Raw genomic sequence first — 144179 nt, forward strand, 5'->3', positions numbered from 1 at the left:
ACAATGGGCAAGCAAGAGTGAATAGGGTTGTGCGGACACAGTTTGGATGACCATCCCTGGTGAATCACTCTCCAAAGGAAGAAGAGAGGTTTCTTTGACTAAAAGGTTGTATGTTTGCTTTTTAAAATGTTAAACACATTCTGATTTGGATCTCTGCACCTCATGTCAAACTAACGCAGGGCTACAGGAACAAAAAAACCCCCTGCTGTTAATTTCAGAATTTAATTTCATCAGATGTAGTCTTTATTTCATAACAAGACTAGTCCTCCTACAGGCTTAGGATCTGATCCTAGAACTAGAGGCTGAGTCCGGCCAGTGCATTTTGAGAGAACTCTGCAGAATCACAGAACTGTTCTGTTCTTACACCGCTCAACAAAGCTGGCATACATGCAAGTGATGGGGATTTAACCATCTGCCTACTTAGCAGCTGTATTTCTGTATGTCCAGACTTGGTCCTGACATATGATGAATGTCCTTATTTCAGAGAAGTTGAAGGTGCTCCACTGCCTAGCAAAGGATGCTCACAATTCGTATATTTAGGCGTGGCATAGATTAAAAGCATTTTTAGTTCTGGAAGATGCAGACACACAAGCTAGATATGATCAGAATTACATAGGTGCTTTTCGTCTACATCTTTTAGGAAATCGCATTAGTAGGTGCAAATTATATTGCTGGCATTTAGGCTTTCAAAGTTACAGGTGCCCTAGCAGCAGCAATGCTGGCATGTGATATGCAAGCCTGAGGAGGGAACATGTTTGTGCGAGCCCGCTCTCCAGCATCCAGCACTGAAGCCACTGGGGTGAGAGCCTAACTGCTGGTAGGACTGGATATATCTGTTGCTTTACATGGGTAATTTCCACATACCTTTATTACACCTTCAAATATCTGGCCTTTGGGATTGAGCAGTCCTTCTCTCTTTTGCTGCTGATAGAAAAATGTTCTGTTGTATGTCAATGCATGTTTAGAACATACTGTTTAAAGGTCAAAACTTTAAGCCTTACTCTTGTGAGTAGCTGAGAATAACATCCTTTCAGTGGAACCACTTCCAAGAGTGAAGATTTAGTCCCGTAAGTAAAGCTAGTAGGAGCAAGCCTTAAATTACAGTGCACTCAGTAACTATAAACATTATACATCTCAACCTGCCAAAGCTGTATTGTGGGACACCACGTAACTGGGCACGGAAGAAAAATAATAGCGCAGGAAGCTTTAAATGCTGTGGGACTGCTTTCTCCGACATCAGTAAGTATTTGTTTTACAGCCTCAGTTTCAGCGGCTTTGCATTTCAGATGTAAATAATTTAAAATAATACAGGACACGAGGCCTAAATCGAGGCCCGTCCCTGGTGATGCGGACAGCAGCGAGGCACGCCAACTGACGCACCAACGCGAGGCTGAAGCGGAAGGCGCCTGCCGCTCCGCAGCGTCGTGTGGGGGAAGCTCCTCGGGCGAAGCGCGGCGCGGGGGGCGGCTCAACGGCGGCGGGCCGCGGAGGCCGCAGGGCGCGCAGGCCGCGGGCGGAGCGGCGGCCGGCAGCGGCGGGCCGCGGGGCCCGGGCCCCGGCCCGGCTGGGCCCCGCCGGCCCCCCCCCCGGGCGGCGCCCGCTGCGGGGGGCGCGCTGGGGCTGGGGGGCCCTCCGGCCCGCTCCGCGCGGGGCTCGGCCCCGCTCACGCGGAAATTATGCCGGCTCCAGCGGCGCGCGAAATTGATGCGAGCCGAAGGGAGCGGGAGCGGCGCGGTCCTCCCCCCTCGCGTCTCAGCGGGGGTGTCGGCGCGCTACGCGCCGCCGCGCCTGTCTCTTTAAGGAGACGTTGCCCCCCCAATTAGCGCGCGCCCCTCCCGGCGAGGGCGATACGGCGGCACGGCCGCGGCGGGCTGCGGGGGGCGGGGCGCGGCGCGGCGCTCCCCCCGCCCCCGCCCGCCGCGCCCTGCTCCCGCCGCGCCCTGCTCCCGCCGCGCCGCCACCCAGCGCACGGGCTGCCGCGGGAGCGGCGGCAGCCGACACCACCCCCACGTTACTTTGATTGACAGCTGAACAAATGTTTCCCCTGTTCGAACGCCGGCGCTGTGGAACGCCAGTGATCGCAAAGCTCCACCCCCGGCAGCGGCGAAACGCGAGCGGAGAGGCAGAGCGGGCCTGCCCGCGCCGCACAAGCTGCCCGATTGGCTGCCTCTCCGTGACACGTTGGGTCCCCACGTGGGAGCCGCCCCCCTCCCTCCCTCTTCGGGCCTGTGTGCCCATTTGTCAGCGGAGAAATGATGGGCATTAATACAGAACAGCGATTAATGTGCAGCCGCCGCTGATTGGTCGTCGGCTACGCCCTTCATGGGCGGGGCGGCGGCGCGTCCGAGGGGGGCCGCGGGCGGCGCCGCGGCGCCTTGTGGGAGGAGTAGTCCTTGGCGCGGCAGCCGGGCCGCAGGCGGGGAGGCCGCGGCCGGGAGGAACTACAACTCCCGGGCGGCGCCGCGGCCGGCGGCCTTCCGGCTGCTGTGAATATGTAGCAGCATGTTAATGAGGTACCGCTGCTAAATTTGGGCAAAGAAGTCACCTCGCCAGAGCGTGCTGTGGGAGCGGCGCGGAGCGGCGGCGGCGGGCCCATCCGAGCCAAGCCCCGCTAAGCCGAGCCAAGCCGGGCCGCGCCGCGCCGATCCCACCCCACCCCATCCCACCCCATCCCATCCCATCCGTTCAGATCCGCGCGGGCTGCTGGTGCTGCTCCTTCCAGTTCCAGGAGTTTCTGAAAGGCGAGGAGGAGGGGGGGGGGAAAGAAAAAAAATACAAATAAAGCAACTGGGGACCGTATTTTTTCATCGTTCTCCTAAAAAAAATTAAAAAAATAAAGGGGGAAATGAAATCTGGCTGATAGAGAAGAGGAAAAAATCCATCACAACAAAAGGTTACTGCACTTAAACCTCTGAAGAAGCAAATATCGGGCGGGGGGAAGAGAGAGGCGCAAAACCGACAGCAAAACCCTGTCAGCCCAGGAGGAGCTCGCTTCCTAGTAAAGAAGGGAGATTTTTTTTTTTTCGCTCTCTTCTTTTTTTCCCCCGCCCTGAACGCGTGTAGGAAAGAGAACAGCCGAGACCAATAAAAGTTTGCAGAAGGGAAAAAACTGCGAGAGGGGATCCTCTGGCTGAGCCGCGCGCCGGTGCCGGCGCGGCGCAGCGCAGCTCCCTCCTTCCCTCCGCCGCCGCCTCGTCGTCCCGCTCCGCCGCCGCCCGGGGCTCGCAGCGACCTGCCGCCGCGGCCCGGCGCGGCCCTGCCCGGCCCGCTGAGCGCCCCCGGGGGATGTGGCAGCGGCCCCCGCGAGCCGGGGACGCCGCCGCGCCTCGCCGCCGCCGCCGCCGCCAGGGGTGCCCCGCCAGCCCCGGGGCGGCGGGGGTCGGGGCGCCCCTGCCCGCCGCCGCGCCGCTGCGGCCGCAGCCCATGAGCCCCGCTGCTCCGGCCGCCCGCGCCCGCTGACCGGCTTGGATGATTCGCGACCTGAGCAAGATGTACCCCCAGACCCGGCACCCGGTGAGTGCGGCGGGCGGACGGGGACGGCGGCACCGCCGGCTTGGAGCCATTTTCTCATTGTTGTCCCCGGCTCCGCGGCGGCCTTTGCCTCCTCCGGGTCGCCCTCGCCCCGCTCCGGCGCGGCGCGGCGCGGGCTCGGCCCCCGAGCGAACTGCACGGCGGCGGGGGGCCGGGGCGACGCCGCCTCCCCGGGCTCCGCGAGCTCCCGGCCGCGCCGCGCCGGCCCGGGCCGGGCCGGGGGAGGCGGCGTCGCCCCGGCGGGCAGGAGCGGCGGGTGGGGGGCGATTAACGGACCCGCTGTCGATCGCTTCTAGGCGCCTCACCAGCCAGCGCAGCCCTTTAAATTCACCATTTCCGAGTCCTGCGACCGGATTAAGGAGGAGTTCCAGTTCCTGCAGGCGCAGTACCACAGGTAACGGCCGTGTTTACTTTCTCCCGGCCGCGTGGCGCCCCGCCGCCCGCCTCCCCCTCCGCTCCGGGCCGCGCGCCGCGGCCGCGACGGTCGCCGCGGGCCGGGGGCTGCCCGGCTGCCCGGCTGCCGCGGCCCGGCCCGGCCCGCGAGGAGCCCTGCGGCGCGGGCGCTCGCCGGCCGCGGCGGTGGGGGCGCGTTCGGGGTGCTTTCGGCTCCCGCCGCGGCCCCCCGGCACTTCTGGGGCGGCCGGCCGCGGGTCAGGCCCCGCTTATCTGGCCGCGCCCGGCCGCGGGGCCCCGCGGCTCTCGCAGGGCGGCTGGCCGCGGCGGCGGTGGTGGTTGCCGCGGCATCCCGTAATCCGCCTTGCGATTATGTCAGCAGTAACAGGAACAAAAAAATAAAAAATGAAAAAAAAATATCCAACAACTTCTTCCTCTTTTAAGTGACGATACGCGTTTGATTCCTCTGTGGTTTGAAAGCTAGAGGTGTTTCTAAAACTCACTTAAGTAAAAGCTCAGAGAACTAAATTGCAGATTTGTAAGTGATTTCTGAAGCTTTAGTATTACAGGTGTGAACCAGTGTGATTTCATTTTCCGTGAACCGGTGGATTTTTTTGTCAGAAATACTCCTCTGTGTACTATGTACCGTGCACTTGGGAGAAAGGAGGTTGCACAGTATCTCTTGAGAGAGGAAAACCCCACCCTTACCTCCAAAGCGGGAGCTGGAATGTAGATTTTTATTTGTATGATAGAGAAATGTTTGTAAAGGAGATGAAAAGTGTACTCAGAAGAATGTCAGTTTTGCGTTATGAAGTACTCATTCTTCCTTCTCTCTCTCTCTCTCTCTCTCTCTCTTTTTTTTTTTTTTGTTCTTCAACAGTTTAAAGCTAGAATGTGAAAAACTGGCCAGTGAGAAGACAGAGATGCAGCGACATTATGTCATGGTAAGCAGGCTGCATAACAAATCCAAAATGTCTATTAACTTAGTATACTGAAACTGAAATAGGTTTGAATTGCTGACGAAATGCGAACAAAACATTATAGTGGGGCTGCTGCTGTTGAGGTTGTATCAGTGTTTCAGGAGTTTGTATCTTGCGCATAGCAATTAGTTTCTAATTGTCTACAAATTATCAAAAGTGAAATCTACAAAAAGTAGTTTCACTTTAATGTTTTAAGCAATTGAGGATTTTTCTTCAAAAAATTAACAAATTACTTGGTCAGACCTTTAAAAGCATGAGTAACTTGTTAAATATATTTAGGGATGATGTTCTCACTTTTGATGACTTCTCGCAACTATCAAATCTCCATAAGTGGTTCAGGATAATCATTTTTCAATGAAGAACTTGAATCAAGATCTTGTATATATGTATAAAAGGCTGAAGCCTATTTCCCAGAAGAACTGTTTCTTCTGTGCTGCTGGGTCATTGTTTCACTATTTCAGAATGTCCGGGATTTGAGCTGTGAAAGGGATTTCCTCTATGGTTGTGGCCTGTCTGGTTAAATAACTTGCGTAGGAAGAAATCTCTAAATACATAATTGCATGATGGATCATGATGACTCCAAAGAAGCTCTTGCAATCTACTATCTTGTGTGTCTATGAAAGATTAGCTGTTTTCCATATGTACGTGACAGTTATCATTCTTATATTTGCAAAAACAGTAAAAAGCTTTGATAAAACTGTTTACCAAGAGCAAAAGCAGATGTTGAAGCTCACATTTGTCTTTTTCTGGTGTGCTTAAGTCTTGGGGGTTGTTCGGTGCTAATATTACACACTGCACTGACTTCACTCCGATACTGAGGCATACATAGCAGGAGATATTTAGAACAGGATAGCTGCTTTGGCTCTGCATTTCAATGCTCTTTCATTTTTTGCATCCCTGCAACTTAATTGTATCTTTTTTGTGTTTTAAATTAAAAATACCAAATAACTGGTCTGTTAGACATTGCTGATTTATTTGTGTATCTGGTTTCAAGCACTTCAGATTCTTTTGGCATCTTCAATGTGTGCTAGGGAATAAAATCTTGAGCCTTTTCTATAAATTTTCTCTGTTCTAATCCTTAACTATGGTTGTGATTTTTTTCACGATTTTTTGTTGTTTTATGACTGTTCTGCGAATTTGATAAGAAGCAATGTTGATAAAGCAAAAAAAAAAAAAAAAGTTGCTTTAGAATTCCAGGAGCTTTTTAAAGTGAGTAAATATTTTGTAGGTCATTATGTCTTTATACAGATGATGTTTGATTCAAAGTGAATTTTGGAATGACTTTTCTGGTTTCAAGTTCTGATAGAGCCATTTTTTCTTTCTTAGTATTATGAGATGTCCTATGGGCTGAATATAGAGATGCATAAGCAGGTAGGCAAATATTTTGTTTTGTGTAAGAATGTTCTGTGTAATGTCTCCCATCAGTTTTAAAACAGATGTGTATTCTGTGAGAGTTGATTTAATTGCATGCTTAAGTGCACTGGGTATTTTCTGTGTTCCACAGTGCCCTGAAACTTCCATCTTGTGTACGATATACGGCTCTGTGTAGGTTACTGTGTTGGCTCCCAGTTGTGTGTTACTGTGTTGGCTTTCCACATGTAATCTCTGCACATGCAAGTGATCTTATGACAAAGAGAGTACCTATGTGAGTAGAGGGAAACGGTTGTAGCTTCAGATCTATCTAATGCCTAGCGTTTGAGGTTTACCTTTTGAAACAGTGGCTACATCTTAAACATATACGAAGTGTAAAGGATTGTATGTTTGTGTATAGAAAAAGACTGTTACCTGTGGTTAACTTGGACAGATTTAAATTGGAACTGTAAAAGAAGTTGATGCACAGATATGTTCCTGTTTTTCACAAGCTACTTACTTGGACCGTTGTCCGAAAGTACTGTCTTGGTTAGTCAAGCTCTAAGGTGTAAATGAGCTTTCTACAAGGATATTAGCATGCTCAGTTTTGTGCCTTGAAGTCTAGCACTTAGGCTACGATTAATAGGAGATTAGTGGGATGGAGCATGGTAGTGTAAATCAGAAATTTGTATTCAGTAATATGTGTTTTTAACCTTCTCTAGAGGAGAATGAATTAAACATCTGACCTCTTTTCTAGTGAGGGAACTTTGTATATGAGGGAATTTAATACTGACAACTCATGTTAGCAAATGGCAAAGCAATTCAACAATGTTGCCGGGTAGCGTAAGCTGCAGAAATAAAGTAGTTGGATGAGAGAAGAAGGACCATCTTAAAATTGGTTTATACGCGTTTCTATTCAAAGTAAGGGATTTGGAACTCCTCTGGGTTGTGGAAGTAGGATTTCTTCATCCTGTTGAGAGCAAACGTGTAAGTCAAATGTTTTTTCATATTATTCATTGTATTTTGTATTCTATTAGCATTCCAATGCCACAGTACTGATTAGGACAATTTGTGTTAGACGGCGACAAATATGAAGATAGTGGAGTTTCCTGCCTTAAAGCATTTTGATCTGCAGCTCCAAACCTGTGGAACTTTGTACATACACATTATTTTACAGATATACATAGCCCTGTTGAGCTCATACATACTATTCATGAATGTGATACCTACCTATAAAGACTCAACAAGTGTGTTTAACAAATAGTGGAGAGTAAAAGGCTGTTCCTCTAGCTGATCAGATTCTAATTACATGGTTACTCTCTGGACCTGATTCAGGTCACTGCTGGTAGTGGAAAGACTGTTCATTAACTGTCAGATGTTTTGGAGCTGTTTTCAAATGAATAGCCAGATTATTTCTGGTACTATTAAAAGAACCTAAAGTAGTAGATAAAAAAACAATTCATAAAATCCGGAGTCCCTACTGGCCACCTGCACAGCAAATTATCACAGGCGTTTGAAGACGACCATTGAAGTCAGACTTGTTTATATATCTATATACTCTGTTTTTACAGCAACTGATTGTATGTAGACTTAAATTGACTCCATAAAATTCTGTATGTACGACTAAGTCTATATATGTGAGATGCGCAGTTGTATTTTTTTGAAAGGAAAACAAAACTAAAACCCTTTGAATTTTTAAATTCTAAATAAATCAGAAACAGTACAATTATGGTAAGTGGAGACTTTCACAATATTCTGGAGGAATTGAAATGAAATTAATTGAATTAATTGCGAATAAATGTGGGGATTACAAAGAACTGAATTTTAATTAAACACCGTTTTCCATTAGTGTTTACTTGTAATGTAAGTATTTTACTCTTATACAAAACACTTAAATATTTTTGTCAGATGTTGATGCAAATTAATTGCAAGTAAGAAACTTGTTTACTTTCATTCTTGAATCTGAATGTTAGTTTTATCTTTCATGTTTTCCCTTCTATTGCCACAGCATTTTTTTCCTTTCTCTTTTTGTTCAGCAACTGTAAAATATTCCCCATTTTAGTTTTGAATCACAGTATTACGGCCCAATTTTTGTATATGTAGTGTTGATGGTTTCATTTGATGTGTGTGAAGCTTTTTTAGCTTCCCACCTTAAATTCCCTTTTCTTTCTCCTCCTCCATCTTTGAATTGTGCCCAGTTGAAATTGAGCGATTCACCTTTTTTTTTAAGCTTTCTAAATTCAATCACATCAAAAATCCTGGGGGCAGTTTATCACATTATGAAATACAGACAGCTCTGCAAACCACCTACTTATTTATATATATATATATATATATATATATTTTCACTTAACACAGAGACATATCTGTCTTTATTTGCTTTTCTGGCAGACAGCCTTGGTTCCTCTTAGGGTCTTTTCCAGATGTACTCATTGGATGCCCTTGTAATGGAAAGCAGGCAATAATACAGTGAAGTTGCCCTTCGGCATAATTGGGCCTAGTTCTCAAGATCAGGTTAGGCTTATTCACTTATTAGATTTGTGTCTCAAAGGGTTCAAGAGCAGGACTCCCTGGAGTCCTTGAAAGTACCCTAGTAATTGGTGGCCCTGATAGTTGAAACCTTTGTGTATTTTTCTGTTAAAGCTTCTGTTCTTCTTGGCTGCTCCCAGCCACAGAGTATTTATTTTTAGAGAAATTTTTCACTGGAACAGAAAATGATGGCTGTGATGGAGTCATGACTCTGTGACTTAGCAAATTGATAAAAAGATAAATGCACAGAGCAGTGATAGTGTGTGTGCATGATTGTATTGGGGGGAGGAGAAGGAGGGAAGAAGAGTATTTCTTTTTCACCCGTCATGTGATGCTCATCATCAGTCATCCTGTGATTTTGATAGAAGACTATTAAAGTGAAACCTATGGGGAATTTGTCATTCTGAAAGGAAAGCTAATGTAATTAGTACCAATTAAAGTACATTTAGTAAATTGGATTTAATCTTAATTAAGCCTGCATAATGTTGCCAATTTTTAACAATTATGTTTGAGAACATAATTAATTTAAATTTTGGTAACTGAGTAAATAACATTAGACTGGTAGAATTAGTCATTTGTAATTTTTTAAAGACGTGTGGGGTATGTTGTGACATGTGGCATTATAGTCTAAAATATTAACCTAATTTTTGATATTCTGTAGTAGGATCAATAAAGCTTCAAAATAGACACATTCCAAAGAAAAGCCAAAAAGTTAGGGGTTGTGGGTTGCAGTATGAACAGATAGTTTCCCACAGTTTTAAATTTCAGTGTTAGAATAAATATGAGCATTTAAATGAACCTAGAAATGCTCATTTCTTACTGTGCTGTTTTTTTAACATTTGTTTGTAAGAGGCTTAGTGGATAGTTTATGAATGAATAGTTGATGTGCTGCTTTCTAATACAGTGTTGCTACTTGCTGTTGTTGGTCATTCTGCTAAATTTCTGAAATCAGGCAGTTTTAATGTTATGGTAAACAGTTTATTTAAATTGCTGTAATCAAACATGCTTTCTGAAGGTTTTAATTCAGTATTGTAATTATCACTTAAAACAAGTGTCTGTATTTGGCTACAGACATTTGTGAATGGGATTGATGGAGAGCATAAATAGGATACAGCATTCACTTTTAATTTTGCTTATGTTTTTGGAGGTGATAGACTATAAATTCAGATTCTTCTGGATTACAACTCTGTCTTTGAACTAATTGTCAGAGAAAAAATACAAGATTTTAGCATTTTGAGAGAAAGTTCAAACCTCAAGAAGCTGGGTATTAAAAAATAAATGAAAAGACCTTTTTTAATCACAGTAAGAAAACCCCCTGTTTCAGTCCAATCCATGTAAATTTTATTATGAGACTTGGGCAAGAACCATTTGAGTGCTGCTAAAATATTAATTGGATAGAAATGAAAGGGCTCTACTAGCTGATAGGATATCATAATCATAGCTGCAGTAGTCGATGGTAAATGATGATAAATGGCATTAGGAACCTTTTAGCAAACTGTAATAACTATGAGGAGGGAAGCGGTATGGATTTGCATTATATCTGATACCCTCTAGTACCAAGTGGATTGCCAATACTGCTTGTTTAGCATTTTCTAAGGGCAATAAGATATTGATTTCTGACTTACAAGGAATGGCTCTATTTTCACCATTGAAAAGTATTGCAGGTTGTTAAGAAGAAATTGACTTGAAGAGGCCTGACTGCTGCCCATCATGGAGCAAATAAAGCAAAACTGCCGAAGCATGGTGGAGCAGCGAGATGGGGCCCTCAGCAATTTGTTGCTATTAATTTACCATGCTCGACAGCAAATCAATCGGCATCTACTTCATCTGCTGGAGAAAATGCTGTCCAGGGCAGATAAAAGGCCCTGCGTGGTGCAGGGAATAGACTGGATTGGCCAAACGGAGGCTGCAGTTAATGTGTAAATAAGTGAAATCAAGGCCACTGTTGCCAAGAAAGCTGTTTTTAATTAGGTTAGAGCTTTATAGTGAGCTATTTAAGAAAGTAGTATAGAGTTTGAAGAGTAAGGGGAGATTTATTGCTGACTGAGTTAATATATGGGTTGTATGACATCCCAGCCTTGAGTCTGCTTGCTTCTTATGCTTTACTAAATTATTTTGATAAAGAGTAAAGATGGGAATCAATTTGTTTAATTTAGGGATGTGTTTTGACCATTTTTCATCTTCCTGGCCATAAAATCCATATATCACAGAGAATTGGTCTGTGTGTGTGCTAAATATGTAATAGAAAAGTACTCTTTTATGGCAAGGAAGTGGACTCTGAATAAATGTGTGAATGTATATATGTGGATATGCTTTTTTTTTTTTTTTTTTTTTTAAGGCAGTCTGTAGTTTTATGCTGTCTTCCAGTTGAAGCAATAGCTGGAGAAAACTATTATATGGAATGATTTAATATTGATACAGGCAGTGAGTAGTCAGAACTGAACTGGGAAACTATAAAACGAGAGAGATTAGAAGTGAAATTTTGAAGACTGCAGCTACAGGACTATTAAGGAGGAAGAGAAAAGCAAGCAGCTTTTCTCTTGAAGTCACAAAATATAAAAAAGGTTGTCAAATCAGCTTGACAACTGAGGCTTGTTTGTCACAGTTTTAGGTTATTTAGCCTCTGAAGCCAGCTGAATAGTTTAGAAGCTTATGAGAAGTTGGAAAATGTATTCCACAGTTAAACCAGAAGTCTTTTGCTTTGTAATAACTACCCGGTTCTGAAGCGAGATTCTATGCTCTTTTTTTTTTCATAGTGAGATGTTAGAAAACCTTTCTGTGGAGAGAACTTAGTAATTACTGAGAAGTTTGCTGTTTCTACTTGTCTGCAAGATACTGTTGAAATAACCTTTATCCCCACAATTGCAGAAGAACGTATATTAGGACAAGGACTTCCATTTCATTCTGGTTTTGCCACACATAAGCAAAGGAAAAGGTAATTTTTCCCCAAACTTGTTTTGGCAATTCAGACAGATGCTTAAAACACATGAAATAGCACGAAACATGCTGAGCAAACTTTTAAATTAAGACATATGCTGTTTTTTACTGGAAAAGGGCTGTACTCTACAGTACTTAAACATAAAAGCATTTTTCTGTCTTTGAAAGATGCTAATTGCCATGATGCTGCTATACTGACTATGTTAGTTTATAGTAATTACAGAGGGAGCCGATGGCGACCCTATGGCTAGGGTTGCTGAACACTTTCTATTATAGAGAAAGTTACTGCAGCAGATCTGACAGAGGAAAAGAGGGAAGCTATGTCATCATAACTATAACAACATTTGCACCATTTTATATAATAACTCTTTCTCTTCAAGGGCAAAAAAAGAAGTGCCTAGGATATTCATTGCAGGAAAAACACTTAGCAGATAGGTTTCATTGTGAGGTATTCAGATGCTAGGATGTCTGAGGTTTGTGGTGATTTCTGTAAGCTTCATCCTGCTCCATTGTGTATGTGTGTTATGGTACAGTTTTTAGTTACACACTCACTGATCTCATTACCAATTTTCCTAGAGGACTTCTCTTTGCGCACAGAATAGACGTTAGGGAAGCAGAATTAAGGCTGCAGAGATAACTAAATCTGGCTTTAAAATGTTTGCTTGGTTCTGCAACTGAAATAACTTTTAACATAAGGATTTAGTCATGAAATAATTGAGATTTTAAGTTCCTCAAAACAGGTATTCTGCTTTACTTTTTATACTGTAAAAGGTGCTCTTTCTGGTCAACTCTATACCATAGCATTAGTTCAATTAAACAAGGTATTAGATTGTGTGACTCAGATACTAAGGCTATAAAATGCTGAGAATTCAGTGTTGTTGGCTTGGTCTTATTTTTATTTGCCATTTTAAATGAGAAGCTGTGAAGTGCTATTTGTGGAGCTACTAGAGAATTAGTTATGTCACAAACGTTGGCCAGTTTGTGAACTGAGTGATTATAATTGTTACAGAAGTTGCTTCTTTTGCTTTCTACAGATTGAGCACGTTTGTTGCCACTGACTTTCACAAAACCAGCTTAGCCACTACGTACAGAGGAAGCAGAACAAAGATGATAATACAAAACACAGGAAGTATAAATGAATATTTGTATTAACTAACTGATCACAGTGTTCTTCAGCATGGATAGGTTGGGCTTCAAGTAATCCTAATCTAGAAAAGCAGTTGAATATTGGAATGGAAAAGTAGTCTTTATTTAAAATGTCAAAATAGGAAGATTTTTAAGAATATCTATTTGCCTCTCCCTCCATATATTTTTACAAATTTTATTTTATTTCAAGGTGATTTTTACAATTTCACTGTTAGCTTCAAGTACTTCTTAGGTACAGTATTTCCCTTGTTTGTCTTAGTGGTGACACAAACTCTATTGTTAAGTGCAGTGAGAAGTATTTTGGCACATTATCAAGAGCAGGTGCCTGTAACTTTTATTTGTATGTATATATATATGTGTGTGTGTGTACGTATATATATATATAATATATTTTTGAAATATAGTTGAAATATGTCACAAATAGTAAGCAGATCTCTAAATAGTATTTTCTGGGTTGTGCATGTAGAATTTAAACATATGAAATCGTCTTGCTTAGCCCAGGACAGATATGTAATGTTCTGGTATTGAAAACTATGGTGTTATGGCTGAGATGTTTAAATGCACAGATGTCAGGCAAGTCAAAGTTATAGTCCCCACAGTAAACTTGAATTGGTCTCTTTATGGTTATGTATTTGTATGGTATGCTGTATTGCCAATTCTACGTGTTAAATCATGCCAGTCCCAGAAAATCATGAGACTGGCTTAAAATTAATCATGAGATAAAAATAATAAATGTGAGATTTTTTATTTTCCTTTTACTTTTAGCTGTCAAACTGCACTTGGCTCACACTTCTTAGTTTTTCCTCTAGCATTCTCCTATAATCAGTTGTTGCTAGTAAAGAAATTCACAATAAAGTCAAGGGAGCAGGATATGTGTTGTTAAAAATACTTGTATGGTTGGCATCTTTTGTTGTAATTTCTTGTTCTCTGAAAATGTATGAAGCATACTCTACTGAGGAAAAATAATGCCAAATTAAAAAAAAAATATATATATATATACACATACATTATTTCTGTAATTGCTTGTTAAGTTTTTGTGGATTTATCTATCATATGATGATATAGCCATAATGGTGGTGATTCATTCTTCTTTATGTGAGAGAAAGAGAGGAACACAGGATACAATTTTGAGTGGAGGTCTTCTAACTTTGCCTCTGTTTTTGTTGGCTTAAATGGTTTCTCTGCAGGATCTTGTGCTGCCAGAGGTTTCTGACATTTACTGGGTGAGATTCAACTTATTCAAAGGAGAAAAACCTTTCACTGTTACATTTGGGATGTGGAACATTGGCAATGAGAATGTGTGATATTTTTTTTTTCCTTTTTTTTTTTGTAAGCACTCAAAAGCCTCAGCAGAGCATCTCACAGTTGAGCAGAAGTCAAAAACTGTCCAACTCATGCTGTAAAGAGTCTACTGGGTCCTGCCACTATATTTTGTTTGGTTTGCATTGTGTTGTACTGTGTGCACATCGTGTATGTTCACTGAAACCATGTCATTTATAAAAATATTCCTTTCGTCCATCTTAAATACAATAAATCTCATTTATTTACTGTCTACTTATGAGACTGAATTCTGTTAGAGTCTCTTTGGCTGTTTGGGGAGTTTGAAAATACAAAAAGTTTCTACAAACCCTGTCCTCATTTACTCAGTAAGAGGAATATATGCTCTAGGACTGAGTAGCCAGTAATATACTTGACCTCTCCAATTAGAATATGAGGGGTATTGGACTTCGTAGTTAATTCATCAGTTAGGTTTCAATTACATGCATAGCCAGTGAGACAGATATATTGTTTCAGAAAAAGACCTTTGGTGGCAAAGCGACTCCTTTCTTTTTGGAGTTTGAACCCAAAATTAATGAATCAAAAGGTAACAGGGCCAGAATATGCTCTCTGGAAATACTTATAAAACATTTTGGCACAAGTAGGCAGTGATAGCAAAAGTTACTGAAATTTAATAAATTCAATAAAATTTAATAATGGCAAGTCATGGAGAGGTAGAGTCTAAAAATAAACAACAACAATAAAGCTCTGGCCTAGGTCCATTATATCTTCTAGACTGAGAGCTTTGTAGTGACTGATTATGGGATGGCTTTGGCTTAGGATAGGTAATCTGGAGTCCACTAGCCTGGCACAACAATGTGTTTTTTGGGTCTTTTTTTACAGAAGCTGGAAGGGAACTTGCATGATAGCGTACTGATTTCAGTATTTGGAAAATCTGATTTGCAGGTTGTTTTTCTGGTCAGCCATTTGATAGCTGAAAGCATAATTCATCATGTTAACATGACAGCATTGTTTAAAATTAATTATAAGGCATACTAAAGTGAGTTTGTAGCCTTAAGAGAGGTCTTTTTTCTTTTTTTTTCTTGTCTGTTTGCTTTATGGCAGCAGAGGTAAAACTTTTTTTTTTTTTTTTTTTTTTTTTTCCCTCATTCTCCATGAAACGGATGGTAAGTGCGGACTTCTAGGTTTATCAATATTGGCATCCAGTTAATTTGTCTGTCTCTGTTACTTTTGTCTGGTGATCAAAGAATTGCTCACATTTAGCACTTGATTCAAATTATAACTTCTAAAAATAGAAGCAATCCGAACATGCTGTCACTGAGGGAAGTTTAGTCTTTTGCAATTACTTTTTTTCCATTTGTAACCTCTCCTAGGGATGATTAAGAAATTTTCAGCAATCCTTCATAGCCAAAACATTTCTGGATTTCATTTTGAAAACACAGTAGAATTCTCTCTTCTATTAATACATGCAAGAGAGCCAGAATAACTGCAGTGCAGTTCAACTGAAGGTTGTGGAAGGAGGCAAAGCTTGGACTCTGCCATGTTTGTCCACATGTTTTCATGAAAGCCACTTCAGCAGGGGTTGCACCAGATCAGGTTTCTGTAAATAGCCTGAGAAGGTTTATCTGACTGGCTTCCTGCCTGACTTTGGAGATTCTGGGTGGGATTTGAGGTGGATAAACCAGTGTCCAGCTGCTTGACAGTCAAGAAGTCAGTGGCAAAGTGAACTCCAAAGAGTCTTTTAATTCCAGTAGTTAGGCCAAATGGGACAGATAAGTAATGATTTCAGTGTCTGTGTTTCACTGAATTTTTATGACAACTGCAGAATAAGGAGATGTGAATTCAGTACTCATCCTTTGTGAAGTATTGAGGATCTGAAGAGAAAAATCAGTGTTGATATTTGTGCTGTTTTGTGCTCTGGATAGTTACAAATGTCTGTGCTTTCTTGAATCTAGGGAATGATTATTTAATTTAAACTATACGACTGGAAAAATTATCAGCTGTGATTAGTCTGACTCTGAGTCTGATCTGCCACACTTTTTGAAAGTCTTTTTTAACATTTCTTGATGTTGATATTTACTTGAAGAAGTGATGCAAGATTTCACTTGTTCACATCCATTATTAGATGAGACCCTAGAGAGTCACAAAATATTGAATGAATATATTTGATGTGGAAAGAAGAGCATATATTTCAAATCCATGTTAGCTTTTCTAGCAGAGTCCAGGAGTACATTAACTGTTAGAAAATTTTATCTGTTCTTGTGTGTCAGAAGTAGGTAATGCTAAAGGTACCCAAATGCCTGTTAGCTGTAGTATGTTAGTTGTATTTGGAGATGCATATCTGAACTGAGGGGCTGATTCTATCATAATATTTGGAGAGAGAAGGCAAAGAGAATAAGGTTTGCACTGACCAAAAAGCATGTGCTAGACTTTTGGTTTAACGGCGGAGGCAAACAACAAGGAGCAATTGGAGGAAATCACTCAATTAGTTTTCTTCTCACGTCTTGTATTTCCCTGCAGTACCATTCACTCTGTGTGACAACAACCATCCAGCTTCACAGTAGCTCCTTTGAAAGATGGCAATGTGCTGATGTGTGAGAGAGTCAACTACAACACCACTACTGTCTGCTTGTTATAGTTTTATAAAGCATATGACTTAATACAAAGCAGATACCTCTTCTTAAAATATCGGTCCATAGTGCTTGAATAGCACAAAAAGTTTGGAAAGACTTTGTGCATAAAATACACCCCATATGCTAGTATGTGCATTAACAAAGAAGAAAATGTATATTCTTATATGTGGTTTAACCAGTAGACTTTCTATCCTAACTGTAGAAACCTACTGTGGCTTGAAAAGGTTGCTTATTTACAATTTCTGTTAGTACTTCTTCATTTCTGGGAAGAAGCTGTCTGTTTCTTTTCTCAATCTTCCACAAAATGGATGAAAAATCCAGGCAGCAATAAGAGATTGTTGCTTATTTGTTGCTCTGAAATAGCACTTGTAGAAGAGATGATGACCTCTCCAAACATCTCTCTTTTTTCTTTTCTTTAATGCGGGAAGTGCTTGCTATCTTTTTGTCCATACAGAGATAGGAAGGTGTTACTCCTAGGCATGTAAACTCTTGGTTTAATACAATCAAAAATAACTTCATTTTCCCTTTGCATCTCTCCAGGTTCTTCTAGAGATGGCTGTTAGGGGGAACACAGCTAATGTCTTTAAAGTGGACAATGTGAGGGAGGAGACAGGCATCCGAAGAAAACATTGAACTCTCTAGCTCACAACTTTTTATAGTTAATCTTTACTGACTGGTGACACAAAAACATGTTTCCTTCTTCAGTTGACACCATAAGGGAGATGTTACAATTCTATGTTTGTGGCAGCATGGAGTGGTTTGTTTCTGAAGCTTTTTCTAAAACCCTATTTGACTGAAGATAACAATTCGTATCCTGAGCTTTGGTCACATAGATAGAGATGTAAAGAACTGAAGCACTACAATATTGTTCGAGAAAAGAGTCCTCATGAGGATACATGTATGGTGTGTCTTTTTTGAGGTTGTGGGTTTCTGTTTCAAGACATGTTTTCAATGCACCTACAAGATGCTTTTCAAACTAACAGTAGCAGCCTCATTATCTCCCACTTTCAAACTCTACCTCTGTTATATAAGAATTTCCATAGAAGATACAAATGCCCAGTTTATATGCATATGCAAACTTTTTTTCTTTTTTCCAAATATACCTTCAGTAAAATGAACATATTTTCATTATGGACATACGAAAAAGGTAACATTTGGCTCTTCATCTAGATGCAATTTGTGTAGCTCTGTTTTCTGCTCAGAACTCAGGTGTGTTTCTTCTACAGCATTGATATTAATAGGTCTTTTTGTGTGGATGAGAATAATCTTAGCTTACACATTTTTAAGGAAAAATACTGCTGTAAGTATGCACTGTATTAAGGGTCATGAGGTTTGTTTAAGCCCGTGACAAACCTGGAGAACTTGAAAATCTGTAGGCACAAGAAATACCTCTCAATATGAAAAAAAGCAGAAAGTTTCCAGGTAGGTGAGATTCAGTCATCAGGGTCTGGTACTTGGGGAGATCCAGATGCAAGTTTCTGTTATACCAAAAACTTCTGTGAAACCTTGGGCAACCTACTTTGGTGGCTGTCCACAAAGAGATTGAAGCAACTTTTGCACTGCTTGCCTCAGGTCTGACAGAATGAAGCTTATAATGCACATGAAGAGTCAAGTGATTCAGGATGGAGCCAAGGGAGTATAGCTAGTGCATACTGAGGGTAGCAGCCAGGGAAATGTTGAGATCAAGGGTGTGTCATAAATCTAATATGGCTTGAGGGCTGAGCCACTTAACTTGATGCTGCTGGGATATGCTGCCTTTAAATGAGAGTTTCAGGCCAGAATCACTTTTTGAAGATTGGCAGATAAACTTTCTTTCACAACCTGAGCACAGGGCTGTTTTTACAAAACTGGAGTGTACAACTTACCTGCTATCAAGACCCACGTTTCACTTCTCCCAGAAGAGTGAGTGATGTAATGACTGGGAATATCCAGTAGAGAGCTGTTCAGTTTGCAAAGGATATTTTGCTGCTTTTTTAGAACCAAGGGATTCTAACCATGGTCTGATGTGACTTTGGGAAGACTGCTGCTGGCTGAAAGGAGTTGTGCTAAGTTCCAGTCCCTGTCCAAAACCTGTCTGTGCGTTTTTGCTTAAGGTTGTTTTTTTTCATGTACAGTTGATCAGAATGGGGACTTTTTGCTGCAGGGGAAGAATTGGGACTATTTGCCTCCCAGAGTTCACAGTAGTCTAGTAGATAGGGCATTTTCCTGAGAGATGGAAGGGAGAAGTAAAGACAAAATTAAAGTCATATATGTATATATGTAAACGCTCTGATTAAACTCTTTAACCACTGTTAGAGAAAAGCCTCTGTTTTCCACTTTTTTTTTTTTTTTTTTTTTTATGTCATTGCTATTGTGTTTTATGTAGGAATAATTCTGGCAGAGATCCTCAGCCTCCTAAAGGAGATGGATGGAAGCATTGTGTTGGAGGTATTTGCACAGGCTTAGTTGGATGCCAAAGTGCTTGACTTTGTCAAGCCAAGGACACTTCTGAACCCATCTAGAAAGGGAACTCAGGACTTAGTGGGGAGCTTCAGTGCTGGAGACAGACTCTTACGTGATTTTGGTGACTTCAGCATTATGTCATTCCTCAAGTGGAGAGAAGAGGGGGAGAGGATTTCAATGTCGGATTTTAATGACTGAATTTTTGTGGTAGTCCAGCATTTGTTTGTCATGCCGTGTTTTTTGAGGTGCAAAAGTACATGTAAGTATCTACAGTGATGTGGATAGGTGCCTCCTGTGCTTAGGTATTCTTGAAAATCTTCTTTAGTATTTGTTTGTTACTGACTTTCTGCATGAGTAAGGTGTGTAGTCTGCCTGCGCGTCTTTAAAAATCTCATTATGTGCCTCTTGAGACTTCAGCTCTGGCCTTCATTGCCTCAGTTCTCTGTCAGAGACTCTGTTGCATGAGAGCCACTTAAAAGTGGCTCTGTCTATCTCTGTAGATGGTAAGATGGTTGGGGCTGGATGGTATTTCCCAAGACAGTTTTGTCCTGGTTTTGCCTCCCATGTTCATTCTGCTGTCTTCTCTATCCCTGCTGGCAGTTAGCATGCTTCAGGGATGTCTGTCGTAGTGGTAAAGCAGTCAATGCTTTAATTTGTATTACGATTTGTCCCTAGTAATCTATCTTCTCAGCCTCTGCTTTTCAACTGGAAAATGGGATAATACTACTTTCTTACCTTAACAGGATTTTTGGAAAAAAGAACTTTTCTTTACCTTGTGATAGCTTATCTCCAGCTTCTTTCTGCATGCTCCCAGTCTGGCGTGGGAGGGAGTCATGCCCAAACTTTATGGACTTGTTGCTATAAATGGACAGTGAGATCTTGATTCTCTAGCAAAAGTGATTGTATTATAAAGTTAAGGAAAATACAGGTTTCGTTTAACCCTTCTATACTTCCTGGTTTAAGCACAATTAGTCCGGGACAAGCTGTTGGTGTTGATTTCAAGTACCTAGTTTCCCAGTCTCTTTTTAAAGCTTATCTTAATTTCTATCTACTCATTGAATAAGAAGCTGTAACAGGCTCTTGATTCTTTTTGTTACAGAGGAAGGGGATATTGACAATATGACTTGTGAAAAGATCAGGCAAACCTGCTTAGTATTAAGCAGTAAGGATAACAGCTTTGGTTGAGTTTTCGTTCCTGAGCATGTGAACACCCACATGTGTAAGGAACTGCAAATGTACTTTTGAGGAAACAGAACTTTGGAAAAAAAATTTGGAAAAGAAATACTAGTCTGAGAGCTGTCTTCAGCATAACATTGGAGAAAGGAGCCTGGTTTTCTTATTAGTTGTTTGGCGTGTAAATATTGTAACTGATCTTTTCAGAAATACTTGATGACATGTGTATGCACACACACACATTTTTAATTAGATTGATAGGTTGCGAAATGTGTTGGTTTGAAAAGTCAGGCATTCTGTATTGAAGCACTGCTGTGCTTTTCCACTTGAGTGAAGCAATAGGATTTGGGAGGTAAAGCAGGTCAGTTCTTTGACCTGATCATCACTTTGCCTTTCTCAGTTTCCCTTCCTGAGAAGGGTGCTAATTTTGGAGGCAGAACAGCTGTGAATTTAGTAAGATTCTAATATCTCTTGATTTATAGTCCAGGCTAGTCTGTAAAGAAAACCTATTTTACAGCCAGATCAAATGAAGTCTACTAAGGCTTTGCAATGCATATCAAGAGTAATTTTGTATAGATTTAGACTGACCTGGCATCTGCTTTTAAAACATTGTTTATAGGTAGAGAGTTAAGGCATGTGCTTGTGGGATTCAGGAATAAGTCTGAGGTACTTGCAGGCATTTCTAACCACCTTCAAACGGAGCTGCTCTGGCCCTGCTAATGGAGCAGTCCAAGAGCATGGAGTGTTTCATTGTGCTATGTATTTCTGCAGCTTCTTGGGCTATTTTGCAGCTGATTTAAGGCAACTTCAGTTATCTGTGCGTGAGCCAGAGTTACAACTGTGATGGTGTGAAGTTGATGTGCCCTTTTTGGGTGTCTGTTAAAAAATGAACTTTTTCTCACATCTCTTTCCTTTACCTTCACCTACACAATGTGATGCATTACGGCAGTGAAAACTAGGTTTATTAATAAAGAATCAAGTCATTTCAAACTGACTTACCTTTATATTAAAGATTAATCTTTTTCTAACTTACTCTTTTACTCTTCATTGGAGCTCACACAATGGAGATGCAGTCTGAGCTATTCTCTAGTCATCAAAACTCCTCCTCCTGATCTTCAGCTTTTTCTGTTGTCGTTTTGAATAACAGATAGTGATTATTCATAAACAGGTTTGCAAACAATCTGTAGGTAGTTCAGTGATTTTTAGGTTTCCATTTATATATTCTGGCATATTTGTAATGCAAACAACAGCACAACTAAGTCTCTAATTGTCATGGGAAACTACAGTTTATGAAAGGAATAATTGTAATACTTTGCACAAAACAGACACTCATAAACAAAAATAGATGCAGCCTTTGTGTATCTTTGTTGGTAAAAATAACAGAATTTGAATGAGCATTTTTCATGTGAGTACTTGCCTAAAACCTGTCTAAAGAGTGGCAGGATAAAGCCCAGAGACTGCATTTGGTAAGCCATAGAATTATGCCATGTCAAAAAGCCGTAGATCCATTACCAAAAAAAAGAAAAAAAGAAAAGAAAAGACATGTAAATGTGGTTTTGCTGTCTGTCACACTCTCTGCAATAACTGAAAAAGCATATGTTTTATGATTTTTTTTATTTGCCATTTTGACCACTGTATTTAGTTTCTTCATCAGACTACTAACAAGCCTGTGTGCTTTCCACTAATTTACACCACTTTTTATTAATTTATTATTTTAAATTCACTGTGCAGTTGTGTATTAGTGATTTGATTTACCAGATGATCTAATGCCTGGCTGCAAAGTCAAGTCAAAAGCTTGCAGCTAAACAGATCTTGGTGCTAGCCTGAAAGGTGAAAATGTTATCATGGGGTTGATCACAGTATGGCTTGGTTGCAGGGTAGTGGAAGATGTGAAACAGTGCCCTCGCATTCCATGAGAAGTACCGATACATGTCACTAGGTGGGTAGCTTGCCAAGGGTGCTGCTGTGTGGTTTGTTCTTTTAACCCTGTCAGCGATTCCTACAGGAGGAGGGTACTGAGTGTTCACAAAAAGTCTTGCTATAGTAGTTTTGGGTGTCTTAAACTGTAGCTTTCTGTACCCTTTAAGCTGATAAAAGGTTGCCTCAGTGCTGAGGGGGTGATCCTACCTTTGCCCTTTTATGTCCTCTGTATGTTGATCTCATAGTGAATTAGGTCTGAGAATGATGTTCATATTAAAGGTAACTTGGAGAGGGTTAATTTGGCTAAGTTGCTTGCGTGATTCACCACCCAGCCACAAAAATGCTGGTGGCATAAGGATGGGATGAAGAAGAGTAGCTGGAGAAGGGGACAGCCTCCCTAGTGGCAGTGCCAGCTTTCAAGCTAGTTCAAAGTGCATGTAAAACTACACCAAGAGCCTTTTCTCTTTCTCTAGAACACAGGCAGTGTAGTTGCTGGGAGCACAATCCCTGTGTCTAATCCAGCTGATGTTACAGCAGAATCATGGACACTGAATTGGACAAACCTTACTAAGGCATCCCCTTTGAGTGATACCTTTTGTGATAACAACATAGGCCTATGGAGGGATGTGCTGATTTTATTCTCACAAGATGAGAGATAGTTAATCAGTTTATACTGGTATATAATATATAATTCATATAATAACTCCTTTCCATTTGCTTACATTTGACCTATTTATATGTTCTAGATCTGTATGTGGAAGTCAATATATGCAGTACAATGAAGAGTACACTTAGCATATAGGTGTATCTTGAGCATTTATCTGAAATTAATGCAGTTCATAGTATCTTTCCTCAGAAAATGTGATCTCACAGGGAGTTATAGCATGGAAAAAAGTTTTGTGAAATGTATATGGCATGTATTTCATAAACAAAATTCTCCTTTGCTCCATACCTCCTGTTCTGCTTTTTATGATGTTTCTTTAAACTTTATGTTGTTTCTTTAAAAAGTTTATTTTAAGTTGAAATCCCTCATGGATGAAAAGTATTTGAAAATTTCAGTAATGCTGATGTAGTTTAAAGAAAAACATCATTTAGTGTTACTTGACTTGGAATCTGTTTTGGCAGGAGTTTTACTGGGGGAATGCCATTCAAAGGAATTGAACATCAAGATGTACTTATTCTATCCAGCTGTCTTGGACAAGTGCATTTTCTGAATGTATTTCAGCATTCATGTCTTACAAATCTTAACATTTGCTTTGCAAATGTATCTTCTTAAGAAGGTTAAACAGGGAATCATAAACTGTCTGATTATTTTAGATGTACTTTGCTAGTGAAACTGCCACTTGTTAAACATTCACATTTTGAAAGATAAAATTACCTGGTTCTTTCCTTGTCCTCCTCCTCCGCTTAAAGGCAAAAATGGTGAGTGCTGCAGGAAACCAAGTTGCAGAAGTGCTGAAATCCAAATAGAGTTATTTCAGTGGGGGTAGTTACGATTCAAAATGATTGAGATTATGAGCCATGACAATTTATATCAATATTTTCTACTCAATAGGATTCAGAGCTATAGACTATTACTTTGCTGTTGCTCGCTAAAAAGCAACATTCTACTGCATGAAGAATCCTTTCCTGTTGAACTAACAGTCATAGAGCACGTTTTACTTGAAAATTATGAATATGAATCAGTATCATCTGAGTGGTGATAGGGATATGTGCAGTGATGGGACTTTGTGTTTTATTTTTGGACAAATACGCTGAGTTTATCACCTTCAGGATATTTTCCCACTTATTTTGAGCTTACTTTGTGTTAGAGAAAAAGAATTGGGATCCTGTCACCAGAATCCATACTATGTAAGGCCAGTCTAGCTCACCTATCCTTAGGGTGCTACAGGAAACTCGCAGCTCATACTTCAGTAGAAATCTTGAACTGTCATCTCAAAACATGAAGAAGTCATAGTCAACATCTCAAGTTTAAACTTGCATTTTAATTTAGAGTAAAAGAAAATGTCCCTTGTATGTGTTTAAAAAAATAGATGGGAAAGAGAAATGTGTTTTAAATGAAATCTGATTCTATCTTCAGGTAGTCACTTAGGTTTTTTTTTTTTTTATTTTTTTTTTTATTAAAATCCTAGTTTCTAGAACCATCAAGCATTTATTTATTTTCAATAAAGAATTAACAGATACCATTCTTCTGCTTGATTAAAGTCTTCAGATTTTAATCATACATTCCTTAACATACCTTTTTTTGAATTTGTGTCACTGCAAGGATCTGAAGTTGACGCTGTGGTTACAGCATAGCTCTAGGATCCATTGCACTATTCTTTCATCTTTTTCTAGATTTTTTTTAAAATATACGGTTGTATGATGGGTTAAAAGAGAAGAGGTTTTACTCTACCAAGTTATATCAAATGCAGAAATATGTTACCATAATTCCTGGGAATCACATCTGCATATTGTTAATTTTCATAGTGCAAGAGGAAGATGTAACAGAAAAGGAATTGTTTTGTTTCCCTTGCATATTTCAAGAAGAGTGGTCTAAATATATATGTTTTACTAAACTACTTAATAAATCAATAGCTAGCCACTATGTGGTACGAAATCACTAGTTGGGAGGCAGAGAAGAGAGATTGATGATTTAAAAGTGAAACATAACATAGCATTTAAATAGTGCAGGAATTCTCGACACTAGATGTAACAAACTGAATAGATCAGTGTGCTGATTCATATTATTTATCTTTCTTAGAAGAAAACGTAATCAAATGTAATTTTCAATGAATCTAACTACCTATGGGCTCCAGCTCTCATCACTTGCAGGGTTTTGAGGCTCATGAGCTAACTAAACCAGAAGTAGAGGAGAAATAATAGCATTATCTCTGATGAAGAAAGGAGGATTCCTGGCCTCCAGATCAACCTGGAAAAATTAAATTGAGTTCATTAGTCACATTGCTTTTCCTGTTTTTATGGGGGACTTTTCATTGCCCTTTTTATAAATGTATTGATTACCTTTACCTAGCTCTCTAAAAGCTGGAATGACACTTGCTGAAAAAAGTATGATTTCTTCTTTTTTTGTCTGGAGGAGAGCAGAACACTATGTGATAATATTGGTTGCAGTGTTTTTTGCAAGCTTCAGGATTGAAACAATTCGACCGTGTACATGTAATTGGAAGTCTGGCACAATATTCATAGTTCTCAACCTTGATAATGTACACCTTTTCCGTGATTAACATTTGGAGCAGTATGTAAGCACTGCAACCGTAATACAGAGAGTGGATGTAGGATAATGGACCTGTAGCCACCTTCGGATCTTACATTTTTTGTATTTGTAAATGAAAGCTTAAGTGCCAGTGGAAATCAGAAGTGACAGTTTGGCACTATTACCCATATTTTATAGGGAAAATGATTTTAGTATTTTTTTTCCTGGTAACATTTAAGAACATCATCAGCACACCTTTTCCAAAATGCTTTGTATGTAAATTTTCTAAGTATGTTTTTTTTGAGGTTTCACTTGCTAGAGTTTTTCAGCTTTTGGTGAAATGTAGGCTCCCTAACTTTTTTCTAAGCGTTTCAACACTTCAAGGTAAATGCAAGTCTACTGAGAATAGTTTCTGACTCTGCCACCTTTTTTTGGTTCTTTATAATGCACAGATTGAAACTACTCACCTGCAGTATTTCTCTTTGACTGCTGTTACTTCTGTCACCAAAAACCAGAGTATGACCTTCTCATGTGAATAAATAGGGGACTTACTACATCCAATTAAATTTAAACTGTATATTTTATGTCATGTTTACTGTTCAGTAGAAACGCTACATGCATATAGTTATAAGGATGGGTTCAGACAGACTCATTTCCAGTAGGCGTAGAAGAACTGTAGGCAGAGGCTTCAGAGCGATATATGAGGGGAAGAATCAAGTAGTAAGAGAGCAGTGATTGTGCATGTGCAGCTGCATTTCTGTTTTTATCGGCAAAGACAGGAAATTCTGACCTAAGTACAGTTATGAGACAGAAGCAAAAACAAAAAAAAACAACCAACCAACCGACCAAAAGCCCATGAGCTCAAAGCAGAAGCTGCCTCATGTTGATACTACAATTCTATATGCCCCCCCCCCCTTTTTTTTTGTACTATGGAGCCAGATTTCTCCGGTTGATAGGGAGAGATGGAAACTATTCATCCCAATGAGGCTATATTTCACAAAATATGTATTTCTGTGAAATACACTGAGGATTGCTGGTAAGCAACAGGTAGTACTTAGAGGAACTACGGAGCTGGTCTTTTGGCTCTCCTGAAACAGCTTCCCTTTCTAGTGTTTTTTCTTGTTTTTGTCTACTTTTTGAGCAAGTATTTCCTGCTACGTTAGTGAAAAGTAAATTGAAGCCAGTTTCTGCCATTTTAAATTCCATTGATAGCCTTGCTTCTGGATGATCTGTTGGAGCATATGACAGTAGTGTAAGGCAGAATATAACTCATTACCTGGTGGCAGCTGAAAGGAGGATGTATGTGAAGATCCAGGTTATCCATTTCTATGTCCCCGGTTACTGGTGAGAATGGATACTAAAAAAGTACTAACTTTCTTATGTGACAGGCTTGAAGTGTGTTTATGTGTCACCTTACTTGAATTGCTTTTTACTGTATTAATCATGAAATGTATGAATGATTCAGTATATATCTTTTCTTACTCAGTTCATCTTTACATGGTTTTTGAGAACTTAAATAAAAGCTTTATCTTATTGGTTGACTTCAGCAGCTCACAGATCGGGATGTACATTAGCAAATTTATGCTGAAAATTCTGCCTCTGGAGCTCACTGCTTGTGTTACTGTCTGCAGCATTTTGTGCAAAATAAGAATCTAAATTTATAGTAGGTTATCAGGTTTACAGTACTTCTCGAGTTTAACCAGGTTGTTTATAGAGAAGATTGATAGGAAAGTGAGGTAGGGAATACACCTATGAGTCTGATGATCACACTTCATTCAACTCTTCTGCGCATTGTTCATTATATAGCATTAAAAATTCAATCTCCTCAGCTTGAGCAGATGGTTTACTGAAGACTGTAAGACTAGAATCTTTGTGGCTTGCTCTCCAAGCAGTATTCCACTATGGCTGAAGAGAAATTTTATGTTCAAGATTTGCAGTATTCTCTGCAGTTCTGTAGAACTGGAGTAAGTTCTTCGTAACAACAGTCTGTGATTAAAACAAAACACATTCTTTTTGAAAGAAGAGTTAATTTTCTGTGACTACTAATATTAGTTCTTTTGCTTGTTTTATTCAGAATTGTAGTATGTCTCATACAGTGTAGTAATCTTTTTTGTTCTCACTAATTTGTGAAATACTTATTTAGATAGTATGGGTGTGTGCATGTGTTCTTGGTTAGCACTTAAACTAGATTGATCTTTTTGGTAAAGTCTGTGTGGTGTAAAACAAATTAAACCTGAAATAACAGTTGTTTCAGATTATTTTTTTCTGAAAGTGTAATTGCATATATTTTTTCCTACTGGCTGCTGAAATGGGTTTCCCAATAGTGTTTTATTATTCTGTTTTATTTCAACAATACATATATAGTAGTTTTGTTTTCATTCTACTGGCAGACCTATAGCCTCCAGTGGTAATTCTTTACTAGCAATTTTTTATAATTGTAATAACTATGTAACTTTATGAAATATCTTGGAAATATTTTTCTAAAGTTAACATACTATAAATAAACCCCATTTTTTTCTCTGCTAAAAAGGAGTGCAAATGGAAATTTAAAGCAAGAAATTGATTCTTAACTCCCTATGTGTTAAAGCATTTCTGAATATTTTAATACCTGAAATTTATGACTTCTGTTTTTGACCACAGTTGTGCTAAGAATTCAGACTACGGTAGAATACTTATCAAAGCACTTAAACACAAATAAAATATGAGAATATGTTTAAGTCCAATTTTGGCTGCGTGCAGCAAGGGTGAATTAAATTTAACTCCTAAGTACCATCTTCAAAGGCTTTGGGAGTCTGATAGTCTGTCCGCACGTGCTCTTATATATGCAGTGTTGTAGTTGCTCAGCACTAGTTGCCTCGTAGGTACTCTTACATCAAGGACCAGCCTGCACTGAGAAGCGTGTGTTCAGGGGCTGGGTTATTTCATGGGAACTTTAATGTAGCCTTCCCCTCAGGCTTGTCTTCTGAAAATGCTTTAAAAATACCTAAATTTTTATAGGCACTTACATATTTAAAGTTCAAATTTTTAGAGATACTTATCAGCATATTTAGGTAATTAAATACCATTTAAACATTGCTGCCTAATTGCTTTAATCAGTAAGATTTTGTTAGCTGAATCATAAACTGAAACAGTCACTATTATTTTCCTTCAATAGTGGTGAGGGACTACTGCTTCATGCAAATCTTCATTCCTTTATCAAGATCAGATTCTGGCACTGTGATTTTATTATTGTCTCCTTATATGCTTAACAGAACATTACAGAAAAGTTAATAATATTTTAATTAATAAATAATATTTTTTAAAAAAAATAATTCATGCAAATGGTTATGGAAAGATCTTAATATTAAAATAGCATCTTTTGTAGGTGTTTCTCAAAGGGTGCAGACAGTTCAAGTTGGGTTAGGTTTAGCTCAGTTGGTTAGAGCATGGTGCTGCTAATGCTAAGGTCACGGGTTCAGTCCCTGTACAGGGCTATGCTGAGGGTTGGACTAGATGATCTTCAGAGGTTCCTTCCAACCTTACCATTCTGTGATTCTGTGATTATGTTAGATAAATAATAACACAATTGCAGCTCAATCGTTTGCTGTCTGCCCCTCCCTCATTTTTCTTGTTGAATGCCAGTGAGTTTTTATGCAAAACCAAACATCTTTTGTGTCTAGGAAAAGAGAGCAATAGAAGTGTCGATGTTTGTTAACATATTTGACAAAGTGTGGCAGAAAAAGCTATCCTTTTTTTATTTTGGCATGAACAATTGCCCTTTTATTGGGCCATTAATGTTATTTCAGAGCATCATGCTGCATCCACAGGCAATAATTTAGCAGCTGTTTATCAGGAGCTTTCATAAAGCTTTGAATAGTATTACAACATTCAGTAACCCTAACAACAGCATTTCAAAAGCTGTGCCAGTTTAAATGGGATATCCGTGAATGTAGTTGTTCAGGGGTGCATGACCCATATAACCTACAAATTTGATTGGAAGTTACAGTGCTGGCGTAGGCTGATGGATAGCAGATTAGAGCCCTGATTAACTATATGATTCGCAGGCTGGGAATATATTGTCCTAAGAAAGATTCATCAGATGCAATCAGAATTTCAAGTGGTCAGATGAAATTCAAATGTGCTGGGTGCTTTTTTTTTTCCTTCTGCTTTTCTTCTTAGGTTGCCCCCTGTTACTTATTTATTTTATTTCCAAAGCTGAAAAATACTTCTTTGATGAATCTGCTCCTCACCCTAAAGCTGTCTGTTACTCATCAGAAAGCAGGTCGCAGTTCAGTGAGCAGAAGAAAAGATTTTAATAGAAGCTGTGCCAAGGGCTGTAATGCATCATTTTAGGGCCCTAATTACATTACAATGACAAATATCAATGGTGACAACAGCAATAATGTACATCCTTTAATGGCTATGCTGGAAAAGGAGTTCGGGCACTATGCCATTAGATTAGACTCGATTTCAAAACATAGGCCATTAGAAGTGTGTGTCCACAGTATTATTGGCCGATAACTGAAGCCCAGTGGAAAGACCTGTAAATAAATGATGCCTCTCAAAAGCTTGCTCCCATGGGACAAAAGAGGCAAAATTAGATGATTGTGGAAGCAGCAGTGTTTCCGAGGCAACTTGAGCTTTCAATGTGAGGAATTGGCTGCCTGATTTTATGAAATCATACTTTTTCCTTCTCCTGCCAATTAGGTTGATTGTGAAAACCCCACTGCCATGACATTTGAAAGAAAAGATATTAAACTAGTTTTTGAATGTAGGTTTTAAAACACAAAATAATACATATCTTCTACTTTGATGCAGATTTTCATCTTGCGTGTTATGGAAAGATGAATGCAGTATGAATTTTCAGGCTTGATCTAATGGCAGAAGAAGAGGCCTCCTGAGATAGTAACCTACATTATCAGAGTCTGCACCTTCATGCTTTAGTATGACCTAGCAAGACATCCATACTAAGCTAGTGTCAGATGATTTAATGATATTTGTTAATAAACAATTAAGCATGTTGCTGTTGTATTATTCCTTAAAGTTCATTGCAGAAAATGTTGCAATGTTAAGACAAAGAATATTTTGTTTTATTCCATTAAAGTACCTGGTTTAAGACTTTTGCATTTGATTATTTTATTCAGCAAAAAATACACAAAAGGTGTATTTTGGTTCTTGAGCTGTAATGTTTTGGGATCGTTAATTTAATACCTAATGCTGAGCAAGATTGTGAGGGAAACATTCTAGTACCACAGAATTTTGTTAACAGCTAAATTCTATGCCATTAGTAATGTTTACTGCATACAGAATTCCTGGTGCAAGATTGGCAGTATCCTCAGTCCTACCACTGAACAATTTATCACATAAGAAGATACTTAACATCATAAGCATTCACTTAAAGCTGCCTTTTACCTTTTGTATTTAGGTATTTAATTATATAGGGAGCATCAGAAGACTTCTATGTTTTAGTTGCGTGGCTTTATTTTCCAGGTGTTCTCTACTGTGTAGAAAGGCATTCTGAATTCTCAAGTCAAGTTAGTCTTTTTTCCTTCTTCCTCTAATAATCTGTTTGGTCTTAAAGGTTGACATATGTATGGTGCGAACATACAGCTTTGCTGTGCTGCTTACTCTAAATTTCTGTTGATGATTAAAGAAGCAAACTCCTTGGCATGAAATTATTATTCAGAGAAGTTATTTCTGTGAAATCTTGCAGGAAAGAAGTAAATCTCCCTTAACATTTTGTAAGCTGCTTTGCATATCTTGTTTCAGACCCCAAAACTGGGCTTCCTTTTGCTACTTGAGTTCTTTGTGGGTGCAGCCTCTCTCTGAGGTATCAGAATGGTTAATGCCTGTAAGAGGAATTGACTTTGCAAGGTTTTTGGTGCATTTGACAACCACTCATAATAGCACAAGGTAGCCATAAGATAAACTTCAAACCTGTATAAACTTTGGTTTGGAAACTGTACCTTACCTTGATTTTTCTTTCCTGATGGAAGTAAAATTAAAGTCTTACCACAGTAACTTCAGGCATTACGGGGTTACGAATAAGGAGCTAATTCTTATTGGAATGTTTGCAAGATCAGAGTTACTAAAGCTTTTATGCTAGATCATTGAAGTGTCTTGCTTTTAGTTTTCAAAATCTGTTCTGGCAATACAAAGAATCCTCTCGGATAACATTCTGAGGATATTGAACTGCAATTGCCAGGCCAAGGCATAGTGGCCTAATATATTAGTAAAGTAGTGGGTGGTGTATCCTTTCTGAAGTGTCTTTTAAGTCCAGGAGACAAATGGAGACAAGATATTTTGAGATTTCAGAATACAGAACTGTTAATGTCCTTCCTGGCATTGGTGCACGTACACGGTGTTTTGCTTCTTGCCTTCCTATTGACTGTCATTTCCAGCAGTAGGTATTACATATCTCAGTCCTGTTGAACATCTACAATCTGTTAGCTAAGTACAGCCACTAAGTCAAACTATCTTCTTCCTGACTGCTTGTTAGCAGTCTGGCTGCAGCCTAGCAATGATGCAGAAGAGAGATCTGCTTTGTGGAAGGTGAAATGTCCTGCTCAGTGCCAATATTTTGGTTTGTTGCTCATCAGATGAGTGTCTCATGATTGGGCAGCTGCACCTTGGAATAGTGTATAATGCTTCTTGACATTTTCCTCTTTCCTTATGCTTTTCTTGCCCAGGCCTTTCTAGTCATCTTTTTGCTCTGCAAAGTGACTGTAGTCCCTGAAATTATTGTAAGTTTTATCAAAGTGTAGTGTCGTTGAGACTGACAAAATAGAACTGTGTGCACAGCCACCAACTGAGAATGGATGTTTGTTTTTGCGGAGACAAAGACAATTTTTAAAAAGAAACAGTGTTAACACATAGTTCTGAATAGGAAGGACTTCTTAGTCTTCTTTCGACTGGCCTAATGTGGTCTCTTTCAACTCACTAAGAAATACTGCTGAGGGGTGCCTCAGCATCTCTTGGAGGCCATTAGCAAGCTCTTTTTCTTCCCTGTACAATGCATAAGAGCTGGGTGCTATTTCCATCGGTTCATTTTTCTGTGTGCAACATGAAAAGACTTTCACTGTATTGTATTCCTGTGGGATTGATATTGAAAGGTTTATTAAAGTTGTATAAGTGTTCATATTCGATCATCTGTTTTCAATTGCTTGTAAGTTTTTGGAACTCACGATTTAGCTTGACATTTCTCAGGCTCAGAATCTGCCTGAGGTAAATCCTGTATAAATATGGAGTAAAAACATTTCAACAACTTTTTTTGCCATAAGAAGAATAGGGGGGAAATGTACTTCTTTGGAAGGGAATGGGGATGATTAAATATATATATGTATTTATTTATTTATAAAATAGCTGAAATGTGGGGTGAATGTTAAAATTCAATACAAACATAAACTGTAATTGAGGAGAAATGCCTTAACGTATTTTGTATACAATTGTTCTGTTGACTAAGCTATATTTTAACAGAACTGGAAATTATGGACTTGATGTAAGAGTTGGTGAAATTTTACAGCTTGTGTTACTCAGGATGTCTGATAAGACAGTTGTAATATTCAATTTTGGCCTTAAAATGTGTGAACCTACAAGCTTTTTAAAACTGCATGCTAAGCATTTGCATTGCACTTTATGCATATTTTATTCTTAGTTCCTCAAGAGTTCAGTAAAGGTATCCAAGCTAACGTAGTTGTGAAAAGTGGTCGTCTTCTGAGTATGGAATGAGGCAAAGGCACACCAGAAACCCTTGATTACAACATAAGCTGATTCAAGCAGCTATGCAGGAGTTGGGTAAGGTTGCTACATACATTTTAAAGATGTGTAGGGGAAGTTGTTTTGTAGCAGAGGAAAGCAAGATATGCCTTTTATTACTGGCAATGTACTGTGGAACGTGCATCTTCAAATGATTTATGCAGGACAAAAGATGAGTAAATGATGTATTAAAGGGTGGGCCAGAGAGAACTCTGCTCAAATCAGGAGGGTGCTTTGGAGCTTTCTCATCATATGGAAAAACCTTGAAGAGTAGGACAAGCAGTTTTCTCTTTGGTTTTAAGGCCCTTGAGAGATTCCTTTTTAAAAATAGTAGCATGGCTGAGACCTAAAATTTGGAAATGCTAAAATAAAGTTGCTTGAACAACTGAGGTACAAGTTCTTTAGAACTTTGTATTGTATTATGGTCTACAATTCCATAATTGAATATTGTTTCTCAAATAATGCAATACTAGATCATGCAGCCTCTTTTGCTGAAGCTTAGACACACGCAGCTCTCTGTACTGCTTTATATAACAAACAATTCATAAATCTCAATATAAAATAATATACTATGTGCTGTTTATTTAAAAGGATATTTAACTTTTACACTGTAGGCTATCTGATAAGGGCATATGTAGACTTTTGAAATTAGCAGGTAATTTAACGTTGTGATAAACTGAATCTATTCCCACACTGCTGAATAAACAGAAAGTGTATGGTAGATGAGTGATGAAAATGTAAATGCATAACTTTAATGAGACAGGGACTTGAATAAATAGTCTAGACCAGTGAGGACATACTGGGACAGTGTAACTTTGAAATTGCTATATAAATAACCTACAGGAGCTTAAATGGATTTCAAAGAAAACATGAAATTGTATTGTTTGAGAAAGTATGCATGTGTTAGCTCAAGTGTATCACAGTACGCACAAGGGGGCAGAGTTACTTTCACATACACTCCTAGCCGTAGTGTACCATGTCTTCTGATTATGTCAGTATGTAACTGTAATATTCTTTTGAATGCTAATTTATTTTATATGTAGTTCTCGCCTTGTTTCTGCCTTTCTGAGCATTTCTGTTATATAGGTATGTTTCTAGGGGGTTTGTAATTTAAAAGACTGCCTGGTAAAAATACTGGAAAAGTGACTGATAAAAGAAGAAAGCCTAAATTGCACAAATGCGTACATCTTTGTCATACAGTTGGTGACTTCATAAGAAGAGCGTACTGTCTTAGGATATAATGAGGAACTAACTCAGGTTATAATTTATTATAATAAAGTATGTATCTGTAAATATTTTGTCTCTAGAGCTGCAATTCTTGTGTTAGCTTTCCAAATCTTATAACTCTATTGAGATTTGTAGATAAATAGAATAAGAATTGATCTGCAGTATGAAAATAAAAAGTTTTTTATGGGCCATTCTTATCACACATGCAATGTGAAAGTAACTAGTATTAAGACTGGGTTTGATAATAGCAAAAATATTATACAAGAGTACAATATGTTTTGTAAAATATTTGGTAAAATGATTATCAGTGGTGTTGAAAATTGTGTTGCTAATGGTCTCATGATGAACTATTTACATCCATACTAACATTGATTATCTGTTCCATTCACTTACACTTCTGTTATTGTAATTTGAAATGATCTTTTTTGCACCATAGGAGAAAGTTTAGTGTAGTACACAGTATCATTTTTTTTGTTCTTATTACATCTCCTGAAGACTTAAAGAAGAAAAGTATGTTTGGTTTCTTAAAGAAAATGAACTTTTATTTATGTCACATAGAGCTTCTAAACAGTATTTTTATAAGAAAAACTTTATTGACCAGAAGTGATTATCAGTAGCTGTTATATTTTGTTGAATTGGTCTCCAAATGCTGCTGTTATTTTCATAATCTGTCCCAGCTAGATGATGACCAGAGATGAAAACAAACAAATGTGTGTGTTCTATGTTCATGGGTGACAATCACATTTGAGAATTTTTGTAATTAAACTTTTTCTTCTTGTCACTTGTAGGCAGAAATCGTCAAGAGGCTGAATGCTATATGTGCACAAGTCATTCCCTTCTTATCTCAAGAGGTAAGGTAGTAGTTTGTACAGGTAGTAATTTAAACAATTGTCTTACCATATCTGTCACAAAAGTGGGACTGTGTGTTGAGACTGTTCCCTTACGAATCTCTCAGTGCTTATAGATGACTTGCCTCTGTGCTGTTCCCATTGTATTTTCATTATCTTCTCCAGGTCTATTATAATGTCATTTAAGTATATTTATGTAATGGAGCATATTGTAATGTGCTAAGCAAAGATCTAGTTGTTTAAATATTTTACTCTCATGTACAAATGCAGTATTGCTCAGAGTTATGACTCTGTGAATCTGAAATCAGAGGATGGCTTGCAGAAATGCTAGAAAGGCATGATTTGTGCTACATTCTTGGCAGCGAGCTTTAAAGTTCAGCAGAAGCTTCCATGTTGGTCTGTTGAGTAGTGATGCTCAACACAATAGATGTACTAATGCAGCTTTTTTTCTGCCTTCCCCCCTGCTTCATCCCAGATTACTTACTATCTTAAATCCTTTTAAATTTCTTCTATATTTGGGGAATATATGCAGAAGATTAACGCTCCCTGTGAGCTATTTTCTCTAAGCACTAATTTTCTCAAAATTACAATTTTTTGGTATTATCTTTAGAGTACTATTGATACTTTGAGGGGAATTGGGATTTAAGGGAGTTAGTTGGGGCTAGTGAGAGAGCCTTCTCACAGGCATGTGGAAAGTAGAATGAAATGTGGTTCATGAAAGGAGACTTCAGGTGCATAGCGGCTTCCCCACTACCCTGAAAGGAAGGGGTTGAAAAGTGGGGCTATTGGTACATGTTGGCATGTGTGTACGTAATGTGTGATTTCATTTCAGTAGAACCAGTGGCTGAAAAGTCATAGCTGTAAGCTGGATGTGTTTGTAGTCCATCCATATAACATTGTATCCGTGCCTGAGAATATGCTAGGATTCCTTCTCCCGCCTTTTTAATTGTTCTATGGAGTGTCCTTACTTTTCAAGAGAGCTGCTTATCGTGCCATGTACAAGAGGCCACATGTTTGATGTTAGCATTCAGCTAATGCTGTGGATGTGCTGTGTGTTTGTGTGTCTGTTTCTCTGAAACAATGAGAATAATGCTACCAAACCTAGAACCTGACATAGTGCACATACGTTGTGGTACTCTTTGCTTATAAATATAGGTTTGTGGAAACTAAATGGTATTTAATGATTTATCCATGCTTCTTCAGCTACATTGCTGGAGGACTGGAATTCAAGTCCTGCCCAAACCTAAAATGAAACTCTGTTGATTTTGTACTTTTGACTGCTACAGAAACATTATATATCTAGTTATTGGGGCTGTTGTTCAGCAATAGCATGACATATAAAAACGAGGTGTAAAACTGATTCATACTCATGAGCGCTAAGTGACAATCTTGAAACAAAGGCAGGGATGAGTACTTGGCAGGCAAAGATATGATCTCGGCAAAGGCATAGGATTGACATTTCCATGACAGTGACATCTTTTCTACAGTGTGTGGTGCAGTATTTAGAAACTTTGCACTGATTTATTACTACTGATAGTGATACTGCTCTTTTCAGCTGAAATCCTACAGAAATCTTCATTTCACTGCACAAATCTGACTGTTTTCTTTTTTGTACTTCCACAAACCTAGTCCATGTTTTCTCTTAGAGTAGGTTATGTGTCTTGCCAATTAGACAAGCAAAGGAGGGGGTACATGAGCTTAGAATTAGAATATATTTGAAGGGAAAAATGTTGCATTTACAAAGTCTGGCAGATTTGGCCTTTGATTTTGAAAATTTTAGCCTCTACTCTCTCTGGGTTCTTATATGGAATTAAAAAAGAAAAGGTAATAAGTCAGGAGTTTTACTTTTAGTGGTGTCTAGCTCAGATGAGCACCAGTTCTCCTTTTTCTCTGCTCCATATGCATTGTGCTCTCCTGTCCCTGCAGCTGAATGACCCTGGAGTCATTCTCCTGAAAGCTAATATTGCTACATTTTAAGCGCCTGCATTGAAGGCAGGAGGCATTGTGAAGGCTGCACATCGTATTTCTTAATTTTTCTTTACTCAGGGAGAATCTCTCTTGTTGAGTTCCTATACAAAACCCAGCAAACTATGAGCCAAGGACCCTGATTGCTATTTAACAGCCTCCTAGCCATAAAGCTAGGCATGGGGAGCAATTTCAAAATAGTTATGAACTTAACCTTTGCAGTAGATTCTCATTAATATGCTTATTTTAAGAACTATGTAGGTAGACAACTGAGATAATCCAGATGGTAAATTCGCAAAGTGATGATGCCCTGCTTCTGTTACTGGTACAGTACCACGCAAGGAGGGCTCAATGTGCTTAATGACTGCTGTTTACTTTGCTAGGTTTTTAGATTAGACTGATTAATTAAGCAATTTTAGATCTGAAAACAAGCTTTTGTATGATTTCTGTGCTAGTAGGCTTTTTTTTTCTTTTTTTTTTTTTTTTCCCCAATCTTGGCCTTCACCTGTTCATACACATCTCATTCTGTTGCATTTACCAAGCATTATTGCGTCTCCTGTGTGCATGATGTCATAGTGTCAAAGCTCTTCAGGCTGCAAAGGAAATGGAGAGTTCAGAAAAAGTTCACAATTTCAACATTTTTATGTGCATTTACAAAGAGAAAAGGGAATGTTTCCAAAAAGTCAGTCTACACTTTTGTCTTGCTTTTCTCTTGTGTGTTTTTTAGCTCATCTAGCAAGAAGGGAGAGGGGATAGACAGGAAAGAGATTTTGAAAGGGGAAGCATTAAAAAAAACCTTTTAAAATGTCTTAGTAGTGCCACTGATTATAGTAGTTTTCATACTGGGGTTAAGAAAATTGTGGTAATTGTATGGCCTCTCTTATTAGGAACACTTCTTTAAATGAGGTTGTATTGGCATGTGCTGGTGAGGCAGAAGAGAACTGATCTCTAGTTTTGAGTATTCTGCTAGTTTTGGTTTCTATCTAATTTTTGTCTTTAAAAATAATAGAAGCCTCTTTATTTCATCATCTAGATTAATAGAGAACTGAATTGCAATGTGCTTTTGCTGTTTATGCATTTTGCATACAGTCTGTGGAGTAGTGGCTGAAAAATGTGATCAGACTCCTTTGTATTGTGCCTGAGGGAAAAATGAACAAAATACAGCGGTTACATGCACTGATGGCAACATTATTACCTCATAATAGCACCAAGTTAACTTGTCTTATTGCTTGTTAACTTTGTAAGGAATCAATGGCTTGTGATAACTCACTCAGAAGTAAGAAATTATGGCTAAAATCACTTGAGATCTCATGAAAAGATTGCAATTATAATATGTCACCGTATACTTTGTGCTTTGTTTCAGAGGCAATTCAATAAAGTATTTAGGAAGTTCTCTTACATACATGGCATCAGTCAGTTTTACTGTGCTGTCCTTTAGCAAACTTTATGTTGAAAATACAGTTTCTATCTGCCTAAATACACAGTTAAGTAGTACCTTGTTTTTGTGTTGACTTGGGTGGGGGGGGGGAGAGAGAAAAAGAGAAATAGTACCAAGAAATACAAGCTTCCCATTTTGATAGGAAAGAATGACTTTGTGGTCAAGGCATGAGATGGACCTTGGAGCTGAACTCTACTTGATTTCTGCTACTTTTCAGACTTCCTGTGTTGCAACAGTTGTTTTCCACCTCTGTGCAATGTTGTGAGATACCAGCATGCTTGAAGTACTTCCTATTATGTAAAGGAGGTGGGGGATGTCTGCAAGTATCTAGGTTGTTAGCACTTAACTTGGTTTTGAGTCTACCAAAATTAACATAACATAGATATCATAGACAATAGATAGCACGTAACAATAGATAACACAATAACATATATATCTTGTATAGATACAGAGAGTTCATACCATCTAATGGAATACCAAGTGAAACACAATTCAGTTTGGGTTTAATGCTGTGGATTATGCCTCTGCTGATTTTTCTAATTTCTCAGCTGAGTTTATCAGTTGCAGCAGAAGTGACACTTATCTAACCCTGCAGTGTTTGAGTCAAGGCTGATTCCTTCCTGGCCAGCATGGTATGTGTGGATGGATGCAAAATGGCCATCTTAGTTTGACCGTGCTGGTATGCCTTGAGTGCCCAAAGACCTTAGATAACTAAGGTGCTAGGTGGTCATGTTTGGTGTGATCAGAGATGTTCATATAGCACCTTCTTTTCAGTAAATATTGACTGTGTTTATACTCATGCAGACACACACAAGCTGGCTGATTTAAAGCTAACAGTGTAGTTGTGGCAACCTGGAGCTCAACACAAGCTGCTCAACTGCCAATGAACCAACTAAAAACAAGCTAGAAAGCTTGTTCTTTAATAGGAAACTTTAGCTCCTCATGCAAACTGAGGTGGTGAAGTGTACTCAGAAGCCCCATAAGATATCTAACACATACAGGCCCGTGCACTCCTCCTTCCTTCCCCCCTAAAGGGAATGCTTGTATTAGCATACACAGTTTGGGCTTTTCCTGGGAAACACTTAATGTTAGTTGATGATTTCCTTTCTACGAGATAAATATGGGCTATAATACATTTCCTTTTCTGTGTAGCTGTATTACCTAAAAGATGCTTGTACCTTCAAGTTCAGTACCTTTGGATGAAGAGCATGAGATCCATTAGACAGAAGCAAAGCATGAGTCACTCCACATTGTTCAGAAGGAAACATATGTTGGTCTATTATGTGAGAAGCTGAAAAGGCCTCCTTCCTTCCCTCCCCTTTTCCTCCATCTTCAATTTTTTTCCCAAGAGTAGGTCTGAAGCAGTATGTACACAGAAGCTGTCAGAGATCCATAATATTCCTTCTACCATAGAAGGCATGTTGTTAGCAATTTATGCATATATTTTGAGCAGTTTTCTTACTGTTATTTATGAAGTGGTTATTATATGTTGCCTGAGCTACAGTGCCTGGGTTCAGTGCCTTTGCTGGTCCCTTTTAGTTTTCTAAGTGTGTGCTGTACTACTTTGTTTTGTTATGCTGTCTCTAGATCAGGCTTTTCAGAATGAGACTACAGCAGTTCCTAAGTAAGACCTGACCTGTACTCCCTCTAACAAGTAATGAAACAAGTAAATGTAACATAGCAGTAGCTCCTTGCTTCTGTAGTGTGAATTGTTTAGTGAGTTTGGCTTTGGAGCTCTTTAGTGGTGCTGGAGAATGGCTGAAATTACGTGTTTTTAACACCAACTTCAGTGCATGTGTGTGTTGGGGAATTTCCACTGCTCAGTTGCTGTCAGCCCAGCTCCCCTGTCACTGGAAACAGAAGGGAGCTCTGAAGTGGTATAAAAATCACAGGTATTTTCCACCATGCTGCAGTATTTTTGCTGGAGTCGGGCTAGATGAAAGACAATGTGGTGAAACAATATGATGGTGAGAATGCCTACATCCCTCTTGTAGTCTCTGCTGTGGCTACCCATACCATGAGACTGAAAGGAGAATATTTCCAATACCAGGCTAGGACAGACACCATTCATTAGAGAAAGCGAAAAAGGATGAAAAGGAGACAAAAGGAAGACATTAAAAAGGAGAAATGATACTAGTCTGCGTGACAGGCAGGGCAGGGTATTGAGTTCATTGCCTCAGCCTGTTTGATGCAATGCAAAATACTGTTTTCATGTATATGAGGAAAATTGGTTTATCTTCCCTTTGTGTGTAAAGAGGAGCCACAACTGTATATCTCTACAGTTTTTTTGAAATGGGGGGGGGGATACTTTTTTTTCCCCTTTCACTTGACTATAAATCCTTACTTGATCACCTGATGGGCAGGCTGTTGGATGCCGTTTGGTTTTAACATTTGCTGTTTGTTATTAGAGTGTCTGCTGGAGAAGGCATTTAAGCACAAACTAAGAAGAAATCAATTCTTTAATATACATCTGGTTTAGGGTAGCCAGCTGGCAGCCCATTCAGCGTCTGTGTTTCCTTCCGTTTGTTTTTCTTCCTTTCTCTCTGTCTCTCCCTCTCTCCCCCCTTTCTCTTTTTCTGCTGGGTGTTTGGAGCTCTGTCATGTTCCTTCTCATATGCCTTGCATATAGGGCTCTTCACACATTATTGCAGTTGTGATTAACAAAATGGAGCCGCCTTGCACTTCAGGATGTTCAAATGAGTACTATGGCCCTTACTGTCAAAGAGGTGCAGTGGTAGCTGGGACGTTCCTTTGGAAACTTGTGTTTTCTTCAAATTCTGCTACCCTCTATCCTTCACAACTGGGAAGGGAGAAGGAGGCAGTAGCTTGCTGTGCAATGCAATTATTTTGTTTTTATTTATTTTAATGCATTGGAGTGTGATGTTTGCATGTGTGACTGGAAGTAGCTTCTTGGTCACTCAGGGCAGACTCTCAAGTGGCATTTCAGGAGAGCTCAGACAGAGCCTGCCCAGATTTTGTTACAGTGCTGAGGTGGAAATGGCAGAGAGGCTAATTACAGACCAGGCTATTTTGGGTGTTTTGCATAATATGCTCCTGAAGATTAAATTGGTGTTAAAGCAGCTGGCAATAGGAGAGTTTTTATTGTTTCTACCATACCTAATGAAGGTTCACTGTCATAAGACCCATGAGTTTTTCCCTCTATGAAGACTTGATGCCAAACTTAACTAGAATCTGTTAAAGATGCCTTATGCAATTGCTTAGGGAATTTGTGTCTTATTATGACTGTTCAGAGTTTATTTATTTATATTCAAGTAAAATTTTTGAGTACTCTGCTGTTCTGCTTTTCCTTCCCTTTTCTTGGGAAAGAAATATTCCTTTATATGTTTGTTGAAAAGGAAAGAAAACCATTTAAGCTGTTGTGGAGTTGTCTTATTTTTCCATAGCCTGGATGACAATTGGAGTTATTTCTAGAATAACTTTGTTTTCAGATCAGCATTCTGTATGTTTCTAAAGTTTTCTTTTTTCTTCCTTTTTTTTTCTTCTCCTGCCTATGGCCCTGGGAACAGTATTTAGATAAATGAGTACTGGAATTGGAAAACTGAATGCTTACAAAGAAAATATTAAGAGATTGTTAAACAAGCATTGTGTAGGAAATGCTGGGGAATGCAGAGATGACTAATTTTCTGGATCAGTCCTTTTTTTTTTTTTTTTGATTATCAAAAATGTTACGACTCTCTTTTTGGTTTAATTTACAGCTGCCGGAAGATAATGGTGTAACTTTTTGATTAGCTTCTTGCTGTTTAAAGAAATGTGTCACAGATAAGGCTTTCAGCTACATAATTGATGTAAGCTGCACCTGTCCCTATCACGTGATGACTTGGAGATGATAACGCATGATCAGGAGCTTGAGACTTGAGAATTGTAGTTTTGGTTTTGTTGGTTTTCCGTGATGGTGACAAAGCACTGTGTTTTTTTCCAAATGCCAAGAACACATTCGCTCATATTCAGCCTTCTTTTTGTTCTTTACATTGGCTGCTTAAAAGTGACAGATTTGGTTTACATTAGCACTGTTGCTTTAGAAAACTCTAAATGGGACTGCTGTGATTCTGTTTGCTACAGTATGTTATTTGCTCTCCTGGCATCTCCATTTAATTTTTATTTGCTTAAAAACAAACAAACCTTAAAACTGTTTTCTTCCTTCCAGAAGTGTTTCTAAATTACCTCCTTCATTGTTCTTATTTATCCTTTTCCTTGTTGTTGAGGTCAGCATTTCTGTTAGTTAAAGATGGATTTGTAGGCTTACTTCTTCTCACCCTGAGAGCTTTTGTGGGAGAGAATTTATAAGTGAAAATTTTTGTTTGTGTGTTCTAGATTCCAAGCCCTTTTAGTACAGAGCAGGTAAAGGCACTAAGAACTGAAATACCTGAGAATGCCAGACCCCAGAGCTCTCAGGGAGATTGAGGGGGAATTTCTTCCCTGTGAGAGTGACGGAGCACTGGCACAGGTTGCCCAGAGAGGTTGTGGAGTCTCCTTCTCTGGAGATCTTCAAGGCCTGCCTGGATACAACCCTGTCTAACATGCTGTAGGTGACCCTGCTGAGCAGGGAGGCTGGACTAGATGATCTCCAGAGGTCCCTTCCAGCCTTACTGATTGTGTGATTCTATGATTCTCAGAGCCCTTCCTTCTGACCCTCCTCTCGCAGCTCACTGTTGCTTACAAAGCGTCTCTGCTATTCTTCAGGTACTCTGCCTTGGAGGAAATCCTAAGGATTTGGGTTCCATCCTTATTTTATGTTGTCCCTGAGATTGTAGTATGATATGCCCATAGATTGCTATAGCAAGGCACTACTGACCTCTCTCACAGCAGATAGGAAGCTTTCTATTTCCTACATGTTCTACATGCCGATTACCCCTCCCCCTCCAAAAAAAAAAAAAAAAAAAAAAAATCAGTGATAATAATCAACATGTATGGGACTAATGTGTAACTCTGGGCATGTTTGCTTTTGAGAAGCTGAAAAGATAACTGAGCTGCACAGTTAGCATAGGTTATACCCTTAGTTATCATATGATAACTGGTCAAGGCTTAGTCATCAGCTGGCTATGATTAGGAGAAAGAGGAAATTTTATTTTTTCTGTGGAGATGCCTGTGTAAAAAAAAACAGTATTTTGTTTATTTGCTGTTTAAATATAAATATTTCAACTTGTGGCATTGAGCGGTGGAGGTAGAGGCTGTGCACACAGCGCCTGTGGGCCTCTGGGAGGGGTGAAGAGGAGGAGGGAGGGCTGCTTTGTCCCGTGAGCTGAGGGCTGCCTGGGTTTGTCTGCCTCATTTGAACCAGAAGCTGTGGGCCCAAAAAATTGTGCTTTGTATTTAGGAGGCCTTACCAAGACACTCTCAGCTCTTGTTTAAACTCTGCACTGAATAAAATGTAGACAGGAGTTTCCAAATGAGGTACAGAGCATTTCACCATTTCCTTTTCCACTGGAGCATGAAGGCCCTGTTACACTTCCAGCACCTCTTACTATAGGCAAAAGCTCATGCTTTACTTTGTTCAATTTATGGTGGTAGATCAGAGGTGATTCACTCCCAATACAGTTGTCCCTGGTGTCTCCCTTGACCCCTTGCACCAGTTTGTCGTCTGCAGTCTGGATTTGGCAAGGCTACCTGTACAGACAAATTTGCCACCAGGGAAGCTTCACAGGCAAAGATCCTGAAGCACAGATGTGATTACAGGATTAGAAACTTGATTTGTAGTTGGTGCTTTCAACTAAATATCAATCAGTTTTCAGCATGCAGCAATTTTGATTTGACTACAGGAATGCAGTATCACTCAAACTGGGATAATGTAACCACTGAAGCTTGTAAACTGTGTTGTTAATTAGACCATGTGTTTTTCATGAACTTTTTTAAGCTCTTAAAATTTACATGTTGGGAACTGAAATAATTAGTTCCCTTTCATGTGTTTGACAGAATTGTGAATGGCATTTTAATTTTTTTTTTTCCTGTGGTTGAACTGCTTTGAAATGTATCAAGAAGGAGAATCTACATATGCTTCAGTGATGTGGGCACCGTGTGGCTGTTGACAATACATATCTTTCTTTTTCAGTATTTTTTTTTTTGACTCAAAAAGTTTCTGTGGTTATAAGAAAAGTGGTTTGCATTTTAAGGTGGTGTATAAATTCTAAATTCAAGCACACACTGTACTGATGAACAAAAGGAGGGCAGTTCTCCCTTGCAGCCAGGTTGTAAGACAGCTCTTTCAGCGAATGAGATATAATTCCTGGCAAATAATGGCATAAATAAAATCTGACCCTCACCTGCTGCCCTTGCACATCAACACGGAATTTGACTGTTAGAGAACAATTATTTCAAGCCACGTATGTAATTGAAAAGCAAAAAAAAAAATAAAATAAAATAAGAGGAATCTATGCTTAATAATGTAGAAAACAAATAATTTTGTTCTGTTTCTGATCTTCATTTATAGCACCAGCAACAAGTGGTGCAGGCTGTGGAACGTGCCAAGCAAGTGACCATGGCAGAACTGAACGCAATCATTGGGGTATGTGGTCTTTCTGTTTTAACTATAATAGTATTTGTAATCAGCTTTCTTTTCTTTTCTTTATGAACTCGTTTCCATCCAGAGGGCAAAATTGGTGGGCAGTGGTGAAGTTCAGTAGGCTGATCTTCATGGATGCTGGTTACTGCCTAAAAAACTTTTACCCTGTGCATCGTGCTGCAAAGACCAATGGAGTAATGTCTGTGTTGTATCCATTCCCTCAGGCTGAGTAGATACCTGTTTTTTATTTTGTTGTGCTTTTTAAAGGACATAGCAACTGTGTGTCAGTCAGCTTCTGCAGCCTCTTTAACCAGTAGCCATCAAATGATGCTGTGGTTTACCAAGGGTTTTTACCTCCTGCCGCTGCCCATGTGGTTTTCTGTGTGGTGTCAAGGACCATGAACAGCCACAACATTTTTTCTTGTGATGTTTAAAAAAAAAAAAAAAAAAAAAGAAAAAAAAATTTTAATTGTTTTAAAAAAGAAAAAAGGTGGTACGACCCTCCACTAGCGTGGTTGTAGGTACTCTGCTTCCAGTTGTCTAAAAACACAGGTGTGTGGATCCCCTCTTGTGGGTTTTTTTTTTTTTTTTAAAAAAAGGAAAAAAAAAAACACCTTTGCTAGTAGTCGTGTTGGCTCAGCGTGGAAGTCCTGCACAGTTTATGGGTGTGGGCAGCCCTAGTGTTTACATTTTATGACTGAAGAGGAAAGGAATAACAACTAAGCATTGGCTGTTCACGCTACAAAAAGTAAAGGTGAGAAGTCATATCTTAATAGCACATTATTCACATGAATAATTATGCAGCTAGTGCAAGCAGTTGTTTAAGTTACTCTAATGAAGACACTACAACTGTACTTCCTTGATTCTGCCACCTCCCAAATGCTTTTTCTTTTGTGTATAGATTATACATTAAAGTCTTTTCCTTTTTTTATCCAGTGTATCAAACACACTTTGAAATGCTAATTATTCCATTTACTTTGATTAAAATTCAAATTGCTGAGTGAAGATGTGGATAAGGGTCGCCGAATAATCAATCTGAAGTGAAGATATTGCTTCAATTATGCCTCTGTCTTTTAGCAAAGAAATCAGGACACTCTGATCATTGCTGACGGTAATGTAGAGCCATGGTCTGATTGTAGCTTGTTTTTCGTAGGTTGTTTCCAACTCTGTTTTGTATCCCTCTGACCACAGAAAACGTCAGTAGTCAATCAGAAGATATAAATGGAAAAGAGTAACCTTTATTTCCTCTGAAGTGCCCGTTAGAAAGACGGGGGTGAATCAGAGCGAGTCATGTAAAATCATGAATAACGTTTGTTGTATGTCTTTTACGCTCCAGTGGGGAGTGTGGGAGATGAGTAATTTCCAATTAGTTTTCATTACCTAGCCAAAAATATTGCCTGCTATTAACATTCTTTGCATAAAGTAAGTTGCTAAAGGTTGGCTTCTTTGGTAAAGAAGTTCTATGTACGTGCTGCATATGTGTATGTAGAGTTTGTGTGTATACGCACGTACTGTATTTTGTGTTTGTGCATGTGCAGAGGCATGCATAAGAATACTGCACAATGTGTCTGTGTACATTTTTGTTATTTACTGTTGCATATCTTAAAGGGATTGCAAAAGTCATTTGCTTTCTATAAAAAAACAAAGCTTATGGATGTAGAACATGTGATGTTGGAGATGCTGCATATTGCACTGGTTGTTTAAAATTTACCCTGCTTTCACGAACCGCTAAAATACACAGAATAAATATAAACAACCTAGACATTTGTTTGGGAGCCACGCATATCCTTCAGTTGGTCCTCTTCCACTAGGCAGAAGTAAATTCTCTGTTTTGTCTGTTGCTTCCTGAATGATCTTTTCGAGCTGATTGAGATTCTGTTGCTTCAAATTTTCATAATACCTGATTTTTCTGTGTGCATGCATTAGAAAAGAATAACTCTTTCCTCCCTCAGAAGAGTGATTTTTAACTTGCTGTACTTCCTGTTTTTGCTCTGCTATTCTATACTGACGTGAGAAATGCTGTGCAGGTCTCTCTTTAGTTTTAGAAAAACAGCAGCAATACTGATGGAAAAATTCATGTTCATCAAGTTGAATTTATTATGGAAGAGAAGTAACCTAATTAATCTTTAAAAGATGTATTGAAAAAAATGAATGATTAGGATAGCAAGGTATCAAAAGAGCTTAAGTTCTAGTTGCATGAATACAATAATTTTATGTCTACCCTCGAAGAATTCAGGGGCAGAAAATGTGGCATGGATCTAGAAAAATCTTGTCACACATGTCAAAAAGCAATAAAGAAAACAGCATAATTAGAAATTACTACTTTTTATGTCTCTATGTTTTGTCTTAAGTTATTTTGCAGTTTGTTAAGTCTTGACAGTTTGTCTTTATAACACTGATGTTTTAAAAGCTTCTAATATTAGTGTGTTTTTTATAGATTTTTTTTAAGTATATCTTTTAATCATTAAGCTCTATATCAGAAAATAACAGAAGCAGTACTGTAGTTTGAGGTTTCTAAAATAACTGTAGCTTAAATTTCTCTGTGGTTTTGGGGAGGCCTGTTCAGTTTGCCTCGCTCGTTCTAAACTGCTTTAGTTCAAATGCAGGAGTCCTCCATTAGAATTTAAAATGAGTTTTATCAAAGTGGAATATGGCACAAGAAAAAATAGAATATGCACAACTCATGTCTCTTTGCATCTCACATATATACTTTTTTTTTATGAATGTACTCTGATTTAATGGAATCTGATGAAGCACCTTTTTAACTTTGCAATATTATTCTATCGTCATTGGTAAATGAACCAAATCACTGATCCATGCTGTTTAAATGCAAAATACTGAAGTGAGCCTGGAACCTGGAGAGACTGCTTGTTCTCTTGACAATAAACTAGTTGTGTTTAATGGAATGAAACACAGTTATAATGACTTCTTTCACAGGTCATGTTCAGTTTAAAACTGTTGACAGACTGAAACAAGTTAAATATAATCTATCTATCTTCTTGAGAGATATGAGGAGATAAACTAAAGCAAAACTATACATCATAAGCATATACTGCAAGATTGTAAATCTGAAGGCAATGAGACTTTACGTTGGATATTTGCCCTTTAGTACTGTTTTGTACAGGATCTTGCTCTACGTAGTTTGTAGCGCCGGTTCCGGGTGCTCCTTTCCAGGTTGACTGTAGGGGGTGAGCAACGTTATGTATCTGTTTGATATTGTCATGTGTCAGAGCCTCAGTGTTTTTAAATTAGAACCTGCAAGATCACACTGTTAGAGCAACACACAAATTGTAGCCTTAAATCAGTAATAAGATCTAATTAGGAATGATGTTTTCATTTCCTGTATTATTATATTGAGTCATCTAACTCTCTTAATTTTTTTCTTTTTTTTCCCAGCCATTATAGTGTATAATCGGAATGTACTGTTGAATGTAGTTATGTTTTAATAAAGGAACCGGGAAATTAACTTGCAACTTTACAAGAATTTTACCGGTCTGTTCTTTTTTTTTCCTTGTTTAAAATAGTCAGTTTTCAACTGCATTTAGGCAGTAAGACAGAAATGAAGGCTACTGCTTGTGTGCCTGTTTATCACATACAGAGAGATAAATGTACCAAAAACTTAAGAACAGGTATGTGATGGTGTTCAAAGGAAATGCAGTTTAGCACAAGAAATGCTGAACCTCAATTTTTAGCAGTGACGTTTTAATGATAGGAAGCTTGCAAAATTATTTGCCATCAATTGTGAAGGCAATAACAAGCCTTGGTGGTTTTTCACACTCTCTGTGTTAAGTGCTTTCAGAATGACAGCGTAAACTGTGTTAGAGAACTCCAAGGAAGTAAAACTGATTAAAATGTTCATGCTTGAATGGTGCTGATGGAATAGTTCATTTGGACTTTCTCTACCTCCTGCAGCTCAAGCTGAAATATTAAAATTCAGTGGATTTAAATCTCTCTCCCCTCAGCCCAGGAAAAAAACATTACATTTTAATAGGTTTTAAACTCATAATTCATTGGTTTGGAGCAGCACTATTAAATCTATTTAAATATTACTTGTATTACTAAGGAAATGATTTAAATGATTTTGCCTTTGCCATTCTATACATTTGAGTGGAAAAAAATGAGCTTTGGTTTAATTTTTAAGCATTTTGTTTTATTATGTCAGTTTTATTATCTTCCTTAAAAATAAGCAAATGGCAGTTAATGGAAGAAAGGACTTCTGTACTGTGACATATAATTATCAAGCTATAAAGTTCCTTCTTTAATACACTGCTGTCAAAATTTCTATTCTATATTTGAGGCTGAAGCACTTGTTTGCCCTATCTTGGAAGATGTCTATTTTTTGTGTGTGTGTTTTTTCTACAGATGTGGAGAACAATGCCTCTGAAAAAAGAGTATCTTATCCTTTATACGTTTGCAGATATGCAAACCTTAGAAAGTAGTGTGATGCAGATAAGTGCACACAGCTTATAATAAAAGCTTAACATCAATGCATCCTATTATTCTATAGTGCCAGTGGTCCAGAGCTCCTGCTGCTAAATGCTAAGACCTTTTTTTGCATTGGTGCTTAACACATGGAAGAATTTCTGCCTCCGCATGCAGAGTGGATGCTTTGTACCTTAAATGTCTGCTTACTTTCTTTGAGGAAGAGAAGACTTTTTGATCAAATCAGAGTGGTTGAGGGGAGCAGATTTGTAGCTGATATTGTTAGTTATAACTTGAGAGAGGAAAGCTGAGGATCTGACCTTGAAAAGAGGAAGAGGAAATGTACTTTCCATCTAATACAAAATACTTAGTTAATAGAGGGAGGTGTAGGAAAAACTTTTCCTGTGTTAATTGTGAATATTTCAATACCACTCCATATAGTAAAGTCATGGCTGCCAAATGTGTGCATTTGAAAATGAGAACTTCAGAAGGGTGACGAGTTGAGGTAAAATTGTAAAAGTGTTGTAGCATGGGTGCAACAGTTACTTGTCTCTCAGCTCTTTTGTATTGTTTGATCAAAGGCTGTGCTTGTATGAAGTAGTGATTGGCACTTAAAGGCTGTAAAACAAATTGGCCACCTGCTGTATATTGTACACAGATTGTAATAGTGGGAAGGTGGCAGAGGAGGTTGACTTAATGGGTCTGTGCTTTGAGTTGTGTTTATTTGCACTATATGCCTGAGGAAATATTGAAATTCCTTCCTTCCTGTTTAATTACTTTTATTTATTGTTTGTATATTGCAAGTGGGTGATAACTTGTTCATGTAAAGTTTGTTTGTTTGATGGTTTGTTTTTTGACAGTATCTAATCCCTGAAATTGAATTGTAGAAAGAATTGTAGATGTAAAAGGATGTTGGATGAACACTTTGTTTTCAGTTATTCATCTGAAGTCTGTCTAAGTTAGACTATGCTTTTTTGGGGAGAAAGAGATGTTCTGTGGTTTTTTTTTCCCCTCACATTCCCAGGTGTCAGCTTTGGAGAGAGCCTTACAGCTGAGGCTTGATTTAAATAAGTCCCTTCCATATACAGCATTATCCTGAGCTCAAAAAATCTGAAATGAGGCACACAAGGTCTTTTTAAGGATTTCCAAGCAAAGTAATTAGAATGTAAATAATTTGAGATTCCATATTTACTAGAAAACTGCTCTGAGTATGGTTTTTAGCGCTCTTGCTACGTTTGGAATGAGTTGTCACTATTTTCCTCTTTGCACAAGCTGTTGTAGCTGCTGAATTTATATTAATCTATCACTGTAGGAACAGTCAGTAGAATGTTGCAGTGTGAAGCACAGAGCACTTAATACATCCCACTGCCAGTATGCTTATGCCAAAGGCCTTCCTCGTTAATGCTTAAGTCAGTTCATGACATGAGTGTTAAGTTTTAAAACTTAAATTCAGGAGACCTGGCTTCTGCCTCCATGTTTCTAAGGTCCTCCAAGCCTTGACACACAGCTCTGTGACCACCATCTTTTTTTTTCCAGAATTAGTAGTAGTCACTGCAGATATGAGGAGTCCTGTGGAGAATTTCCTTTGTTCTCTAGCATCAACACACACTGCAGTATTTTCAAACTTTTTGCACATGCTCACTTTGTGTGCAGGAGAGAAAGAAAACACTGTTGCCATGGTGGTCTGTACTACGGTGTATGGAAGCTGTCTCCAACCAAATACAGATTTGCCGTACCCTGTCTGCTAGGTGTTATATATTTCCTTCAGCAGTGACCTTATACTGGTGTTTCAGAAGAAGAGAAAAAGTCTATGAAGACCCTTCAACTGTGAGAGTATTGTGAAGTCCAGGAGTTACCTGCAAACGCTTCATTGAAAAATTAGCAGTATTTATCTATATATTCAATGAAAATGCAGTCTGTTTTATTTAAATATTCTTACCATATGGTACTGGCTAAAGGAAGTTATTATCATGTCATGGTTTCATACCACAGAGTTCTGAAATTACCCCTAAACAGGGTTTTATGTTTGTCATTTAGACAACAGCATTTTGTAGACTGTTTTTTACAGCCGTGAATGTGGACCAAATCTTCCTCCAGTGGATCAGTTAAACTTTTGCTTAACTTCTGGTTCATGGGTAGTTCTTTTGGTGTCTTCAGTCTTGTGCATATGGTAAAGTGAGGGCATTCACTCTTTACTGGGATGAAGTCTAAAATTCTGTATAAGGAAGATATTTATGATGTTAAGCCAGTCTGCGAGGAAGGAATTTAAAAAAAACTTTAGAGTTGTCTGAAATTTTTAAATGTTTGACTTGTGTTAGTGAGAAGTTCCTTGAATATTGTTTGAAAGACTTGTCATAGACATTGCCCTAGTATATAAATACATCACAATCATTGAATTTATTCTAGTAATCTGTTTCTGAAACAAGGAAGTACTGCTTTCCCTGTTTTACAGTAGGAAGGGATGAGGTACACAGAAAAGTGCTCCATCCACAGTCACAGACCTGTGACTTAAATTGGGATTATTCAATTCTAGTCAAGACCTTGCTTTGTCCAAGTTGTTGTAATTGGGAAACTGCACTAAGACAAAAAGGTGTTTTAAGTAATGGATACTATATTAAAGTGATTAAACATGAGTGATGTTCCTAGTGATAAGGAAGCAGAGGTCTCAATCAAATCTGATTGGCGAGAGGTATTTGGATCCAACATATCCTCGCACCAAATTTTGTTATGTGGAATGAATCTGCTCACCACCAAAAAGAGTGGGATTACAGTGGTGTGCATGGGCACAGAGTTGTATCAGAAATACCCTGTTAGACTTCTCAACACAGTGCAAGCAAATGTCTTTGAAGATACAGAATGGATTGGAAAGAAGAGATCAATGCCAGTTAACCAGGTTTTCATTCCCAAAGAAAGACTGTTTGTTGAAATTCAACACAATGAGTATTTGTGTATTGTAAGTATTGCAAAATATAACATTGGCACTGTGAGAATTATGGAGACTGTGCTTATTCATAAGCCATCCAGAATGTGACTTACTAAGAATTGACTTTAAAAGATGCATTAAACAAATCCATGTTTGAAATGCATGTTACACATTTATGCAAAGACAACATGGCTCTTGTTGACAACACTTCGTGATTAACTTTTGGTTAAATTACTGTCATAATAAAAACTCAGGTGATGGAATTGCCTACAGTTTTACAACACAGGACTGTGTAACCAGTAGCATTATTGAACTCTTTTAGCTTTTGATAATTTTACTATTTGACTGAGATAGTAGCTTTGTCAGTTTTTAGTCATGTTTATATAGCCCAGGGGATCAGAAACTTTCAATGAGGACCTAGAAGAAGGTTTAGGACAGCACTTTCCAAAGTGTAGAGATTAATTTCTTCATCTAGTCATGAAGAATAGAATCAAAATTCAAAAAGTCACAAGGGACAGTGTTACCCTGCTCCCAGTGCAGATGAGAGATGGCCTCTTCCCAGTGTCCAAGGGTAGGATGTGAGTGGAGGAATTGGGTAAATTAGGCATTTCAACCAATGTGCATATGTATAGAGGCATTTTTTGCCATGAGTCTGCACATAACTGTAGTGACCTGTTGCTTCTGTCTTCTTTTCTTTGTATTGATTGATCCATGTAAAAATGTCTTGAAGTGCAGATTTGATACGTGTGGTGGTTGTGAGACCAGCAGTGCTGCACATTGTAGGACCTTCAGTGCAGCTACATTTGGAGCTTTCTGCCTTCTCTTGCAGAAGAGATCTGGTGGGGTTTTGAGTGTTTTTTTGTTTTTTTTTTTTTTTTTTTTTGGTTAGCAGGGTTGGTTGGCGGGGGGGGGAGGGAGGGAAGAGAGCTGAAGTGGCATGATTTATGCAAGAATTTCTGCCCTTTATTAAGTGATAATAGAAAGTAGTTCTAAAGAGCCTAATTCTTCTTCCTTTTTCCTCCCTGGGTGAAAGTGTTTGAAATGAGGAGGAGTCTTGCAAAGGGAACAATGAACTACTGAACTTCCAGATTCTGGAAAAACAGTGCACTTGGCCTTTTGCAAGACCAAGTTTTCTTTAGTAAAATGCTGACCTCTTTTACCAGGTCTTTGATATCACAAGGCTTTTCTTTTTTTTTCTTTCCCTTCCCCCCCTTCCTCTTTTTGACCTCTGTATGGCTGTTTCACTGAGTGAAAAATAGTTGTAAGGAGGGAAGGGAGGGCAAATGTTGAAACAGCTATCCTGACAGATATTCCTATATGTATGATTAAGGACAGAAATGTTCTGTACATATATTGCCTGTCAACCCACAACATGATTCTGGCGTTGATTTTTGTGTCTGGATCACTTAAAAGATCTTTGAGGCAATTTGTATAGACATGATTCTGATAGTTTGTTATTTATGTAGGAGTTCTAAATATGCTCCCCTAAGTGCTCCCCTTCTAGTTAATGACAGCCATTGATATTCCCTTCCCCCCATAGCTTTCTCAATGTGGCTTGCTTTCCTCTATTTTTTTTCTTTTTTTCTCCCTCCCCCCCCCCCCAAAAAAAGACAGAAATTCCTGGTTCACAGAGAATAAGAACCTTGACATTTGCTTTTTTTTTAATTTGGTCTTTATTCTTTCTCTCCCTTTTTATTGTTTTTAACTCTTTTCCCAGATTTGCTCTTACCTGTGCAGTCATTCCCCTTTGTGAATAAAAATGCAGTCTGTGCTTTCCAGTAGATCAGCTGCATATGAGTGTTTAGCATGCCCACCAGTTTCTAATATCTCACTTTCACACCAAGCACACTTAATTGCAAATGATCACTCTTGAAGAGTGACCTTAAGGGTAGTAAGCAGCTCCACCTTTTGTAGGTACTGCTGTATCTTTATGGAAAACTGATCATAAGATATACAGGCATGTAGCTCCAAGACCATTTAACTGGAGGAGCTACTTCGTGAGTCTCTTTGTAGACTCCTGCTGTGCCTTAATATTAGAAAAATATGGTTTATGACATTATGACAGTAGAGAACTGTGTGAAGAAGAAAAAAGTAGTGCTTATTGTGTCAGATGGTGCAAACACGCATGTTGTGCAAAAACACATACGGTCCAAAACACACACTTATCTGTGTGTGCCAAAGTACTTTCATTTCTGTTATTTCTCCTGCTGATCTTTTAACCAAGTGTTGACATTGTGACTCTTGAGCCATTGTTTTCCTTTCTCTTTCCTCTTCATCTTGGTTGCTGTTTTGTGTGTTATATCTTACTAATGATTCACTCTGAGCAATCAGTCACTTCCCCTAAAAAATTTCATGAAGCAATTTTATCCAGTTATTTTAGGGGTTCCCTCTGCAGCAGTATTGCAAATCCATGTAATACACACATTTTTCTAGATCTACAATGTGTTCTTGAAAGATTAGTTTGTTAACATTAGAAATGTCCTCAGGTTAGAGGAGTACGTTCAGGTTGTGTGGATAATGGCTGTGAGCTTTCAGGGTCTCTAAGGGGAAAAGTAGTAGATTACTGTGACACATACCTACTTGGAAAGTATCTAGAAAAAACTTGAATCTTTTCCAGGAAAATAGACTTTGAAAGTGCTGACTCAAAAAAAATACATACATATTAGGAAAGAGACCTGCTCAAAGAAAGAAGGTAATTTCTTAGTGCATTCATCATCACATTTTACATTAAATATGATCTTTTAAGATACATGGAGAAAGAATTAACCTAAGTATCAATATTTAGAATTGGAGTTATGAAAACTAGTGATATTCAGATATGAACCTATTGTAAAGCATTTTTACCCATTTGTTTAGATGTGGCATTGGAGTTAGTTGTTTCATCCTGTGTTACCCTGGAGTATATAGAAGAGTACTGAGAAAACTAAAAGAACAGATTACTAGCAAACAGATGTTATCTCTTATTTGATATATGTGTTGATAAGGTTTTGAAATCTTACTTCAGTTTTGATACTGTGCTGATGTTAAAAAATATATATATAAACTTACTACAAAAATAAATATTTAATTTTTTTGGCTTCTTTCTGATTCCTGAGATTATGCTTGCTTTTATATTTTTGCATCTTAAGACATTTCTCAAAAACACTGCAATCCAATATCATTGTGTAGAATATGTAGAATATATTTTTAGGTAGCTAACTGTTGCTGTTTTTAAATAGTTTTTTTTAGCATAGTAAAGCCTGGTGTACTGCCTTCACAAGTCATGCACTGATCCTGCAATCAAATGCATGCTTGACTTTAAGCTAGAATTGTCTAAATATATGCATATGCTAGGGTTGTCTAAAGTTAACCACATGCTATAAGTTCAGAAATGACACAAGTAAGGATAATGCATTAAAAATGGAGTGGGGGAGAAAAAGGAAAAAGCACTACAGTAAAATCAGAAAATTTCATAGTTGCTCAATTAGCTCTCTTTAGGCTCTCCTTGCAAGTTTTTAAATTATACCGGATTTTATGATCTCCTAAGTTCATTGTGTAGGGAGAAATGAATGCAAACTTTCTTCCGTAGTAGAGTATTTCTGTTTGGGGAGAGAAATTGACAGTGTAAAACCAGCTGTCTTACTGCTCTGTATCTCTGGCATTTTGAGAACTATAGAGGGTACTGCGTTTTCTAGCACTTTGTAGCACTAACCGGATGCCCAGTGGATAAGATAGTACCCCATATTTTTCTAACTTTCTCTGTGATCAAGCATCTGTGTACAAGTCACCCTGCAAGCTGATACTCGCCAATGACATGTCTAGGCAGTGAAAAAGCAAAATCAAGCTGTGAATATTGTGGGAATTTGAATGATGGATTTCAGAGGTCTAGAAATGGCAGTTAGAGATGGGCTGTTGCTTTCTGTCTCTGCCTTCTTGAATACATGTTTTAGCAAACAATGCTTAATTATGTGACTATGCTGCTTTTTTCTTTCTTTTTTTTTTCCCTCTCTCTTTTCTGATGATTACTGCCAGCTTTCTCCCCACCATGGGTTGTACTCTGAGGGCAAGTCTGCCCAGTATTTCATTTGGATTGCTTTCATTTCTGATTTTGGACCAGTATCTCACTTCTGCCATATGACATTGTGCATCATGTTAGAGAAGGTTATGGTCCTTTCTTGCACCAGTGCAGTCGTCATTCACAATCCTTCTCTTTAAACTTCTAGTCTCATTCCACTCTAACAAAACAAACGACTTTCAGGAGTCCCATCAGTTTGTCCCCATCTCTTTGTGGTTTTATGTACAGGCATCTTCAGCAGTAATGGAATTTTGTATGCTATTTAGATTTGTAGCAATTTAGTTTTCATACCAGACTGTGTCTGTGTGACTATATCAAGCCAAATTTCTGCCATTCTAGTGAATGACAATTTCATGGCAGTGGGGACCATGTTCTTTCCAGATTTCAAGTTCCCAACACCTTGCATAGAAGAGCCTGATCTAGTCATAAAAGTTTGTGCATATGTTTTTCCATAGCAAAAGTGCTGTGTGTTTATGTTCTGTTCTATTTTTTTATTTATTTTATTTTATTGCTTTGTTTTTTTTCCTCTACTTATTTTCAGTGTTTGGCATTTCAGCTTGCAGGGAAAGTGCATCAGTTCTTGGCCAGGGTTTGGATCAAACATGATATGGATGATCTCAAGCTATGAGGCACGGTCAGCCCTAGGTGTCATCACATGCAGTGCTCTTAGCATCCATATTGTTTCTGGAAAATGTTAACTTTGGTACATCAAAGTTAGTAAAAGAGCTGCAGAGGCTCTGCAGAAACTCCCAACACACCACAGTCAAACAGGGATTGCGTTAGTGATGCAGCTTTTTTTTTTTTCTTTTTTTTTAAGAGCTCTTTGCAAAACATCCTGTATCCATAGAAGAGGTCAAATAAGGCGAATTGTGTAGATCAGTGGGCAGATTTGTGTAGCTTGTGCAGTACAGTGCCATGAGTGTCCCTTATCTTGCATCCTTGGATCACTGGTGATATAATTAACAAGGGGAGCAATTTGTCACTGCTGATATTCTCAGGCCCTTGCAACTGGCAGATTCAGGCAGGCGTCTTCTTGCTTTGGTTTATAGTACATTCGCAGATGGGAGCTGGAAATTCCTTATTTAAAATGAAAATTGAGACTCCAAAACACAGAATGTTTTGTCTGTTTCTTTTCTTCTCTTATTCCATCTTCTGTATTTTTCTCCTCCATGTCACCTAACTTGCTCTCTCTGCAAATCCCCCATGCCAGCTTATTCTGTGGCCATAAGGCAGCCCCATTAAGCTCCTGAAGCTAAACAATACACAGTTGACTCTTGTTCCATTTTGTTCTAGTTAATTTTAAATTCTGAGCAGTGAAGCATCCTTCCATAAGAGTATCAAACAAACAAAATATATTTGATACATTCTGCCAAAAAAGAGGAAACTACTAGGATAACATAGGCTTACAAGCAGCGAAAGGATTGATTCTTTTCCACCCAGAGGAGTCTTGTTTCTGTTCTGCTGTATTTTTCTTCTTTTCCTTTATCCCCCCACCCCCCGCCCCCGCCTTGTGTTCCCCTCCTTTCCTCAACTGTGGGCTAAGTTGGATGACATCTACTTGACACTGGCATTTGAATTCAATAGCGTGGACTGTATTTTGAAGAGTAAAAGAAGGATCTATATTTTCAAGGGAAGATACTGAGAGATTGCATGTAATGTTTTGCATGAACTGCATATGACTTGCGTTCTTTTACTTTCAACTCACCTTTGAATAGAAATTAGTCCTAGAGGGAGGAGGAGAAAACCAAGTGAATGGCATATTATTTCTTGGTTAAGGAGCTAGGATGTGATGTGAGAAATAAATTTGGATTCAGTTGAAAAACAAATAAAAATAAGAGTTAAGTTTTCACAATTAGAAGTTTAAAATAAAATGTTTTTATGTAAAACAAGTTTTTATTTCTTCCTTCTCCAAAGCCCTTTATGAAGACATGCAGGGAAGAGTAAAATCCTAGAAGACTTTTGGTTTGGTTTACCATGATTCCTGAGAAATGACAACTTTAAAAGCAACTTTCAAATCTAGTAACTATATGTACAGCAGTTAGTTGGATGATTAGTGGACAAGCCTTAGACCTGAAGAGATCTTCCTTGGGATACATATAACTTTATCTGCTCCTTTTTTTTTTTTTTTTCTTTTTTTTCCTGCCTTCCCATTTAATGGCAACAAACAATCTACCCCACAATGGTTAGTATAGCACAGAGCTTGATGCAGGCTTGGTTGAGGTCAAGCACTCCAATTCGAACCTCTCAAGGGCTTTCTCTATGTGTTGCCAGTGTACTGGTAAAAATGACTTTAAACTCTTGTCAGCGCAGTTACTGGTGCATGCATCACGGTCCCACTCAAATAAACCTGTCACAACACAGAGTCAGCCGCTAGAGAAGAGTACAAGGGCAGGCCTCTAGCTTTTCATTCGAGCATCACTAAACGTGCACAGAGTGCCCAATTATTTCAGCATTATTGAGCAAGCCTACTGGAGGACCCAAGCTTTGCTACATTAGATTTTCTTTAGTAATTTGCTCAAGTACCACTGAGGACACTTAAAGGGCTTAAAACGGTGGCTGCAACCGGTTTCCTTTTCTGGATTGTTAATTCAGGTTTTCTCTTTCAAATTAACTCTCACTACATGCTGTGCAGTAGCGCTGGGAGAAGTGTTTAACACTAATTTTCTCAAATCTCAGCCTTTTTTTTGCATTATATAACTGCTCTTATAGTTACATATGTTTTGATTAGACAGGTATGTGGTGTGTTTCTGCCAGGAAGAATAAAATCTAATAGTTCTGTCAGAAGAATTTCACCAGAACAGGAAAATGACTTCAGTCTCTTATATTTTTTTGCTGTTTGATTCGGTGTGAGATTCACAGATTATATTGTGGACATTTTAAAAATGCCAGGATATTAGTGTGACCTTGCATCTGCTTGGATCAGTCAGGTGTCTGGATTGATCTGATCAATTACATCTGATGTACATGATCAATTGGACAAACTAGTTCCCTGAGCAAATTCAATATCTGCGTTTCATTTTTCACAGCAGCAGCAACTCCAAGCTCAGCATTTGTCGCATGGACATGGTCTTCCCGTGCCTCTCACCCCACATCCATCGGGCTTGCAGCCTCCAACCATCCCACCCATTGGCAGCAGCGCTGGCCTTCTGGCGCTATCTAGTGCACTGGGCGGGCAATCCCACCTGCCAATTAAAGATGAAAAGAAGCACCATGAAAATGATCACCAAAGAGGTAGGCAGTGCCAGATACATGCATGGCTTTGTTCATTTTTCTTTGCTTCTCTTTTTCTTGTCTTAAAAACACCTCTTAGGAAAAAAAGTGTTCACAGGAACTCCTAGCTAATTGCTTCAGTATTTATTACCCAATTGTAGTTGGAAAGTGCATTCAAATGGTAGAGATCAGGTTTTATAAATTTGGCTGTACAGTATTAATTATTAACTGCACAGAAAAGTTAACATCTGTGCAATTTATTATTTAACAGACATCAAGATTCTTTCTTCCAAGTAAGATAAGTGTATAATTTTATGTAAACTAACTAGTACTTTTCCCTTTCTCTCTGTCACCATCTCCCATCCCTTGCTGCTGCCGCCACTGCTTCCTTCTCCCTTTCTCGCCTGTTGTGGCTGTTGTACTTGCAGACAGAGACTCCATCAAGGTAGGACTCCATTTTATAGGTGGAAGGAGGAACTTAAGAGGCACACACTACATTTTATTTAAGTATGAAGTAGAATTGTGGAGAATATCACAAACTGAAACTGGATTGTGACTTGTGTTGTTTAGCATAAATGAAGACTATGTAATGCATTTAGAATGTGTCTGTTTGTAGCATAACCAGGATTGCTCAACTTGCTATCCAGTGATAACAGCTTTGCTCCTAGACTGACTCTTGCTTGTTCCTATGCATGGGGAGGGAAGGTGTGCTTATGTCAGGTTATGAAATAGAAATAATAGTTTTACAACTTCAAAGACCATAAAACTGTAGTTCTAATACATACTAATAATATACTCTTAATGCAGATATTACAAGATCAGTCACTTGCAAGAAGGGCGTCCTATCCACTTTTTTTTTTTTTTTTTTTTTTTTAGAAGTAGTTAGCTCAGTGGGAGAGGAAAGGGCTGTTACTCTCTAGTCCACAGAAGACAGCAATCACGTTAAGGCTCTTGTATTCCACTCCCAAAAGTTAATTTCCAAATACTAAATGACTGTGTAGTGTCCATATGTGCCCCATCCTGTAAATGATAATGTTTATAAAGAGATAAAATATATAACTGTGGCTTGTATAATTTTGAGCATTCTGTGATACATACTGCTGTGGTTCAGCATGGGTGCCTGGGAGCTGGTCCATACTTGAGAGCTATCGAAGTCTCATAGAGGCTCCAGTGTTTTTAATACTGCAAGTGGAAGCGCATCTTCTCACTACCCTCTACTAGTTCACTCTGCCTTTCTAGCTGCTGCTGCTGGCAGTTTGCCAAGTTACAGCAGACCCAGTTGTTGCCAGTTACACAGTTACCTACATATTTCTGATTTAAGGATCAGAGCTTGGATGGATCACACAATGGTGAGTAAGAAATGAGAGATGCTTATTTCACAAAGAGTAGGACATATGTGCCCAAATGACTGAACACTTGGAACCAATTTTTCAACTTTTCAATGGTATTTTCTAGAAATAAGTAATTCATACTTGGGGTTGGCCAAATGGCAGAAAAGGTGTAAATTAAACAAAATCTTACGTGTCTTTGACAAGATTACTAGTTGGCAGGAAGATGTCATGTGTATGTCCAAGTTAAATTGGGCAGGAGCATGCTGCACAGGGTTTGACTTTACCTCAACCAGGATTCTACCACTGTGTAGACTTTGATGTGATGGGGTGTTCCTTTGCTTCCCTGGCAGCTCCAGGTGGGGATGTGTCCTGTACCCTTGCACAGCATGTCTGTTCTGCCATCGGCAACTTTGCTGGGTCCCAGCAGAATGAAATTGAGCTGATTGTTGTCAGTTTTACTGTTCCCCACATGGCTCTGCATAACAACCAGGAGCTGACAGGAACTGTCAGTTTTTACTGTGAGCTGCAAAGGCACTGAAGCTGTCTATCGGCAGATATAAGACAACAGTACATCAGTTTTCACTTCAATGTCTTTGTCACAAGAGCTTGGCACCAGGATTCTTTTTTTATGCAAATTGTGCACAACTTAATGATGATGTTCTTAGACTATCTGCTGTTTACCATGGACAAATAGATCAGTAGATTTTTCTCACCCCCACACCCAAAAAAATAAATAAAGATAGGGCAGATTTCTAAATTTGAGAATATAAGAGTACTTGGTTTCCTTAGTGAGTCTGCATACCTGTACAGCTGAAACCACAAACATTTCACTCAATAAAGTGAATGAAGAGAGCTATTAATATATAGGGTATATTACTTACTGTTTTCATAGAAAATATGTTAGTCCTGTTCCTGTTAAGTTTGTGAGATGTTGAGGTATTTATACTGGCATGCGTATTACAGCGAATATTTACACCAAAAAGGTTGATTTTGTTTAATTCATCTGCAGTTATTTAGAATGACTCAAATGCACAATTATGCCCACAGCTTTGAGGGCTAAGAGGAAGGTGTGACTACTTTGTACCAATCTATTTTGAAATGGTAATGATGACTATAAATAGATGTTTGTCTTGTTCGGTGTTCAGGCTGTGAGTTGGATTATGTGTCAGCATATGGGGCTTGCAACCAGCTTTGCAAGGTGAAATAGTTTGCTAATTTCCTTGAATGTTTTTCAGTGATGCCCAGAGTAGCAGTTAGTTGCTTGTTCTATCGATTTGTCCTCCCTTAAGTGGCTCCTGGTTAAGAGAGGCTTTTTATGATTGTCTGCTGTGTGACTTGAGATGGTTTTTGTCAGCCAGAGCGTGCCAGTTGCCAGCAGCTGGAGTGTGTGTGCTTGTATGAAATAATTTATTCATGCAGGATAATGCTCCTTAACATTTAACAGGTAATGAATGTGACATAAATTTCCTTCTTGCTTTTAATTTTTCTCTTTTCTAATGTGCAAACATACAGCTCTGGTACTCTAAATAATAAGTAATTTTTGGCCATCTGTCAAAAGGAAATTTCAATACAAATTTAAATTAATGGTGCCTGAAATTTTTTATAGCTCCTCTAAAAGCCTCTAATGTGCAGAAAATTCTGAATCTGCTGGTATTAATTAGTGTAGCATGTAATGAGGATATGGGCAACATTATATAGTCCCAGTGTAACATTTTGATATGGTAGCAGAATTTTGATTTATACAAGGTTGTGGCTGGGTTTAATTGTGAGAGACACTTTAAAGTGTTTTCCTGCTGAAACAGATTATTAAGCAGGGCAGATTTTAAAATAGCTTGTGAAGTGTGAATTTAGGCTTTACTGTAGGGTTTGGGTAATTATGGTACCCCACTCACTGGTGCAAAGAAAGTTCAGTTGAAGTGTTCTGTTCCCCTTATTTTGGAAACCTCTTGCCACTAATTCTAGTGCTTTTCACCTGTCAGGTAGATTTCTTCATTAAACTTGGTGTCTCTAATTATGCTTTTCTTGCCCCTTCTTTTAGTTGTGGCTGGGGATGTAGGCAACAGCTGATTCACCAGTACTGGCAACTTTAGGTTTCACCTGAGCAGGGAGACCAGTGATACGAGATTAGTCCCTTCAGAAGAACAGGGAGTGTGGATGACGGGAAGGGCTGTGTAACACTTCTTGTGTGCACAATTTTACAGACTCTTCAGGGAGTGTGGTGGAAAATTCATTTGTGTCACTGCTGAGCACTGAAGCCAAGAGCAGTGGCTGGAGCAACAAAGTAAGACAGGCTGACATCAAAAGCCAATTCTTCAGGCACAGTCTTACTGCAGTTTATACTGCCCTTCTAAATGCAGCATTTTCTGCCTGATAAAACAAACTGGGCTCAATTTCTTCCAGACACCTCTCTGGAGTGAGCAGTTCACTGCTGAAACCAAAGAGGGATCTTCCTGATACCATGAGGTGTCCAGAAGCTACTCCTAAATAATAGATCAATGTCAGCACAGCAGGGTCTGTGGAGGGAAGCTGCTTGGGGAGCTTTTAGATTTTTGTATTGGGTTCATTCCTCAGAATCCTTTGCAAAGTTTGAAGTGTGGGAAAACTCTACGCCCTGTAAACTGGGTCACAGCACTGCTTGTTGTACAGCTAGTAAGGCAGCATACAGGACAAAGGAAGGGAAGAGGTGACAAAAATGAAGGCTTTTCTGAAAGTGTCTTAAGGGCTCTGAGGGCATACAGTGTGTTTGGACAGACAGACAAAGAGTTCTGCAGCTAACTGCGGAATTTCACAAAAGACTGTGTGACCCCTTTTTCATAAGCAGTAAAAATAATTTTTTGTTTAAGTTTGTTCTGCCTTGGATTCTTACTTGCAAACCATGCCACACAAGGATTTTTCCGCCTCTTGTAAGACTTGCTTGTCTAAGAGATGTGTTGTTTGTCCCAGCCCTAGTCCTCTCCTACCCTCTCTGGGGCAAGTTCGACAAAAGTTTCTCTGATCCCTAGCAAAGTCGTTTCTGCAAAAAAAAGTTATACTGTGAAGAAATGTGAAAGCATTTTGTAGAAACAGTTATAATCTGGCAGAAAGTAGTTTAGCACTAGCAGTTTCCTCCTGTGACTTTGCTGTCTACAATGACACTTGGAGTAAGGCATCCCATCCACTGATGCTACTTGAGTTATGGGTCAGTCAGAGATAGCCAATGAAGCTCTTGGAGTGTTTTCAAAAATTTCAGTCCTTTGAATCAGTGCCTTGTACAGAAGGTTGAACTCATGTAACTTTTTTCCACTTCTGTTGTTAAACTAGTTCTGTTGTTCATTATACTCTTTTGGCGCATCACCCTTTTTTTTTCACTTAAATCATGAATTATTTGGGACAGTATGTGTCTGTTGTATGGTGTTTCAGCACAGTGGAGACTCTTCGTGTTGGGTGTTGGGGGTTACTGTTTCCGCAGCAGTAAGAGCCCATAATTAAAAACTGCAGTCTCATTGCAGTAATAAAATAACCTCTTTGAGACTCCTCTGTAAAATAAGGTTCAGTGGAAAGGATAAATTTGCTTCTGATACTGATACATCAGCTGTATACATGCACATTTTAGTGGAATTTCTGACCAGCATGTTAATGAACTAAGAAGAGTCTGTCAGGACAAATTCAAGTGCATTTAGCAGTAAGATACTTTTGCTTTAATCTGTGTGAACAGCAATAGTTATATAGATGTGGCAAATACAGAAAGTGGACTAGTGTGATTTCTGTGTTCCATTTAAATTTCTGTTGGCGTGTTCTCCAGTGCTTGCTAAAATCTGAGCCTGTCTCAGTTTAGCTTGTTGAGTTGTTAGCCACTACTGAATGTGTAAGTCTGTGTTCATTAGTATGTAAGTAAGAGTAAGATGCTCACTCTCACAGTTATAATTTCATACTTTTCTTTTTTTAAGTTTTACAAGTATAAGGATTCTGAAAAGAACAAAATAGTCTAAAATCAAAAAGTCCAAAATATATTGTTGTACTTTTGGTATTACCAAATGTAATTACATTGCTGTGACTTCACTCTTTCTGCTTTTAGAGGAACACTATGTAAACTGATGTGATATACTGCTGTAGATATTGTCAGAATAGTCATATTTCTTTGAAGTGAGACTTCCTCTGATGGCATGAGTCTCTGTCCAAATATTACTACAACCAGTGTGTATTTAGTAAGTTAAAGAAACATAGTTATCTGTTACACATCCAAAGAAAATTACAGAATTTATTTCTGATCATTTTATTATTATGCTACATTAATAGCACTCAATTGAAGATCACTTCATGCATTTGTTAAAATTCACATCACAGATTGTGGTTGCGTATATCTCCGTACAAAAAACAACGCAGTGTATGCATTTAGCTTTCTGTAGTGGTTGTTTTAAGTTGAGCATGTTTGAACTATGCTCCACAAGAGTTGTGTTTAGATCATCATGGGTGTTTTAGGAGTAGCGTTATCAAAATATAATGAATATCTTCTGCTGGCTTGCAATTCAGTAATTTGTTCAGTATTAACTGATATCTGCCTCAGGGCATGTAAACTGTACAGAATATAACAGGTGCCTTAATTCCAGAAAATGTGTTGTAATTGTTTGTTTGTGGAACAGATAAGTAAATATCTTTGAGGCATAGCTGGTCCTCAGGTGGTGAATGTGAGTGGATTAATGATGTGATTGGATGAGACGTGCTTGCTTGTTGCAGTCTTGTCCAGTAACTGTCCATGGAAGCAGAACAAATACTAATTAGCAGGGTCCTGTTTGTTGTCTTGGTCTATCATGATTTTTTTAGCTTTTCTTTTTAATAATAATCTTTTCTTGGCTAGATGTGTAGCAAGTCATTCAAGTCTATTTTCAACATATTTTTAAAACATGGAACTGAACATTAGATAAATATCTCCCTGGTACTTCATTTTTCCCATATTTTTTCTTAAACCTCAGCTTTACATTTCTTTTTTTCTTTCCTTCAGTGTCATATCATTTGACTTTTTAATGAGATTGTCTGGAAAATTTAATTTTGTGTAGAGTATCTTATGAAAGGAACAGCGTGTACTTCATTTTCAAAGAATTAGCTGCTCCTGCCATTTTTAATGGCTTCACCTCTCCTACACAATAACTTTCCTTTTCCAATATATAGCTGTACACTAGCCTCTAACCTTGCCTGTTACCACAGGGTGACTCTTCTTCAGCAGCATGCCCACATTTTGGCAAACTCCTACAGTGCTTCCCCCTATCAAACTTTGTTTTGTCATTCTGTGATTTAGAGTAACACAAATATTCTCTCTCCAGATGCTCTCTTCAGCCAGGAGGCAAACACTTAAATGGGTTGTAATTTCTAACCTAAGCGGTCACGTCTAATTATTTCCATGGCAACAGGCAGTGAGGTTGATAATATGACTTATAGACTTATGACTTATGACTTATAGAGTCATACTCTACTTGTAGAGTAGGAAGAGGAAGTCTGCTGGGGTGAGGAGGTGGGTGGAAAGGTCTTCTCCAGGACAAGGTCTTCAGGAGTGTAACAGCTGTGAGAAAAGAGCTAGCGGAGGGAATGAATCTGTTTCTTATCTTTCTTGGTATTCCCCTTATTATAATATAAGGGCGCAATTATAATCATCTCTTGGGTGCTGGCATTCGTGGTTTGCAACAACTTACAGCAAATGTGTCTGGAGTGAAACACATGCTTGCAGTTTGAGTTAAATACCTTTTAGTCTAAATAATGAGAAAATAAGGTAGTATTGATGAACTTTTATCAAAGCATGACACAAACTGGGTGACTTTTTTCTGCTTTATAGATTTCTTTTGGCTTGGCGATGTATATCTTTTCCCTGTATAGACCAAGTACTGTTTTAATTTTAAATTGTCTTTTAAGCTTTTAAGTTCAAAGTAGTTTGAATCATCCCTCATTTTAATGCAAATTAATGAATTCATTGGGTATCCTAAGCTTATTAGCTTTCAGTAGGTTAATATTTGTATTAAGTTGCTTTTAGTGCCTTTTCCCCACACTAGGAAAGAATATAATCCTCGTTGGAGTGTTGTCAGTTTCTTAGGTTGATTTTAGAAGTTGGAGGAAGTGAATGGTCTGACTGATTCATGAATTATTATGAGACACTGATAAGTGCACTGTGAATTAGAAAATTTTAAACATGTTTTTGAGGGAAGTATGCCGGCCAGAAGGAATCAGCGATTGAGAGGAATTTGCAGAAAAGTTGCACCCTATCTCCTCTCTCCAGTACAGTTCTAATTAAGTCAAATAATTAATTAAATGTCTGCAGCTTGATTAGTTATTTTACAAAGCAATTTGAAAAGTTCTATGTTTTCTTGAGTGACATTTGGCTTTTTGAAGAACAAAAAATTGGAAACGGCTAATGTTTTTCAGCCAACTAAGGAAAGAAAAATAAAAATATCTCCATAGCAACAAAGCTTCCTTTTAGATGGTTTCCTAAGATATGCCTGAACTAGAAGCAGATGTCTGATTTGAGAATCTTGCCTCCTTCAGTGTAAACAAATAACTTCTAGGCAGGTGTTGGAAATAATATGGAAATCCTATTAAGGGGCCCTGGGTTCCTGTCACTCAGGAAGCCCCTGCCACAAAAGGGTTGGTTGTCTGAATAAAAGAGACAGAGTAAATTCTCATTAGGCTTTAGCTTTTCCCAGGAAATGATTGTCTCTGCGTGTTCTTTCTCCTGTGAATCTGAATGTAAGCTGTTCCGTCTATTGATCTATTCTGCCAGCCCTCGCTTTCTCCTGCTCTCTTTTGGATTAACAGTTGATATGTGCTGCTGCTCTAAGAGTTGTGACATTTGTGATTTTAACCCCCAACCCTCCATCTCCCTACCTCCTCTGATAAAACAACAAGCGAAAAAGAAACCAAACAAAACACAACTTGGGCTGTAGTGTCACAGGCCTGTTGAGAGAGAACAAGTTGGATTAAGGCGAGGACAGAAAATCAGTGGCGGGGGAGGCGGAGCAGTAGGGTCGGAGACAGCTTATTGCTCCTGCTTGTTTGTGTGAATTTATAGATTATGTTGTAGTCCTTGACACTGTAACACGGAATGCTTGAAAAAAGGATTTTTCCTTCTCTTTTACAGGGATTGCAACTTTAGAAGGGTTTTGATAAAGGCTCATGCTTTGCTTGATTACTAATGATATGGTTTGGGATGCAAATGAGATTACAGTTTTTTTTATAATGTGGCTAGCAAGTCTACGCTTTTTCCTTTCTTTTGAAGTTACTGAGAAAACATGTTGTGTCTGCAGTTAATAATTTGTAATTCTAATTTATCATTTGTGCTGCATTTGCACTTCAGAGCATCAGTTTTGGACCCAAATGTCGTTGTGCTGAGCACTGTTCAAACACAAAACTAACATTTATTACTTAGAGCCCATAGGTGAAAACTTTAACAGAGGCCTTTCAGGAACCAATCCTTAAGACATGTTTTCCAACATTTCTAAGTTAGAAACTAAGACCATACTACCTCCTGCTTATCTCTGCTTTGTCTACTTTTCTTTTCTTTTCTTTTTTTCCCCCCCCTTTTTTTTTGAGATGCATAAGATGTGCATAGTTATGCTGTTAATAATACTCGAGGGGTTAAATGTGGATAAACACAAAACAAGGCTTCTGAAAAGCCTCACTATTATCATGCAGCATTTCTCGGACTATAGTCCCTGAGACGCACTTCATAAAGCCAATAAAGCGCACACTGGTGGTCTCCTGTTGCCCTAGCAACAGACCATAGGGCACAGTGTATGTGAAATGCATGAACATCTGTGAATTAATCTTTTTTAGTTTGTTCTTTTCTTGGCACTGATTGGGCCGCTCCGGCTTGCGCTTGTGACATTGCGTGAGGAGGGATAAGCTGGAGAGTCCCCCTGGGCCCTGCCCTAAGTGGTTGGCAGAATGGAAAGTGAAGTGAGATTTATCCAGGCAGCGCTTTCAGCAGTTGAGGGATTTAGCCTGACAGCATTCTCGGTGGGATGTTATTAGCTTACTTTTGGCTGTGCTGGGAAATGAATAAAAAATTTTCTAGTAAATCTAGGCATTATTGGGTTTATTGGTCTGCCATGAAAAAATAATCTGAGGAGAAAATTGAAATAATCACTTGTGTTTATACCACAATTTACTGGACTTTACCACTCCTATGGTTCACTTTCATTGGATTAGAGTGAATATAAGAGAATAAAAATTGAGGGCTAGTTTGTCTCAGAGAAACTGCAAAATAGAGACATATAACCAAAATCAGCACCGACAACTGACTCAAAAAAAAGGCCAAAGAGTATTTTAGAGATTTAAAACTTGAGAAGTGATTTCTGTAAGAGGCAGTGATGTGCTGGAGGGTATCTTCCTGAGTAATCACCCCACATGTCAGCATGGAGGTAGTTAGCATCCAATGGTCCCTCGTCTGTGATTTCCCTTCACCTCCCTGCCAACCTCTTCCATCCTGTGGGCAGCCTTTCCTGCAGGTTTTGTGTTTGGCTCCTAATGTCAATACCAGCTGCTCACTTGCAAACAGCTCAGCTTGCCCGTGCTGCCGTTTTCCACTGTATCTCTGAGAGGACTGTAGGGGGAACACTGCGTATGTCATATAATCAGCTAATGCTGGATGCAATCAGTATTTTAATGAAGTATTGAAAGTGAAATGCTGCTTTAATCTGCTAATTGCATTAAGAGAACAACAGATTTCTCTCTATTGCTTCTTTTTGAGCTACAAGCTTATCAAAGAAGAGGTGCTCTTAAGTGACGTATTACAGCCAGTCAACTCAACTTGTTTGCATACGAGTATTAACAGGCACAGCTGTATCTCTGTTTTTCTGTCTCTTGAGAGGCAGTGAATGCAGCTGAGGGAGTTTCCTTAATGCGCACTTATGAGTAAGTGGGGCTGAGGGGAGGGAGAAGAGAAAATTTTCAATACGGTTTGTTCCTTTTTTTTTTGTTTACAGGCTAAGTTATCTGTTGTGGCATGTCTGCAAGGCCAAAGAGTGAAGCAAAAATGAAGTACTACAAGTCACTATGTTTTCGAAACAGAATAGAAAGTATTTTCTTTGCAATGTTAATCTTGGTAGGTCAAAGCAATTTAGCAGCTGGGTTTTATTGACGGTGTCCTGTTTTGTCAGACTGGTGTGTGATGCATGAGTGCAGCGCAAGTCAATGGAAGAAGAGCCCAGAGTGGTGTCTTTTGCTTGCAATTTCAACCAAAAAAAAAAAAAAAAAAAAGAAAGAAAGAAAAAAGAATAGTTGTTCATAGGGCTTGGTAGTAAGAATCTGGCTCAGACTGCAGACAGTACAAAACTTAGCTACAGCAACACATTGCTTGGTCTATTGCTCTTTTTATTTTCATAACAAAGTGACCAGACTACACAGAAATCATTACTTGCATTCAATTAAAAAGGAAGTTTTGACCTAAATAACATGAACATCACATGTCTTTTGATGTTACAGTGCCCAATATTAGTAAATCATTGTGAATAGCTTGCTCTAATTACAACTGTGTGGTTATATTTCTTGTCTCTTCTAGCTGTGCATTTGCTGGGTTCATGCCTGTTGGTGTTATATTTCTATCCTACCTCTATTTCAGGTTTCTTTTAAAATATCGAGCTACAATTATCTTTTGCGCTAGAGAAAGCAAAAATTTTCGCATACCTTTTCCTTCCCTCCTTCAAGAAAGTAGTTTCTTACAATGACCTGCAAATATCATTTAGTAAATGAACTTTGCTGTCCCATACTGCAAAATGCAATAGGAATTGTGCATCTGACTAATATGAAAATAAGCACTTGAAAATCAATTACAAATAAATTTTGTTGAGAGAGAGGCCATTCCCTTGAAGTAGGGTATTATTCGAAGTACTCTGTCAGTATACGTAACTGGCATTAGAGTGGGAAAGGCACCCAGCCTTCAAAATATAAACTGTCCAGGGTCACTTTAATGCTTTTATAAAAAGCACTATATGCTTACTACCAAGGTGTAGCCTAAAAGCTTTATATCGTACCACAGAGTGCTTGGAGGCAGTTAAGTATTTAGCAGGCCTTCTGTAGGACTCCTTCATGCTTCATGAAGATTTTCTGGTGACTCTGTTGTCTCCAGCAATGGCAAAACCTGGAAATGCCATTTCCACCCTTCTTCCTGCTCCATGGGATGAGGAATCATAGAATCTGTGAGGTTGGAAGGGACCTCTGGAGATCATCTAGTCCAACCTCCCTGCTCAGCAGGGTCACCTACAGCATGTTAGACAGGGTTGCATCCAGGTGGACCTTGAAGAGCTTCACAGAAGGAGACTCCATAACCTCTCTGGGCAACCTGGTCCAGTGCTCCATCTCTCTCCCAGGGAAGAAATTCCCCCTCATGTTCAGGCGGAACTTCCTGTGCTTCAATTTCTGCCCACTGCCTCTTCTCCTGTAACATGGGACAAGTGAAAAGAGTTTGTCCCCGTCCCCTTGACACCCTCCCTTCAGGTACTCGTACACATTGATCAGATCCCCCCTCAGTCTTCTCTTCCCCAGGCTGAAGAGGCCCAGCTCTCGCAGCCGTTCCTCATAGGGCAGGTGCTCCAGCCCTCTGATCATCTTTGTAGCCCTATGCTGGACTCCCTCCAGTAGCTCCATGTCTCTCTTGGACTGGGGAGCCCACAACTGGACACAGGACTTGAGATGAGGCCTCCCCAGGGCTGAGTAGAGGGGCAGGATCACCTCCCTCCACCTGCTGGCAACAGTCTTCCTAATGCACCTAGGAGACCATTGGCCTTCCTGGCCACAAGGGCACATTGCTGCCTGATGGTCAACTTGTCGTCCACCAGCACTCCCAGGTGCTTCTCTGCAGAGCTGCTCTCCAGAAGGTCAGCCCCCAGCTTGTACTGGTGCCCAGGGTTATTCCTCCCTAGGTGCCAGACTCTGCACTTGCCCTTGTTGAACCTCAGGAGGTTCCTCTCCGCCCAGCTCTCCAGCCTGTCCAGGTCTCTCTCAATGGCAGCACAGCCCTCTGGTGTGTCAGCCACTTCTTCCACCTTGGGATCATCAGCAAACCTGCTGAGGAGGCACTCTGTCCCCTCATCCAGGTCATTGATGAAGAAGGTGAACAGGATGGGAGCCAGTCCTGAGCCCTGGCGGATGCCACTAGCCACAGGCCTCCAACTGGACTCCACGGCACTGACGACGACCCTCTGAGCTCTGCCTTTCAGCCAGTTCTCAATCCACCTCACTGTCCACTCATCTAACCCACATTTCCTGAGCTTCTGTAGTAGAATGTTCTGGTAGACAGTGTTGGAAGCCTTGCTGAAGTTAAGGTACACAACATCCTCTGCTCTCCCCTCATCTACCCTGACAGTCCTTCCATCATAGAAGGCGATCAGTATGGTTAGGCAAGACTTCCCCTTGCGGAATCCACGCTGGCTACTCCTGACCACCTTCTTTTCCTCCATTTGTCTGGAGATGACATCCAGAATGAACTGTTCCATCACCTGTCCAGGGATGGAGGTGAAGCTGACCGGCCTATAGTTGCGTGGGTCCTCCTTCTTGCCCCTTTTGAAGCCTGGAGTGACACTGGTTTTCTTCCAGTCCTCAGGCAGCCCTTCAGTTCCCCATGACTTTTCAAAGATGATGGAGGGCGGCCTGGGAACAACATCCACCAGCTCCCTCAGTACCCGTGGGTGCATCCCATCTGGGCGCATGGATTTGTGGATGTCTAGCCTGCCCAGAAGGTCTCTAATCCTGTCCTCCTCAATCAAAGGAAAGTCTTCCCTTCTCCAGACTTTCTCCCTCGCATCCAGGCTGCAAGATTCCTGAGGGCTGCCCTTAGCAGTGAAGACTGAAGCGAAGAAGGCATTCAGTAATTCTGCCTTCTCTGTGTCCCTTGTCACCAGGGTCCCCGCCCCATTCAGTAGTGGGCCCACATTTTCCCTGGTCCTCCTATTGCTGCTGATGTATTTGTTCTTGAAGAAGCCCTTCCTGTTGTCCTTGCCATCCCTTGCCAGACTCAATTCCAGATGGGCCTTAGCCTTCCTTGCAGCATCTCTACATACTCTGACTGCATTCCTATAATTCTCCCAAGTGGCCTGTCCCCTCTTCCACATTCTGTGTACTTTCTTCTTCTGTCTGAATTTGGCCAAGAGCTCCTTGCTCACCCATGCAGATCTCCTTCCCCCTTTGCTGCACTTCTTACTCATAGGGATGCACCACTCTTGAGCTTGGAGGAAGTGATGTTTGAATACTAGCCAGCTCTCCTGGATCCTTCTTCCTTCTAGGGCCTTAACCCATGAGAGTCCTCCAAGTAGGTCTCTGAAGAGCCCAAAGTCTGCTCTCCTGAAGTCCAGGATTGCAGTCCTGTTTGTTGCCTTAGGTCTTTCCTGCCGGATCCTGAACTCCACCATCTCATGATCACTGCAGCCAAGGCTGCCCTCAACCTTCACATCTCTGAGCATCTCCCTCTCTGTCAGTAAGGACAAGATCCAGCAGGACACCCTTCCTCGCAGGCTCTTCCACCATTTGTGACAAGAAGTTATCATCGATGCATTGCAGGAGCCTCCTGGACCGCTTGTGCCTTGCTGTGTTGTCCTTCCAGCACATGTCAGGGTGGTTGAAGTTCCTCATGAGAATCAGGGCCTGTGGTCGTGAGGCTACCTCCAGCTGCCTATAGAAGGCCTCATCAACTTTCTCTTCCTGGTCAGGCAGCCTCTAGTAGACACCCACAACAGTGTCCCCCATGCTTGCCTGCCCTTTGATCTTTACCCATAAGCTCTCAACTGCCTCCTTCTCCTCCTACCCCCACCCCTAGGCAGAGCTTGATGCATTCCAGCTGCTCTCTCACATAAAGAGCAGCTCCACCACCTCGCCTTCCTATCCTGTCTCTCCTAAAAAGCACATATCCATCCATGGCAGCATTCCAGTCATGAGAGCTATCCCACCATGTCTCTGTGACTGCAATGAGATCATGGCCCTGTGATCGCACGCAGATCTCCAGCTCCTCGTGTTTGTTCCCCATGCTGCGTGCATTGGTGTACATGAATTTCAAAGAGGTGGTCATGCCTGCAGGTTTCCCAGGAAGGGTGTACGGGGGTCCCCCACAGCCATGTCCCAAACACACATCCCCAGCTGCACGCACCCATTGGAGGCCCCCCAACCCAACTTGTGTTTTGTTGTCTACCCTGTCTGTATGACACCACCCCACCCCCCTCCTACCTAGTTTAAAGCCCTGTTTACTAGGCTGGCCAACCTGTTTGCAAAGGCAAACATGCCTCACTTGTTGAGGTGAATCCCATCTCTCTCCACCAGTTGTTGGTCTTCAGACCTTGTTCCATGGTCATAGAATCCCAAACCCTGTTGTCAACACCAGTGGCATAGCCAGTTGTTGATTTGGGAAATCTTCCTGTTCCTCCTCCCATGCCTCCCCCTAATGGGCAGGACCGATGAGAAGACCACCTGGGCTCCCAGACCCTTGACCACCATGCCCAAGGCCTTGGAGTCTTCCCTGATTGTCTCTAGTTTGTTCTCTGTATCGTTAGCACCCACATGAAAGAGCAGCAGAGGGTAGTTGTCTGATGAGCGTACAAGCCTTGGTAGCCTTTCAGATGCATCTCGTATCCTCGCCCCTGGCAGGCAGCAAACCCCTCTAGAGGAGGGGTCAGGTCGGCAGATAGGCACCTCTGCCACCCTCAGCGTGGAACCACCCACTACCACCACTCGTCGCCTCTTCCGAGTGGTGACACAAGGCGCAGGCTCAGACAGCCCAGTTGCTTCCCTTGAGGCCAGGTCCGGGTTCTCCTCATCCTGGAGTGCACTAAACCTGTTCTTCAACTGTAACTCCAAGTCTACAGGAGGATTAAGGGAGGGGAGATGCCTCTGGGTGATGATATCTCTCTTCAGAGATGTTAACTACCTTAATCCTTTTTCTTAAAATTTAAAAATCTGTTAGTGTAGTTGCATAGCGGTGACCAAAGCCAATGAAAACAAGAAAATTAACATCAGAAGGTGGTTGCTTCCCACAGTAAGGGAGAATTGAGGTGAAAAATTCAGTGTTTAGCATTTATATTCTGCCTCCTATGACTGGTTTATGCTGCTCTTTGGAAACATAAACATCAACCCTCACGAGACCTATAGAGAAAAGCATGTGAGTATTTGTCTTACAGGTGAGGATGAAGAACCACTAAGGTAGGTGGTTAGTAAGAGATCACATGAGAAAGTGAGAGACTGATGTGGGGGTAAATGCATTTTTCCTCTTTGTGTCTACCTCACTAATCACTTGCCTTGTTTTATCTATGTTTTACATATTCCCTGGAGATGAGTCTCTTTTACAATTTACATGAAAAAAAAAGAGGAAGGAAATTCATAGGCAGCAGCCTTGTTTATACTGTAGAAAGATCAAGCAGCTGATATACCAGTGTGCACCTAACACTCTTATATAAAAAAACAAGAAAACATTTAGTGTATATATAATAACACCAAAAGCTTTGGGTAGAAAATCATTAATCTTCTGAATGTTAAGCTTTTTAAGATTACAGGTTATCACTGCCCTCTGTTATGTCAGACTTTGCCTAATGTTTCCTCTTTTTTTGACAGACAACTGGTAGTTCCTCAGAAATATTTGAAGAGCCATCGTTTAGTAGTTTATGTGGAAAGCCTTGAATAATTCACACAACAAATGATTAGGCAAGCGCTTGTCTATCTAACTGAATTATTCTGCATGTTTGCTGAAGCAGTAAAGCAGGAGAACAGCATTTCCTTCTCTAGAGGGTTTACAGTGGTAGTATTGACCCACCTAGTTATTGGGTTTCAGCCTTTTGTTGACATTGTTGTAAATGAAAGCAGCCTGGACAGGCACTGAGCAGCTGGGCTTAGATAATTGTGAAGGATTCATGCTTGTTGCTGTTACCTCAGTGTTTGTAGTGGGTTGTTTGCTTTGACTTTCGTGAACTGTTGACAAAAGCATTAGATACAAATAGGAACAAATAAAGTGGTGAGATGCCAGGAGGGCTTGGCAGTAACGGTGGTTTTCATTCTGACTTAAATGGGGAATGACACTTACCTGGATGGGGAATGGAAAGTGTGTTTAGTGTTTGTGTGCTTCTACCTCCCCTTCTTCCTAATTTCCATTGCTGTTAAATAAGTTCTTGGCAAACACGTGAATAAAAATGGAGAAGAGGCAATATCACCATTGTCTTAACTCTGGCGCTGAATTTTTTGAAGCTCTGACTGTGGATGCCTTGCTGGGGAGATCCAGTTCCTGGCATGAAAGGATTAAGTATAAAAAGAGAAAAGAAAAAAAGGAAAAGGAAGAGGGGGAGGCAGAAGGAGTAGAGTTGGGAGAAGGGAGGATTAAATAAAACAGTATATACTGAAGTAGTATAGCCTGCAAAATTGAAGTCATTTACTGGAACGCTTTTAATTTGGTTTAAACAAAATACTCTTTTGTATATTCAAATGGGGAGTAGCTCAGCTGTTATGAAGCCAGAAAATTAATGGTATTTTTAGTGAAATAGCAAAAGCATGTCAACAGCATAGCTGTGGATGATAATGTTGGCATTTTATTCATGACGAATTATCAATGCGGGTTACTGGACAACATAGTGTGACTGCAATGATTGAGCACAGGAGGAAGCGGCTGTCCTTCTGCAAGATGATTTCATTTTGCATTTAGCCTTTCAGAAGGAGAGGAAGGAGAGAGAAGGGGAGCATTTAAAAAATACGCATCTAAGATTCCTATCCATGTGATTTCTGACTGCCAAGGTCTAACCTTTTTACCTCTGTCTGACTCATGGTTTTGTCACTCTTCTTTTGCCAACTGTCCTTTAATCTTAAGTCAGTCTTGAGGAATGTCAGAAAACAGAAGGAGAAGAACAGGGTAAGTCTAGGAAATCTTTGCTGAAAAGGTAGGTTTCCCCTGAATAAACTGTGAGATCGTTTTAGCCTTCTCAGGTTCTCAGTTTCGTCCCTGAATGATGTTTGCTTGGTACCCTTAATGCATTTAATGTATTGTGAAGTATGGTTACCTTGGCTGGTCATGGAGGAAGTTAGTATATGATCTAGAGGGTCTTACCACTTAGCAGGAAAAGTGCTTCATATTTGTTATTCCAGCTAGAGTTTTCTTGTAGCAATCAATCTCACAGTGCGATGCAGGTCAACTGGAAAGCAGCAAATATAGTTCACAGAGTTGAAGTCACCACTACAGTGAAATAAGAAACTGTGATTTTGTGTGGCTGTCTGAAGGCCTACAAAGGTATTTCTTGCCTCTGCTGTGCTCTGTGTGTCTGGTAGTATCTGAACTGTCGGTAGAAGTTCAAAGCATCAGAGTTGTCTGGAGCAGGAATTTTTGTTGCTTGCCTTCATGCAGTTTCAAGTTTTCCTAAAACAAAAATGCCACTGTAGCAACATAGTTGTGACATTTATAGGCAATCACCCATGCGTGTTTTTTGTTCCCCATAGTTGTGGTTGCCATATTGTCCCTAGTCTCTTCACATTAACAACAAAAGACAGACAGCAAAAAGAGAGATAAGGAAGAAATTGCCTTTTACTGCTGCCATTACTAAGGTTTTTTGTAATCTGCAGTATTTTTATTTTGCCATCCCAGAGCCCTGTGGACGTCAGCAAGGGTTTTTTTGCCCAGATCCTGAATACTGTGGGATCAGGGCCTGAATTTATTATTAATCCTACAAATATTAAAAGAAAGTGAAGAAATACCAATCTATTTCCAGCAAATGTACTGGGAGTGGTGTTACTGTAAATATCAGCTTGTGCATGATGAATCCCCAATTCTTCTCTTCTATCCCTTTAGGGAATACCCTGAACAATTCTGCAGGGGGCTCAAGAAATTCTCATAGCAAATTTCAACACTGAGTGAAAGGAAAATTAGAAATCTCTGAAAGGTAGAGGCTTACAGCCCAGTGAAAACAAATATATCCCCTAATTGTGTCTGCACAGCATTTGGGAAATCCTTTTTCAGATCATTCAGGTTATGAGAGAATTCACAAAAAAATAACTGGTGATTGTTTTATGGCATTACCTTTTTTTTTTTTTTTTTTTTAATTAAGCTTAGATAGTTTTTGATTTCATGTGAAATGTGCATTCGCCTGTATTTGGTCACACAAAGTTGACTCTTTAGGCTAATCTGCCGTACTCACAGATCTGTAAGAAGGGCTTCAAGCTGTTTCACTGGGAGAAGGCAGAAGTTTCAGGCAGCTGGGATGTGGAAGTAGGAAAGTGCTTCTGCAAAGAGTTTGCATTGGAGTAACAGTAGTTGTGAGTGATTACAGGAATAAGAAGGAGGGAGAAGTGCTATATTACATAGACAGAGATTGGATTTGAACTCACTTAAAATCATAAAATGATTGTGGATCACAGTGCAAAATTTCTTATATAATCTGGTGTCAGATACCAAGGAAATACTAAACTGGCCAGGTAGAAAAAACAGCAGAGGTGAGTAAGGGTGTTAAATAATGTAACGTAGGTAAATGTAAAGTAATGAGATAGAACTAGAAAAATGACAGAGAGATGATGCCCTAAATCAGTGATGCACAACTTTTATTACAGAAGGTATTTACTGGCAACTTGCCATGAGCCATGGGCTGCACCTATTTTGCATGTAATTTACATTGGATTTTAATCAGGTAAACACACACCCTGGTTTTCTTTTTTTATTATTTATTTATTATTTATGGAATGCAGTAAGCAAAAACGTTGCATAACACAATAAAAGACAATGTGTGCTTTATAGGCTATAGTAAAAGGAGTGATAAGGGGACGACTAGCTCTGTATTTTTGAAATCTGATTATATCTCACATCTGTCTGTCTTTGAGATGGCCTTATGCATGCTGAAGTACTGATTTGAGTTTATTAGGCAGCTGGTTTGGCTTTGTTCACATTTCAAATACATAAGGTTAGTTTGAGGGGAAAAAGATCATTCCAAAGACGAACTTCCAGATAACAGCTTTCCTGCTTAACTGTGTTACCGTGGATAGTTGGGGGGGAGGGGGAGAGGACAGTATTTTTTTCTTGAAATTCTGTTTGGGATCTTAAGTCAGTCACATTTCACATACAGTGTGTTTGGTTTTTCAGCGTTGAGTTGATGACAATTTTGTGTACAATATTTCCTCTTTTACATTTCCTGTCTTTGTATGATACAGATTTATACAAGTTAAGAATGGGCTAAGATTTTTACTTACAGACATACTAGTTGCTGGACTTTAATATAGGCACATTATTACAATAATTGAATTGCTCTACTTGTTTTTTTGCTGATGTAAGAAACATTGATTTTCTTTCTTTTTCCTGATGTATTTGTCCATTTCAGTGTAAGGTGTTCGACAAATCTATCCTCATAATACTGGCGTACCTCCAAATCTTTAATACATTAATCATCACAACAACCCTATAAGGGAAAGAAACGCTCTCTAGGCATGTGAAATTATCCCTATTTTACAGATAATGAACTGAGGCATGAAGAGGATTAATTGACTTCACAAGATCAGACAAAAGAGCAGATTACTGAGCCTAGATTTCCCCAATATAAACACAGTTTTCCATGCTTCCTAATTTTAGTTTCTTGCTCACATTACCTTGTGATCCATTTTTATCTAATTCTTCCATGTAAAACCTCTCAATGGATTTGAGTCCTGTTCAATGCAAGTGAACTCATGCTTTTTTCTAGTGGCTCATGATGGAGTTAGTTTGCCAGCCATATCCTTTTGGGCTAATTTGTGTTTCAGCCAAATACCTAATTTCAATATGTTCTCCTGAAGAGAAGGTTTGGTTGAATTTTCATCTGTACTGGGGTTTTGTCACTTTGCTCTTTCGTTTGGTACAAATCCTTCAGTACAGCAGACAGCTGCAGAAATAGCAGAACTGACGAGAACCCCCTATGTTGTTGGGAGAGTCTCAGCAAGGGGAACACGCACAGAGGATCGCCTGACTCCCATGTCACCCCAGAGCTGGCGCTGACCTGTCTTTGGCACTCATGCTTGAGCTGTTGCCCATCACATTGCCTCTGGCTTGGGGCTACGCTCGAATGACTGTGCTGCTTTCACCTCTGGGGTGATGTGCCTGGTGCAGGCTGGTGCCTGGCCATTTCCTCTTGTGCTGTTGCAGACAAATGGAGCAGCCCCATAGATGGACGTGTGCATGTGATTTTGCTATGAGTGAAATAACCCTGTGGGCAGAGCGTGTAGGCGCAGAAGAATGATTTCCATCGTTGGCTGGATACAGTTGCACCCGAGCTGTGAAAGAACCTGTTAGACTTTCTCATTATAAGGGCTCAATTTGATGCTCTAGGTGTCTTTAAATGGGAATTTACATTTACTGTTGAACCTAAAGTCTAAACACAATAAATAGAAATGAACTTATCAATTCCTTCACCTCTATAGTATAGAAGATAGTGAAATAGAGGGAGATGGACAGGTCATGCTCAGAAAGTAACAAATCTAACCTGTAATGGTAGGAAGCAGTAATTAAGGCTTGCTTCAAGATTGAAGATTTTCTCTCACTTAGTGATTTGGGCAGTTTTTAACTCTTACTGAGGGCAACCAAGGTGTTTTTGCAAGGAAACAGTGTCTCTTGCTCAAGCAGACAGTAAAAAGTGTAGTGACTTACAACTTGGCTACTTAAATTCCAGCTAGAAACTTGCTGGCAGCATTTTATGAGTTCTTTGTTGATGTCAAAGTACAAGCTGCCATGTGCAGAGATTATGGTAATAGTCAAGCCTTGTATTAGCAAACATGGCTAGCTATTGGAAAATTTACCTTGAAAAGCCATAGTATTACTACCTTCTGAGGGGAAGAAATGCACTAACAAAGTGCTACAATCTGTGATTTAATAAAGTTTCTTATCAGAGAAACTCATTTTACCTATTAGAGCTGTGTGTCATTGTGTATGTCCCTAACTCTTTTCTTGTCTTCTCACTGCCTAGCTTGTTCAGTCTCATCTAGATCAATTCTGCCAAGCTGCTAATACTCATTTAGATTCTCACAACTCCAGTAGTTCCTGCTAGTACATAAAACCAAGTCATGCTCATAAATACGGGGGTAAACCTGCACCACACTAAGCTAAAAAACGTTCATCTCTGCTATTGCGTTAGCCTGAGTGCATCATAGGTGGAGGAAACTTTCTGAATTGTGATAACTTGAGAAGGCTTTCTCTTAACTCTGTAACTCCTGGGTTTATTATGCTGCTTGGGCCTTTGATCTCCACGTTCTTAACTGGCTAATGGCGTGGTTATTATTTTGCAACCAACAAGGAAAGTACCTTGTGCTTGTCATTTTAATAAACTTGTTATGTGTCAGCTTCTCCAGAGGCATTCCAAACTGAAATAAACATCTTTCATTTTGCTTTATAAATAAATTTAAGAAGTGGTTTCCTAGACAACCTTGATGAAATGTCAACTTTTTCTCAGATCTAAACCCACACCATAGGTATTGTTATCTCCATCCCTGCTGGGTAATTTGTACTTTGCAAGTTTGTTTGGAAACATGCCTGTTGTTCTTTAAAATATACTTAATGCTAGATTAGAGAACATAAGACTTCTTTTCTATTTCTACAAGCTCATTTCTAAACCATTTAAAATAAAGAGCTTGAGGATGTATGGTATTAAAAAAAAAACCTTTCACATGATGTTTTTAAAACAGATCAATTTCAGCATTAAAATGTTAGGAATTCAGCCAAGGAAAATTCACCTCAGGATTGTATAGCTATAATGATAATGTATTATACCCGTCTTTTTTCTGAAAATGATTGTAACAGTGGAGTTGAACCTAGTGAATTACATAATTTACGAACGTTTGCCAGACTGCTGCTTTAGGGGGATTATTGTAGTCTTAACAAAAGCAAAGAGAAAGATGGATTGTTTTATGAAATACTTAAATGAGAGAGCAGTTTTCACAAATTATCTAAGATAACTCATTTGAATAGAACAGACGGTCATGTGTGTGCATGCCAGTTATCACACTTAACTACTTGGCAGAGTGTACAGGGAGTACAAGAGAGAGATTTTGTTTTTCCTCTTCTCTAGTCTGAATTAAAAATGTGTTGGCTGCTCATTGCTACCATCAAAACATTTCCAACTAGCCTAAAGTTAGTATTTGATTATGCTTTTAATATTTAAAAAATTAAGTGTGATCTATCTAATATAATAATGAAAGGCCTATCAAAATAAAAGCTACTGCTGCTGTTCTTGGCAAAGCTCTAAGATGTTCACAAGTTTGTAATGCATCTGAAAATCTGGCAGAATGACTGTATGTTTTACTTTCTCCATCTTCAGAGTAGGTGTTATATGTACATTATACATACATATGTATACATATATATGTATGTATAATATACTGTCATATAGTGATGTAAATGCTTTAAGGTTAATAGGAGAATCTGTGGTGCCATCCACCTCCATGCATTGCACTTTCCAGAATCCTTGATTTAAAGAGCTGGTTTAGAAATAACTTTCTGCAACAAGCTAAAGTCCTGATCAGGGATAGCATGTGGTTTGTGCCTAAAGATCAGTACATCCATACATTCCTCTGATTTCTTTATCTGCCTTCTGATGTCTTCAAGATCAGAGTGTGTACCTCAAATCTTGCACCTGTCTGAGTGCTTTCCTGAATAGGAAATAGGATAATTCCCTGAACAAGGGTTTCGGGAACATAAGTGAGGCACGAAGTGAGGCAGATGTAATTGGTTTGAATGCTGTTTGGGCAGAGAGGCAAACAGTAGCACTCAGAGATTTCTTTCTGGAAAGTATTTTTACAGTTGAGAGAATGTTTTGGATCAGGATCAACATGAACTGGAATTTACTAATGCTTAATAGCAGCCAGCCATGTTATATGCACCTGTCCAATTGATAGTCTGTTTGGATAGTGAATTCTGCTTTCACTGGTTGCTTAACAGTGGCTCTGTCTTTCTGCATCATGTAAGGTACAGGAAAGGCCTAAAATATACTGGGTCTTTAGAAGCCATACAAGATCAGACAAGGGAGGAGATTAGCAAATTGCCAGCCCTTTAGTTAATACCTGGGATAAACATGAACATGTTTCTTCTGATTGAAGCAATCTGGAAATGAAATAACTATTTCTTTCCAGTTCAGCATGTTTGTTGTGATTGTGGGAGCTTTTGAAGTTCTTCGACCACTTCCCTACTGATCAGGTTAGGGAAGAATAGAATTCTAAAAGGGGGGACAGATACGAGTGTGGAAAAAGGTTATCAGCTCTATTCTTGAAATATTCAGTAAAAATAATCATTTTCTCAGTTTTTTACTGATTCCTAGGATATCTCTGCATCAAGACAACTTTAAAGGTAAACAGGCAGAAGGAATGAATATGAAAGTATTTTACCTCCTCAAAATTTTCATATGTATGTATACAATGGAAGATAATACAAATGTGAAAACTTAAACTGATGGCTTTGTCATGGATATAACCTATGTTAGGTCTAACCAGGACTAAAAATGTGGGCCACAGGGGCAAAGCAGCTGATCCGAACATCTGTTGAAAGAAGCAAAACAGAATTTCTTAGGAGGCTGTATTCAGAAATGCTCTGTGTGATTTTAAAGCAAAAAAAAAAAAAAAAAAAAAAAAAAAAGACTAATTAGTGCTAGATTATAACAGTCTGGTCAAAATGTAGATTTAGGGAATGTAGATCCCAGGAGAAAATTGTTAGAAAGTGTCACTTGAAAAGTGAATCCACTTAACTATCTGTGGAGAAGGTGAGGCTTAAAACTTGGTTATTATTAGTTTGAAACCTTCAATGTGGAAATTATGGGCAGTGTAGATTTGGGTATTTTATCTCCTAACCTCTGTTGCTGTTGCTGACAAGATTTTTATAACCCTTGTTCCCTGAGCGGCTGCAGGAGAGTGTTCACATTCAGCTTGGCACAGTGCCATACAGTCCATTCTAATCACTGTGCAAAGTGAATGGATAATAGTTTTACTGTGGTGCTCAGTTTGAAAAGAGGGCTCAACGCAAAAGCTCGTTATTCTTCACGGGAATTTCTTGATTCTTACAGATACTCTTTTAAAAAACCAAGTATAGTGTACTGACACCGGCCTTTAATGGCAGCATAAAACATTTCCTCTTTAGTATTTTCTTACTAGCCTAAAAGTACGCAAATTACCGTGCATGTTTTGCTTAAATTCATTTGCTGTGTAAATGCAATTAGTGTTAATATCCTGGAGATGCGTTGGACATTAAGAATTCTTTGTGTGAGTCTGTCTTTTGAAGAGTGCTTGCAGACAGCAAGCGCTTTTCCTTCCTTATGGAGCACTGCTGAATCAAAGCCCGTAATAGAGGCTGGTGGTTATCGTTCTATCTATCTTTCATGCTGTGAGCCCACAATTAAATTGCTGCATTGAATGCTCCAGCTAGTTGAGCTTTTTTTCTTATCCTGTGATTGTGCGCTCTGACACGTGCTCGTGCTCTCTCTCTAGCTAACTCCCAGTACTCTACTTGCCTTTTCTGTCTCTCTTTTGCTGGAGTTGCTGGAACTGTCTCAGATCTGTACTGAAGGAAATAGCGTGAAAGATCAGTAATTGGAACCCCAAATAAATATTTGAGAAATGGAGAAGTGCAGTCCAGCATTTCCTTGGCACTGTTCAGTTCTTCAGATTTACAAAAATGATTGTTTACCCTCCATCCTTCTGCATTTCCATAACTCAGAATCATTTGACCTCCCTGTTTCAGCATGTCTGATTTAGATTAAAGTAATATCTAGGATTTTGTATGCTGTGATTATGCAAGTTTATCCTAGATTTTGGCATCTATTTTTCTCAAATGCCAGTAGCACAGTTTTCTCTGGTAGCATTTCTGCACTTCCACTCCTTTGTTATTGCAGAGTGCTTATCTCTTCTGGCATCATTATGGACGGGATTCTTTTGCAACTCACCTGTTCCCTTGTGCTCAGTCATTGAATTGCCCATACCAACTGTAATTTGTGCATTAGTACCTTCTTGTAAATCTTACCATTCTGTCCAAATTACCTGTCTCCTGCTCTGGTGTGCTGAAGCATGGGGACTCAGTTTGAGAGCTGTTCAAAAGGGAGGAGGTCTGAAAGAAGGGTGATGAATGGGGAACAGATCAGGTGAATTGCTTTATGGATTAAAAGGGAGGATGTTTGACAATGCCTGGGTTGTTTCCATCGATTGAATTCAATATTTAGGAGTTGGCAGATGTGGAGAAAAGCAGACTTGATGGTAAATGTAATCTGTGAAATTTGAAGCTTCTCTAAACCTATCGCAAGCGTTTAACTTCATTCTGCCCCGTTTCTTTTACTTTTGTTCACACTATCTTGCTTACCAAGGGATACTTGTTATTCCTGCTACACTCCTTGATTTCACTTCCTTCATGTCCTTGTGCTAAGATATCCTTTAACCTAAACTTGTCTTTACTTTTTGTCTCGCAGCTGTGCTCCTCTACAGTTTCACTGTCTGTACTTAAGCAGCATTGGTTCTGCTCTCCATCCCCTGACCCTCACAGTATCAGTAGTGATTAGCCCTTATATGTGCAATATCCCTCAGTCAATGATTACTAGAGAAACTGTGTTTTGAAGGATTTATTGTAAAAATTCATCTGTGAAGGGCTAGCTGGCAGCCCTCACAATGCTTTAACCACCTATTTTTGTTGCCACTGTGCACCTGTACACTAGGAGGGGCCAGGGAAACAGTAGCACATGCTGGCAGAATTACACACAAAAATTGCTAGGTACCCCTGACTTCTGCTGCATAGCCTGTAGCTTATAGCAAATTGATAAGTGCATGTTGAAATATATGACTGGAATTAAGATGCATGCTAAAGTGATTTATTGTTCACTTTACCGTTTTATAACGTCTGTACTCTGATGCTTTTAATTAGCTTAGATTAAATGTCATAGCGGTTCCACCAGGGCAAGAAGATCACTAAGAGAAATAATTTATATGGATAGTTTTAAAGAAATTACAAACATATATATACACATATGCATACTTTCATTTAGATAAAAGTTTTGAAGACATTGTGTTTGGAAGGCTAACTGCCTGCCCTTTTTCTTTTTATTCTATACTTCTTAAAGGCTGTTTCATTTTTCTTGCAGCAGCATTGCACATCTAGACTTTGATGTTTTATATAACACTCTTATCCACTAATTAACTTCATTAATTTTGTAATTAGTGAAGTTAATTAGTGGGTAAAAATGGTAGATGAAACTTCAGAGTTTGCATTTTAATCATATTTTGTATTAAAAATAATTATCACACACTTGATTACTAAACACAATCCAATTAGCTCAGACTGGGTCATGTGATATTAAAAATAGCTTTGTTCTGTATCTTTTCTAGCTAGTTGGTAGCATTTTTCACCAACAATTACTGAGTCTGTGTCTGGTATCTGAAAGTGCGGCTACAGGGAAAAGGCAATGAATGAGACAAATAATGTGATCTTGGTACAGCTGAGTGGGTGTTTGATTTCTGTTTTGGTACAAGTTGCAAATGAGAGGTGAGAATGTAGGAAAAGTTCACTGTGATCAATGATCTATGTGGTGACAATACTTGGCTACCCCCCTTGAATGATTCTGTAAGCCATTTCTGAAGTGCCATGCTCCAGTTGGTACTGCTTCCTGAGTGCATCCATCAGTCTACTGGCAACCTGCTGTACATATCTGAAAGGAAAGACATGATAAGGAAAATTCAGTCTTTTTAATGAGAAGAGCAAAGGGGAGGTGCTGGTAAATCAAAGCAAGTATCACCCACTATACAAGTGCTCTGTATAGTATCTATAGAGCAGCCCACAAAATTTCATACTCTCCCCCCCCCCCAATATAATATGCAATATACAGGTACTTAAATGTATGCGTACATGTATATAAGTGAATATATTTCCTTAAACAAAAGGGTGTTCTCTTGCATTTAGATCTGTACTGAAGGCTTGTTATGTGAGAACATCTTTTTTCCTTGAGTATGCTATGTGAGCACAGTAAATTGTTTTAGAATAATTCCACCTGCCTCTAAAAAGAGAGTTTGGGCTGAAGGTGAAGCAGTAAATTTTACAGACTAAGAAAGAAGGTCTCTTGCAGTCATTTGACTGTTTCACCCCTCTCCTAAACTCAGAGTGGTGCGATAGGATTTGGGCAAACCTTTTCATTGCCAAACCCTGCAACTCAAGCATTTGTCTTCTGAGACCTGCGCGAAAGTGAGTATATTTCTCCTTTCACTTGATCTGATATAAGGCCAGAGCCAAAGGGAAAGTATGTTGTTGCTCTGGGTCTGATACCTACCTCTTGTGTGCTGTACACAGTTCTAGTCACTGTATCTCAAGGATGACATAGTGGAGCAGGAAAAGGTACATGAAAGGTGACTAAAAAGGTCAAGAGAATAGAGCAATTGCTGTATGAGAAGAGACTGGAAAGGCTGGATCCCTTCCATTTGGGGAGGAGGTCTAGGGAGGACATGCCTGAAGTTACAAAACTGTATGGTGGTTGATGAGGTGAATGCGCGACTGCAGTACTATATCTAGGGGACACTTGATGAAACTAGTGGGAAGCTGTGGTTTAAAACAGGTAAAAGAAAGTACTCTTCACACAGATCTTCTGAAACTTGCTCCCATAAGAAACTGTGGAGCCAAGGCAGCTACCAGCAGCTTCAGAGAGGGATGAGACAAACCACAAGCAACAGGTCTACAGGCAGTTTCTAAAGGAAAGAGGCAGCGTGTGCCTCTAGTAGCCTCAATCCTGCAGTTGTAGATGTGGGAGAGGCTGGAAGGAAATGGACTGCAGCAAGTGGCTGTCCCTGTGTGCCCTCCATAGAAACCATTGCTATTGCTACTGCTGTCATATACATAATATGAACCCAGATAGGCCAATGAATTGACCCAGGAACATGTTTCTTACATTCTTTTCTGCTACCTGCTAAGTGGGAAGTTTCCCACCTTATACTCCTAGTTATTCATCAAAGTGATTTCAGTCTCACCCCTGACTTGTCAGAAGTAGCCGCACTTCATTTTTTGCATTTCCGATTTAAACATAAGGTTTTATCTCAAAAAGTTAAAGAGAGTGCCAAGTTGAATGCTGGAGCAATGCCTGAATCCCTAACTTTGGCTTTTATATTTTATGTATAACATTGGCATCAGTCAACCAAGCAGTGTTACTATCGGGTCATTTCCATGTGATGCATATTGTATCCCTTTTTATAGTTTCTTTTGTACTTTCAACAGACTTTATAACAGTAGTAATGTCATTCAGATAATTATATCATAATTGACCTTAGCCTTTAGCATCCTTGGCTTTTAGTGCAGTTTGCTTAATACTTCAGGATGGTCAATTATCTCATAATTCCCACTTTGTTGGGAATTACTGTTTTAATTATTATACTCCAAATACATCATTGTGGCAGAGTTGTAAAGTTACACTGGGGAATGGTCATACTCGTAAATGCTTTAAAGAGTTATTAGCTTCATCATGTGGGATGTCACTTGTAGTCATCATTTTTAACAGTGATTTAATTTAATTATTGCGTCATCTACTCAGGCTAGGTCTTCATCTGCAGGAGATAGCATATGGGGAGTTAGGGCTTTATAGGATTTGAGAACAGTCAGAAGATTGAACGGTCCGACCATATTGTTATTATTTTGGGTTTTTTTTTTACTGTGTTGCAGCATGAGTCATCTGTCTAAATGCAAGTAACTTTCAGTGGAAGTTGAGGTTAAAATGATGATAGTGATTCCTGGATTTTTCAAGCAATTTGAAATATTAATTATCCTGAGTAGACAGCATGCTGATGCTTGCATTGCTACTGGTGAGAATTTTATGACTTAATAAGAGGTTTATATTGTCTTCTTTATGATCATTTAATTTATGTGTACCTTCTACATAGAGCAACATCGGATGAGTGTTGGAGAGAAAATGCACCACTTTGTGAAAGTCTGAATGGTCTTTATGTTTTTTTTTTTAAAACACAATGCTCAACACTATACAAAATACAAAGTGAAGCATTGTGCTTCATGCTTTATAGTCTGGTGTAAAAGACCCTATATATTCAACACTAGAAATTGTTTCACTTCTTAAGCAAATTGTACGAACAAGGCAACATGTTCAGCCTTTCTATAAATGTATCCAATGAATGGGTTTTTGTCAGCATTTTGTGGTATATTTGGAATGAATAAAAATGTTCTACCTAAGCAGAAGATGAAAACCTAGTACATTTTGCTAAAACAGAAACTAAATATAACCCACTTTCATGAAATAGTATTCTTTTTTCCTGTGTTCCATCTAATTATTTATTATATGTGAGCAAAATTGGTGTTGGTTAATGGAAAAATGCTACTCTGTCTAGTAGATTAAAACAGTTTATTGACAAAAACAGCAGTATGAAAAGACTTTATTTCTCTGTAAATTGCAATAGTTACTAAAATGAGAATTCTGTCCCATTAAGTTACAGGCTTTCAAGACATAATGCTGAATCACTTAATTTCTCTAAGTAGCTGCCCTCTTCCAGCTTCTTAAAGGCAGCTGTTAGGAGACCATGGGTGTTTTAATCAAGGAACAGAGCAAAGTCTGACGGATAAATGCAATGCTTAGACAGAGGTTTTTGTGAGAAATCTGGGGATGTAAGTTTCTCTTGGAATATGTAGACTTACCTCCTCAAGGATATATTTGTGTGGGTACAGGATTCTATGTAGTAATCTGATACCAGTGGAAACCATGATGTCCAGATATTTCTCACTTGACAATACATTCTTAAAGTTGCTTACAGGCTGAACTGCTGTTGTAATCCGTAGTAGGAACTTGGTGCAGGTAATAATGCCCGTTGAACACTGAGATCAGTAAGGGTTAGGTACATTAGAAGATCTAGACCATAGCTTTTTGGCTAAGCACTGCATAACAATATCATTGTTATTTAGTGTAAGAGATAATTTTAGATATGTCAGCACCAGTCCCACAGATCCTGTGAAGGCAGAGATTTTTACATGGCATATACATTACATATTGGATAGAAAAAAAGCCGCTATGGCAGGAGTGTAGCTGGGTAACTGCAGCTCCCACGAAAGAAAAGTAAGAAGACAGTAAAAGTGAGAATGCTTAATTTGTCCTGTGGTAATTAATGCTTTAGGCAAATAATATTAGCCATAGTACACTAGCCAGATTCTGGTTTGGGAGGTGAAATTCTGCGTGCTTTCCCCACTCCACCAATTTGATGCCTCTCCCCGCCAGCAATCAATAGGTTAGTTGTCTGCATTTTTCTTCTAATGTAGGTGAGATACCAAGGCAAGATTTTTTCATATTGATACCAAGCCTGATCAGCCTTTGAAACAATAAAACTATTAAGCAGTAGACATTGCCCCAGTGTCCAATGTGGTGCTTATCCTTTATGTGCTAGTATAATTAACTACTTTATCATTCTAGTAGGGAGCTTTAATTTATTACTTTATTAAGCAGTGAAATCAAAGATTAAAGTGGTGTCTGTAGCACCTAGCTAACTAGATTGTGAAAAATGAAACTATATGGTTTCAAATTTATGGAAATAAATATTTCTATTTAACTAAGTGCAATAGTTTAATTCTTTAGACACCACTCTAATTTGTAGTTTACTGGTGATTATTTTTGTTTTAAGGCAAATTGCCTTCTGTATGGTGAAGTTGAGGAACAATGAATTGAATTCACATTACAAGCTACTACTTCCCAGTTGTAAATGAATATAAATGTAATAGGAATACACTGTTAAAATCTCTTGCAAAAGACTAGGCTATGCAATTACAGTAAACAAATACATTTCTCAAGCCATCAGTTCATTTAATGTTGCATTTCTACTTGACTCTTATTTTAAGGGCTTCTCAGCCTACTGTCACCACTGTCTCCAAATACATGTGTTGCCTATTCAGAGCAAACAATAGCACTTTTATTTATTTATTTATAGCATAATAGTTGCTTGTAATGGCCTGCTTTAAATGTAAATCAGCGAATGAATTTTAACATTTATTTGTGCAGCATAGGAAATCCTCATCTACTGTTTTACAGTGTTCGAAGAGAGAAGGATGAAGGAAATGGGAAAGACACAGGCTATATTCAGCACTAGCTTTTTTTTTTTTTTTTTTTTAATTACATTTCCCCTCAGCACTGTAGTGATTGACAGTCAAAAATAGACAAAAGATTTTTGCACTCGTTAGTCTGAACTGTTGCTAACAACAGTTGGAAATCTTAGAGAAGTGACGTGGAGACCAGGACCTTGGTGCTCTAATGTAGAGAAAATGTTTTCTCATCTGACTAGAGCAACAACCACAACTTAACTTCTGCGGTCAAGTGTTTTTATCCCTTACTAGAGGTTTGTGGTGTAATAGGTCAAGGGAAAGAAGTAATTCAGCAATAGCGATGGAGCAGAAGTTGCATAATATAAAATTTAATTTCTTGGTTACATTCTTGGTAGCAGCTGTATAGTAAGTTTAGGTATGCACTTGAACCAACAAAACAAATCAGTGTGGAATATTGTACAGTTTTATTTAAAGCAGCAGCTGGCCACATGCATGGAAGAGAACCCCAGAATTAGTGTTTCTGGATGAGAGGGAAGGGCTGAAATCCAGCAGTAAGGACTTACTTCATTACTTGTTTTTACTCTCTTATGTAAGCAGGGTATAGAGAGGGAAAGAGTCAACAGTAAATTTATTTCAGCTGAGAATTACTAGAATCTTCATTCCTATCAGTTCTAATCCTGCAAAATGTAGAGGGATAATGTAGTGGTTGTCACATCTGCTTTACATGCTGGAGATCCTGGGTTCAAGCCACAGTGGAACCAGCACCAGGAAATCTTTGGGAGCTTGGACTAGATGATCTCCAGAGGTCTCTTCCAACCTTACTGCTTCTGTGATTCTGTAAAATGCCTGCAAACATCCTTACTTCTATACCTTTAACCATTGACTTCAGAGTGAGATACATTTTAGCACATGCTTAAATGCTTTCTTGAATTAGGGCCAAAACCTGATTCTGTTGGTAGAATCAGTCCTAGAGGAAACTTAGGATCTTTCATTTCTTCCTGTGTACCTTAACTTCAGCAAGGCTTCCAACACTGTCTACCAGAACATCCTACTAGAGAAGCTCAGGAAGTGTGGGTTAGATGAGTGGACAGTGAGGTGGATTGAGAACTGGCTGAAAGGCAGAGCTCAGAGGGTCGTCATCAGTGCCGTGGAGTCCAGTTGGAGGCCTGTGGCTAGTGGCATCCGCCAGGGCTCAGGACTGGCTCCCATCCTGTTCACCTTCTTCATCAATGACCTGGATGAGGGGACAGAGTGCCTCCTCAGCAGGTTTGCTGATGATCCCAAGGTGGGAGAAGTGGCTGACACACCAGAGGGCTGTGCTGCCATTGAGAGAGACCTGGACAGGCTGGAGAGTTGGGCAGAGAGGAACCTCCTGAGCTTCAACAAGGGCAAGTGCAGAGTCTGGCACCTAGGGAGAAATAACCCTGGGCACCAGTACAAGCTGGGGGGTGACCTGCTGGAGAGCAGCTCTGCAGAGAAGGACCTGGGAGTGCTGGTGGATGACAAGTTGACCATCAGGCAGCAATGGCTGCTGGAAGGAATCAGGAAGGCCAATGGCTGCTTTAGGAAGACTGTTGCCAGCAGGTGGAGGGAGGTGATCCTGCCCCTCTCCTCAGCCCTGGGGAGGCCTCAGCTCGAGTCCTGTGTCCAGTTGTGGGCTCCCCAGGACAAGAGAGACATGGAGCTACTGGAGAGAGTCCAGCATAGGGCTACAAAGATGATCAGAGGGCTGGAGCACCTGCCCTATGAGGAACGGCTGCGAGAGCTGGGCCTCTTCAGCCTGGGGAAGAGAAGACTGAGGGGGGATCTGATCAATGTGTACGAGTACCTGAAGGGAGGGTGTCAAGGGGATGGGAACAAACTCTTTTCAGTTGTCCTGTGTGACAGGACAAGAGGCAATGGACAGAAACTGAACCACAGGAAGTTCCGCCTGAACGTGAGGGGGAATTTCTTCCCTGTGGGAGTGACGGAGCACTGGACCAGGTTGCCCAGAGAGGTTGTGGAGTCTCCTTCTGTGGAGCTCTTCAAGGCCCACCTGGATGCAACCCTGTCTAACATGCTGTAGATGACCCTGCTGAGCAGGGGCTTTGGACTGGATGATCTCCAGAGGTCCCTTCCAGCCTTACTGATTCTGTGATTCCTTGTTTCTATATCAAGATACAGACTCAACTAAGCTCTGGAAATAGGGTTAGAGTTGATAAATACTGCCTTTTTGGTTTAAAGAAGTAGAGTAGAATTGTAGGACAGTGCACAAAGTACAAATGATCTTCCTTTCTCACCTGTCTCTTCAGTGTGCTCTGTAATAACTGTTGCTCAGGAAAGGGCTGATGAACAAGGAGAGATTGCCAGAGCTGTTGTGTGGCTACCTGCCCTAAGCACCAGACCTCTTGTAATTGTATAAGGCATCAAAGTTAAATGAGTTAGATGTTTGTCTCCACTACTTTCTCCTGTTGCAAGACTATTCAGAACTTTGCTGCTATACGTACTAGAAATCTCTTAAGTGTTTGCTGGAGCATGACTTGATTTGAACAATCTTTGATGTTGTTCCTGATTTCCCACTCCCTGCCCTGAAATGTCAGTATTGCATTAAACCTACATATTCATTGAATGAACAAGCCAAAACCAGGCCAACATACAGTATTCGTAAAGTGGTCCAAAGTAGCTCTACTTTCATTCTGTTAACACTGCAGATACCAACTATTCAATGAAGCTGCAGATATCAACTATTCAGTGAGCTGCTAATTGCTATCCTTTATCTGTGTCTCTTGCAATGCATTGTGCACTCTCAACATTAAAAAAAAAAAAAATACTGGGTAGCCATCGCTGATTAAAACCCAAAGAGCTATCCATCAGAACAGCAATACAAGACATACTAGTTTAAGTTGTACTGAGGGATAGTGACAAGTGAACTACTGTTTTGAATGAGCATCTGATGACATTTTCTCTCTCTCTCTCTCCCCCCCCCACCACTTCTAACGGCAGAGCTCTTCTGTATCTCCATCAGCCAGTTTCAGAACAGCAGAAAAGCACAGAAACTCAACAGATTACTCTTCAGACAGTAAAAAACAGAAAACAGAGGAAAAGGAAATGGCAGCTCGTTATGTGAGTAAAATGTTTACATTTTGCATTGCTGATTTGTCTCCTCTTTAACTTTACCAATTTTCTACTATATATCTAATTTTAAATTTGCAGGTCAAAATTTAATAGGTACTTACTGTCTGCATCTATTATTATGCTGTGTGGAAGACTTAGATGCTCAGAATTTGTAGTATTTTTGACCATATTAATACAGAATGCCTGGAGGCAGGTGACAAGCATTGAGCTTTTGGCTAGAACTCTGGAGTATTGCTTGGTTCTGCTTCTCCGTACTTTTGGAGAAGTATTTTCATCATCTGTCTTCATTCACTTATGTGAAAACTAGGAAGAATGCTACAGCTGTGACACCTCTTGAAAAGAAGCAGTAGAGGAGACCTAAATATAACTTTATTAGCACATAAAGCTAGGTAAAAGTAACGATTATATTGCATAGCGATGAGCAGCTGTGTATTTCATTGGACTTTTTCCTTATACTTAAGTTACTTCACATATTATGTAATGAATTACATATTTAATTTTTGCACATTGTGATTTATCATTGCAGGACAGTGATGGTGAAAAGAGTGATGACAACTTGGTAGTTGATGTTTCTAATGAGGTAAATGTAATGCTATTTTGATACCTTATAGTAGCAAGGGGTGGGGTGGGGGGCAGGTATTCAGTGATTTCCATGCATATTAGATATATGAATAAGAGTATAGTCTTTGTGTTCACAAAGGAGCTTGAAATTCCTGAGGGAATCTAGTCGGGTCGTCTTTCTTTAGAAAACAAATCAAATCTGTAACCCTTTTTCTCTACAAAAGAGTTTTTTTTTTTTTTTTTTTTTTTTTTTTTTGCACAAACCAAAAGTCTACTTTGAGATATTTGAAGCCAACCTAGCACAGCAGATAGGATGCTGCTTGTAGTGGTACCTTTGTTTTCTTTCACTCTGGTCTTGACTTCATTTGTGAACCTAATTAGAACCACCAAGTATCTCAATTTGCCACCTGAAAAACGAAAATTACTAATCTATTTCAATATTTGAAAGCTTTTAATGTTATTTTTCATGACTAATAGTGTTCAATTTTAAGATCTTTAAAAAATAGTTTTCTTGGAATATCCACCTCGATTTTACGATTTTATCATTAAATCAGTTACAGATTGAATGAACAATGAACCTTTTAGGACAGATCTTCACTCCAAAGCGTAAATTGCCTGAAGATAAACATTAGTTGCTACTATGTTGTGGGTTTTTTTTTTTTTTTTTTCCTACTAACCTTTGTTGTTGATGTTTAGGATCCTTCCTCTCCCCGGGGAAGTCCAGCACACTCTCCACGGGAGAACGGCTTGGACAAGGCTCGAATGCTGAAGAAAGATGCACCAATTAGTCCAGCATCTATTGCATCCTCCAGCAGTACTCCTTCCTCCAAATCCAAAGAACTTAGCCTTGTAAGTGCCTCTGAATGCTCATCACCTGTGATAATATGATGAAACACACATTAACCAAATTCATATCTGGGCACAGTTTGGATTTCTAAAGCTATCAGTATCAGGTATGAAAAATCAGGCGTAAAATTTTTTCTATTTCTGTTTTGAGGAAATTTAATGAAACACTAAGAAGAAAGACCATTGTCTTTTTTGGGATGGGGAGAGATTATTGTAACTGATGATGTGGACAGATGATGGATGTTTTGCTCTGAGGGATGTTTTTCTCCTCCCCATATGAAAAACTGTCATTCTGTGGATAAATATGAGTATAGAGGGGTTCCTTGAGCTATTTTGTTGTGCTATGGTTTGTAGCAAATTCAGTTCCCTGCTTGGATGTGATTTGGTTGTTAGCTTTGTTTGAATTACCAGGCCATATACAACAGCGATAATTTTTATTTTCTATCTAAAAAGTAATCTGTCATTTACAAGAGCCTTCCTTGACTTGCGTTACAAATCACAATACAAAGAAGAGCTGCCTCCAAGTTGGGGGTGTTCTTGCTTGTCCTGTTTGTGGCTGTAGTTAATCACATTTCTAACTGCACCATAACTCTTGTCATAGTTCTTTGCAGGTCAGGGAACATGATCACTTAAAAGAAATAAAATAAATAAAGTAAATAAAAAAGAAAAAATGTTAAATGATGGTATTGCTTAGGACAGGTGATGGAATGACAGGCTCAGACCCAGGAGTCAGTTGTCTGTTGGATAAACAAGCTTCTCGCAAGAGTGGCATTGTGTAGTTCCTGACTTTATACCCATCACTGCCTACAGCCCATGTTATCAGCACCACATATGGGGATGAGTTCTTGATTGGTTGTGAGTTTTCTTTTGCTCTTCCTGTCCACCAGGCAGTGGTTTCTCTCAGAAGCTCATAATGTGAACAGGTCCGTTAAGAACAGACTGAGACCACCAACAAATTTTGCATATGCTGCCAATATAATTGTCAGATGGTAATAATTTTCAGTTATTGACTTTATTCTGAATCATATTGTAGACCCAAATGAGGAAAGTTATGAAGGCTATAGTTGATTCCCGGAACTATTCTGTCCTTCTAAGTGTCTCTACATGCTTCTCTTCATTGCCACTGACTATTAAAGCCAAAACCCAGGTTTTGCTAATCACACCATACTCTAGCTGTCATCCACTCTCTTTCCAGCCACAAGTTAAGAAGCCAGAAAGTAAGATAACTGATTTACTATCTTTCGTGATCTTTTTTGATGATTAGAATGAGAAATCTACCACACCTGTATCTAAATCAAATACCCCAACTCCACGGACTGACGCTCCAACTCCAGGCAGCAATTCCACTCCAGGATTGAGGCCTGTACCTGGCAAGCCTCCTGGTGTTGACCCACTAGGTTAGTATCAATAAATTCAAAACTATATTAAGCCATAACCGTTCATCCCTGAAAAATTTTCTCTTTAAATCTACAGTCACAAAGCTGTATATTACAGCTGCTTAAACTGAATGCTGAGCTAGTTCTTCAGCATTTTAACACAGTGTTTCAATACAGCTTTTTTTTTTAATGCTTGCCAACTATATTTGATCTGTCTGTGTTTGGCTGCCTGTGTAACTTTTTGTTTGCCCTCTATAGCTTCAGGTTTAAGGACGCCTATGGCAGTGCCATGTCCTTACCCTACTCCATTTGGGATTGTGCCACATGCTGGTATGAATGGTGAGCTGACCAGCCCAGGAGCTGCCTATGCTGGTCTACACAACATTTCCCCTCAAATGAGCGCAGCAGCGGCAGCAGCGGCAGCAGCTGCAGCTTATGGGAGATCTCCAGTGGTAAGTGTTTGCCATTAATACATTTAAGCTTGAGAACATTATGATAAATATTTGACCTGCAAGGTTAAATCTGATTCATTTTGTTTGTAAATTGCGGAGTAGGTTGGGAGGATATGGTCTAAATTGTCTTATTTTGCATAACTATTTTTAATACAGCAGTTTGTTTTGCTTGGGGAAAACTGCAGGTTGGTTTTGATCCTCATCATCACATGCGAGTCCCAGGCATCCCTCCCAATCTCACAGGCATCCCAGGAGGAAAACCGTGAGTATCAAACATTCAACTTTACAGTTAATCATCTATTGAAGTTGTGTTCCCCTGCCAAGTGGAATTCCCCTTAGCTCCTGAAAATTACTGTAGGAATAAATGCAGCCATTTAGCAAGGGAAGGAAAAACACTGTTCAATCTTAAAATTGTATTTGTAAATTTGTTTTGAAGAGTAATTGCAGCTGACAAGTACTGGGTGGTATAGAATGAGAGGGGACGGTGATAAATGCAGAAGGGAGCTGAATTTCTGGGTGTTGCATGTTGAATTTGTCTGGTTGGTTTAATAAAGAAATACAAAATGGAATGGGATCTCTGCTTTCGATCTCTGCTGTACTCTGCCTCTCAGATTAAGAAATAATTTCTTTGTTCACAAAAGCCTTGCAATAACTTGCAAACTTATCAGCTGCTATATACAGCAGTGGGCAGAGAAGGGAACACTGAAGTGTTTTGTTTGGTTGAAAATACTGGAAAGAATTATGGTATCATAATCTTCAAATCATCCTTGAGAGAACTGACCTTAAAAGATGACCTTTCTACCAGACTTTGCTTGTTGTGAGCCTAGGAAAAGAAATTAAACAGATATGAAGATCTCTTGCACTCCTCTTGAGTTAGAGAGGACAGAAAAAAAAAAAAAGATGCAAACTGTATCGATCCAGATTCTGTGTAAGGGTCCTCAAGTTCCACTTCTTGTATGACACTCTCAAGAAACTGACCAGCTAATATTGGAGGATTTGAAGGGCAAGGGATGTAGTTTGTGCCATTCCTTATTGTTGAGGAGGGAGTGGGTGGAATATTCACACACCTGCATACATGTAAATAAATGCATACATTTGCCTGCCTGTGTGCTTGCAAACAAACAAGATTAAAACATGTCATGGGAAAAGTGATCGGTCCTAATTCCTGTAAGTTTTCTTAAATGAATATATCATACAGATCATAGCCTCCATCCCTCTCTTTCAATTATCAGCACTGTTTATCACCTCTGTTTGCTCTTCTGCTAGGTACTCTGCCCTAGCATATGTTTGCATAAGATCATTTTGGAACTTGATATAAAGTTTCTGGGATCAGGTGTTTGGATTAAAAATTCTGCATGGCAGAGATCTTCATCCTTCACATGCAATGGGCACATAGAAATTTCCAGACAAAATGTTCAAATATTCTTAATATTCAAGCTCATCCTTGGTGGATACAGTGGTCCAGAAAAGGTGACCTACTCTGCTAGGCTTTGCTTGTCGTGACTTTCACCTGGAAAATTCTACAGATTTGGAAACCACCCTACTTTCATCTCCTCTGAGTTAGAGAGGAGGAAAAAAAGATGATACTATGCAAATTGAAACCAAGCCAATCAAAGATGTGTTGCATTTCAAAGAACTCTGAGCTGCATTAACATATTGATGACTGTTTTAAACTACAGTTGTAGCTAAACGTTTGTCAGCTGTAGGGATTGAAACCTTTGAAATCTATGGTCATTTTATCATGATTGCATTGATTTCTAACATGACATATTTTTCACAGCTATCATTTGGAATTGTTGCTCTCTAATTTACTCTTCCCTTAAAACAAAAATTGTTTAAATTCTGCACCCTGTTGAATGTTTGCTGAAATGAAATAAGTAGCATGTAGCCCATCAGGGATCTAGCTGCCTAGTATCTTGTTGTCTAGTTTTGAAATACATCAAAAACTTGAGGACAGTACAATACATTCATAGAAGAGTTAACTAATACAAGAAGAAGGAAAAAAATCATCAGATGTTTATAGTGTTAGATATTTGTAAGATATTTAGAATACTTCAAATAAGCCACAAGTAGAAGCCACAGTTTAATCACAGGTGCTGGAAAGGTTAAATGAACAGAATGAGAATAATGTTGTCACAGATCACTTCAGAACTGAATTTTCTTTTTGTAGTTGTTCAAATATATTCCCTATGTACTTTTTAAGCATGGTAAAAATCCCTGTGGCTAATGAAAATATTGTATGGTCAGCATGGCTCTGCAGAGAGTGACTGTAACTTTTTACCGAAATTAGAAAGTATGATAAAAAATTCTGCTTGTTTTGTTATAGATTTCAGGTCACCACCTGCCTCTTTTTTTTAGTGCCCTCACTTCAGGAAAAGAAATTAAGGAGATAATGAAAAAGATTTCAGATTTCTGTAGTGGTAATTGAACTCAAAATTCCACTCAGTATAGACAGTTTGCTGCCTCTAACAACCACAGATGTCTGTCCTACTCTTTTCTGAATGTGCTTAATGTCAAAAAATGGAGACTGATGGTATAATGTGTCACTCAGACCTGCCAGAATAAGAAAGAGAGGGCAGGCTTAGGAGAAAGTGAAAAATGTGAAAATATGGTTGTATTTTATCCTGGTGAAAATTATTTTTCTAATATTAATACAATGTGAATCTTAAATAACAAATGAATTGTCTACCTTCTTCAATGACTTATAAGCAGCAATTAAGGAAACAATCTTTCTAAGTATCCTGATCAAATGATAAATTTTTATGAACTGTTCTTACCTTCGCTATTGTGACAATGGATTTTCATCAGTACTGCTGTGATTTTTTTTTAGGTCTAAGGAAATTAAAGCCTTCCATTAAGCACATGTTTGTATGTGTAGGTGAACCCTTGTATAAGGCTTGTGCTCTGGAATAGATGTAATGTGTCAGGGAGCATCTAAGAACAAGACAATTTCACAACCTAAGTGTTCTCCCTGGAAAATATTTTGAGATGAAGCTGTTGATAGGTTATTCACAGGTGGCATAACTGGCAGTCACACAACACATTCTTTCTCAGTGAGAGTCCTGATTCTGGCAAGAGAAGCTGGGATTTGTGATTGTTGTGTCAGTTCCTAAAATAAAAGAAAGAAAGAACGAAAAATCCCAGAAGGAGTTAAAAATCCCAGTGTTTTTGCTAGTCTGTCGTATCAGATGTCAACAAGCATGCTTTGAGGACTTAACTCCTTGACAGCAGTGATTTCAGCACACCCTTACATACAGCACAAGGCAGTTTCCCTTGAGCCATGTGGGACCCTTGGTAGCTTAGGCAGCTTGGCATTGCTCCGGCACCCACATGCTTGCTAAAGTTCACACATTAGAGTGAATAAAAGAACACCCAAATGTCCCCAGGAACTTGGCACCCCGTAATGTTCTGCAACAGCCAGCTTACTATTTCTGCCTTCCCAGGGAGCCCTGATCTGATCTTCCTTCCCTTCTCTGTATGTGATACTCTCTCATCATGTTTGAGAATAGTGACATGTATCCTTGCTCATGCCAGAAATCATAGCTGTGTGAGTTGTAAAAGCTCATTTGATTGGTGGATAGTCCTTGACTTGCCACATCAAAAGGAAAAGTACCCAAGTGCATGTTTTAGTATCCAGACTTCAGATACCTAAGTAATTTTGCTCTTCAAATTAGTGTAAAAACTGCAAAAGGCAATACGTGCACAGTGTGAATTGCTATGGTGGAAAATAGCAGGCTGTTGGTCTGTATACACAAGTACTACGCACACATCTTGTTCTCTTTTCTTAAAAAGACTTGAAGAACAACTTAAATCAGTGTCCTTCCCCTCTCACTTCTCTTTTTTTTTTTTTCACCAGAGCATATTCATTTCATGTAAGCGCAGATGGTCAGATGCAGCCTGTACCTTTCCCTCCTGATGCCCTCATCGGTCCAGGAATCCCTCGCCACGCTCGTCAGATCAACACTCTGAACCACGGGGAAGTCGTGTGTGCAGTTACTATCAGCAACCCCACGAGACACGTGTACACGGGTGGGAAGGGGTGCGTCAAAGTCTGGGATATCAGCCACCCTGGCAACAAGAGCCCTGTCTCACAGCTGGACTGCCTGGTAAGTGAACAGCTATATATGACAGTGGAAGAAGGTAGCAGGTTGTGTTAAGATTGAAATTATACTGTTAAGGTACAAAAGCAGTGGCTATCTGAGTGCTTTCATTGATATCAAAGCTTAATCTTCCATTTGTAGTTTTATTGTTTCTTCCAGAATGGAGTTTGAACTATATTTGCACTTTTCTCCTCACAATGAATCAAAACATCCTTCATATCTTAAAATTATATAGGTAAGGGGAAAGATCAAAGACAGCACAGCAGATATTGTTTATAAACTTTGACATTTGTTGGCAATCTTAAAGCTTGATGTCCTATCATGCTAAGAATTACTGTCTTACAGCTTCATTCTCAGAGAATATTTGAAACTTGTGTCACATATTTTGTGCCTTTGTATGTGTGAATGCATTGCCCTATCTTAATGTGACAATTAAAAATATCCTTGAGTTTTATTTGCAAATTATTTGAATGTGCTAACAAGATGAACCATTGTTAGTAGCTTTTTTTGTCATTTACCAGTTCTTGGTAAGATGTTGCTTCTTGTTATAGAGGCTGTTAAATGAGAACTGTGTAGCACGTGTAGACATATAATGAATTGCTACACAAATTGCTACACAAATGAAGAAAATTGCCCAAATATTTTCCTCTGACATTTCCTAGATGGTGGCAGGAAGTCTCATTGCAACAGAGGGGGAGGTGTGCAGGGAATTTGGTACTCTCCCATGCTGAGAGGTTAATGTACTGAAATAAACAGAGTACAAAAACATAACTTTCTGTAGAAGCTGTTGAATGCAGCTATTTTGAGTTGTTTGAAGTTGGGTTCTGATCTTTGCATTTTGATGCTAATTAAGATTAAATATCTCTCACTACTGAATTTTGTAGATCAAGTTTAAGCACTTCCCTAATGTCATGTAATTTTCTGGCATTAATACACTTTATCATTGTCATAAGTATAAATGGCTCATTAAAACGAGGAGAGAATACAATACTTTTATGGATTTCTGCTCTCATGTTAATGCTGTTTTCGTTTCCTCACGAGTAATCTCTTGATGGCTTCTGTCTCCCCAGAACAGAGATAACTACATCCGTTCCTGCAGATTGCTCCCAGACGGCCGCACCCTGATTGTTGGTGGGGAAGCCAGCACATTATCAATTTGGGACCTGGCAGCTCCAACTCCCCGGATTAAGGCAGAGCTGACATCTTCTGCTCCGGCTTGCTATGCTCTAGCTATCAGCCCCGATTCCAAGGTCTGCTTCTCTTGCTGTAGTGATGGGAACATTGCAGTGTGGGATCTGCATAACCAAACTTTAGTAAGGTAGGATGGCAGAACTGGATCATTATATTGTGAAGAATTAATTAGATATGGCATTACATGCTCTTCTGCTTAAATATGCTCTTGTCTTAGTGGTATCAACGTAACTACATTCAGTATTTCATCACTAGGTAATAACCATGGTAATATCTTGATAAGATTATATATGATTGTTTATAGGTTTTGAGACTTTCATAATTCCAGGCCCATCAAGCAGTCCCAGAACCATAATTGCCTAAGGTCAGCTGGTGTTGACATTGCTGGGAGTTCTTCAGAGATGGATTCCTTTGTTTCCATGCATTACACTGTGCTCACACGCCATTCTCTTTAATCAGTGCTCTAGCAAGCATGTCTTGGGTAAACGTATGTAGATCACTGCATAGCACACTTCAGCGTCTTGGGAATATGAGTTGCTGCTCTACACCGATATACAGATAGCTAGGAGCCAGTAATACAAAGCTTCTGTATACATTACTGCACTATGAAATACAGTATTTTAATATTACATGTAAAGATGGGCTTTTACCAGCTGATGCTTCCATTTAGACTGTTCTGTTCTAAACCTTGCCATCTTAAAGCAAGTGAATTTTGACTACCGTGCTGCATTCCTTCATGTAGGATGTAGTATTTCCTGTCAAATGAACTATATCACACAGTCAGCAGCAAAGATCCCCAGGATATCTGACCCTGAATGTGTGCTTCCAGAAACCAAATTACTGCTCAGCTGTCTGGCCTGATTACTTTATAAATTCATCACAATATTCACATGCTTGTCTCAGGAATTTAACCTGAAATTGTTCTTAGAATCTATGTTCAGTTGTCTTTAATGAATATGTGTACAAAGCTGAGAAAGAGGTATTCTGAGTACGTGCTCAGAACTGACTGTTTCCAATGTGAGAATGTGTCTTCTTTTGCTGTTTTCAGGCAATTTCAGGGCCACACAGATGGAGCCAGCTGTATTGACATTTCTAATGATGGCACTAAACTCTGGACAGGAGGCTTGGACAATACAGTCAGATCTTGGGACCTCAGAGAAGGGAGACAGCTACAACAACATGACTTTACATCACAGGTTCAATCTCAGAAGCTTTGACATGTTAAAAAAAAATCTGTTGTGGTTTTCTAAAACACATACTTTTTTGAAAAAGCAGATTGAAAGAGAAATCCAAAAGAATTTTTCACTTAGTCTCACACTCTTTTTTTTTTTTAATATGACAGCTAAACATCTTCCTGGATTATGACTGTTTGACAAATTAGTACTTTTCCCATGAGAACAGTCGAGAATCGTTCTGGTAAAAGAATTGCCAGATTAAAGTGTTCCTTTGCACAATCTGTTACCATTTTTGTAGATCCTTGTTCAAAAATATTTTACAAAAATATTTTTAAATGCTGTCAGATAAGCTAGGACATTAACTTTTATAGCTTGATTCAGTGCTTTATTATTAGTTTTAATTGAGCTTTGTTTACAGGAACTAATTTATGTTGATTACCCTAGTAATTGGATTAGCATGTTTTTAAAACTGTATAGCAGACCAAAATGTGTTTTTGCATGGTGTTAACAGTGAAGCAGAGTTGGATTTGAATAGCTTAGGCTCATTCCATACTGATTGAAGCATGTGCTGTGCTAATTCCAGATCTTCTCGCTGGGCTATTGTCCAACTGGTGAGTGGTTGGCAGTGGGAATGGAGAACAGTAACGTTGAGGTGCTGCATGTTACTAAACCGGACAAGTATCAGCTGCATCTTCATGAGAGCTGTGTGTTGTCGCTCAAATTTGCTCATTGTGGTAAGCAAAGCTTTCTTTGCCAGTGTTTTCTCTCCTGAGAAATTTATTCAATATGACTTTTTAATAAAAACTGAGAAATTTAAAAACTAAATGTTAAGTATCAAAATTTAAAAATATTTTTTTAAAAAAAATCCTTGACTGCCTTTTAGTTCAAACTACTTATGATTGAACATTTTATTTTAACCAGATGAGGAAATGATTATTTTTTTGAAATAATTTTCATTAATATGTGGATGAATTGCTTTTATCATTAATCTTTTTCTCAGAGTGCATTCTTTGAAAACAAAACACAACTATAACACTGAAACAATCTGTTGCAGGCAAATGGTTTGTAAGCACTGGAAAAGATAACCTTCTTAATGCCTGGAGAACACCTTATGGAGCCAGTATATTCCAGGTAATAATCTCCTAAAATCTGGTTTTCACTTTGCAGTGCAGTAGAGCTACAGTTCTCAGCATCCGCCATTAGCTTAAGGAATTCTTAAGTGGAAATTCTTGGATCATTATTATGTTCCTTTAAGATTTTGTCTGTAATTAAAGAGGCATAGACTTTTGTGTGTGTATTAATTCTTATCATGAAGTAACCCATTACTCTGAAATATTTTTAATACTCTTCTTTCTGAGCCTGTAATATAGCATCCAAGTCATGTGATTATCTTATCATTTATTGAAGGTCCAAAATATAGCTAAAATAATGAAAGATACATTTGACATGTTGAGGATACAAATTAAGGCTAATCAATACTTTCTTACAGTTTGTATGTTTGAAGTATGTGGATAAATAACATTAAAGTGTCATACTTTGTATTAACACTGCAAAGTCAGTAGATTATACAGGTGGACTCTTGAGCTGAAGACCTGATCCTTACAGAAGAGTCCTATCAACTGTAACTAGAAGTCATAACCTTTCTCTAATCTTTAATCCCTCTATGCACACTCTTATGCCCTGCTTTGGTTTGAAAGGTGCGTTGTATATTTTGTGGTTTTGCTGGTGGATGACAGGGATTTAGGAGAAGAATGTTGTGGAGATAGTAAAAGCTATACTGAATAGATTCATAGCTTCTAATTAAAAGTTGGGTTTTTTTAGTAGTGTTCTTTAGTGAGGCCTCAAGTTCTTACTAGAACTTCAGTTCCATTAAAGAAGAATGAGATTTTCAGAATATCCCTCTCTTCTTCGTCATACAGTTACCTCTATGTTGGGAATTTCTTGAACTATGTTAATCCTGATGTTGTGGGTTAAAAGCTCAGGTATCCACTGCACTGAAAACTGTATTGTCTCTGTCTTTTGGGACAGTGCAGTTCGCTTTGGCAAGAGAAATCTGAAGCCTGAGCTTTCTTAGTGGAAAGTATTCTGCAACAAGCTTCCACAGAATACCTGAATAATCCTTCCAGAAATTCTTCCTTAGAACTATATAATTCCCCAGTGCAGCTTTCTTAATGAGGGGCAGAGAAAGAAAATGTTGTGCTATGCAGTAGAGGTTTCCTTGCAGGATCTTAGCATGATTGGGAAGTATTTAACTCTTGCAGTGAAGGGCAGAATATCAGATGTGGTCACAAATGTTATATAGAGAAAACATGCACTAAAACTGTAAGTAAAATGCAACAGCATGCATGCACGCATACACATCATCCCAGGAAAGATCCATCTCTATGTTGATAGAAAAGCTGGAGGAGATAAAGCTACTGTAACTTTTCTGTTTACTTGCTGTATTCTGTTGCTTATGCTACAATGGTGTCTTTTCATATTTGCATCCTCCCTGGAAAAGTAAATTCCTTTGTGCAAGAGTTTTTTGTTTTGTGTGGGAGAAATAGTGATAGGAGATGTAGTTATATCTGTAAAATCTTTGTTTTGTGCATATGCGTAGGTTGTGCTTTGTAGTGCTTCTCCGTAAGAATTTCTGGATTAAAACAGAAAAGAGAAGGAGGAAGAAGAAGGTGGCTTTTGATTCATTCTAATGCGAAGACTAACTTGTAAACTTTTAATAAATACTCATTTCTTGTAAAGCGTATAGAAGGGACTGCTTGTTTTTGTTTGATTGATAGGTTAGCTGCAGTTCCATAGCATTAAATAAAACATTCACTTCCTTTTCTGCTGCCCTTTTTTGTTGCCATAGAGCTTTAGGTGAGACAAACTCGGAGAAATGACTTTGTAACAAAAGCTGCCAACCTTTTGCTTTAAATCTACAGTGGAGATATTTAAGTTTTCCATTGCATTCCCACTCCGTAAGGTCTTCTGATTAATCTTCCAGTCCCTTTATGGATTAAAAAGAATTAATTTATATATATATTTTTTTCTTTTTTTCTTGTAGTCCAAAGAATCCTCCTCTGTGCTTAGCTGTGATATCTCTGTGGATGACAAATACATTGTCACTGGTTCTGGGGACAAGAAGGCTACAGTCTACGAAGTTATTTATTAGCAACAAATCTGAAAGCAGACAGGATTCTTTCTCGTAGCACTTTGCTGTATATTACTTTTTTTTTCTTTTCTTTTTTTTCCTTTTTTCCCAAACTGAGAACTTAAATGCTCATCACAGTTATGGAATTTATTTTTTCCCTTTTATCTTGCTATTGAATTGTGAATGCTGATTAAGAACTTGTGATACCAAATCATCAGATATCTACTTGGAAGAAGATGAAATAAGTATACTTAACAGTGAACTTGACTCTTTAATTATGTATTATAGCTGTAATCTATTTATTTTGTTTAAAGAAGACTTTCTAACAATGAACTGACTAAATAAAGCTGTCTCGCCCTGCTTTGGTTTGAAAGGTGCGTTGTATATTTTGTGGTTTTGCTGGTGGATGACAGGGATTTAGGAGAAGAATGTTGTGGAGATAGTAAAAGCTATACTGAATAGATTCATAGCTTCTAATTAAAAGTTGAGGTTTTTTAGTAGTGTTCTTTGGTGAGGCCTCAAAATATTATTATTGTATAATTATTTGTTGAGGAGATGCTTTAGTTTATTTTAGACAGGCTTGAAAATTTAGGTAATTGCAACCTATAGCCAATGATTTACATGCCTGTGATGAATGGCAAGTTCAGTTTGCATCTAAATTAAATATCTTTTATGAGAATATGCCAATTTATTTATTCCAATGTCAATATAGCATCTTCTGAACAGATCTATTCTCAGTGTTTTTCTATTGATGAATGTAAAACATTTTGGTGTCAATGTAGCTTTTTTAATATAACACCTCTCTTTGTTGTATTGTAGAGAGAAGTACAATAAATTGCCTCAAAGAATCATCTTTATTACTTCTGGACACTTTTGCCACATTTCTTTGAAAAGGGGATATATGTCTTTGGGCAATTTTTCAATTACAAGAGATTATGAAAAATATTTGATATATTCATTGGAAACTGCACTGAAATAAGAATGGATTCCTACCACTATACAAACTACAAAAGCAAGGACCTCTGAGGTAGGATTTACAAGAGCACTCATTCTGAAGTACAAAAAAAGAATGGATTCTCACTTGGAAAAGGACTTGCTTTGTTTGCCACCGGTTCAGTCCAAGCCTTGATTGGATGTCCGCAAAATGGGCTTAGGCTGAACTATTGTGCCAGAGACATTGTGTTATCTTTTTATGTTGTTGTTGTTGCTGTTAAACTATGATCTGTGACTTTTTTTTTGAATGCTTTAAAAAAATCTTTTAAGTCTGTGGATCTGCTGATGTACAGTGCCTTTGCTGCTATGGATCAAAATCAAAAGACCCGTGTAGATAAATCTTATTGTATAAGTAGAAGATTACTTAATTTCATACTAGAAATGGATTGATGCTGCAAGTTAAAATGGACTGTTCATTGAAGTTCCAAATGTGGTAGCAAAAAATGGTGTCTTAAGTGCTTAGTGTTTGATGTCATTAACAGTTTCGTAATACTCTACAGTGTAGAAAGATTTTGATACTAAACTGTGTCGTTGTACATAGTTCTAATGCATTGTATTGACCACCAGTACTTCTATAATGGTAGATCATTGTTTGTGCGTTCAGACTTTTAAGCATTAAACATAAGTAACTTCTAAGATGTATTTTTCTAAATTTTTTCCTCACCACCTCTACTACATCCTTTTAACATATCCTAATTTCTGTGCAGAGTGCAGTTCATTATAAGGTGAGCTGATGTGCAGTCAGGGAGCATACCACTATGGATGTTTTGAGATTGTATCATTGAGAGGCAATGCGCGTTTTTACACAAATTTTTCCGGCAAAAATCAATTAATTTAGGATTTCTCAAGTTATTTGACTGCAGTTTTTCTCAGCTCCCAGAGGTATCAGCTACAAGACTTCAGCCATACCACTTAAGAGTTACTGCCTCCCATTTGTGTATTTCTCACCTAATACAATGCTTGTGTTGTCTTATATCTCAGTGAAAGTGAAATTTGGAATAATTCTTGCTCTGTGGCCTACCAAAGCATGTAGAGCCCCATGGGATACAGAACTAGACATTGTCCTGGAATATAGCACAAGGGTTTCCTCATCAACTTGATAGAAAACCTTTTAATATCAGTAAAAAGATTTCTCTTGACTACAGTAGGTTGTAGGTTAAGAATTTATCTCAGCTTCCATTTGGTTAAAACACAGATTAAAATGATTTAGGGAAAGTGAATTTAGTTCACTATTCAAGAGGAACAAAGTTTTGCTCTGTGTAATGAGAAATGGAAAACAAAAAACTAAGCAGAATTGGAATTAAATCCTCTTCATGCAACCAATATCTGAAAAGAGACATTGTCCATATTGGAAGTTCTTAGTCGTATCAACCTGCCCTGTGAAGTGCCAGCCCTTGGTGACCACTTGGTACATGAACCCCAGACTGAGAAATTTTGTATTTCTGAAATGCTGTGAATGCTGGAGTAATACTTGTTGACGCAGAGGAGCACATAGAGGAAAGTATTGAAGTTCTTTCTTTCCTCAGAGCTATCAGATTTCTTAGAACTATGGTGAAGAGGAGTTTTCCAAATGTCTGCCAAAATAACATAAAATTTTACTTATATGGAGATTATCTGCTATCTAGAACAATAATATTTCATAAAGATTAACATAGTACCGCTGTTTTATATTAATTGTTACTCTTGTATGAAGGGACATAATGTACCTGTTACAAGCAGATTATTTTGGAGACACCTATTTTCAAAGTCATTCACAAATTTAAAAGGCAAGGGTATACTCCATTTGCTAACAGAAGAGCAGTGGCCTACTTAATGTTTGCAGAGGATATTGTATTTTTGTGAGGTAATTCAGGTATAAGAGAGTACTTCAAACACCTAAAATAAAATCTTCCTTTAAAAAGAATAACACATTACGTACTCCTGAATTTGTACTAAAGCTAGTTTTGACAGCGAAGTAATATACTTTTAAAGCAGTTGCCATATTTCTGCTTATTACTGTTTGTATTGGTGGTTTGTAAACAGTCTAGAAAATTAAACGCCTTAATCCAGGCTTACTGTAGTTGAATGTGTAATCGTCCTAATTTTCTCCTTTCAGGGTTCAGTGTAAATGAGAAGTGGTACAAGTCACTTTCTTGTTTTCATTTAAGCACTCATGAGGTCAGTCTCCCTTTTTTATTCTTTTAATTTCTTTAGCCACTACAGAGCACTTTTTCTTGTGCGTTTATTTTCTTTCTTTCTTTCTTTCTTTTTAAACAAATGAGGGATTTTTTGGTCTGTATAAGAGTAGTTCAAACCAAATTGTGTATTTGTTTTTACTCTGGCATCTGGACCATAAAATTCTTCCTTCTCTTGAAATTTTGATGGATTTTGATGTATGAGAGAAATATGAAGGCAGCTGTCTTTGGCAACAGATCTAAGTATACCTGGAGTGTCTTCTATAGAAACACAGGTTAGATCTTTCATGCAAATGACCATACCTGTATTGAAGGCAACAACAATCCCATGACTTACAGAGCTGAAAATCTAGCTTGCTGTCTATTGCATGTGCGACCCAGTCAACCCATTTGGGTTTTTTTGACAGTTTGGTCCTTTGAGCCACTTCTGATTTTCTTCTCACATTTTTATTTTTGATCATCTTAACTGAAATCCTCATATGGGTAGCTTCTGCTCAAGGATTTATTCTCTGAAAGAGTGAAAAGCAAAAGAATTGTTAAATAAAGTATAGAGTATAGTCAAGTTTTTGTGTGTACAGAAGTCAGGAAATTCAAAGCGGTAGCGTGGACTGCAACTGTTTCTCATTTGCATTGAATATGCTACATCTCTATTGCACCAAATTAACACTGAATTCAGCAACAGAAAATATGCATGAGAACATCAAGTATGGCTACTGTGATGAATTGAATTTTACAAAGCAAGTGCATATTGAAGTCTTTGCCATAGAATTGCAGTTACTTGGGATGTATGGGAGGAGTGGTTACATCCAGTATTGAAGAACTTTTCTAAAATTAACGTCTTGTAGTGACCAAAGTGGTATTGAAGTAGCATGGGCAGTGTGGGCTTGATCTACATCTGGCCAGTTCTACCATATATTTACATGAGAATCTCCTTCCTGGGCATAGCAGGAGATGAATCTTGAAGTAATGTGCTGCAGAAGATCATCTTTGACAAGCTCTTAAATAATGCACCTGCAGCGTCTGCTTTTGAATCAAAAGTTACTGAACATAACCCTTGAGATTTCATATTTCTTCCGGTATTTGGAGGACAGCATTTCCACCTTACAGCAAGAAATTTTTATGTCAAAACCAATAAATGTTCTTACTCTTACCAAATGATTTTCTGTCCTGGTTACATGGAAACAGTATTATAGTGTCTTTCTTTATTATTAAAAAAGGCATAAGCTGACATTTACAGCATGTCCATAAATATGTCGTCAAGTGCAAGGAAGCTCTTCTAGGGGCCAGTTAAACTCATACGATCTTTTCTGAAGTATTTTTGCATAAATACATTTTTTCATGTTTTGGGGGATTAATCCATGATATTGCATGCATAATTACAAATTAAGGGAGGGACTGTCTAGTAGCTTGTTCTGTATCTGTGTTTGGACTTAGCTAATTAGCTCAGTATCTTAAAAAGCACCTGAAGGGTAAAATCAGTAAGTACAAATATTTGAGGATTTTTTTTAAAAAATCCCCTGTTCTGTAATAATTATATTGACCCAAACTGTCTTTTAATGTCATATCAAGGTACGCATCAGTATTACACCTTCTTTTCATATTCAAATAAAAGAAGGGGTGGAGGAATTTAAAGCTAGTCTATCTTTCAATCAAATCTGTTCTTAAAAAAAAATACTCCAATGTTAGTGCTTGGAGGAGTAATTGCCTGGGTTGTATTATCATTATTCTTGAAAAATTTTATAACAAATGTGCTGCGGCACAGTAATGCCATAAATGGGGACGAATGATATGATTAATAATTAAAAAATTGGACTTCAAACAGTACTATTGGCATTAAAAAGTTGTTGTTATTTGGTGATCATAAGTATCACCTTATTTCATGAGCAAGAAGAATCTGAATGTTTTGGTTGTACATTTTGAACACATTTTGAACACATTTGTCCAGTACAGGTTTTGGAAATTTGCTGTTATTTGCTGTTATTTGTTATATATATCAGTATCCCATGTTATCTATCCTGTGTTTGCTGCTATGCTGCAAAATGAAGGAATTCACCAATTTTTTTCATGGATTTCAACAATTTTGTCTCAATATTTTACTGTAATTTAAGATTTGTTTGAGCCAGAGAACAGTACTTCATTGATGAATAGGGGGCCAAGATCAGAGGAGGGAGATGCAGGATACAGAGTGGCTGCCGCATTTCTGTTTCCAGACTGTGCTTTCTGCTGCTTGGCATGAGGTGAAATGATTTGTATGTGTCCCGTGTAAAGTGTATATTTGAAGATGAAAGGTGTTACCTAAATGCTAGATATTCTTTATTTATAAAACTTTGTCACAGCTGAATTGAAATATAGAGAGACATTTTCTGTTGGGGAGAGAAAGAGAACCTCTAAAGAATCGAGCATTTCAACTCTGTGTCAAGCAAGATAAGTGTGCAAATGAGGCAGTTGCCCAGCTGCTTTAAAAACTGTCAGTCTTCTGCCCAATAGCTGGAAGTTGCTAATGGGTTAGGAAAAAATCCTAAAATACATGGTATAAAGATAATAGACTTGTGTTCCAACATGGTTTTAAGGCATTAGATATGCAGTCCAATCCACATTCATTCTAAAATAAATGAACATGAATGCTTTTATGATTTTAACTACGGCATGGCTGGCTATTCAAAAATTTTCATCTTACAGAGAATAGTGAAATTGAAAGAATGAAGGAGTTTACTGGACTTTCTTCCCTACAATACATGAAGCAATATTGTTTAAAAAACTGTGCTCATTTCACAGTATGTACTCCTAGACGTGGACTGCAATGTTAATAATTTCAATGAAAATATTCTTCTAAAGCAACATTACTATCATCCTCCTGTTTCTCTATGTAAACTTCTTTACGTGATTTAAAAAGTTCACACCTCCCTTACAAACTAGCTTGCTTCATTTGTATCTTTTTTTCTCAAAACTTTCACAAATAATCAGCAAGGCTTCTCTATATTATAGCCTTTTTAATGACTTTCTTCCATGACAAGGCTGCTATTTTCCCACTCCTTCCTCCTTGATCAAGAAAATTGCTAAAGTTGAGGCTCAGCACTCAAGAGGTGCTGCAGCTTGTAGCTGGGTCCTGATCTCCTGAGTTGCTTGAGGAATGGTTGTGGAAAGCATTCACAGGATCTGGACGGCCATAACTACTGCTGTGGCCGCTCTTACAGGCTCATTTATGCCTCTTCCTCCGAGCAAATAGAGAGACATGATCCAAACCATCCTCTGTCTTGCTGACTGTTTTACCAAGTTTCACAGGTGCAACATCACCTGGAAATGATGGAAGGGAAGGACTTGGGAGCCCTAGCTGAGCACAGCACACCAGCCCGTTACAGCCGTGAAAAAGACAAATAGGATAGGTCAGGAGAGTCATCTGCAGCAGAGAGAGGGAAGTAGTACTGCTATTGTACAAGACACTGATGAAACCTCATCTGTAATAGTGAGTACAACTCTGGTCACCCATGTTTAAAAATACTTAATGGAAAATGGTAGAAGGGCCTGCTAGGAACACTGGAAAATCAAGGGAATGAAGGGCATTTCATATAAGAAGAGCTTACTTTCTTTTAATCTAGCAAATGAAGACTGAGAGTAGGGATGAGTATAATCTAAAAATGCTTTGTGTGTCTAATCTCCAAGGATGAAAAGGTACTTAAAGGTAATGCTAGCCCAAAAACAAGTGGGGGCAAAAGATCCTATTGGGGCAGGAGGAGGTTAGAGCAGATTTCCAGCCCAGCTTTGAGGGGAAAAAAGCAAACTGCTTTTAGAATGGAACATGAAACATTCATGAAGGAGTGTGTGATAACAGGGCACTGGATTCCTCAGTACTGGCCTTGTAGCTCTCTCCAGTCCTTGCTACATGTTCACATTGCATAAAGGGTGTATAATGGTAATGAGATGAATGGATGTTTATTTTGCAAAAACGTTTGGTGTGAGGGAGAGAAAGGAGGAAGGTGGGAGAACTGGGTGGGAGAGAAGAGTTGTCAAACAGAAAACATTCATTCAGTTTCTCTGCGGCTGAAAAATGAGTGCTTCTCCCCAGGTCTATTTATTACAACATTACTTATCTACAAACAATAGTTAAAAAGAAAGCTGCACATTATTCAAGTTCTAATGTTCCTTGTTTAAACCTCCTTAAACTCACACGGTTTGAACTCCATCAGCCTAGACAGGTTTCTTTATGAGCCAAAGCGTTTGGATGTTTTTGTGTTTGAAGAGGCTGCAGATGCTGCCGCTCCGCGCTGTGGCTAGTTGTGTCTGTAGCACTTGGGCTCAGCAGGTACTGCCGGCTGCTGCTGTGCAGGCTGATACCTGGAAGCTGCTCAGAACAAGAGCAAGGGAAGATAGGGAAGATACTTCTTTTGCTGTGCAGAGGAGAGGCAGGATGATTACAGCTCCGGGCAGCTGGCTGTACAGGCTCCTGGTATGCACTGCTGTGAGGGAGGTGGCTTGAGGACAGGGACTGCTGAGGATCCCATTGCCGTATCAGGAAGAGAAGACGAAAATAGCATTACCAGAAAAACTGTTCTAAGGGAGACCCAGGTAGCCTTCCCATATGAGACTAAATCTGACCAGCCTTGTCTTCTAGATTGGGAGTTTTCTTAATGCCAGCAAAAGAAAAAATTCCAATATCCTCCTGGGATGGGCAAGGCTACAGCTAGACAAATATGGACCTGAATGTACAGGCTTGATGGATCACCTTAAGAATTGTTCTGTCTTTGAACTTATGTCTTTCTTTTTTCAGACATAGTGTTTTCTTAAGCTGAACATCAGTCCACTGGAGAAATCATTATCCCATCATCCTACTTAGCTTTCCAAAGAACTTGTTTAATGTATAAATGTGCAATAATATCAACACAAGAAGACTGTGAGCTGAGTTTTGCGTGGCCCTGCACCAGTTTTTATGAGCCAAAAGAAGTCTGATGCATTTGAAATTAGGTACATGCTTTTGATATTGAAATACAGTAGATAGGTAGAAGGATATCCAGAAGGGCACAAAAACATGGATGGATGAATTTTCTTATGCTGAAAATAGCCTAGGGGGCTGATAGTAGCTAGCATAGTCAAGAAATGAAACAAGACAACACAAGAACACTTTGTTCTCTTGCACCTTGAATAAAAGAGAGACCATGCACCTGTGCTTGGTAGCTCCAGCCTCTGTTACCATGGCTTATGAAAGAAGACTTGCTGAAGACTATTCTGGAGGGCCTAAAAGGATAATGTGAATACTGCTAGATATGTGGTAACACTTACTCCTGACATCCTTTATAGCAGCTTCCCCTCAGGGAATAACCTGAAATAACTAGTGGCATTTATATAGCACCTTTGTCAGTACACTTGATAAACCACAGGCACAGTCTAGGGCAAACTTTATTTATTGCTGTGCTCTAGCCACTGCTGAATTGGCAGGAAGCAGCTATTTAAGAGAGGAAGCATACACATTAAAGAGTAAATAGCTCCGTATTGCTTTGAAAATGTGAGAGCACTACATTTTGTTGTTAGCAGGGATGTGATCCGTAATATATTTGTTCATGTTAGCAGTTTTGATAATCCTTCGTGACTCTCATCTCTTTCCCACTGTGTGAGTAAAATTTTGTGAGAAGGAACAAAATGTGAGACAGGAAATGATTGTGGAGCATTTAGGTTTCTCTTGCTGATCTCTTACTGAAGTATTGACCTGTTTTGATGGTACTGAAATAATCTGAAATTTAAAGAGCTTGTCATTATTCTTTTGTCCTCACTTGGTGTTACATGACTGGCTACAGAGAGATATCTACGTCTGAGATATAAATACTGAATGGCTTTCACCCTGGTGTCATCTTGATTACTAAAATGTAATCTCCTCCCACTACATCCACCTGCAGCTCTACGACCTCCAGTTTGACAGGGATTACCATACTTGTGGTAATAGTATGAGAATCAAGACCTTTACTTTCTCTGAAGGACCTGAAACTGTTGTGGAGTGTATTTCTTGTGAGATGGGAGTATTTTGAATCCTTGCAAGGGCTTTTCTCAGTCATCTCCATCCTGTCTGCAATATACCCTTCCTCTCAGCTATAATTGTGGCAAGTCTTTCACAGAAGTGATTTTGATTGTTCTTTTCTGTATCTTTCTGATAATCTTCAAAATTTGATGAAGGCCCTTCAGCTTCTTGTTTCAGATTTCTACTGTGTCCAAACAAAACATTTCTGTAGTTTGGCAGCTTCTGGTTTTACTGTACTTGAGTTCAACAATAAGTACAAATGCTTTCATTGTTGTTTGTTCTTTCTGTAAAGACTGACATCATTGAACAAGAGGGTGTAAGAAAGTTAATTTCTTGAAGAATGTCACTGAATTTATTCAAAACTTGTGGCAATCTTTATACAATTGGAGGTGAAGGGAAATACTTTGTTTTTCACCTTTTACTCAATATGTACCTGTTCTCTATCCCAGTGTGGGATCTTGGCAACATACTCTTTAGGAAAAAAAAAAGAAAAAGGAAAAAAAGGAAGAGTTCTTGTCCCAGGTTAGCTGTTCAAACCGCTCAGTGACTCAGCCACAGGGTGTTAGCTTCATATATGTCTCTTGTCCATCTGAATGAGTATCTTTTCTATTATTGGGATCTTTTTCCTTGGGTTTAATCATGTTCTTGATAAAATTAGTGGTCACCGTTTTGTTCAACTGTCTCCAGGACTGCAGATGCATCAAATTATAGACAGTTACAATGTTAAAAAGAAAATAGAACAACAACAAAAAAAGAAAAACTAGAAGAATATTATGTTTTTCCCCTCAGAAGAAGTCAGATAATGGAGCCTAATTCATTTTTAATTGAAATTTGTATTTTAAAAAGATTTTCATCTGGAATATTTCTCATGACTCCAAATTAAACTTCTGCTGAAATGAAGAGTTCTGCTTCTGTATGACTACCCATATAGTTTCATCTAGGAAGCCTAGGTTCAGTTCCCTGCTGGGTTCCTAGACTCTAGCCATGAGATTATACATCTGCAGGTCTACCTTCTTCCTATTTCGCTTCCTAGGTTGTAGCCCCTAGGAAGGAACTGCTTGTAGCTAGGAACTGGAGACTGGCTTATGATGTGTTTGCGCAGTGCCTGGGCCTCTTGGAGATCTTCAGGCTTTGCTAGAACTCCAATAAAAGTTATGTTCTGGTTGCAGCTTTCCAGAGAGTCCTTTAGGAAGCCCATGGTTCAGTCTAGCTCTCTAAATCATTAGCCAATTTTAATCTGTTATACTGTTGCTTTGTTAAAATAAACTTTGTCATCAATTTAATATTGTGGGGCTTTGGGGGTTAGGAGGCCTTTTGCTGTCTTCAGGGTTAGGAAGCATAATATGAATCCTATTAATTCTATTATGACCAAGCTAGAAGATCTTAAAAGCATATTTGACTCTGTTTTCTGTTACCTTACGTATGCCCACAGCTGTGACTGCAGTCAGAGCAAGGAATATTAGACTGATGTTAATCATGCTTTTTTCTTCTGTGGTGGTCATAAGGGATCAATTATTCCACAGCAGCCAAATATTCTGATAATGCCTTCCATTAATACCTATAAACACTTTTCAATGAAACTACTTTATTTTAACTCAGCTTTTATCCATGATTGACAGATATGTTTTTTTTATGAGATACTTTGATATCTATGGATTAAAAGTGAGAAGTTTGACTATTACCTCTTACTTAGGGACTTGTCTGTAAGCTGCATAACATAGTGTTTCAGTGGATGATTATATAGAGAACAGAAACATATTTTTAATGTCTCTGCTTCAGGAAATTTGAGACCAGAAGACAGGCTAATGTGAAAATCTGACACATCTACAGAGACTGCAGAACCTAGAAAGCTTGCATGTTGTGTCTTATTATGCAGTATCACGTGTAAAATGAGGTACCTCTCTGAGGGATACCATAATGTCTGTCACTTGGCATTTGCCTTGCGTGTGATGTTAGTCTCGGATGTGCTAGTCTCTGAGGAGGACTTTATGTAACATGGAAGCTTGGAGGAGTTTCCCAGGCAGTCCAGAAAATATGAAGCCTACTGTGGGTCTCTAAGCAGCCCTCTAATAAATAATGATCACAACTGGAGTCTCATTTCTTCTTTTCCGAACCCAGATTCCAGATGCAGGATTTTTGCCAAAATAATGTATTGCAGTTGAAAACCTTCTCTGGTCATCACTACGTGAATAGAAGGTTTATTAACAAGCGTTTAACTGTCTCTCTCTCTCTCTTTTTTTTTTTTTTTTTTTTTTTGGCATCTTTGCTCATCAGTTAAAATAACAGGTGTTGTTGGTTATGGAAATTTGGTGCTCACATGATATTTGGAGTACAGTATATCTTCTATTTAGTAAGTTAGTGTAAAAGTGTCATTTTCTGTGGCTGGAAATGGTTACAAGCCCTTGGTAGACCTGTGCGTAGATAATGGAAGATGATTCTGTTCGTGTAAGTTATTGGCATACTTGGCTGCATTTCTATTTCAAAGCCTGCTTTATAAGAAACCGGTAAAAATGTATTTCTTTTCATTACAGACACTGTTTCATTACATTTACGTGATGATGTGAGGCCAAAATTGTGAATAGGTAAATATTGTGCAAAAAGGTAAAGGAAATGCTGAAATTTGACAGAAACAATGTTCACTGAGATTTGCTCTCACCTGCAAAGAGTTTCAAACAGCCTTTTAGTAACCATAGGAAAATCTGTGATTGTTTACATAAAAGCACTTCAAATTCTTCTTATATTATAAATTATGTGTGGTGAGTAGCTACATTAACATTTGCAGTAAAACTCCTTATCATGGAAAGAGAAAAGGAATATTTATAATTTTCTTAAAAATGTATTCAGTTTTCAATAGATAGAGAACCATATTTCTTGCAGGAGTTAAGCTGCTAGCAGCTGTATAAAGATTGTTAGCCTATTTGAGTGTTTCACCTATCCAATATTCCTTTCAGTTGTATGCAGATAAGCTAAAAATGAATGACAAGTATAAACCAAGCATTTTATTTTGAACTAAAAGTTATTAATTTTGTTTGGAGGCACCATAGTTTCCATTGTCCATTACTTTTTTTCTGGTGGTTTATTAATGGCTGAAATTCCATCATTTCATTAGCAACAGCAGCACCAAGTCATGTGAGCCTTTATAATCCAAAAAGTCAAGGTAAAACATGATTTTCTATATAAGTACATGCAAATTTTGATGGCCATGGGTTTCACCTTGTGCAGTATTGTCTCTGGGTGGCCTAGATACTAGCATGGATGTTTAGGTGATAGTCAAAGAAATCTATGCTGCATTTTGTTCTGAGCAGAAGTCATGAAATCCTCAAAATGCCATAGTTTCTTTTTAAAGGCATGATCAGTTGTAATCTGCCTCACTCTTTGCTGCAGACAACCTTATTTTTTGCAAACTACAGCTAGCAATGGTATTTCCTCTGGGAGCGAATGTTTTGTTCCACTTTGTTTTACTCTGCCTTATTTTCCACAGGACGCTGGTTTTACTGAGTAAAAACCCCCTATCAGTGCAGACAGCTACCTATAAAATAGGATGGTAGGTATAACTGTGAAGCTCCTCCTCAGATGTAGCCTGTCAGTCCTGACACTGCAATATGAATTTATCCCACACAGCACAATTATGCTGCTGGACAGCAAAAATGTGACTGATTTTTTTGTTGCTGCTTTTATTGGCTGCCTGTTTGGATTGGTGCCGTCCAAGAGATTGGTGATGTACTTGTCTCTCTTTGCCCCTCGTTCACCTCTCATCTTCCAAAAAAAATCTTCTATTTATTACTGAAGTAATTGACACTGTAACTGTTCTCTACAAAGTTCTTTTGAAATTAAAAATGAGCTAGATCTTTCAAGTTGGATTCTTTTACATAATACATAAAAGGTGACTATATATGATAATACAGCAGATATGTTCACTCATTATGCTGCAATTCATTCAATGTCCTATTGTGATCTGCCGTTCTGTTAAATACCTGTAACATGCTCAGCTGAAGCACAAAAGTAGCAGAGCTGTAATGCTACCATTAAGAATGATACAGGATGACATATTTTCTGTAAAGGGACCTCTGATTTCCATCTAATTTGACTTGCACAATTACCTTTTCCTTCCATATATTTTTGCCTAGGAAGAAAAGCCTCAGGATTAGGGCTGAGATTAGAGTACAGTTAAGCTTTATAGTTGTAATTTTAAAAAAACTTTGCTTATATGGCTCTGCAACTAATACTGGGGTTATGAAAATGGCTTTTGCAAAGTGCTCTCCTGGAATTCTAATAAGAATATTCAAGGGAAAAAAACTGTTTTCATCTTCATAGAACAAAAAATGGTAGAAAACTGACACCAAGTTTTGGGTTATTTGCTTTAGAATCAAATCAAGTGGGAAATACTATGTAGGTGGGAAAAAATTATGGTAAAAAAATCTTATATAAAAAATATGTTGCTGAAAAGAATGTTCAAAAATATAATACATATGTTAGGTAAATATAAAAATGTGTATACAAATGCAAAGATACAAATGTGGAGACAGTTTTTGTTTATATGGACTACCACAGAATGATACAATCAGTAAGGTTGGAAGGGACCTCTGGAGATCATCTAGTCCAACCTCTCTGCCCTTCAGGGTCACCTAGAGCATGGCAGACAGGGTTGTATCCACGCAGGCCTTGAAGATCTCCAGAGAAGGAGACTCCACAACCTCTCTGGGCAACCTGGTCCAGTGCTCCGTCACTCCCACAGGGAAGAAATTCCCCCTCACGGTCAGGTGGAACTTCCTGTGCTTCAATTTCTGCCCATTGCCTCTTGTCATGTCACACGGGACAACTGAAAAGAGTTTGTCCCTGTCCCCCTGACACCCTCCCTTCAGGTACTTGTACACATTGATCAGATCCCCCCTCAGTCTTCTCTTCCCCAGGCTGAAGAGGCCCAGCTCTCGCAGACGTTCCTCATAGGGCAGGTGCTCCAGCCCTCTGATCATCTTTGTAGCCCTATGCTGGACTCTCTCCAGTAGCTCCAGGTCTCTCTTGGACTGGGGAGCCCACAACTGGACACAGTACTCGAGATGAGGCCTCCCCAGGGCTGAGTAGAGGGGCAGGATCACCTCCTTCCACCTGCTGGCAACACTCTTCCCAATGCACCCCAGGAGACCATTGGCCTTCCCGGCCACAAGGGCACATTGCTGCCTCGTGGTCAACTTGTCATCCACCAGCACTCCCAGGTGCTTCTCTGCAGTGCTGCTCTCCAGGTCAGCCCCCAGCTTCTATTTGTGCCTAGGGTTATTTCTCCCTAGATGCAGGACTCCGCACTTGCCCTTGTTGAACCTCAGGAGGTTCCTCTCCGCCCAGCTCTCCAGCCTGCCCAGGTCTCTCTGAATGGCAGCACAGCCCTCTGGTGTGTCAGCCACTCCTCCCAGCTTGGTATCATCAGCAAACCTGCTGAGGAGGCACTCTGTCCCCTCATCCAGGTCATTGATGAAGAAGTTGAACAGGATGGGAGCCAGTCCTGAGCCCTGGCGGATGCCACTAGCCACAGGCCTCCAACTGGACTCCACGGCACTGATGACGACCCTCTGAGCTCTGCCTTTCAGCCAGTTCTCAATCCACCTCACTGTCCACTCGTCTCACCCACACTTCCTGAGCTTCTCTGGGAGGATGTTCTGGTAGACAGTGTTGGAAGCCTTGCTGAAGTCAAGGTACACAACGTCCACTGCTCTCCCCTCATCTACCCTGACAGTCCTTCCATCATAGAAGGTTATCAGTATGGTTACGTTATGCAGGACTTCCTCTTGCGGAATCCATGCTGGCTACTCCTGACCACCTTCTTTTCCTCCATTTGTCTGGAGATGACATCTAGAATGAGCTGTTCCATCACCTGTCCAGGGACGGAGGTGAAGCTGACCGGCCTATAGTTGCCTGTGTCCTCCTTCTTGCCCCTTTTGAAGCCTGGAGTGACACTGGTTTTCTTCCAGTCCTCAGGCAGCCCTTCAGTTCCCCATGACTTTTCAAAGATGATGGAGGGCGGCCTGGTAACAACATCCACCAGCTCCCTCAGTACCCGTGGGTGCATCCCATCTGGGCGCATGGATTTGTGGATGTCTAGCCTGCCCAGAAGGTCTCTAATCCTGTCCTCCTCAATCAAAGGAAAGTCTTCCCTTCTCCAGACTTTCTCCCTCGCATCCAGGCTGCAGGATTCCTGAGGGCTGCCCTTAGCAGTGAAGACTGAAGCGAAGAAGGCATTCAGTAATTCTGCCTTCTCTGTATCCCTTGTCGCCAGGGTCCCCGCCCCATTCAGTAGTGGGCCCACATTTTCCCTGGTCCTCCTATTGCTGCTGATGTATTTGTTCTTGAAGAAGCCCTTCCTGTTGTCCTTGCCATCCCTTGCCAGACTCAATTCCAGATGGTCCTTAGCCTTCCTTGCAGCATCTCTACATACTCTGACTGCATTCCTATAATTCTCCCAAGTGGCCTGTCCCCTCTTCCACATTCTGTGTACTTTCTTCTTCTGTCTGAATTTGGCCAAGAGCTCCTTGCTCACCCATGCAGGTCTCCTTCCCCCTTTGCTGCACTTCTTACTCATAGGGATGCACCACTCTTGAGCTTGGAGGAAGTGATGTTTGAATACTAGCCAGCTCTCCTGGATCCTTCTTCCTTCTAGGGCCTTAACCCATGAGAGTCCTCCAAGTAGGTCTCTGAAGAGCCCAAAGTCTGCTCTCCTGAAGTCCAGGATTGCAGTCCTGCTTGTTGCCTTAGGTCTTTCCTGCCGGATCCTGAACTCCACCATCTCATGGTCACTGCAGCCAAGGCTGCCCTCAACCTTCACATCTCTGAGCAGTCCCTCTCTGTCAGTAAGGACAAGATCCAGCAGGACACCCTTCCTCGCAGGCTCTTCCACCATTGTGACAAGAAGTTATCATCGATGCATTGCAGGAGCCTCCTGGACCGCTTGTGCCTTGCTGTGTTGTCCTTCCAGCACATGTCAGGGTGGTTGAAGTTCCTCATGAGAATCAGGGCTTGTGGTTGTGAGGCTACCTCCAGCTGCCTATAGAAGGCCTCATCAACTTTCTCTTCCTGGTCAGGTAGCCTCTAGTAGACACCCACAACAGTGTCCCCCATGCTTGCCTGCCCTTTGATCTTTACCCATAAGCTCTCAACTGCCTCCTCCTCCTCCTACCCCCACCCCTAGGCAGAGCTTGATGCATTCCAGCTGCTCTCTCACATAAAGAGCAGCTCCACCACCTCGCCTTCCTATCCTGTCTCTCCTATAAAGCACATATCCGTCCATGACAGTGTTCCAGTCATGAGAGCTATCCCACCATGTCTCTGTGACTGCAATGAGATCATGGCCCTGTGATCGCACGCAGATCTCCAGCTCCTCGTGTTTGTTCCCCATGCTGCATGCATTGGTGTACATGAATTTCAAAGAGGTGGTCATGCCTGCAGGTTTCCCAGGAAGGGTGTACGGGGGTCCCCCACAGCCATGTCCCAAACACACATCCCCAGCTGCACGCACCCGTTGGAGGCCCCCAACCCAACTTGTGTTTTGTTGTCTACCCTGTCTGTATGACACCACCCCACCCCCCTCCTACCTAGTTTAAAGCCCTGTTTACTAGGCTGGCCAACCTGTTTGCAAAGGCAAACATGCCTCACTTGTTGAGGTGAATCCCATCTCTCTCCACCAGTTGTTGGTCTTCAGACCAACATGGTCATAGAATCCCAAACCCTGTTGTCAACACCAGTGGCGTAGCCAGTTGTTGATTTGGGAAATCTTCCTGTTCCTCCTCCCATGCCTCCCCCTAATGGGCAGGACCGATGAGAAGACCACCTGGGCTCCCAGACCCTTGACCACCATGCCCAAGGCCTTGGAGTCTTCCCTGATTGTCTCTAGTTTGTTCTCTGTATCGTTAGCACCCACATGAAATAGCAGCAGAGGGTAGTTGTCTGATGAGCATACAAGCCTTGGTAGCCTTTCAGATGCATCTCGTATCCTCGCCCCTGGCAGGCAGCAAACCCCTCTAGAGGAGGGGTCAGGTCGGCAGATAGGCACCTCTGCCACCCTCAGCATGGAACCACCCACTACCACCACTCGTCGCCTCTTCCGAGTGGTGACACAAGGCGCAGGCTCAGACAGCCCAGTTGCTTCCCTTGAGGCCAGGTCCGGGTTCTCCTCATCCTGGAGTGCACTAAACCTGTTCTTCAACTGTAACTCCAAGTCTACAGGAGGATTAGGATTTTTCTTCTGTTTGTTCAAGAAGCAGCTAGCTTCCAGTCTTCCTTGACAGTGCTGTGCTGAACTATTTCACTCTTCACAGAGTCCTCCAGCAACTCCCCTGCTGCAGAGGATTAGGACTGCGGGAGCGGTATGGTCTCTGATAACACCCTGTCTACCTCCTGCTCGCTTTCTTGCATGTTTCGCAGTCTACTGACTTCATCCCGCCACTCCCTGACTTGACGACACAAATCCTCAACAACAGCACACCTCTTGCGGGAGAGTGGACTATCAGCCCAGGCCTTCTGGAGAGGCTCCAAGCACTCCCTGCAGCCTGGGACCTGTAGGGCAGCAAGAGGTTCTGTCTGGGTTGAAGCTTCCAACACAGCAGATGCAGCAATTCCCATAGCTACTGGCAAACATGTTTTGCAGCAAGTTACAACAATGTTTGCGAGAGTGGGCGCTACTAGTGCTGGAAAAAGAAAGATGTCCTCTTGCACCTAATTACACAGACTGCTGCCTCTGTTCGCTGCACTCTAGGAGCTGCGCTCCAGGCCTGGCTCTTGAATAGACCTCTCCTGACTACCGACCCACAGGGTACTTGATCCACCCTATACAAGGGCTACCTGTGTCAAAAGCCCCAATTCCCTCTATTCAGGGGCAACCTAGACAGCTTGTTAGCAGTAGCTACACCCAGCTCAAGTGGGTGATAAGTGCTGGGGCTTCTTCCAGGAGAGCTTAAGTCTTCCTGCAGTTGCCTTGCTCAGTTCCCCTTACATGTTGGCAGAGTCACGCTCTAGTCCCCTAGTCCCACAAAGGCCAGCAGACCACAATGTCCAACACGGGCCCCAGAAGTTCAAGGTGGAGCTGAGACAGTGCTGTGCAAGCTGCTGCATCTGTTGGCTGCCTCTGTATACAGACAGCTTGGTCTGCATTCTCTAGAAAATAGGTGAATGTGTAGTTGCAATCAGGAGCAAGGATAGATTCACAATGTTAAAAATAATTCTTATAGTAATTGGACCAGTTGGTAAGGACATAAGCAATTTTCAGGATAGTTCAATCTCTAAAACTACGTGCCAGGGAAACACGTAAAACACACAAATGTTTGTTTAAGCCAAATAAAACCAGAATAGGATTATTCCAGTTATCAATTCTTCTGTTTCTAATGTCCAAAGAAAACTGTCAGCCGAATATGGTTATGAAGCTGATTTGCCCTCTTCACTATTCATTTCTTTAAATAAATATTGCAGACAATCGAAAATGGATGAAGGCCTGCAGATGGTTCTCTTTGCAGTATTGTAGACAGTAATTTTTTAATATGATTTTTAAATATATCTTTTGTGATGATAGGAGCAGAGGAAGAAACAAAGGAATGAATAATTCTTCTCTAACAGATTTCGCAGAGGGTATTTTTTCTTCAATAGAAAGAGAAAGGGTGAATGTTACTTATCTGATCTTGTTCCCTGAGAATTCATACTAAAGGTCTTAAAGAAGGAGCTCTGAGTTTTTTCAACACTCAGACATCTACTTATTGATTATAGGATGGTGTTTTGCTGTGTACACTCACCAAGAAACTTCACCTGAAATGCTTTTAGGTCAAATAAGAGAAGACCAAGAGCTAAGCCATGCAAAACCACACTTGTGGTACAAGTGGCTGTAGCTCGAGAGAATAGAATTTGGCTATGCTTATTAACAAAAGGGTAGTTTACAAAATTTCTTGAATTTTTATTGTATGAGGAGGATAGGGATCCTGATGCCTATGGGATGAGCTTGTATGTACGGGGAAGAAATGCTGAGGAATCCTTGAGTCATGTTTTGAAAGTCAGATTGGTGTCCTGGTAACTTATTTTTTCAAAATCACAAAAGTTCTGAGCATATATAAGACTCTTCCCAGCTGCTATTAAGCACTGGGTTGTGTGCTGCAGCATCAATTTGCTTATTGGCAGAGCAATAGGCAAGTGTAGAAGGTATTTTTCTATCTCAAATTCTTCTTAATCAGTGGAGAAAGAATGTCTTTTCCCCTGCTCTATCTACTGCTACCTCATACCTTTTTCCTCATTAAGAAAAATATATTCTAAAGGCTGTTCCTTACTAATTGTGTGCATTTTGTGCTGGTATGCCAGCCTATATTTTGATTTTCATCCAGTACTTCTAGCTGGCCAAAGCTGAGGGAAATCTGATGAGATGAAAGGAAGAAATGTTGCCCCATACCAGAGTGATGGGTCAGGTTAGCAGGGCTGCCTCGTCCTGGTTCCATTTGCCAGTACTTTCAAGGAGATCTTTAATTGCAGGAAGGCAATAGAGGAGGAGGATCATTTTGCAATATTTTCAAAGCTTCAGAAGTTATTGAGGAAAGATGTGCAAAATTTAGAGCTATATCTCTCTGTAAATCAGCATCTCCTCCCTAATTTAGAGCCATCTGTAGCATGTTTCCAAGAACGCTCTGACCGTTGCAATAACCACCGATAGTCATACAATACTGAGAAAGCTCCTCTCAATAGAAAGCAACCATATTAGAGAATAACTTCTTCTATGGACCTAATATTCAGGCTGGCTGACTGCTAAGGGGCGAATGTTTTTGGCAGCTCAGGAAAAGGGTCCACAAAAGAAAGTCTGTTACCATAAGACAGCACCTGCCTCTGGAAATGTATCATGGTTTGTAGAAAGCCAATTAAATAAAATCACTGAACCCTTTTATTTTTTTTTTATTTGCATGGATTGCATTAACAACATTTTGAAGTGTAAAAACAATATTTTTTCCAGTATGAATTAATAAGATTCTACAGACTTACTTTAGGTCTTACACTACCTATTTTATGTTATTCATGTCGTATAAAGATATATATAATATGTACCCTGTAAGTGAAATAAAGAAAGTAGTTCTTTAGGTGACCTTTAATTCTTATTCCTTTTATAGCAAGTATCAATAACAAAAAGATTTTAATTAAAAGGAACCAATTAGGCACCTAGCCACTGAATTCCCATCAGCTTAAGATGGGAAATTTGGTAACTGGAGTACCTAACTCAATTGTGCTTTGATAACCTCTCCCTCATTCTCTTTCCAATAGCAGAAGATAAAAGTGAAGGGGCAAGTGGGCATGGGAGCATTTTGGAGCTTGTTCTCTGCAGATCTGAAACATGCTAAGTAGCAAAGACTTCCAGTGTACCTTGAAGCATACTGTTGCTAGTAAAGAGATGGGTGCTGATTTTACCCAGGGCAATACATAGATTTCTTTACTGAATATGTTTATTGTAATATATTTTTCAGGGCTGAATGCAGTATTGCATTGTTGAACTTTTCTTGCAGTCTAGAAGAGGATCATTAGACATTTGCCACATGTGAGCAGGTGCTGACTTCTCTTGCTCACTTCCTTTGGAGATCTGAACTACATCAGGCCAGCTCTGTCATTCAAATGTTTTCGTTAGAAGGTAGTAAATGTCTTGAGGTGTTTGTTTAAGAGGGGCTGTCAAACAGGATGCATTGCAAATACAGGCTGTACATAAGAAAACAGAGCAGTGTGCAAGTCTTAGTGGTAGCGATACACCTTCTGCTTGCAGTCCTGAAGGGGTGGAATAGATTAGATGTGGACGCCTCACATCATAACGGGTGTGTGCACTCTGGGGACAGCTGGTGCCAGCCACCTCCCCAGTCTGCTCTGGGTGACTCGTAAGATTTTGATTTTTAGGAGTCAATTTTAACTGATAAAGATACACATCTCTTCAGCCTTTCTCATGGCTGTCTTTTAGCTATTGTCAAAAGTCATTGGCAAAAGCTTTTTTAAATATCAGCTTGCTGATATAATTCATCATGACCAGTTGTGGTTCATCCAGCTCAGGCAATGGCATAGTTTTGTTGTCTTCTGAGACCAGTATAGCATCATGTACCATGTTTATGGAACCAGTTGTTTTTTACCCTTTTCATCCCACTTCTTCCTATTAATCTTTGGAAATTTCCAGAACTCCTTTTTCTCATTCAATATTGTGAGAAAAGCAGATTAGTCCTGGCACTCTGGCAAATGTGTTTTTAAAGCTTTGGAAAACTTGTTAATAAAACTCTTTATTTAGACAGAAGAGGGAATGCTGGTGGTAGCGGCAGCTCTGAAGTGACAGGTCAGACTCCCAGGTTGTGTGACTCGGGTTAGTCTTTTTTACAGTAGGCCAGACAGAGCCACGTGAAGAAGGAAAGGAGGTCGAGGACAGATTTCTTTGTTGCTCTTACCTAAATTAGTGTTTTCAACTTGACTGTAACCTGAATCCAGCAATTGCTTTAAGGGTTCATTACAGAATATATTTTTAGACTGGTTGAGATCCAATTTAAAGCAGCTTTACTCATCAGATGTTATTACCCTTCATTTTTAACTCACACTTGTTTGCATCTCTATAATTTATGTGAAAACCTGTAATTATAGTATTGTTGACTAAATACACATATTCTGTTTATTTATCTATCTATTTATTTATTTATTTAAAGTTTAGATTTCTAAATCTGTTTAGGTTTCCCAGGACTTTAGTCTGGTTCTACAGTTCAGCCTTTGTGCTCCTTCTGTTGCAAAATGAAATGGTAAGTCAAATATTTCAGAGAATGATGTCTAATCCGAGTCCTGTAAAATGATGACATTTGAAATGTAGGTAAGACTGCAGTGATTACAGTTCTAACAAGTTTAGTCTTAATGAGAATAGTTATGTGCTGTGAGAATAGCAGGATCTTTGTGTTTTCATAGGAAAAGGGGGGGGGGAAATGTTCTTCATGTAGGAAATAAAAGTAGTTTTGGTGTTTTATCTCTGGGAATGATCAAAACTCTGTAGCCTGCAAAACTCAAAGTTTTATCATAGAAGGGGATATACATTTTTTTTTTTTTTTTTTTAGTTAGACTCCTCTAAAGACCCAACTTCCTGAAAGTCACTCAAGCATATATTTTAATCCTTTTCTACATGGGGCAAAATTTTTATTCACATATGAATGGAGGTGGCCATATGTTCTGTACAGCTTGTCCCTTTATACAATATATTTCCCTGACAATTGTATTTGCTCCTCATGAGAGGTATTGCAGTGCTTGTATTCCATACATAATTCTTTATGTGATTTTTTTCATCAGAGTAGAAATATGTGAGATATACAACTCACTTGAAAATCAAAAGAGAAATTTTACCTTGCTCCTTTATATTTAGATGAATACTTTAATTCAACGTTGTGAGTCTTAATAGATGATAAGCTCAGAATTTGGTTAGTTTCCTAAAGAACCTCTACTTTCAAGATACTGATGATCAGCTTACTAACTTTCTTATTTTGAAGAATTCGTGGTTTGCATCCACACTTTGGAGTGCTTATTTGCCTGTCTGTGGCTGAGTTGATTAAACTGTATGGTCCTGAAGCTTATCATCACTAGCGTTCTTGTGGCTGCAAAACTCAAAACTGAAGTGATGAGCAAAACTGTTGAAACCATATCTGGTACTCATGTAGAATGTGACATTCTGGGAATAAAATCAGCTTTCTTTTTATTTGATGAATAAGTTTAGCTTACAGAGTTCAAGAATCTTAACTTATCCGAATTTAGCTCTGTTCTTTGTCAAGTTGAGAAAGCATTTATGACTGTTAAAACAAGAATGAAAAATATGGGCATGAAACAGATGTTACATTTGCCTGCCAGACCAAGAATTGGCTAACACTGAATATACCTCTATCTAGTTACTACAGATATGGTAGTATTTCTGAATGAAAAGGGTATGGATTGTATCTCAAAAAAGAAAAGACGTATTCAGATACATAACTGGACTTTGTAATTCTTCATATAGATTTAGATGGACATGTTTTCTGAATAGTCTATGTTCCCTTTTGTTATGGAACAAACAAGTCTATGTTTGTTTAGTGTACCCTCAAGATACTGCATACTACCGGAATAGACTTCATAAGATAGCTCCCTGGGCGTACTCTGTACCCCAGAGTAATTAATGCGTTTTGTGAAAGTGGAATAAAGAAAGATAAATTAACATTCCAGAATAAAATGTCTTTGAAGGACAGGACAGGGACAGAGGAAATCTGCAGTAACTAAACCAGATTTCCCCATATAGACAAGCTCTTGGTGTTTTGGCTAAGCAAAGCATCAGTCTAAAGCATGTCTAAAGGATGCAAGCATATCTAAAGAATAATAAACCCCAACACTGTCTTAGTTAACAGCTAACAGGAGCTAGAGTATGGATAGCCAAATCAATTTCTTTTTTTTCTTTCTCTTTTTTTTTTTTTTTTTTTTTTTTGGTGAGAGGAAGTTTGTGTTTCTGCCAAAACACTGGACAAGGACTCAAGAAGCAGAACTAGATTCTTACGTGCACTGTGAGTGACCCCAAGCAAATCACTCAGGTGAAGAGAACGCTTGAGCACAGATTTATGTCCTGCTGATCACAAAGCATGCGGCTTGTGGAACAGAGGCAATAATCCCACCGCTGCTTAGTTTCTCTCCTGAAAAATGAGGAAAAATACCAACATTTTTCTGTCTACCTTTTTCTGTCTGGCCTACTTACATTGTCAGCTTTTCAAGACAAGGATTTTCTCTTTGCTGTAGAAATGCATCCTCTTCATGAGGCGTCTCTGCTGAGTGAATTGGTTAGTGCTATCAACTATCATCACTGGCTCCCTATCAGCAGTTACTTCTCCCTGAGATTTCCTGGCACAGCTGTTTGCATGAGTCTTCTGTAACCTGTTTCAGCCAAATGACTGAAAGACCTATTATTGAAACTGCTTTTTGAAGCTAATTTGGGTAACTTGGGCTCAGATAAAATGTTCATCCAGGAGCAGCAGTGTCATCTGATTGTGTCTAGTACGGAGAAGCAAGGAGTGGTTTGCTCTTCTACTGGTACAGCTATGGTAGAAGAGATTTTGGGTCCAGGGCTGTTCTGCAAAATACAGTGTAGCTCTTTTGTAAAGAGAGGGTCAAATTGTACTGCTGTAGAACCATTTGTCTTTCTTTTCTAATGATTGCTCTGTCATTAGGCTACTGATCTTAATTTTGCTTGCTGCATTTGTGATTTCTTAATTTTTTCTTACCATTATATGTTTTTTTGTTTTGTTTTCAGTGTATTTTAAATTTGGACACACGAGATTTTGGAAGAGCAGCATGTTTGTTATTTCTGAATGCTTAGCCAGAGTATTTTATATCCCCAAAACATACACATAATTTCCTCCTTTAAAGCCATAAGAAGTTATTTGTCAGTCAATCAAAATAAAAATGTCAGAAATGCTAGAATTTTATTTTCATGATTGAAACTGCAAATCCATCTTCCAAGACATTTCAGTCTTACTAGCTTTCTATTTTATCATTTAAAAATGTAATTTCATACAGAAAATGTATTTAAGAGCAATGTAAGATTGCATGATCTTGTTCTGAAAAGCCAAGAGAACTAAGGGCAGCGTACCCTGTAAACATCCCTTGCTGTACTTATACCCTAAATGTAGTAATATAGGATTCTCTGTTTGTGAATCTTATATTTGCATTCTTTTTTGTAACATGAGCCTTTGAAATGGGAAATTAAACTAAATGATGGATTTCTAGGAGGAATGGAGAAAAGAGAGGTCACTCTTTGTTCTTTGATCTTTCATTTGTCCCATGTATCTGCAGTTCTTTGCCTCATTTTGCAAGTGGAGCTATTTTGGGGCCTAGGTTTGAGGACTGCTGATATTTTTTGACTTCATGATAGATAAGGTCCGTAACATTCCTGCTTGTTGCTTATAAGGATGCTATAAAAATGAGATGATCTGAAAGTCGTTGTCTGCTCTCGAGTTTTCCACCAGCCGCAGCATTCCAGATGGTGTTCTATACATAGGCTTGGTTGGCTATTGCTGGAGCCTTTCTGATATTGCCAAATAAAAATCATCTTCAGGCAAGAGGTGTTGAAAACCTCCAATTATCTCTGTGCATTTTGCGCCATATTCTGTTTTAGTGTTGACAAGGCATTGCTGTTGAACATTTTCAATTTAGTTTTTAGTTTAGATCAGGCAGCTGCATCAGATCTTTCTCACTTGCCTTAATGCATTTTTTGCTGTTGGGTTTTGGTTTTGTTTAGATTTTTCTGACAGTTGATCTTGTTCTTAATTATTCACTTTTATGTTTTTTTTATGATTATCCACTTATGTAGATACATGTACACACATTCCTTTTCTTAGCTTTGAGAGCATAACTTTTTATTTTGATTCCTTCAAGTGCATACTATATTTTGCATCATCTGTCATTCTTTGTAAAGTTTCCAAATCTTTACATGATGCAGCATACGCAAATTACGGATCCCTTAACCTTTCCTCTTTATCTGGTTGATTCCCATGCACGCTACTGTGCAATTTCTCTCCATCAGAATGGTCAATCATGGAGACACAAACATACATTCAAGTGTGTGAGCTTGTGTGTGTACATCACACTCACAGATCTGAAGACAGATACACTGCAGTCTGCTGTATTGTATTGGTCCTAATGGGTCGTCTTCAGTGATTAAAAGGTCCAAATACTTCTTTTTCAGATCAGAAACTAATATGACAGCTATTAATGGAAGTTATTTTCATTTCAAATATTATTTCAAGCCCTTCAAACAAAACGTTTGTCACTTTCTTAAATTTTCAGTTATTCTTACTATCTATAAAATAGGTTATTCAAAAGAAAATCAGTACTTTATCTTTCTGAGAGGCTGTGCTTAGAGCTGGATACAAGTGGAAGATGGAGGAAGGCAAATATGAGGGCTCCAAAAGGACCTCTATCAAAGGAAGATATTACTGTCCTCCTGCCTAAAATCAAACTTACATCTTTGCCAACCTTTGTATTGCTAGAAAGGCTTTTTATATGAGCGGTCCGCAAACTGCTTCAGTCCAAATTAGTCAAGTTAGCTGAAACAGTATAAAAAGTAGCTCAAAAGGAGCTAATTTGATTCACTTGGAAAATGAGATGTTGGGAAGCTCAGCTGGAAAATTTTAAGGGGTTGTGACTTTTAGCACAAAGAGGTGAGGGTCAGCCAGGGGAAGCTGAACACAACAGCTTCCTTCTCCAGCACAACTGAGTCTTGGGCTTTCACAGTAACTTAGTCATCTCAAATCTAGGAAGAGACAGGTTCATCCAAGCAATGTTATTATTTTTCTAATTTTACAAATTCCCTTATATTGTCAAAAGAAAAGAAAAGAAATAAGACTGAAGAATGTTTTAGATGAAAAATAGTGCACTGAGACTCTCAAAAAATAAAGAATCACAGAATCACAGAATCAGTAAGGCTGGAAGGGACCTCTGGAGATCATCTAGTCCAACCCCTGCTCAAGCAGGATCACCTAGACCATGTTAGACAGGATCATGTCCAGATGGGTTTTGACTATCTCCAGAGAAGGAGACTCCACAGCCTCTCTGGGCAACCTCTCAGAGTGCTCTGTCACTCTCACAGTAAAGAAATTTCTCCTCATACTCAGGTGGAACTTCCTGTGCTTCAGTTTGTGCCTGTTGCCTCTTGTCCTGCTGCTTAGCATCCCTTAGAAGGGTCTGGCCCCATCCTCTTGACACTCTCCCTTAAGGTATTTGTAAATATTGATAAGATCCCCTCTCAGTCTTCTCTTCCCCAGGCTGAAGAGGCCCAGCTCTCGCAGCCGTTCCTCATAGCGCAGGTGCTCCAGCCCTCTGGTCATCTTTGTAGCCCTGCGCTAGACTCCCTCCAGTAGCTCCATGTCTCTCTTGTGCTGGGGAGCCCACAGCTGGACACACGACTTGAGATGAGGCCTCCACAGGGCTCAGGAGTGGGGCAGGATCACCTCTCTGGCAACACTTCCTAATGCACCCAGGAGACCATTGGCCTTCCTGGCAACAAGGGCATATTGCTGCCTTGTGGCCAGCTTCTTGTCCACCAAAACTCCCAGGTTCTTTTCCAGCTGGTCAGCCCCTAGCCTGTACTGGTGCATGAGTGCAGGTGCATGTATTACGTGCAGGACTCTGCACTTGCCCTTGTTGAACCTCAGGAGGTTCCTCTCTGCCCAGCTCTCCAGCCTGTCCAGGTCTCTCTGAATGGCAGCACAGCCCTCTGGTGTGTCAGCCACTTCTCCCACCTTGGGATCATCAGCAAACTCACTGAGGAGGCACTCTGTCCCCTCATCCAGGTCATTGATGAAGAAGTTGAACAGGATGGGAGCCAGTCCTGAGCCCTGGCGGATGCCACTAGCCACAGGCCTCCAACTGGACTCCACGGCACTGACGACGACCCTCTGAGCTCTGCCTTTCAGCCAGTTCTCAATCCACCTCACTGTCCACTCGTCTCACCCACACTTCCTGAGCTTCTCTGCGAGGATGTTCTGATAGACAGTGTTGGAAGCCTTGCTGAAGTCAAGGTACACAACATCCACTGCTCTCCCCTCATCTACCCTGATAGTACAGTCACTCCATCATAGAAGGTTATTGGATTGGTTAAGCATGATTTCTCCTTGGGGAATCCATGCTGGCTACTCCTGACCACCTTCTTTTCCTCTATATGCCTGGAGATGACATCCAGAATGAGCTGTGCCATCGCCTGTCCAGGGATGGAGGTGAGGCTGACCGGCCTGTAGTTGCCTGGGTCCTCCTTCTTGCCCCTTTTGAAGACTGGAGTGACACTGGCTTTCTTCCAGTCCTCAGGCACCTCTCCAGTTCTCCATGACTTTTCAAAGATGATGGAGGGCGGCCTGGGAACAACATCCACCAGCTCCCTCAGTACCCATGGGTGCATCCCATCCGGGCCCATGGATTTGTGGATGCAGGTTTGCCTAAACGATCTCTAACTAACTTGATCCTCCTCAACCAAAGGAAAGTGTTCCCTTCTCCAGACTTTCTCCCTTACCTCCAGGCTGCAGGATTCCTGGGGGCTGCCCTTAGCAGTGAAGACTGAAGCAAAGGTGGCAGTCGGTAATTCTGCTTTCTTTGTATTTTTCATCACGAGGGCCCCCGCCCCATTCAGTAGTGGGCCCACATTTTCCCTAGTCTTTCTCTTGAGTAACGGATGCTGACTCGTTTTCAGCTGTTTTGCAGTTCCTGAGTTTTGGTAATGAGGTTTGGGAATTTTTTTTTTAACTTATTTTTTCTTTAGGACGGTCCTGGGCCATGCAAAAGTATGGTGAGAAATTCATATTTCTCTTAGGAGGAAGCTGAGTTTTTAATCCAGTGACTGGTGTTTAGATAACTTGATTTTTTTTTTTTTTTTTTTTTTTTTTTTTTTTTTTTTTAGGTATTATAGGAGTTATAATAAAAGCTGTTTGTATTCAGTACTTCTCTGGTAGAAAAGGGGAAAACACAGAATAGTTGCTTTCACGATATTGTGACATCTGAGTCTCCAATTCTTTTGGTACATATATAATTAATAGCACATAGGAATAGTGGTTACATCAACGAGAGAATTTTCTTCCTCTCCGTGGGTGGAGTATACACACTTTTTATCCAATCAGCCAGAATTTGGTTTTTGACTTACTTTCTCACAGCTGTGTATGTGTGTATATGGAGATTGTGTTTGGTTTCTGGCCAGAAAGTTGAAAGGAACTGAAATCGTTCATTTTGATGTTACTAAATTTAATGTGAGATTTCCAGTTGATCTGGTGAAATCAGGATTGGAGCCCTGTGTAAGCAATACTGTTATATGATATGTCAGCTTACTGATGATAAAACAATCCTACTATGCACCTATGAGGGCTTTCTAAATGTGGAAATATGACAAACATCAAAGAGAAAGCTGACACTAGTAAACAATCATCAATTATTTAAGATACTTCTATGAAAATCTGCAATACATTATTAGTTTCAAAGAGAAAACATGAGAAAAATAATTATTTTCAAATCACCATCACCTGAAATTGAATTTTGAGCGGTATATTTCCAATTTGAAATTAATCTTTGTGAAAGCTTTTTTCTTTCAATGCAAGTGAAATTCTTTCCTGCATTATATACTGATTCTGCGGGAATATGAAGGTTACCCATCACTCTGCTGCATCTCCTGGAGAGTGTTGAGAGGTATATTCTTGGCTTGGTTTTATAACTATTCAGAGTCTTGTATAACCTTATTTAGGCAAATTGTCCTTAAAAAAAGGAATGGTTTCATCAGACACGGAGCAGACATTTTTAGTTCATTGAGAATGCACCCCACTCAACTCCAGTTTTGCAAAGGTCCTTTACACATCTATGTTACTTTTTGAATTTAGTGGCACTCTTTGCATACCTAAGTGCACAGCTGAGTACTTTGCTTACATGTTTGGCCTGATATGAGACTTGATCCTGCAATCTGTTACTTTCATGAGTGCTGCCTGTGTTATAAGTGTCTCTTTAAACTTCAAATGAGTGAGCACTGCTTGTAAAACTGAGCGTTTCCAGGACTCCACACTTGGAGTGTGTAACAAGTATCCTGGTTTCAATCATATCATCTGTTGCGCGGGTTGACTGTGTAGCTAATGTGACATACTGCAGTGAATACAGTAAATAAGCCAGGAGGTTGGATTCTGCAGCCCTTTCCCAGCTTATCAGAATAGAGCAAAAAGTGTTACGCACATATTTTTAGTCTTCAACAATGTACCAGGCAGATAATAGCTTGCTTGATCAAACATGTGAAATAAAATAAATAGAACGTAGTTGCATAAAAATGAGATAATGTAGTAACCTTTCTCTCCCCTTCTTCATGAGGAAATTCTTTCTTAATGTAAATATAGTGCTGCTAAATTTTTAAAATATCTATTAGCCTATAAAAAAGGAAATAAATGAAAGTTTTAAAAAATACACAGCCTGCTTTTTGTTGTGATTGTACTGTTTTTTGTGCACATGATAGTTTAGTGTAACAGTTTAGGAGATGACATTAATTCTGTAAGTTAATAAAATCTAATTACAATGGACAACTGCCACCTTCCGATGCTTCTGTGTTTGCCTTTGGCAGCCCTAAGGAGGGCCAAGGTTTCTGAACGGTAGGAAAAAACCCATTACTCAACCACTTGCAATGGTTAAGAACAGAAGACGGAGACGTTGAGCTCTGCCTTAGTGCTTGTTACCTGTGGACCCAGGACGCCTTGCAACAGCAGCTGCAGTGGTGCAAAGCTTGCAAAGGAGCGCGGGAAGGCAGGTTTCTCAGAGATACCCAGAGCGCCTCTTCCAGATGGCAGCTGATGATGAGCGTGAGGAGCTCAGCTCAGCTCTGGCCCGGTCATATGGACACACAGAGAGCCGTAATGGTACTATTTAGAAGATATTTATTTTAATTTTGCCTTCACAGTTAATAAGCTAAATCTGCCAACAATGAAGACTTTTAAATATTTACTGCTTTGCTTCTAAGGCAATCGTTTCTGACAAGCTAGGAAGTAGCATTAAAGCACTATGGAAAATGGTTTATAATCCTCTTACATTTATCACCTGTATTGCTGGGGCCAAAGACGACGTCATTTTTCAGTGGTTCCCAGCAGCCATATGCTCTGAAATTACAAATATTGCTAACAGAAACCTTTTGTTTTTTGAAAAATTCTGATTTTTATGCAAGTGCTTTTTCTGTGTGATCTTTCAGAATTCCATTGTTCCCCATAAAATAAATAATAAATGCTAATCCTTTTAGCCTTGTTAATCATTACAGAGCTGTAAAGTGCTGGTATTCCAGTCCTCATTCAGTCATTTTCCAAATAGCATGACACGCTGCTTTTAAAAATTGCATGTTCCCAATATTTTGTCTAATGTCAAGGATGTTTTCTTTATAATCATTCATTTCCACCAATATAAAGGGATGAGATGGCAAAGAAAAATGTATCTGAGTGTAAAATATTAGTAAGATATTCTTATTTTTTGCAGCGAATGTCGCAGGCTGTGGGTCAGGGAAGTTAGCAAACATGACTTCAAACAAATCTTTGTTTCGCATAGCACTTAAGCTTGCACCTAAGGCACTTTGCAGTCAGTGCTTAAATTTAAATATGTGCTCTAATGTTTTTTGAGTTGGGTTCATGATACATGCATATCAGTGTTCTTGTTTAATGAATAATTTTGCTTAATGAATGTTTTCCTTTTCCGTAGCTAATGAAGCCTCTTTCATTTTAGTTCCTGCTATTAGAGATTTGCCCATTTCACAACAGCTTTGTTTCAGGAAGGAGAACGCTGCTCCTCATCCTGTGACTTTATGATAGCAAGAATTCAGTTTCCATCACAGAAAAGCCTTTGAGAATTTCCAGCATTGGTTGCAATGTTCTTAGTCTTATCATTTCTGCTTGACTTCAATAAAAGCTGGTTTTGTTGGTAAGCCAGCTTAAAATAAAATAAAGGCGATCCTGAAGTAGAAGATCAGTAGTAATTACAAACATGGTGAATGTCTGCATCACTGCTTTGCACAGAGTAGGATGATGGACCTGGTGTGGATACTAGATGGGGAGGTGGGGGAACATCATTGCTGCTATTTGGGCCTCAGGGTCAGGAGAGATGTGCAATACAGGACAATAAACGGGGCCTGGCTTTTATGCTCCTGACTGTCACCGGAGCGTGTTTCTCTCCAAGCAGTGTGTGGGATTGCAGACCTCCACAGTGGTTTGCCTTGATCCCGTTTTTCAATCGGCTTATTATTTCACACTAGATCAAAGCATTAATCTTGGCTTGAATGCCACCTTGCATAAACTACTTTTATATGCCCCATAGCTCTTCCATTAACATTCCTGCCTGTTTATGAGAAAGTTCTTTTACTTGGAAGCTTTCTGATGGCCTCTTCCAGACTATAAATAAATGAAACCATCAAGAGAAATATTGACTTGTGTGGTTCTACTGTAAATGTTAATGCTGCTAAGGGAAAGCATCGTATTTGGATGTAAATTTTTTAAAAAAAATATAGAGAGGTATAATTGCTTCTCACAAAATAAAAGAAACAACAGAATTTCCAGCAAACAAATATGAGGTTTTTCTTTCCTGATAGCAATACTATAAAGACTATAGAGGTACTATTTCTTTTTGGGAGGCAAATATGTATTAATGAAAAGTGCAAAAAGACTCTTCAGGCATCAGTGTGGCTCTGTATGTGATGTATCTCTGTGTGTAAAAATCATTTTTACTCTGTATCTTTAGTTAAAATAAATGAAAATACAGTATTAGTAGTGAAAATAATACATTATTAGACTAAATTCTGGCACACTGAGCTCCATTTGAAACACATTTTTGTAGCCAACTTATAAACTTCTGAAAAAAGGCGTAGAAGAGAAATACTTGCAAACAGGTAGTTAGTTGCTTCATTGAATCTCTCTCTAATAAATTCCCTGCAGTATTTTAAGTTATTACATTACCATGTTTATTCAAGATCAATATTAGTGTTAATTCATATCCAATATGCATTGAAAAAAAAGATTGCTATTGTTAATCTTTTGGGTCAAAAACTACTTGCTTCAGATTATAATACTGTATTGCAGTACCATTTTAATACTGATGTAGTTCAGGTGTTTGTCATTATTACCTTTTTATTTATCACTTCTTTCAAATGTTTGTTGACAGGTAAGAAGCATGAGTCATACGGACTAACATCTAACCCATACCTTTGGGTATAAGACCATTCCAAAATTAGAATATAAAGTTTCATGTAAACCTAAATAAAATTAGCAGTTTGAATAAACACCATTGTGTGATTTCAAGTAAGACACCACTCTGGCATGTACCAAGATCTCATTGTGTGGAAGTGCAATGCAAATAAACCCCATAATTCTCCACCAGATTTCTTATTTCCATCTAAATATAACAGTTTTCAGCTTTTGTGAACTGTCTTTGTACTGAAGCATAACATACCTGAAACATGACTATCGTTGCCGTAGTCTTTCCAGCTGTATCCTGGAGTGCTGCCTTTTCCTCTGCACTGTTGGAAGCTGAGTTTTCTGAATCACTTGCAGACAACTGACTTTTCTGCAACGAGAGAGTAGCCAAGCTGCAAAAAATACATTGTTTTAGATATTCTGGTAATATTAATTTTAAAACTTTTTCTCCAAAATGCATTTTAAGAACATGATGCAAAAGCAAAATGAAAACTGAAGGTGTGTCAGTTTTCAGAAGTCAAGAACTGAGCAGAGAGGTAAGGAAAAGAACGGAGTGACAACCTTTTAAAATTCCTTTTAGCTCTAGTCAGTATAAGTAAGAACACTTGCCATTATTTTCATGAGTCAAACCTGGCTGAATATTAGAAAAAATATCCAGCCATGTTTTCTGAATTCTATAAAAATGTTTTATTAATTTTATATTTCTTTATTATTTTGCAAACTGTAAAACTGTGTTACCTAAAATAGATACAGCTCTGAGAATAATAAATCTTAACTACTTCAGCTCTGGAACTATTGGTTCTTTGTTAAAAACTTGTTATGGAGACATTTTTTTTTTCAGTTTAAGCATCTTAAAGATTTCAGAACAAGTTAGTTCCTTACTAACTTTTTACTTTAGCTACATGCTGACTTAGTGAAATCACTAGATTGTCTATTCATATAGGAAAGGTCATTATTAAGCAAACAGATTTTATGCTGCACAGAGATAGTTGCTCTTCTTTGGAGTCAGGTGACCTATTTTAAAGAGTGCAGTCAGCTTAAGATGTCTTACAATTAATCGAGAAATTTTATATTGACTGAATATAAAACTGAATATACCTCAGTTTCAAATGCAGATCTGTAAGTAACTGGGAGTGGTTGCAAATATCTGATGTTCAAAAAATTAAAAAATAAGCCTCAGCAGTTGCACATTTTGTGCATTCAATTGTATTTTCTGAGTACAGTATATTTGTTCCTGCCCTTTCAAAATGTGGTGCAATTATTTTTAAGTGTGTGTGCTTTGTACACAAAAGAGTATGTTAATTATTCACATAAACTTTTTTTGTTAAACATACAGGAGTCTGAAGTTATTGTTTATCTCAATTAAAAAACAAGTTCCAGAAAACCTTGAAAACACTTGTTTTTCTAACTGTATTGGAAATTTGCTTTCTAAACCAAACACTTAAAAACTGCACAATGGCATGAAACATGAAAGTTTGTAATCCAAAGGATAAGATTCAAGATTCTGTAACAACAAAGAAAGAATGACTTTTTAAAATTATGTCATTTTTTTAGGTCAAAGTGACATCAAAGCTGTCACAGAAACTCAAGTTATGGTCTGTGAGTCATTGTTCAGTCTTCTGTTCAAAATAGTTTTCTGGCTGGACTATAATACAAAAGAAATAAAACTATCAACTATGAATAATCACTGCTCTTTCTTTCCCCACTGTTCTGTTAGACAACTAAACATCTCGTATCTAGATTCTCTTAAAATACCACTCTGATAAGTTAATATGAACTTGCAGTTTGTAAATGCAATGATAAAAATAATAAACGAGCAAAAGATAATATCAGCTTTGTATTTACATTGAGTTATAGGCAAAATTTGAGTTCAAAATCTGTGGCAAAACATCAGTGAAATTATTGAAAGCCCAAACTTTCAGATAGTGGGCAGAAAGTTCTTTCCAAATCAGAAAAATACTCTTCTGTTTTTTGTGGATTGTGCAAAATGCCATTGATCAACTCTGCATTAGACACCTACTGCATCATGGAGTCTTTGGTTTAATGGGAAAATAAACAAATTCCTGTAAATGAGAAAATCATCCCATGCAGCACGTGAAGTTTGAGAGCCATGTTATAGCACTGAAGAATCAATCTGAGCTTGAACAGGTACTTGCAATATGTTGATATATTTGCCTCTGCAAAGTAATTAAATTAACCTCTTGGTGTCCATAAAGAGGTAGACTGTCCTACTGCTCTTACCAGAAAATTAGAACATGAATAAACAAGCAAGACTAAACATCCCTTTCCTACATAGCAGGCAAAACGATAATTCAGCTAATCAATGAAAAGGACTGTTAGTACTGCATTTTGTTTAATTTGTTGTCTCAGCACAAATGAAGTTTTGGGGATCTGTCTTTCTGAAATTACTGCTTATTTAGGTTTTGGTGCAGCACTAACTCTGAGCTTTTATTCATGATGAAAAGATCACTTACATCTGCACCAGCCATGAGAAGCTGATTTATTTGCAGACTATTTAATGTGCAGTACATAGGATATTTGGTGTCTGCAGCTTCTGTAGGTGGAGAGACCTGGAAGGCTTGAGATAGATGTGGATTAGCTTTGGTTCCTATATTGCATTTTCAGCTTATTTCCCTTGCATCATTTTTGGAAGTCAACCTACCAAAGCTGCTGTGCCCTGGGGCAGCTCGTGCTGAAAGCTGGTGCCATCCATCAGGCAAGCAGTGAGGAGAGGAACTTCCCCTTCAGAAAATCGCTGGGGAGATTTCCAGAGGGTTGTCTTGAAGAGAAATGAAGAGAGAGACCTCTCCTGCTTCATAGGTCTTGAAGCAAGGGGAAAACAGGAGAGCAACCTTCCTTATATTCCAGGTCCCAACAGTTGATCTGGCTTTAGCTGCTGGAAATACCCTTCCCCAAATCTGCTACCACAGGGTTGGGATTTTTTGGTTTATTTGGTTAAAACAAGTGATCTGATCCTGTATTACTGCTATAACTGGGATATATATGTCTTGACAATATCTGCAAAACATGTTTTAAATTATATTTTATACAGCTGACAAAAAAGGAAAGATGTGTGAATGAGAATTTCCCCATGACAGCAATGGTGAGTCAAAACTGTAAGTGAAGTTGGCATGAAAGAAGTAGTGGATCAGGCATAACTGAAGTAGTGGATCAGTGGATTTCAGGAATTAGATCAGGCACAACTCAGAAACCTCATGGCCAAAACATTGGTGCAAGCATTTTCTTTGATTTGTGGAGAAATGGAATTGTTTTCCCACATCTTGTACATTGTATATCAGATCTGTGAGTTCCTAGTTTCATCTGTTCACCTGTGCACCTTTGGGAAAACCATTATATTCATATGATGTCAGTATGAAATCATAGCTTAGCTTAGCTGTCTTTGCAAGTGAGACATTTGAGAAGCTTGTAATAAGCCATAAAACCAGTGATTTTTATCATTATATTGCATACTGTGAGCATTTTTATTATTCTGCTTAAAGAAAGATTTTTATAGACTATGATGGCAAATCATCTGTATTTGCTTCCACTCAGAGGAACACTTGTTATAGAAAACAAGCAGTATGAACCTTCAATAGTCTGATAATGCACTTCTCTTTCTGTGGGAGCTTTTTTTGTCCTGAAAGAGGCTAAAAAAGCAGTATGCTAAAGCCTTTAATTGGTTTGGCACAAAGAGGTTATAATCAGGCTATAACTGCCTAGGAGACAAACTCTTGTAGAGGAAAATTTTTATTCAGTGCCTCTTGGCCCTGAACTCTGTCCCTCATTTGTGTCACAGGAAGTATTGCGCAGACAAAGATAAAACTTCATTTTTAAGCACTTGTTCCATTATTCTTTAGAGAATGTGAAACTCCTTATATAGTGGCACAGCTTAGTGGGGTTTGTTGTCAGGGTAGAGTGAGCAAGCAGGAGGCGAAAGGCGGAGGAGATCTGTTTCTCATAATCGCAGAACGGAACTGGTTCCCACCTTCTGCTGTCCCCAGCCCTAAAGATGAATTAGTTCAGTATAGGTACCTTTCTGAAGTGTTTCCAACAAGCCATACACTGCAAAGTATCAAGCATCTCCTGTCATTCAGATTAGTGCATCAGTTGCTACTTGTATAGACAGTCAATGCCAAGCATCTCACAGAGTGAAGCTTTTAGACTGGATGCTTTAAGACTGGAGCAATATTTAATTATATTCAGAATAAGCAAGCCATCATTCAAAAAAAAAATCATATTTCATGTA

General features: G+C 39.2%; 1 protein-coding gene across 4 annotated transcripts; it reads left to right on the forward strand.

Moving 5' to 3' along the window:
* Positions 1–3444: 3444 nt before the first annotated feature.
* On the forward strand, positions 3445–108701 carry LOC134153137 (transducin-like enhancer protein 4). Of its 4 annotated transcripts, none has more exons than XM_062598995.1 (21): positions 3445–3513; positions 3828–3925; positions 4805–4868; positions 6231–6275; positions 35255–35317; positions 45163–45237; positions 59660–59864; positions 60272–60288; positions 94110–94229; positions 94768–94821; positions 95499–95651; positions 96913–97045; positions 97283–97476; positions 97662–97738; positions 101333–101582; positions 102647–102894; positions 103816–103963; positions 104526–104676; positions 104997–105073; positions 106986–107446; positions 107892–108701. In XM_062598995.1, exons 1-20 carry the CDS (start codon positions 3469–3471, stop codon positions 107091–107093), a joined length of 2325 nt encoding a protein of 774 aa, XP_062454979.1. In that variant the 5' UTR covers positions 3445–3468; the 3' UTR covers positions 107094–107446; positions 107892–108701. The 4 variants fall into 4 exon arrangements, with proteins under 4 accessions (XP_062454979.1, XP_062454980.1, XP_062454981.1 ...); XM_062598996.1 differs by having other exon boundaries at positions 59663–59864; XM_062598997.1 differs by lacking the exon at positions 6231–6275.
* The last annotated feature ends 35478 nt before the right edge of the window (positions 108702–144179 follow it).

The sequence above is a fragment of the Rhea pennata genome, chromosome Z (genome assembly GCF_028389875.1).
Source record: "Rhea pennata isolate bPtePen1 chromosome Z, bPtePen1.pri, whole genome shotgun sequence".
Classification (NCBI taxonomy): Eukaryota; Metazoa; Chordata; class Aves; order Rheiformes; family Rheidae; genus Rhea; species Rhea pennata.

What these genes read in the sequence shown, in the direction of transcription:
- LOC134153137 (XM_062598995.1), top strand. Translation starts at nt 3,469, where the DNA reads ATGATTCGCGACCTGAGCAAGATGTACCCCCAGACCCGGCACCCG. An exon ending in ATATAGAGATGCATAAGCAG is followed by an intron (nt 6,276 to 35,254) that starts GTAGGCAAATAT and finishes TGTCACTTGTAG; the next exon opens with GCAGAAATCGTCAAGAGGCT. An exon ending in TCCTGGTGTTGACCCACTAG is followed by an intron (nt 97,046 to 97,282) that starts GTTAGTATCAAT and finishes TGCCCTCTATAG; the next exon opens with CTTCAGGTTTAAGGACGCCT.